Source organism: Diadema setosum, chromosome 16 (genome assembly GCF_964275005.1).
Source record: "Diadema setosum chromosome 16, eeDiaSeto1, whole genome shotgun sequence".
Classification (NCBI taxonomy): Eukaryota; Metazoa; Echinodermata; class Echinoidea; order Diadematoida; family Diadematidae; genus Diadema; species Diadema setosum.
Window position 1 is genome coordinate 30,957,805 of NC_092700.1, and position 113,190 is coordinate 31,070,994.

The 113,190-nt window shown below is 38.1% G+C and overlaps 4 protein-coding genes across 4 annotated transcripts; 2 read left to right on the forward strand and 2 right to left on the reverse strand.

Annotated features, from left to right (window-relative positions):
* The first annotated feature begins 28,528 nt into the window (after positions 1-28,528).
* Positions 28,529-31,292, forward strand: LOC140240071 (uncharacterized). The gene is made up of 3 exons (XM_072319880.1): positions 28,529-30,228; positions 30,791-30,856; positions 31,143-31,292. The coding sequence occupies exons 1-3, from the start codon at positions 28,552-28,554 to the stop codon at positions 31,290-31,292; spliced, it is 1,893 nt and encodes a 630-aa protein (XP_072175981.1). The 5' UTR covers positions 28,529-28,551.
* Positions 31,293-42,846: 11,554 nt separating this feature from the next.
* Positions 42,847-79,444, forward strand: LOC140240073 (serine incorporator 3-like). Its single transcript, XM_072319882.1, has 13 exons — positions 42,847-43,039; positions 45,122-45,286; positions 45,831-46,018; positions 46,608-46,687; positions 48,337-48,474; positions 49,550-49,632; positions 50,226-50,319; positions 52,440-52,532; positions 57,410-57,536; positions 59,554-59,602; positions 74,640-74,670; positions 75,198-75,354; positions 75,978-79,444. Exons 1-13 carry the CDS (start codon positions 43,019-43,021, stop codon positions 76,117-76,119), a joined length of 1,368 nt encoding a protein of 455 aa, XP_072175983.1. The 5' UTR covers positions 42,847-43,018; the 3' UTR covers positions 76,120-79,444.
* Positions 79,445-81,305: 1,861 nt separating this feature from the next.
* On the reverse strand, positions 81,306-86,399 carry LOC140239914 (ubiquinol-cytochrome c reductase complex assembly factor 2-like). The gene is made up of 4 exons (XM_072319730.1): positions 86,251-86,399; positions 85,144-85,215; positions 84,329-84,398; positions 81,306-83,155 (listed from the first exon to the last, which is right to left on the reverse strand). The coding sequence occupies exons 1-4, from the start codon at positions 86,386-86,388 to the stop codon at positions 83,061-83,063; spliced, it is 375 nt and encodes a 124-aa protein (XP_072175831.1). The 5' UTR covers positions 86,389-86,399; the 3' UTR covers positions 81,306-83,060.
* A 3,629-nt stretch (positions 86,400-90,028) lies between these two features.
* LOC140240300 (DNA replication licensing factor MCM3-like) lies at positions 90,029-106,524 on the reverse strand. Its single transcript, XM_072320084.1, has 19 exons — positions 106,385-106,524; positions 105,537-105,649; positions 104,584-104,792; positions 104,235-104,365; positions 102,930-103,088; positions 101,998-102,077; positions 101,201-101,440; positions 100,416-100,472; positions 99,788-99,959; positions 99,005-99,139; positions 98,374-98,463; positions 97,747-97,831; positions 96,861-96,984; positions 95,889-96,039; positions 95,289-95,429; positions 94,148-94,242; positions 93,580-93,683; positions 90,771-90,891; positions 90,029-90,351 (listed from the first exon to the last, which is right to left on the reverse strand). Exons 1-19 carry the CDS (start codon positions 106,451-106,453, stop codon positions 90,150-90,152), a joined length of 2,478 nt encoding a protein of 825 aa, XP_072176185.1. The 5' UTR covers positions 106,454-106,524; the 3' UTR covers positions 90,029-90,149.
* Positions 106,525-113,190: the final 6,666 nt, after the last annotated feature.

Sequence of the window (113,190 nt, forward strand, 5' to 3'; positions counted from 1 at the left end):
TTTTAAAATATTATTTTGATAAAACAAATCGTTTGTATGACATCTCCACGACTCTCTACAAATAATACGAAGAGCTTTTTCTGCAATAATAATATTCTTTCTAGATATGAGGAGTAAGTGTTGCCCCAGGCGAGAATGCCATAGTTCAGATAGGGTAAAATTAAAGATGAATATAACATAACTATATAACATAACATAACATAACATAACATACAACATAACATAACATAACATAATATAACATAACATATATACAGCTGAAATAAACGATTTTTTTTGTCCATTTCTGTTCACGAAATGAAATAAAAACTTCAAACTTCTCCATTTCTGCTGGCCCGATGAGCTCTATTTTGTAGAGGCAAAATGATGGACGATTTTTTTTTTAACTGCCAGAAAGATTCTGGTGCGTCTTAAATTGTACTGCCCTCATACACTCATGGGATTGATGTTCTAACACACCTCCAACATACCGTCCTGTAAATGTAATACTTGCAACTATCATTACATCATACTTTACCACACTTGAGCAAAATAAGCGCACACTTTTCAGGGATTTTGTTTCCCACATCAGGTTGAGCTGTGTGCAGTCGGTTTAGTTCTGCTGATTGGAAGTTGTGTCAAAGGAGTCCAAACATCAAGAAAAACCAAAATGTCTGCACATCAACGTTTTAAATCATCGTTAATTTGAAACTCTGCCAAATACTATCATTGAGGATAACTACAGTTTACTAAAGTGTGTGTGGGAGTGACGTAATAATATCCGCTTTCATTAAGCGAACATAAACTACAGGCTTTGCATGGGAATGTCCGTAAAGGAGATGTTGCATCCGTGTTTGTTTCATTTTTTTTTTTATGTCATTTTTTTTTTTTTTTTTGGAGGGGGAGGGGAGGGGAATGGAGGGAATGTTTTCTTTTCAATGGTTGTGAGATGGACCAGGATTATATAAGATTTCATTATTTTCCCTTCTGATCTTTGTTGATAATGGTTCGATTAACAAACAGCCAGGTTAGATTGAGAATTGCTAATGTCTGGACATGATCTTTTTAGACTGCAGTCATCGATTTTGCTTCTTCATTCTGTCCCCTATTTGCAGTTGTCCTTACAACTTTGGTCATATAAAAACTGAGTGCTAAATCACTGGATCTTCTCATTTTAAGGGCAACAACAACAACAACTTATAATCGGCGTATTTTCATTTTTTTTTCATAAAAAGTTGACATTCAAAATTCTGTTTTCGTGTTGACAATAACTTTTATCATTCTTTTTTCACAAAACCTGCTATTCGGTAACTTCTTGATAAAAAAAAGAAAGAAATATAACATAAGAGAGAGAGAGAGAGAGATGATTAGTTTGAAAATATTCATTTTCTCTTTCTTTTTTCTTTCATTTTCTCCACTCGTTCCTCCTCCAACAATGAATTTTCATGGGTTTCCCAAGGTCCTGTATTTGCATATATCAACATGACGCGCAAATTAGGTCAGACATGATATTATGAAAGGTATATGAAACTCGATTTCAATGCTCGAGTCCTTGGACGCCGGATATCGTGCAGAGTTTTCGGGAACCTCTTTCTGTTGAGTTACCGCTTAATTTGTGAAAAGGACTCGTTGTATTTTCCTATATGACGCCAATAGCGTATACGGATATTACAACATATATAATTAATGATGATATATCTATGTTACTGTTTTATTAGGAAAGAGACAGGTATTAAGATGCTTTGCCCTCCTCCTTGTCTCCTTAAATTTTCTAACTTGCCTAGTTCCTGTATTTCTGTCGCACACTCATGCTTTTACATTTATAGGCCTATTTTGCTTATGATCTTTGTTTTTCAGTGTTTTATGGAAGTGATTTTACCCGTTCCTAATATGCATACTTAATTCTCAAATGCCCATAGATTTAGTACGCAGGCCACCAGGTTCCTGTACGGAACGGGTTAGATAAACCTCAAACAAGATGAACAATCAAGTTAATTGATCAAATCCTCCACTTTAAGGGGGAAAAAAAGATAAGATTTTATCTGAATTTCTATTCGTATGGCTCTCACTCTTTTCAATAGATTACATAACAAGATGACGTGGCAATAGGGGAAGCTTCCAAAACTATCCAAGCATCAGACCGAAAGCTAATTTAACAACCTCCCATCCTGTCGGTGTCGTAGAGGTTAAAAAAAAGTAAAAAACGAAACATTTAGGCCCTACACTGATTTGTCTCCTTTTTATCTTGTCGTCACTGAGTAATTCATGCAATTAACTGGAAACGTATGTATTTGTCTGAACTGGATTTTTTTTTTTTTTTGGACGAATACTTCCTTGTGAGAGCCATGCTGTCTTTCAATCAATTCGAGGAAAAGGCTGAAAGAAATGTAACGGAAGCAAGTATGGCAAACAACTTTTGTTCGTGGTGAATTTCCCGCTTCAAGGATGATAATATACTGATCATATCTGTACGTTATTGCCATGCACCGTACGTGGTTAGATAAATCGGAAATGATTACACAAAAATCTCTTTCACTTTTTATATCCAATTTCTGCTGGAACAATAATCAGTGATAAGAGTATTCATTGGCTTATATTATTGTCATTACGATAATTATCCTCATAATTGTCATCATCATTATCATCACTATGAACACTACTGTCAATCAAATCATTATCATTATTTTTCATTGTCACCGCCGTTATCGTCATCATTGTTATGACAAGTACATGCGCGAAACTGGTAATCTGGTAATAGTGTTTGTAGCAGTGGAAATGATGTTGTCACTTCACTATACACATATCACTGAAGGAATAAATGCAGGGTTGTCAAATAGTCAGACGTGACGAACAAGTGAATAAAAACTTCTTTTCTTTTCGTAAAAGTGAGTATCTTGGTATCCTCGTAGAGCTTTTATTGACTCATCCCACGATATCGACTCATGTGGAACTTCACTGTTTATGCTGACATTGAATTTTATTTGAATTTTAGGCCATCTTCTCTGGGATACCGTTAGAGCATGATCGAACCCTTACTGTCTGAAACCACACCTCGAATGGCTCACAAGTATAACTTTAGAAAGAACAAATAGAAGAAGAAGAAGAAGAAGAAGAGAAGAACACACAAAAAAAATGGGGATGACAGGTTAATAATGAGGAAAGGTTGAGGGGAATTTCAAGAGCTAAGACCAAAGATTGAGAGAAAAGACACAAGGAAGTAGTGAAGAGGAAATTAAATGGACAACGTCAAAGATGATAATGAAGGTGACGTGATAATGACTAAGAATGCCACAGAAGTGAAGGAGAGGAAGTAGAATAAGAAGAAGGAGAAGAAAAAGAAGAAGAAAACAAAACGAAGCCAAAAGGACTGGTAGAAGAGGAAAAAACGAAGAAAAGAAACAAGGTAGACAAACAGGAGAGGAGGAGGGGAGGACGTGGGAGAAGTTCAAAGATTAAGACCAAAAATTAAAGGGAAAAAATCCAGTCCAAATATAAATTAGTCTGATAAGAAAGAGTAAAATATTACGAGTTCAACGGCAAAATTTTGATTGAAATCGGGTGAAAAATAAGGAAGTTAAGACATTTTGAAGTTTCGCTAATTTATTTTTTCAGGAAACAGTTCTTGATCGGTCAATATGAATATGCAAATGGCAAAAAGAGCATGTCATACCCTCACAACTTGCCATATAGTTTCTACATAAAATTGTGAAATTTCCAGTTTTTCATTCAAACGCAAATATGCCTAAGGCTCAAATCCTGATATATCTAACTGATCACTATTCTGAAGTTATTCTACCAGGAATAGCATCATGTTTTAGACTTAAATGACAGAAACATTGAATTTTTGTCATTTTTTGTACACGATCAAGTTTGACATGGTCAGCTCACTCATTTGCACATTCATATCCACTGTACAAGAACTGTTATGCAGAAATAAGCAAAATTTCAAAATTTCGTAACTTCCTTATTTTTCATCCGATTTCAGTCAAATTTTTACCATTGATCTTTCTTTAAACCATTTTTTTTTATCAGACTAACTTGTTTTTGGACTGGATTTTCCCCTTTAACAGAGAAGTGAAGATAGAAAAGGAAGACAAGGATGAAGAGATCAACGGCAGGAAGAGAAGCAGCAAAAAGGATTCGGGGGAAAAGACCAAAATAAAGACAAATGTGCATACAAGAGCACAAGAGGAAATAAAACACAGACGAAGGACGATGAATTGTCAAGATAAACACTGAGAGAAAGGGAAGAAAGGAGAAAAAGAAACGTGAAGAAAAGGAAAGGGAATATGGACGACAAAAATGTCGATGAAGAAATTTGATGAAGAAGAAGACAAAAATGAAGACAATGGAAATAAATATAATAGTAAAGGCGCAAGATAAAGACAGGAATGCATCGGGAAGAGGAGGCGTCTCAGAATCAAGACCCTAATTGAGAGAGAAAACACATTAAATGAAGCTGAGGAGAAAAAAAAGTTAGTGTAGAAACACTAACATGGGCTGTCTAGCTACAAAAAAAAGAAGAAATAAAAATGTAAAAGCCCCACTAAATGTTGTTTTTTTTTCTAACTGACCTGTAGAGCGCTGCTTAATGGATAAAAACACTGATAATACTAGTACATGTACATGGAACTGTTTTAAAGCTGTTGCTGTAACTGTCAAGATATCTATTGACAAATGTCAACTGAATAGTTAACTATTTCCGAATCTTTTTGTTTTTATTTTCATCAAATTATTTTCTCCCCTCCCCCCCCCCCCCTCCGACAGTAGATTCACTTCAGACTTGAGCAAAGAGCCTTTAATGTTTCCAAAATGACTTGTGTTGGGAGCGCAGTATAAATGAACTAGCAAGTTACCCGTTTTGTGATTTTACCTTGCTGATAACATGAAGCACCAGGTTAACTTTAATTCATTTGTTCTAGGTCCATGCTAAAGGTTGTAATTGTGATGTTTGACACTGTATTGTTTCTTTTTCTTTTGTTTTTGTTTATACTAGGGTTAGATTTTATTTGTTGTTGTTTTTGTTAATCTAGAGGTATTATGTTGAGAAAACGAGTGATTTTCCCCGACTTAATATACAATGATTATTCCTTCTACACTTGCTCAAGCCTATAAGCATGTTATTTGTATCATTGTGGAGGGCGTTAACGGGATGTGACCCCCCTCCATCGTGGCAGATCAAGGAGGGGGCTCACAGGGTGCCCCCTTTTATTTTTGTTAAAACAAAAGAAGTAAAAAGAATAAATGGAGCGGGGTCGCCTGCGCCACCCTTTAATTTTGTAAAGGCGCCCCTCCCCCTTTACGAAATTCCTGGATCCACCCCTGCCTTCTTACAACAACAACTAAACAAATAGAACTGGGCGAATGACGTGAGATAAACACTGGGCACAATAAAACTTGTGATGCCTGTATATGGGGAAAACCACGGCTATGTTTTATGTAGGATCGTGTCCTTGCCGACCACTATTAATAACTTTTTTGAAGCTGTTGATGTTTATCGATTTGAAACACATGCTAACAAACCTTTGTACTCTATATAACATACTGAATCTATAGACTGATGAGATTTTTTTTTTTTATTTTTTTTTTGGTGTGTGTATGTGTAGGTCCCTGTGTTTGTATTATTGTGTGCAATAATCAACCACTCAGTCGTGTATAAAACAATGATTTTTTTTTCTTCATCTTCTTCCGCTCCTTTGTACTTTGCTTGCTTCTATTCTTCTTTTACTTGGTTTTCTTTTCTTCATCGTCACTCTATCTGATCCCCAGGGAATAGATACACACTATAAAATTCTGTATGGGTCCTTTTACATAAGATTTTGATTTACGGGAGGCTTTTTTTCCTGCGATGATACTTGGATTAGGGGAGCTCACATATTGTGGGCGAAACGACACAAAAACCAGACGTAACATAAAAAAAAAAAAATTTGGAAATAAGTAGTGTACAAAGTTAGGTCCGTAAGAAATGTACTGAAGACTCGAAAGCTCCCGTTAAAGCTCCTATCTGATGTACGCCCTAATTTCTTTTGATTTTCCCCAACGCACATTGAAGAAAAATAATGTGATAAATATTACAAAGACTTTAATACATAAAAACTCTCACTCACACTCATACACACACACATACACACACACACACACACACACACACACACACACACACACACACACACACAACCATGCCCAATTTATATGAACATTATATAACTGTATATGCAACCCTCTCACCCACACCAGGGAGGTTCACCTCCCTGCCCACGCAAATATGGAGACATGTAAGTAGGCCTATCTGATTGCCCTGGTGGGCCTTTTTGGTTGGTCTGTCTCAAAAATCTTTCTTGGAGTATCAGAAATAGTGGTGGGGGCACTGTGGCATAGTGGATAAGACTTCCGACTCCTGATCGGAGAACCCGAGTTCGAATCCCACCCAGTGCTTACGTCCTTGGACAAGATGTTTTTACCCACTGTGTCCCTCTCGACCCAGGTGTATAAATGGGTACCTGGCAACGCTAGGGTAATGATAATAGCAGGGCCCTCTGGTAGAGCAGTGGCAACACTGAAGAGGCTACCCTGGGTAAATAAGACCTTATCATTATTATTATTTATCATTAAATAATGTTTGGTCATTATGTAATTTCCCGACACACAGTAAAGACCACACATCCGTAGATCAACAGACACGCCGTGTACCAAACTAATTGTATGTCACCCACACAGCACATTCTGCACAGGGGTTGCACGGGACTCAGAACATCCAGATTATTTAAAACTTTTAATCTTATTGATTTGACTCCATGTCAGTCACATGGAATTGTTAAAAAAAAAAATATTGGTTCAATCTCTGTTGGAATGTGGTTAAAGTAAGAATAAAATCTTATCGGGTAGATATTTTGCTTCCTCCACCTTTTTTTTTTCATTCTGAGAAAAAGATAATGTATTGTTATCATTAATGAAGTACCTTATTTGCACATATGAAACATGTCTTGAGCCCCGTGATAAGAGAAGGAGCCTAACTGCGTGCACCCAGTCACCCTTTTTAATTTGCTACTTAAAGCACTTTTTTTTTTCGTGGCAAGGTTTGGCAATTTTCTGCCAAATATTTTCCAGACCAGCGGCCACCAAGATTAAGAAACAAATAATTTCACATTTTACGGGTGTCCTTTGTGACAATATCTGTAATGTTGTTGGGTCATTGTCCCGAACGGTACGATTTAGGGTAATTTTGTATTTAAAACCAACATTTGTTCTTGACTAGATTGAAACTCACACACACACGTACACATAAAATGACTCATCAAGGCCCGACAATAACTTTTGTTAATAGCCTGTTCGAGCCACCAAATAGGCCACCCAAATGGTCAAATTTCAGTTGTTGGTTTTCCGAAATGATTAAGGAAAACATCACAAATGAAATGAACGAAACATTAAAACAATAATAGATTATAATAATGTAAAAATGGACATGCATAGAAAAGCGCTTCAAATTCAAGCACTCGGATAAGAAATTATGAAGAAAAATGATTTGATAAGACGTCAAAATAGTTACAAAACATGAGAATTGTTTTGAGACTAGCTGCTCTAAAAAAAGGACTTCAATATCACACATGACAACGTTCACTTAGTCTAACATAATAATTATTGATATATCTAATTATAACATGAATAAGATTTTTCCATGATACAGCACATTATTAATATTTGCCGCACACGTACTTTTATTTCCAGAAAGATAAAATTTTGATGATTTTATCTATCACTCCTTGTGACGGGGGTAGAAGATAATACATGCTGAAGAAGATAGTGAAGAGAATTGGTGGAAGACGCAACCTTGCTTTATGCCGTGGTAAATTGGGAAGGATTCTGAAAGATCATTGCTATATCCATGGACCTACAACGTATGTCCAATCATGCTATATCTGATCCGGCCTTGTTGGTTTTCATGCAGTATACTGGGAAACTTCGGGGGACAATGACGCTCCAGAATTTGCCAAAGCCTTTTCCTGCTCTTGATGTCGAAGGCTTTGGTGAGGTTAGCAAAGGTGATTTAGAATCCTTTGTTTTGTTCTTTGCATTTTTCTGGAGCTTTCTGAGAGCAAAGGTATGTTAGGAATTCCTCCGTTTGCTAGAAAGCCACAATGTGATTCTGTAATGGGAGGATAATTTCTGCGACACTAAGTCTTGGCATCAGTCTATATTGAGGAGAATATTCGACCAAGGTTTTTGCCTGCGAGAGAGAGCAGAGTGATCCAATATAGTTGATGCACTCTACTTTCTCTCCTCTGTGTGATGATGGCGTCGTGAAGATCCTAAGGTAACTTGCCTTGGTTCCAGAAAAGCGTGAAAAACATTTGTAGCTTGGTATGTATTATTTTTCCACCAGCCTTCCAGACCTCGGGGAAGATTCCACCCACACATGTTGCTTTGCCGATTTCATCCGTATCTTTAAATGTATCTTCAAAGGTGGGATCTCATCCAGCTCTTTATACTCTAAAGGGTTGTTTTGGGAACTGGAACCTAGCGGATTCTTGGACTGATCAGCGGATATGGCGCTGAAGAGAGACTGAAAATGCTCTGACCATCGCCACAGATGCTGAAATGAAGGTCTTGGCGCTAAGGAGGGCTTCACTGTCCGAGCTACGAAGATGACTTTGGACTTGACGTGAGGGATCGTACACACAGCTGTTGGTGCCTCGGCGCAAGGCTGAGTTTGTTTGGGAAGGTTCGTCCACTACTCGTTCTTGATCTCTCGAAGTTTCCTTTGAAGATGGCTGCATGCGAGACGGAACGCACTGTGGCACAGTGGGGGCGCTGTGGAATAGTGGATAAGACTCCCGACTCCCGACCGGAAGACCCGAGTTCGAATCCCGCCCAGTGCTTACATCCATGGTCAAGATGTTTTTACCCACTATATATAATATGTCCCTCTCGACCCAGGTGTATAAATGGGTACCTGGCAATGCTAGGGTAATGATAACAGCAGGGCCCTCTGGTAGAGCAGTGGCAACACTGAAGAGGCTACCCTGGGTAAATAAGACCTGATCATCATCACTCTTTTTCTCTGTGCAGGAAGGACTCATGAGATGAACCTGGTGAGCAGATCGCTTCTTTGCCAGCAAATTTTAGACTTCTTGATTGCCTTCGTCCGACCAGTCATTGTTCTTCTTGGAGAGAGAGCAGTGACAGATCCAGGGAGGACCGCACCGGGCGCACGCCCCCTCCCCCTTTATTTTTTGTGAAACCAAAGAAATAAAAAGAAAAAAGGGGGAGGGGTGCGTGCCTCCCCGCTTTAATATGTAAACGCGCCCCCTCTTTACGGAATTCCTGGATCCGCCCCTGGAGAGGATTGCATTATGTCTAGGGTTGTTTTCAGCTGATCCCAGGGGACTTCAGGAGAAGTGTCTTTGAGGCAGTTTGCATTTCCGAGCCTTGTTTGAAGATTTGTCAGGAAATTACCTCGAGTAACTTTAGCTAACTGCAGGTAACCAATGTTGAATTTCTTTCTGTTGGCTCCTCTGTTCTTCAGCGTGGGCTTGACGTTACGAACACAGGCCGATGGCCGGTATGGCCAAGGAGGTACTACATGGCATTCAACACATGACATTGTGTAGTGTGAAGCACATCACGTTGGTCTCTTCTATCTATAGGTCCTACTACCAGAATGTAGTCCAGGAAGTGTCAGTGTTTATACCAAATCTTTAGACTGTCCCTCTGTTTGAAAAGGGGGTTTGTGATGACTTGCTGTTGTTTTGTGCAGAACTCCAGAGTAGGAGGCGTCCGTTGTCATTCCACTAATCTACACCACGTTTGCCAAGCATTCCTGAAAAGGTCTCTGATTCTTGGCCGACGCGAGCGTTGAAGTCGCCTAGGATTCAATTCAATTTTCAATTCAATTTTATTTCCATTTCCATTGAATAAACAGAAAAAAATATATACAATACATTTACAGAACAAATTTATAACAATTTCAAAGAAAACGTACAAGTGGTCACGAGTAACAACAGAATTTCGTTTCTAAGGTATATATACCTAATACAAAGATTAGAATGGAAATGGAGGGTCCCACTTAACAAGCAAAGCTTGTAGGATGGTGACCTTGTCGTCTAAACTGCGCAGATCAGTGTAGATCTACATGAGTATACAGTATACCATGTATGCGTATATGTGGTTGATACATAAATCGTATGCACACTATATCATATTACTTACATTTTGTGCAAACATGTACATGCACATGTATACATAAACATTGTTCTTTAGATGGGAGAGAGATCGAGATCGAGAGAGAGAGACTGGGTGATTAATGTAGGCTTACATGAATGTATTTGTTCATTTAATAAATCGTAGTTACTTGAATTCAAGCGTACCTGCTATTAGTTCATGTACTTTAAATCGCATCCGAGGTTTTTGTATCCTGATGAATTTAGAAGCGAATCCCTGCATAATGTAAAAAACATTGCAGCTCTGGTTTCTATAGCTGTGGCAGATTGGGTATAGTCTTTATAATAGCGTAATGCAGACGCCATTTTGGTTGGGTTTTTTACACAAGGACGCGTAGATTAACTGCACAGCATTCGTTGTAAACACTCCAAAACCTATGCTATCTATACATCAGTTTTCAAAGACTGGGAATTCCCATTCTTTTGTTACAACACTCACCACACAAACAGGCACACACGCATGCAAGAACATGCACGCAGTACACCTAACCGTTTACGCCTGAGCAGACGTTTGATTTTCTATAGTGTGTTATTTTTGTGCGTACTTCCTTAACGGGTCGGGGAGTACTCAAATAGTATTATAGTCTAAATCAAGATACCTTTCTTTTTACAGTTCCAATAGAGTGATATAGGCCTAGGCCTAGGATCGCGCCGTCCAGCCAGTCTGGCGACAAGATTGTGTTTGTCATTTGACCGCGACAAATATACTAAATAGATGAATATGTTTCATTTGGCATAGAAACAGTTCACAATCCAGACTTGTTCCATAAAGCTGCCGTATTGATCTACTACAAAAACTCTTCCACTTCATTTGATATCACATTGTATGATTTCGAGGTTTATTGCCACTTGGTCTTAATTTCAGATGGTCTACTTCCCAGTTCGTGTAACACCGCTACGGCTATTTCCCATTTAATCTGCTATCACTTTCGTCTAATTGAATGTCCGTTTGGTCTAATCCTTACTTGGTCTAATGCCCTGTTTAGCTAATCATAATTTCGTCTAATGACCAGAGGATCTAATTTCAATTCATCTCTTTGGATTTTTCCTCATTTTATTTGACAGACTGTGGATATTGGACGAAAAAGGCATAGCCAATCTTGAAGTAGACCAACTGGTAATGGGGCTAAGTGGTAATTGGACTAATGGTCATAATACGGATTGGGTTGTAGACAAAATGGGAATAGACTATGTGGATTGAGACCAAATAAATGGCTTTTATGACGAATTGGGAGTATATAACCGATTTCAATGATGATCGGTCGAGACAGGGAGGTACTCCCGGGCTAAAACCCCCTGAAAACCCCAAGTTACGCTTAACAAACATGGCCATTTATCTCCCTGTAAGAACAGGACTTTACATTTGTATGATTATGCCTGGTTTGAGGATGAATTTGCATATAGAAAGCTATTGAGCATAAAAGATTTCGACGAAAGGTGGGAATCCCTGGAATCCCGGGGGCGACGCGATGCGATGATTGGCCTCAGACTGCGACCCTGCAACCCGCGCTTCACCAACGGACCCTATCATTGGCTGACGCTCTGTGAGGGGAGGTGCTCCACTAAGTGAAAAGGCTCAGATCTAGGTTCGGGGCTACCTTCTTTTTCTGCCCCCCCCCCCCCCCCCCCGCTCGTCAATAACAAAGAAACAGTTTAATGTGCGACATTCAAATCGTTTGCTCGCTGAATCTGTATGATATTCACATTCGCATTGATGTGGACTGAATGTCCACATTAAATCTGATAATTGGACAATTAAATTACTTCCATGAATGTTGAACACTAGTAGTCAATTTCTAAAGCTACTAAAAGCACAAAGCTCAATGAAAGTATAGGACTCTTCAAGCAAATATAATCATATAACATATGTATGTGTGCGTTGGTGAGTAACAGTGTCTGTGTGTTGATCACTGCTAAACTTCCTAGCAGTCGCCGCTAGCCGAACACATAACGGACTATATTGACCCTCGGTATACATGAAAACATGATGTTTTCTTGTAGATTTGATTTAAATTCCTTCACAGGAGTCGTATACAGTCATGATTTTAAATCTCTGGCGCCAACCTTGGAGCTACGTCACATCTCCATCATAATTATGCGCCAACACAGCTTTTGACGAGAAGTTTCAAAATTAAAGTGGTGGGTCAAGAAAGAGTGAGTGAGTCAACAGATCGGCGAATATTTTTAGCCGACTCTGACAATCAAACAAGTCGAAGTTGTGATTATTTAGCTGGCCTTATGTATATATAAATCAAGTGACACGTATAGGTAACGGTAAAATCACACAAGATTCAAGGGTGTAACCTATACAGAGGTTTCAATTATTCTTTATTGAATTATATTGTTATCGTGGGCCTTGTTTGCCTAGTGTCGGACTCGTGGGCCTAATTGCCCAGTGTCGAGTTCATAGGCTGTATGACTCATGGACCTCTTTCCAATGTCAAATTCGTGGGAGCTCGTGGCCGCATTACTCGTGGGTGTGGGGCTGGTGGAATGATCCCCGTACTTTCACTGTTATCACTTCTAATCATTGTTAAAGGGGATGGCTGGTAACCGATCAGTGGGAATCAGTGGGAATGCTGAGGGATGATTGTTCCAATCCTTGTGGGATTCATTTAAGAGTACATTATATATCTACTGTTGTGTGAAAATTATTTGCTTCAGAACGGTCTCGTATTCAAGTAATGTGCAGATTAATGCCCCGTCACTGACCAGGGACGCTTACCTGGAAGCATTAAACTGCACATTACTTGAATATGAGACCATTCTGAAGCAAATAATTTTCACACAAGAATAGATATACAATGTACTCTTAAATGAATCCCACAAGGATTGGAACAATCATCCCTCAGCATTCCCACTGATTCCCACTGATCAGTTACTAGCCATCCCCTTATAATGTTATTATCATTGCTAATGTTATTTTCATTGTAGGTTTCAATGCCATTTCATCATCGAACGCCATGTGATATCAAGGTCCTGGTGATTTTGTGATTACCATTATCATTTTACTTTCAGGTTCATATCTGAGAGTATACAATACTGAAAACATCCTCCTCGCAATTGAATTTCATTTATGATAACTTTATCTATCAACCCTACATACCACCATCGCTATCTGTGTGCTATAAGAGTGCCAGGGCTACCCTGTATCTTGGTTCTTGCTGTTGTTGATGTTGTTGTTGTTGTTGTTGTTGTTGTTGTTGTTGTTGTTGTTGTTGTTGTTGTTGTTGTTGTTGTTGCTGCTGTTGTTGTTGTGGTGGTGGTTATTGCTGTTATTGCTTTGATAAATAAATGGGGTTTTTCAGCTTCTGAAATAAGTGGGTTTCGCTTTGATATGGGTTGTTTACCAGCGAGGCATAATAGAGCTGTGAGCGTAGTTAATAGAGAGAGATAGGGAGAGAGAGAGAGAGAGAGAGAGAGGGAGAGAGAGGGAGAGATGGCGAGAGAGAAAAAAGAGCGCTCTATTATCCACGCACAACGAAAAAGGGCTCATCGATTTGGTTCCGTGAGCCGAAGGTCACTCTGAGCTCCATAGAGTATACTCTAACCGTTCCCGAGTTTACCGAGCCCATTCTGTCACTACCACCGCTAGTAGGTAGTAACTCGGTGTGTTACGTTTCCAGGGTTAGGGGCTCCATACTCACACCCGAGCAAGGCAGCATCCCCGGCCGAGGGATTGAGAAGCCCGAATGAATCATCACATCGACCAGGAGAGGAGTCATCACAACCCAAGTATCCAAAACATCGCCTCAGCAACCGGAACTTTATCCGAGGTGACTCATTACCTTCACTGCAATTCTATGTTCCTCATAGTCCAGTCATGCCTGCTCTTCTTCTCAATACCCATTATTCTAATGTTGTTTGTCGTTTGTATGTTCTTTTTTTAGTATAGTTTTATTCAACAATTCAACTAAACAGCTTCCCACAGTGCCATTTTCACGTCTTCTTGTAAAATACTTATGATCTTCGACTGGGTTCTGTGCCTTTTGAAGTATTGCATGTGCTTGTCTTCTACCATGCTGGTCGTGCTACATTATTCATATTCATCAAACCACCAATATAGATATGATACCAATTAAGAAATTAATTCTAGAATTTTCAAGTTTAATATTTCTGTGATTTTCCTTTCTTCGGTCCAGAATGAATAACACGTTACCTACTTTGTTTTTTTTTTTCCAATAATTACACACACTTGTCTTCAAAAGCTGCCGTCTTGCTATCCATGTGCCTCTCTTGAAGTCCAGTGGTATATAAATGTATCATGTAAACAGTGACGTTGACCATCTCTCTCACCTGCCCCCCCCCCCCCCCATCTGCCTGTCTCTCCGAATTTCTTTTGTGTGTCTGCCCATTTCTTTTGTCCTTTGCATGACGACACATTCGTGGTTCGCGCCTCTGGATTCTGTCTTCGAGGGGCATTATATTATACCTATAATTCTATTCACAGGCTGATGCATTACTACTGGCCAATAGAAGTGTATATTGCACAGCATTTTCACTTGTATCGTAACGTTTATGGTCCCGTATGTAGTATATAGAGAGTATTGTTTATGTACATACTAGTATAACACGAATGCATGTCATTCCGTGTGCGCATGTGCATTCATGTTATTCCATGTTCATTTGAGTCACTGGGTGTATGAGCTGACGGGGGAAAAAGATATTTTACACTGACTAATTTTCACACATGTCGGAATAGCAAAATAGAAAAACAAGACTTGTGATTCGCTTTGCACTTGTTTTTTGCTACTCAATTGTTCTTTATGTGCTATGAAGTGACTCAATGATATTGTCTTATTTGAGTTGGAGATCAGGAAAGAGACAATAGTATCGGCTTTGTCGGAATGAGAACAATAGAGTTATTCTCACGATGTAAATTCAGTTCAAGAGACATAATTCGTTGACGCCTGCCTAAATTTAATTTTTGCTGATATTTCATCCATTGCAACCGTCACACTTATGACACGATTGAGAAGTATCAACTCTGTAAGTTCTTGACATCAGTGAAGCCAAGTATAAAAATTGGTTGTTAAATTGCTTTGAAAAAAAAAAGAACCCCACATAAACTTTGTCAATAATGATACCAAATTCCAGGACAGAAACAAGAGAGAGCTAGAGACAGAGAGTGAGAAATAATCGTTATTAACTTGTTACAATTTAACAATGATTTGATGCAAGGATCTTCATCTTGATTTATGTCAATTCTATAAAAGGAACGAGTTTGTAAAAAGTGAAAGTTGTTTTTGTTTTAAATAGCCAAGGCATCATCATCTCTTATGCATGTGTGACAACTATTGATATCAATGTATAGTTACAAAATAATATGTACATCCTTTTTATCAGGATTTCACACATGTTGTAATTTAGTCTGGGTTGAAACTTATAGTAGTTTAAGTAGCTGTGTCATATTTACCGTGGAAGTCAACTTCAATATAGTGGGCTTTCTCTTTCGAAACAGCGTATAAGATTATTTGCTCCAGAGAGATTGTTTCTCTGTAATGAATAATGAAGAGCTCTTAATGGACTATAAATTTAACTTTAACACACCGTCCCTTCTTTGAAACTTTTCTGTCACGAGTATAGATTATATACAGATGACACCACTGGAAATTCTCTGAACATAAAAATGAAAGTCATCACTTAAACGCGTTAAAGAGTTGGTATATAGTTTTGGTTGAAATGAGGCTTCCAACTTTTTCCAACTTTTTTTCTGAGATAATGAGAAACATCTTATATAATATGAAAGAGCATAACATTCTAAGAGGAATTTAGTTTTTTTTATGAAAATCGTTGTTGAAATGGCTAATATGTAACAAAAAACCAAAGAGTTTATAATAATGAGGTTGGACCCACTTTTCATTAGGACCACTTTGTTTTCTGATATATCATCCATATCAGAACCGATCTTTATCAAATAAACTTCGAATTCATTTTAGAAGTTATTGAATGCTTTTTTCATATTTCATATAAGAAGTTTCTCATTATCTTTCAAAAAAAGTCAAAATCTGAGTCCCCCACTTCAACCAAAACTATACCATCCCTTTAAGTTATATCAAGCTATGTATTTTCTCACCCATCACTTTCAGCTCCATAAAATTACGTCATTCTAAACTAAGCAATGTTCAGTCAAAACCAAAAAGAGAAATTAAACCAAACAAAGCAGGAAGGAAGGAAAGAAACTCGGAAGCTCAGCTAGTCATGAGGTTGCTCAAATCGGAAAGTGCATGGTTTCGAAAGGACCTCGCGGGGAAAGTTTTTGTGCATGACGTAAAGGCAGTTCATACGCTTTACTCCTGCTAACACAACATAATACCCCTCTGGTCTGGTCTGGTATGATATAATATGGTATGGTATGGTATGGTATGGTATGGTATGGTATAGTATGGTATGGGATGGTATGGAATGGTATGGAATGGTATCATGTGATATGGTATGGTATGGTATGGTAGAATGGTATGGTATGGTATATATGGATCATCTGTTGATAACGATCACAGTCAAACATGTCTGTAGCGGCCACCCAAGAGAGACGATAAGAGTGGCCGTTATAGACAGATGGCCGCTATAAAAGGCAGGTTTGACTGCAGTAGGCGATTGATTACCTTGTGTCTAGTCAGTCACGCACCACTGCGAACCATCAAGACTGTAAAAGTATAATGTTACGTCGGATTTATACACGAGCAAGAACGAGAGGGGGATATATAACGAAATAATCAGCCACCTTTCGTTATTGTTTAAATGGTTTGATGATTTAGATATAAATAGATAGATAGATAGATAGATAGATAGATAGATAGATAGATATAAACTTTGAAGATGGTATATATTTCAAATAGATTTTTCACAAAACCGGACAAAAACGACAAAGCTTCGAATTTTTTTTTTCCATATTCCACATTTCAACAAATAAACATAAACATAACAATCAGATGCATGGATGCATTGTCAAATACAGCACTTAAGAAAATCAAACATGTGAAATATGAAGAATCTACGAGGAAGTAGATTCTACAGTAATCGAAAAGATGATATGCTCACGTGTATTTTTTGCACGTTATTGTTTGTTTTATTTCCATTGTAAAAGTCAAACATGTATCATATACAGTAAGATTATGTTTTAGACATAAGCTCAAGAAGGAAAAAGTTGGTCGTGACAATGATTGTTATAAGATTGTATGACGTCCTATGAGATCCTGTTCTTTTTTTTTTTCAAAAGAGTGGTAATTGAATCTCACCTGTTTTGTGATGATTATTTTTAATGTCTGAATTCACTGAACATAATACATGCCTATTCTTCCGTTTCAGTTGTTCCATTGAGTTGTTCCATTTAGTGCCATAGTGATTGACAAAATGTTTCGTTCATCTGTATATTGCGCAAGCATTTCACAATACATACTTCGTGCAATATCCTTCTCGGGATCTCCCTCAAATATAATGTTTCATATTCCATAGATTAATTCATATGTTATATTTTGTTTTATCATGAATATATTTATTTCAATAATTGGGAGCTGTTTGAATCAATTTTATGTTTCATTCATGTGATGTAAAAATGTATTGAAATAATTCGACCTTTGGTCGGGACCACGTTGTCTTCAATAGACCATTTCAATAAATCAATCAAGCAAGGAATCAATCAATCAATGATACGACACGACTGATTTCGACATGCTGAGCCCATCGAGGCAGTGTTTTGAATGCCTGGTAACTAGTCACTGGGAGCTTTTTGTTTGTTGTTACTGTTGGTCTCATGATGGGTAGGCTCAGGCTAATCTAGCCCAAGCCTGATCAAGTCTAGCCCAAACCTGACCCAGTCTAGCCAAAGCCTGACCCAGTTTAGCCCAATCCTGACCCAGTCTAGCCCAATCCTGACCCAGTCTGGCCCAAGCTTGACCCAAGTTGAGCTGGGAGGCGCGCATGATATAGGCCTATGTAATTCATCGCTAAAACCTAACTCGAGCCTAGACCGATTCCAGACCCCTAAGTATAACCCGAACCCAGGCCAGACCCAGACCCCAAAGTCCAAGCATGTATAGGCCTTGGTCAAAACCACATCGAACCTTGATCTCGAGAATGCAAGCAGTGTCTGTAGAAAATTATGCGACAGACCTGTGTGGGATCTGGAACAAAAGTAAGGGCATTGTGAAAAAAGGTTCAGTTAAACAAACAAACAGACAGACAAAATCAGGCTAATAAATCTCTAAAGTTTTCAGCAGTGATTCTTACTGGTCAGGGACCAGTGCCAATGTGCAGCGTTGGTTAAGCCTAGAGGAACCTTCACAGTATGATTGAGGGCGTTATTTTGCCAAGGTATAGAATTGTTAACTTGGATGAGGTACTATGACGTCATAAACAATCACCAAGCGAGGAAGATGCATGAAAAAATTGATCATTTGCTGATTCTGTTTCCCCCTTTTTTACAGTGAACTTAATGTCCCAAGTCCTATAAAGGTCAAGAATCGAGTGTGTATTCTCACACAATCTTTATGCACATAGGGGAAACACTAAGTGGCTTCGATTTCAGTTGAAGACGATACGCATTACATTTCATTTTATACACATTTTAAGGAAGAGAGTTAAGTGGCAAGATATAGTGAGAGTCAAACGAAGAACAGCGTGTGATAGGTCATCCCGTAATGAGTTAGAGGTTTCATAGGCTCATCCATCTAGGGATCATTACTCTTGTATGTATGCATATCTTCTTATATATGTATGTTTAAATATATATATAGATATGAATATAGATGTAAACACAAATCATATAAGTCTTTAAATGGATATAAACATAAATGTAAATATTGTAATATCTGAATTATATAGGCCTATATATGTATACATATATATATATATATATATATATATATTTATGTGTGTGTGTGTGTGTGCGTGTGTGTGTGTGTGTGTGTGTGTTTGTGTGTGTGTGTATTATACTCTTGTCTATGACTAATAATAGTTGGGGTTTTTTTTTAATGTATGTATTAAGATCACGATCAATCTTTTTGATTAATGTTACGAGTCCTAGCTTTACTTTGATGAATATTGAACCAAAGCCCTGCATAAGAACGAAGTTTAACTACTATATAGTATGCTACAGCTTGGGATACGTCTTGAGCTGGTAGTAGTTCGGTGATAGTACCATGGAACCACAATGTAGTACAATGCATATGTCATGCACGGAATTAAGCAAACACACTTTCCCTCCAATAATTTTCCGTGACTATTGTTGTGTGTGTTTGTCCAGTGGCGTTTTCTAGGGGCGCCTCAGTGAACTCGCTTCAAAACAAATCGTCGAAGTCTCACCTCCCTGGTCGAATTCACGTGTCCGTACATGAGGTGTGCTCCACACCTAAGTGATTCGCCCTTTCTTACACTTTGCTCGATCTATTGTATACTACCAGTATTATTTGCTTGATCAATATTTGTTGTTCAATATTTTTAGGTTTGGTATCTCTCTCTCTCTCTCTCTTTCTCTCCCTTATACACACACACACACACACACACACACACACACACACACACACACACACACACACACATATATATATATATATATATATATATATATATATATATATATATATATATACATTTGTGTTTAAATCACATGTCAAATCACGCGGTATTTTTACTTCTGTTTAACATTTTTAAGGTTATAAGTGTAGGCTGAAAATGATGTCTCGATGGCAAAGCTGTGTTTTTGTTCAAAATTGCTAGCCATGATATTTGAACAAAGCTTAGGCGACTGCTCTTCAGGTTTATTGTCATGTTGACCGATAAAGTTGTACTCCTCCCATATTCTGAACCTGTTATTAGGTAGTGGCTCTCTTTTTATGCCCTCATTCTCAGCAGCCTCTCCAATTGTCGGACTTGACAGGGGAATCTCGGGGTATAATGATCTCCTCCCTCTTAGCTTCATCGAAAATTCGTCAATATTTGTCGCTTTCCTCAAATTTATCGTTCTTGATGTCTGTACCCGGATCTTTGTGCCAACATGCATTTACGGGTTTACATTAAGTTAGGTTCTGTTTGTCGTAAGGTTTAGGGACATGTGCTAGGAAACCATTGTCGTTAGTTTGCCCCGACAAACTACGCTCTGACTTGAGGTTGACCAGTTCTTGATGGCGATAACTTCATGTTTGTTTATGTGTGTTTGTGTGTGTTCTGCCTAGTAGAATTTTGTGATCAGAAGAAACAACTCTCATAACCATGCTAACACTGTTCTCCCACGTCTATATATAGCCTGCCATAGGTGTGCCAAAATGAAAAAAAATTGATGTTTTTGTATGATTTGTGTACGAAGTATCAGTTATCAGTTGTCTCAAACATAAGGGACCGAGGGGAGTTTGAACAAGTCTCCTTTTGCTATTTGAAGGTTTGTCAAGTATATGTTTATACAGCATCTGCATCTTTGCTTCACTTTACTATTGGAGCGCACAGAGCATCATTAATTGAAAACAAACAATACTATGATGTACACAAACTCTTTAGATACTAAACATGCTAAACAATGAATAGTAATACGTAATATGAAAATGTTTTGATCTAGCTCTATGACTTGTCTTTCGCAAGATATCTTTTTTTTTATATAATTCACGACTTACCTTTGACTCCATCGCTGAATATGGTCTGAAGTTCGCTGAATAACTATCTTTCTTTTTTTCTGCAAATAATTCTGTTTATTACCTATACATATTTTTATATAATTATTACACGCCGTCACGACATCCTTTGTCTAAATATTGTACGGGTTTTACTACATGGGGATTCATTCTGACCTGTCCCGTTTGATCTTAACTGACGTAAACAGTGTCGTTAAGTGTTTGATAGCTAGTATTCTATCTACATTATCAGATGTTCTTGAGGGTTTTTTCTAACAACTCAAAGTCCATTTCAGATAGGGCCTATCTATAAGGACATGTGCATCGTTCATGTCGTTATCTAGGCTTATACTATATGCAATTCTAAATGCTCATTACCGAGTTGTATATCAAATATTTATCAGTTTCATAAGACCTTAAAAACCATAACGTAACCGTAACAACGCTTTCCTGCTTTCGTTTTCCGAATGTATATTTACAACCAGGACGACCGAATATATAGGGACATTTTTTTTTTCATAACATAATGTTTATCCTTCGAAGAACAAAATAAATTGTAACCCTCTCTCTCTCTCTCTGTCCCTTCCTATCTTTCAGTGTACACAATCATAATAGGCCTATACATAAAGAGAAGGAGGGAGAGTTTTATTTATGCGTTTCACAGTGATACAAGAACATAAAAGTTTTCGGCTTCAGTGTATGTAAAATTAACACACATTTTGTGTTGCATCAATAGGTATTTCATATTAATTGAGGAAGACGTACGCGTGTTGTAAGTAAAGAGAGTAAGCGATGTCATGTTGAATGTACACTAAAAAGTGAGAAAAGTTTAGAATAAAGTGGTAACAAGAATTCTACGTTATATAACTCTATTTCCATTTTGCATCAAGCATGCATTCTTTGGCATTTGTTTGTTTGCGAAAATGCAGAAATTAATTCAAATCAATATTTGTATATCTAAAAGTAAATATTGCTGTGGAAAAGCGTGATCTACTAAAGAGCGGAGCTTGTAAAACGTGGATCATTCGAAAAACACTATACCAATATCATGTGTATCGAAAAGTTGTCTATTACCAGTTGGAGCATTTTATAACTAATGTTATGCCTGATGCAGGTAAGTAGGCCTATATGATAATTGTGTTGAAGCATTTTGGAGGACACAATACAATGTTACAGCACAAAAACTTTTCACTGAGGAACCTGGGCCCGGTTTCATAAAAAGTTAATATGATAGCAACTCTTGCTGGGAGGGCAATTGTCATGGTAAGTTGGCAAGTTGCCATTCCAGCAAGAGTTGCTATCCTAGCATATTTTATGAAATGGGGCCCTGATGTTTTAGCAGGAAGCTGAGTGGTAGCCCTGGTGGGAGGAAGAAACTTGAGCTCACACCTCCCTAGGATTGCAAAGATTGCGAATGCGTGCATAGAAGTCAGCTGTGATTGACTTTAGTTGCTACATTTTGAGAGAGGACATTGGAGGATGGCAAAAACCAGTCCGCTCAAGAGCTCTTCGCAAAGCGTGCAAGCGCCGACCTCGATAATCCATCAAGCGCAATATTTTGGTTTTCCCCGCTAACTTACCCAGTGCGTTCCCAATCTGAATTGCTTATTGCACTTGTCCGCAACGAAAGTCCGGATTTTAATTGTTCATTTTTTTTTTTCTTCAGTCGCGCTGGCATATTGATATGGCCCACCAGAGGCCCAGCTTGCTATTTTTAGCGTCATGATTAATTATATACCTCTTCCCTTCCCCCCAAATATGAGATTATAATAAGATGACGTTTTAAGATACGGATATCCGTTTATTTTATAGGCCTAAAGATTTGGGTCTAGGTTTGCTATAATTTCTTCACGAATGTCCATCACAACTCATGAGGTCTGTCACATTAGGAGAACATCGATTAACATACCGCGGTCTGCAACATCAACCCCAAAACTTAACGATTTTCTCGTCGAATGTTGGATTCATAGTGGAATAAATCTGGATTACTCTTGCTGGAAAGTCCGATAATTTGATAAGTAAGATTCTCATATTTTTATGCATTTAATAATTATTCCATTATGATTTTGTTTTCTTTTAATCCATTAAACTCTCCCTTATTTTTCCTGATTTTCTCCCCCTGCTGTATTTCCATCCATCGGTTTGTTATTTTTTTTTATTGTGTGTGTGTGTGTGTGATTTTTTGGTACTGTGGAGAATCGGTTCCATGACGTTTTGCTCCTGCGACAATTATCGCTCCCATGAATTATCTGCGAGATAAGCAAAACATAAATTCTACCCACAAACAAAACGATAACCCTAACCCTAATCTTAATCCTCACAGCAAACTAAATCTAAAACCTTATCACGACCCTCACCCTATTACATTTTAACCCAAAATCCTTGGAGAAGATGAGACCGGAGCATCCGTCGCAGGAGCAAATGTAGTGTCAGTGCATATCAGCATAGCCTAACGAGTTTACGCGCGTACTAGTAAAGGCCCACACGCGGCGCGGATCGATGTCGAAAGGGCGGAGAGAGATCAAGTCTTTATCTGTCTTTGCCAAAGTATTCTGATCGCTGATTGGCAGATAGGTCATCTCGTTTGTCTTCTTTGTTTTAATGTGTCAAACATGGGTCGACATTATGTCTTTGTTGTATGTGTTTATGTTGTTATTTTGATCGCTGAGGCTCCTGGTAGGGTTCCTTGAAATTCTGCTTAAGATTACTCTTTGGGGGTAATACGTATTCTCATGCAAACAAACAGGCGCATTTTGAGTGTGGTATAGACACAGTGTAAATATCACGTACCATTAGACAGCTTGGTTCTGGCGAAAACATCGAAGTTAGGCCTATAAGTTGAAAGGAGAGGAAATATTATGGGTTTTGAGGAGTGGCGCAGACGCTTTGGAGGGAAGGACAGACATCGCTAACCAGTCATTCACAACCAGTCATGCAGTGTATTGCCCAAAGTGTAGGGGGCTAAAAAAAATGTGATCAAAACAAGTATATACGGATCAGTTTTGGTTGGTTTCTTTGGTTGATTCACGTTAGCAAAACGTACAAACAAATTCCTTTCTCAATTCTTATCGGTTTTTCTTTTCAAAAAGTCAGCAGAGAGTACACTAATTCAAACCACCAGTTTTGGGGGAGATGGAAAAAAGAACTCATCTTATCTCCCTCAGGAGGCAAGAATAATTATTAACATCTGGCTTTGAAGTGAATTTGAAATAGGTCCAGAAAATGGGTGCCTCTCTTGGTAAGTGAAAATATGATCTATCCTGTGGTTTATTTTCCTGATATCGTTTTACTGTTTAAAAGAAAATATCTCTTTATTCTCTAGAGAGAGAGGGTGGCATTTGGCATTAAACAAAACTAAAAATTCGTATCTGTTGAGCGAATCGCAAGATGTTTCGATCAACATTCACCAATAAGTGTTTAACTCTTTCTTCTTCATCTCTAAACAGAAAAAATACAAGTAACATATAATTTGGGAACATGGTAATGATATCCACTCAATTTACTTCCTTGAGTCGTCCAGGGAGGTGACCTCCTGAGTTGTCAGAGGCATCCAAGATAAAACAGTTATTTCCTCAAGAATCATTTTTTCCCTCTCACTTGGTTTCCCACAAAAATCTCCATAAACACTCCCTCTTTACCCAGGGTCCATGCTCCTACACTCTGCGTAAACACACCCTCTGAGTTAGGCAGGCATTGATTGATGGATAAACACATAGATTCTGACACTCCCCTCTGCCAAGAAAAGAAAAAAAAAGAAATATTTGAATACAATCGCCTTGTCTCACATGAACTTTGTAGCTGTGAGGACAAAGTTCATGGAGACAGCCAGGTTTTTAGTTTACTTGAACATTGCGTGACAGAAGAGGGGAAAAGATCGTATAATAAATATGCTCTGCTGCAGTTTCCTGCACACGTTCATCATTTTTGGCTAAGTTTAGCATTTTTTTCATGTTCTGTCTATTCACTTTGTTTGTTTGCTGGGATTTCTTTCTTGTTCTTTCTTCTTCCTTTCCATTGAGACTGATTTAGATCAGTGCATCTATTCGTGAAAGACAAAACCTTGGAAATAAAGTGCAATACCACTTCATGCTCTTGTTATCTGTGACAATAAGATTAAAAGCAAATAAACAAACTGGTAGAGGGTCCTCTCAAATCATACATAGGATAAGAGAACCTTGGATTTTTCCCCCTCGATTTTACAGTTTAACTACAATAATGCAACCATGTAGTGTTTTTATATCCAGGGTAGCCCCATCTGTGTCAAAACATCGCTCTCCTATCAGGAGGTCCTGCTATGATCGTTTACTGAGAATTACCAGATACTATACTATTTACACCTTAGTCGAGGAGGGATGGGTGCATTGTGGGTTGAAAAAAAAGAAGAAAGAAAACAAAAGAAAACAAAACATCTCGTGTAAGGATGCATAAAGCGCCAGGCAGGACTCGAACTGGGGAACTCCGTTTGAAAGTCACAGACCCTTACCAGAGTACCTCAGTAGCAACTACGTCCTGACTTTTTGTTGTCTGGTCAACAGATAAGGAAGCGTCAGACCATCTCCCCCTATAGTTCGTAAGTCACTGTTACTATGTTGTTAGAACACTGTAATAATTGATAAACGACCTGCCTGAAAGAAGGATATAATACCATTCTGTGTAACTGTATGTAAATGAAAAATAGAATAACGAATATAATAGGCCTACATAAATATAATGTGAAACTTGTAATGTGATGATATCATCACCCGGTCTGTTTGACATCCTAAAATTGGAACAAATTTCGCTGCTTCCTGAAAGCACGGGAAACATTAAAATCTCACATCTTCCCGTTCCAGGGACCGTTTTAATGAACCTTCCACTTCTGTTTGCACGCAAACTTCAGCTTTGGTTCGTGCAGACATAGTCTGTATAATAGGACCTAACCTTCTGTGTCTACCCAAGACAACGAACATTATTGCCAGATGAGAATGTGCAGCTAGAGTTGACGAAATCTTGGGCATCTTGTTCAGTTTTGGCAGGGTGGTGACCCCTGTGACCTCTCACCTCCTTGGTTGAGGCATGTGGGTTCTCTTTTCACCTCCAGGTGACTGATTCAAGTGTTGGGAAATGACGGTTGGGGGAAAACCAAGAGACGCAGAGATGGCGGGGAGGATAGTGGGAGGAGGAGAGGAGAGGAGAGGAGAGAGAGATTGGTGCATCTTAACCGGTTGCCACTAGCAACCAAAAGGTCGACCTCTCACCTCGCAACGAACATGAGATGAACTATAATATAATACCCATTTTGAAGTTGGCCAACGTGCAGTCTCGACATCCCCAAACTATGTTCAGGAACAACATCATAGCTATACTGGAGCAGAACGAAGGGAGTAATACGGATCGAGTCCCGTGGGGGGGAGGGGGGGGGGGGTGGGAGTGGATGGAGAGTGGAATAGCATAAGTGAGGGTTAAAAAAAAGTGAATGATTAATGCCACGGGATGTTTCTTCCTCCTCAACCAAGATGATTCCAGCATGATATCGATGCACAAAACGATTGACACACACACAGATCTCCGTCGGGACGAAAACTAGGATTTTTTTTTGCAATCTTTTATTTTTCTTCTTTTTCATGTAAACAATTAATACAATATACAAGTTAATCTATTGCAAAAAAAAAAAATACGAGGCAATCTCTCAGTTCTCTTGATTGTTTAGTGTTTTTTTAAGCTAAATATTATTATGACAATGTTTTAAAGGCGATAGGCAAGATGTTCAATGTAACTCTCATTCTTGTTATAAGATTAAGACTATTTATTGAAGGGGGTGTGTGGGTGAGTGGGTTCATAGCGGGTGCAATTTAGCACAGAAGTTAATGCGCTTTGTGTAAAGGTAGTGTGGAGTACAAAATCAGTAAACAACCTTTATACTGTCATTCTACCGCATTGCCAGAAGAATGGCGCCATTTATCAAACGTTGCACTCTGCGTCAGTGTTTGTGTGCTTTAAATCACAATCTCAGATTTAAGAGATATCTTGATAGATGTTATTCATTGTATTCTGACGACCGATATACAAAATGTATAGGAAAAGGATGGTGTCAACAATACAAGAGTGATAGCGTAATAAAATAGGGAAACTCACTGACTGTGGGTAAAAATGCATCATTCACCCTGCGGTATATAGAGCATTACCTCACGACTTAATGGGACCAGGGAGGTGAGACCCTGATGGGACCGAGGTAATATCATCCCCTCCCTATTCCCCCGTGAAATATCACAATGGCACTCATCCTTCTTGTTGTGGGCATTGAAAAGATTGCAGTGATCATCAGCATCAGTGGGGAATTTACATGAATAGCCTATTCTCGGCTGGAGATCGCGCTGCTCTGCGATAATGAAACACGTTCACGCTTGACGAGAGGGACACATTAAGAAAAACCAGCCTGTTACGGGAGATAGATTCCAACTTGCGACATGAATGGCTATGTCTTTCATCCTGTTTAGCCAGCGTGACTTACAGCTTGGCTAGCTTTTCTTTTATTGCCAATATCAAATGATCCCAATGCCCTACAACTGCAGCTCTACCATCCGTAAAAGGAAGTATACACTGCTAGGCACGAACAAAATCACAAAAAAGAGAGAAAAAAAGTGAAGGAAGGAAGAAAGGAAGGAAGGAAGGAAGAAACAATTGATGAAAGAAAGAAAACTGCTGGTGGAATAAATTTTTGGGAGGAATCGGTTCATTTCCCTCATCGTATTTCTCATTGAAACTGTCTTCTCTTTGTGTTGTTATGAAGAGCTTGCTTCCAAAAGGTGGTAAATCCATAATTTTCAATGGATTTAACGCCTTTTGAAGGCAAGCTCTTCATTGTATACCCTTAATTCTTGCCGACACTTTGATCATTCGAGCCTGGGAGGCATTCCATATCACTCCAAATAAAGTCAGTGACAATTTTCTGACACTGCTCTTCCTCTTTCATTCCAGCATCTGATCATGTTGTAAATAAAGTTCCTGTATAAACCCATGAAAAAAAGTTCCTACCTCTGCTAAAATCTCGAAAAGTCAACTACTCACTACATGATTGGGTAATATTTTACGCCAAGTTTCCCAGTGTTTTTTTTTTCTTTTCAATTTGCCATCTCTATTTCAAAGACATTACCCACTATAAAACGGCGAGGATTTCCTACCACCAGATAAATACAGTTGGAAAATTATAGGTCCGGAAGCTGTGATGCAATCATGGCCATCAACTTACTGTGTAAGACATAATTATATACTCGGGACCCATGATAAAATGTTCTACTGATATTTTTTACATTTAAGCTTATCGTCTTTCAAATTCCTTCGCTTTATCAACGACTTCATCACAATTTATTGTGCACCTTCTTGTCTACCACAAAAATCCAAGTAAGATCGAACCTTGCCTCCCGTTCTCTCTGATGAAACAACGGAAACAACCCAAAGAAGTAAAGTCAAACCGACTAGAGTAATATATTGATAACCCCCGTATAATATGCTGAGGACTCTCTGCAAATATTGAGTTTCTTTCATATAGGGCCTTAACAGGAAGGCCTTCCATGAAATAAACTCAAAAGGTCAGTCACATTACCCTGAGTAACAGAGATAGCTTACATTCAGAGAATATGGTCAAGGGAATGTTATAAAGAGGTAGATTCGAAATTTGAACAGAAATATCTAATTTGTTCTCTGTTTTGCTCATTTTCTTTCTTTTCTCACTGTCTTTCTTGCTGCAGCCTTAGAATCACAAACTTCTGTCACCAATGGCAACGTGGCAAATTCTCATTCTGATCGTCGTGATGAACGTCATCCACGATGTCCTCGGGGTGACGACGGAAAGATGCTCCGACGTGTGTGACTACTATGACTGGGGCAAGGACGCCGATTGCCAGCATCGTCATCTGCAGAGTATCCCGCAGGAGTGCCACGAAGCCAAGACTCTTCAGATGCAGAACAACAGGTTGGATCGGCTCCCCGCCGGCGCCTTCCGGAACTACACCTGTCTCAAATACCTCTACCTGGAGCGGAACAACATGAGCATCGACGTCGGGGCGTTCCTTGGGTGCAACCACCTGCGGAAACTGATCATCAGCGAGAACTTCCTGCCGAGTCTGAGCAAGGAGCTGATGCAGGGGCTACCCATGGTGTCCTACATGTTCATCGACAGGGCCGCGGTGAGGGACATCTCGACGGGAGCCTTCCAGAATCTGACCAACCTCAATTTCCTCTCGCTCAAGGAGAATCAGCTCACCTCGCCCCCTTGCGATGCTTTCACTGAAAACAACAACCTGAAGACCCTCTTCCTCTCAAGCAACAAGATCTCGGACCTTCCCGACAGGTGTTTCGCGGATTTCTTCGGCCTCAAACAGCTCATCTTGACAAATAACCCACTTGAAGATCCCAACCCACTCGCATTTGATGGACTTAACAACCTGGAGGTCTTGGATCTTCAATACACTAACCTGTCTGTTGTGCCTACTGGTATTTTCCCGTACGTCAGTAGCATTAAAAAGTTGTATCTGTCGTTCAACAAAATCATCCACCTGGAGAATAGAGACTTCGTTAGTCTGACAAGCCTTACTCATCTTTACCTGCACAATAATAATTTGATGACAGTGCATCCAAAATCTTTCGAATTCCTCCTTTCCCTTCGGGTCCTTCATCTATCGAGCAACCAAATTCATTCTGTCGGTGAGGGCGCCATGAGTTATAGCAATGAACTGGAAAAAGTGTACCTGCAGGAGAATCGACTGACTTCCACGCGAAACGTATCATCTGTTTCGCAGGAAGTTGAAATCCACCTCGCCGACAACCCCTTGACCTGCGATTGCGCAATCTCCCCTTTCAAGTACCGGCTGCAGAGGAGTCCGGAGGACGCCGAGCAGCCGAGTTCCTCCCTGGCCACTTGTTCGGCCCCGAATGAGCTTTCGGGCCGCCTCGTGAAGGACTTGTCGCACGACGATATCTGTCCGGAGACAGGGCCGGGGGTATTTCCGAATTCGGCGGAGTCGTCGAAAGACGAGTCCAATAGTGGCATGTTAGCCGACAGTATGCACCCTGAGCCAACAAAGGTTCCTGAACCTGTCGACATCGTACGTATCACTGCAATCGTAACCGCCGCTATCGTCTTCGCCGTGCTGGCGGTCGGCACGATTGTCCTCTGTCGTATGAAGAAGAAGGCGCAGAGGAGATATAAGTTACAACAGCAAGCAGGCCCATACAAAACACGTTTGCAAAGCGCCCCCAACCATCAGATCAACATCACCGAAAATCCCACACCCCCACAACTTCCACCACGTCGACAGAGTGACTTACAGAACCATCCCTTGCCTAACACGAGTTACGTTTCTTTGGACGGAGAGGGCCTCATCAGCCACCCACCAAGACCGAGCATGCCTCTTGACGCGCCTCCAAAGCCGTCTCATCCCGCTGCAGATGAGGTAAGCTCACCGGCATAGTCGATGCCTTTAGAGGCGGGAGTCCGTTTTGTGTAGAAAAGTTCTGTTGTAACGAAAGCATATTGCAAAATATATTTCCTTTCTTGACACAATTTTCTATTCTTCTTCTGTTGCTTTTCTTCTTGTCAGTTAAACTCTCTTTACTTTTTTTTGGGGGGGGGGGTGTTCTTGTGGTCTTTCTTCTGGTGTCATAAGAGAGTTAGCTATCAATTAGACAGGATATGTGATTATACTCAAAACTTTCATGTTATATTTACATATCATATTTATCATAGATATGATGCACGATGCCCTATTGCATGGAGCCAAGTAACATTAATAATGGCTTTCTTGCATGTCTTTGATTTTCCCTTTGTATGTTAAGTTGAATTTGACAAAACTGTGTCTGTAATCTTATTCTTTTGTTCCTAAAATTGGCCCATGTACTTGTCTTTTCATCTGGAAAGTTGGTAAATGTACGTATAATGTCTTGTTGCTTTTTTTCTTAAACCTGTATGACTGTTTGATGAATTGAGATGAGGTCTTTTCATTCTCTCCCTCCCAGAGTGTCATCTATTCCAGAGTTCTTCCGGATGGTCCACCTCCTGACTTTGAAGACTCGCCGGCAGAGGTTAGTTAGTCTCCTCTCCAGACTGTCATCGAAAAAATAAATGGCATTGAAATCATGCTCTCTTGTTATTCTTCATGTTGTTATTATGCTAAAAAGAAGAAATGGGACGGTATTAAAAATAATTTGTCCAAACAATACTGACATGAAATTAGACCACAATGATTCTTGAACAAATTTTCGATGGGATTGTCCGGAGACTATCATGCACATGTCTTCGTGTTGTAATTTATTCCATGTTCTGTCAGTTGAGTCTGTGGATTTGTTTTTTTGTTTTTGTCTCACACAGCCCGAACTCTCACCAGCAGATTGGGTGAAAAACATCGATTTAAGTCCCGTCAGACCTACCTACGGGGTTTCTCCCACCTCCTGCTCCTCTGACTCTCATCCCAGCGCAGGCGGCTACGTGCCCTGGAGATTGCCGCCCACGTCCACGTGAGCGGCACATCGGGAACACTCGTCCAGTTTTTGATTATATAAAATTTCCGAGTGAATTCATCTTAGAAGCAATATTTCATTTTGAAAATGATGACAAGAACCTTAGTTTGTACATGGATTACTCCCGATCTCTGATGCAAATACAAAAATAAAATGTATCTTTCAAGGAGGTTTGCAATAATCTCATAACACTGCCCTCTGGAAGTGGCCCATAGCTGCTTTAGGAAGGGCGCGGGGTGGTGGTGGGTGGTGGGTGGTGGGTTCCTTCTGTCAGAAGACTTTGCTAACGCCTCCATCTGGTATGGCTGGTCATGGTGGTAGCTGTCTTCTGTCCTTTTATTCATTCTGTTCTCTTTAGTTACAACCCTGATTTAATTCACTGAGAATCGAATGCGAATCTTCACCAACTTTCTATCAGCTTTTATGTTTAGCTTTTTGTCACACACACACACACACACACACACACATACACCTGCCTAATATAGAAACATAGTGATTGTGTACGTTCGTACGTGTGTATGCGTGTGTGTCTATCTTTTTATTTTCTTTTTCAATTTCAATTTCAGTTTCAATTTCAATTTATTTTCACAAACCATTCACATGTGACACAAACCCCTTGCGGGGTTTTCTGTCGTTATAATTGAAGATCTGAATATAAGAACGACCCAAGTCCAATTTTTGGCCAAATTTAGTTTGACATGGGAAATTGTAGCTTATGCATGGACTCATCTTGTGTATAAATGATAAATCCTAATTACCCCCGAAAGTGCCTGAAATGAATGAGTTAAATCTTATATGAATGTAAGAATGAAGGACTTGGGTCATTCTTACATTCATATATTATAGCGCCCTCTCTCGTCCTTCTCTCATCTCTAGCAGAATATCATGTATATGATTCAAAGAACGACCCAAGTCCATCATACAAAATGGCCTCTCCACAATTAATGTAAATGCTAATTGTCATAATAATATATGTTCTAATTTGTATATACAATGTTGCCTTGACAGTTAAATAGAATATTATTGGACAAATAAAAAAGATGTGAAGTTTACTCGAAATGGTCTTCCATGAACTTGGGTCGTTCTTATATTCAGATACTCAATTGTCTCTTTCCATTTGTTTTTTGATGTACGGTATTTTTACATAATATTGTATGCGTCTGTTTGCCTGTGTCTTCCATGTACACTGCAATTCTGTGGGTGGCGAAATTTGAAGTTGATCCTTTATATTTTCACTAATTTTTGTCATAGAGGAGGATTTGGAGGAGAAGGAGGAAAAGAAGAACAATGGAAAACAAGAGAAAATATGCGATCCGTCCGTTCTGTCTTTGAAAATATGCTTCCATTTTTATACACGCAATGATATGGATATAATGATAACATAATGATGCATGCATCTACTTAGCATCTTTTAACTTGCTGATTACGATACCTATATGCTTTTTGTCGGAACAGGGAGGTGGTCGGAACTTAGAATAAGGTGCGTACATATAAAGGTATCGTGTAGGTAAGTCGAAGCAAAGAAAGTTCCCAAGTATGTGGATGTAGTGAAACTAGAAGGACAGAAAATTATAAGTACACGTATAATGTATCGCAACCACGTGCTTTTTGTGTTTTGCAATGGCAGAATACGATCAAGACCATAGGTCTCGTACACATACCTTTATGCGACAGATCGTGTACTTCTCTGCCTCTTATTACCTTCATGGCAATTAAGACAAATTAATGATTACATTTGTGTATAAAAAGCGCTTTTAAACTCTGTAAGTTGTTTCTCAGCGCCTTACATTATAATTATTGTCATCTATAGCTTTCGAACGAATGGCATGACACATGACTATAGATTGTGTACTACTATACTCGATGTGTTGTAGCAGTGCAAGGACACCCAAAATTACAAAATAATAGATATGGTAGACAAATAATCAGTCATAAAAAGTATGAAAAGGGATGATTAAAATGGAGTTTCAAGGAAAAGATTTTGTTTTCATTACGGAAGTATGTCATCTTGGTTTAAAAAATAAATAGATAAGAACAGAAACGACAATTAAAAAAACAAGAAATCAAATTTTAACAAAAAGTACTTAGGGGTGTAGGAACCCGTAAGAGTTACTAAGAAGCTAATACTCACTCCTCTGACATTGATCTAGAACACTGCCATCTGTTAAAGTTCTCGTCTTTGCTTTTGCTGTACATGATTGCCCGTTACCAGCTGAAAATTGAATAGAACTTAAGAATCTAGTATTAGGGTTTAAAATGTATGCAGTATCTGCAATTTCATTTGTATGTGGAAAAAAAAAACAAACAAAAAAATCAAACAAATAAATAAACAAACAAACATATGAATGCAGGCCCTAACGAGTATACTGATTCACTGTAACTGTGTTGTCATCGCCTTAAACGTGTCGCAAATATGAGAGAACTAATACAGTAACGAAAGGCTTACATTCTTGATAAAACAAGTAGGCCTATTGACAGTTGATTGATTCGCAACAACAAAAATAAGTATACCTGCATAACAGTAGCCCAAAGTAATCAGGATTTAAATAATATATGATAGTAATAATAGTAGTAATAATAATGATAATAATAATGATACTATATGATAATAATAATAATAATAATGATAATAATAATAATAATAATAATAATAATAATAATAATAATAATAATAACAATGATAATAATTTCGTCTTTAATTTTTTCTTCCTTTCTTAAGGGTCAGTTTCTCAACAAAGTTTGAGTGAAATTAAATCATACTCATGCAGAGCCATGTACATTAACTAAGCAAGTCATTGATGGTCTGCTTTCCGCAGTAATTATCATCCTATTGAAAATAGGCTCGTATATATATATATATATATATATATATATATATATATAATACCATATACGTGTGTGTGTGAGTGTGTGTTTGTGTGCGTGCGTGTCGCACACATGTCTCACACTGTATTAAACATTGACTTAATGCTTCTTCCTTTGGTCTTTAATTGGCCATCAGAGGTATTATATTGTACTTGTTAAATCGTTGCATATCAAACACTGCCTACAGATAACTATTTTTATATTTAGTATAAGACTATGTAAATGATATTATATTGTACAGTCTATGTGTATACCAAAGGTTTCTTATCGGAACCATGTACAGTGTATTACGAAATGGTCTTCCATACTGCGGTCGATTTGTGTTGAACATTATATGATTCCACATAATCTTGTATAAAAATAACAAGAAAATGATTGAATCAATTGCTGTATATAACCGAAATCTGTTTAGCGTGATACTATTGTGGAAATGAAAATGGTTTGTAATTTAGACTTGTATTTACAGTACTACAGCTGATGACACTGCAAAGTTATCGATTGAATAATATCTGTTAATTTCGAATAAAATGTATGTTTGTATGTATATATCTATCTATGTATGTGTGTATGTATGTCTTGTGTACCAAAACAATACAATACGGTCATTGGACCTTTTTTTTTACGCAGAAATGTACCTACATTAAGATTTTGTGAGAGTGAAATATACGAAAAGCCGGCTTTTTATGTTTGCTTGCTTTCAAAAGAAAAATGTGTGTGTTTATAGGCGATTCCTGAACTGTATACAGCTGTTTGTACATTTCACTTTTGAATCCGTGAATTGCCAATTTGTATTCAGACTCGTGACGATGGAGCGAATGTCCGAGGAAAGAACTCATCGTTGTATGCAATAAACAATATGAGGAAAGAACGTTCGTTCATGTCTTCGCTTTGTTGCTGGTACTGTTTTCAGCTCCATTAAGCTAGCCACTTTCTTTCTTTTTACCTGTCACTGCCTATTGAGCTCATGACAAGCTTAAAGGTCCAGTTTACCTTTGGGAGCAGTGATTTTAAAAATGTTCAAGATATCACATTTGATGCATATGTGTAGGTCTGTTGTATCACAAAACGACCTACCATATAAAATTTGTGCAATAAAGCCTAAAATATATGGAGATATCAATATTTTTCTCAATAAACCGTAACTGTAGACGGTTTAATCTGGAAGTATTCTTATTATAACTATTGTTCATATTTTGTGTATTTAACAATACTTAACATCGATTATACGGATTCAGTTTTTACAGTGGTTGTTTCTATCCCTAACTCGCATTTTAGAACTAGTTTAAAGCACTAATGCTGGGTTTTTGTTTCATCTGCAAATGGTAAACTATGCCTTTAAAAAGCTTCCGCGAATACAAGATAAAAGTTACCAGATCCCTCCCCCGTATCATAAACTCCTCAACGTCAAACAAGTTGTCTTTTAGCGTAATGTTTTGCAATTGCATTTTGTTCTTCTTCCAGCTTCCTTAAGCTATGTTGCGCTTTTCCCCATCTTAATTCTTCTGATCTTTTGACATGTGAAAGCACGTACTCTTTTACACTTTTTGTCCTGAAAGTGCTGACCAGCACCCAAGGAAAAAAAAAAAAAAACGGTTGTCACAGCCATTGTGATACAAGCCGGTTAGATATCGTTAAAATGCTTATAAAGGTAGGACCTTCAATATTTTACACAGACAGACAGACAGACAGACACACACACACACACACGCACACATGCACATATATATATTATATATAAACATGTTGAGAAATTGGCTCCATGAAGAAATAAACTGGTAATGCGTTTTTTGCCAACAAAGAATGATCTTAGTCGACTCAGCGGCCTTCGCCTCCTTCAGGAGTCTTGACAATGACGGTATCAAAACAAAGCAAAACAAAAATTGAACACGTAGAGCTCACACTCGTGTCAGTGCGGAGGCCGCTGAAAATTTGAGTCGAAAAAAATTGTTATTCATTGTCAAAAAAAAAAATGCATTACCAGTTTATTTCTATAATACGTGAGTCATATACACACTTATACACTGCGCGGTTACCATGCACTGTGGCAACAACTACCAAACTGGACGCATTCCATCACAAGCAGGTTGGTTTTGAAATCCGTCCGACCAGGAGCAGACGTAACCCTTATTGTGTGTATGTCTGCTTCAGAAACGGATTTTCATCTAAAGAACATCACATCGCATCCTGGTCGCTGATGAAGAATGCGATAACCTGTTTGGTGTCTTGTTTCAAAAACATGCGCTTTCCTCGCTAGGGTAAAGTGTTTTTAGTGGCATTTTAGGTTTACATATAACATCATTATTTAATGTTATTTATTTATATATGTGTATATATATATATATATATATATATATATAATACTATATATATATATATATAATACTATATATATATATATATATATATATATATATATGTATTATATCATACATATTATTTATTTCTTAACCAGCTGGGCACTCTTAATGTTGTCTGTCTCTGACAATTTTAGTAAAATCCCCGGTTTTGATTGGCTGAGAAGCTCTGTATGGTCACTGACTTTATTTGTAATTGTCATTACAGAGATTGGGCAACTCGTGTCTTGTCAAGGCTGGCAACTATCATGAAATTTCTCCACAAATAACCCTTATAACTTTATTCCAGAACTCTCCAGATCTCTCCAGATCTTCAATTCAATTCAATTCAATTCAGTCTGGTTTATTGAGAATACTGCCATGGCAGCCAAGTGGCTGAATTGCGGAGTGACATACAGCTGTATACAATAGAATCTAAAGTATCATTATTGCATTAAAAATACATAATAATCATACGCACACATACATATATTAATAATTACTTGATAAAACTGCGTAAGAATAACAGGTTTACTACACGGTATAAAGAATACATACTACGATGACAACAATCAACATGACTAAAAATATCAATTACTAATTTATCATTTATCAATATCGGGTGCATGGTTGGGTATCATATAAATGGCTGTAATATAACCTAGAACCAAGTGGTAATATTAACGTCCCTCGTTAATATACTGTATACCGTGTGCTTTTAATTATTACATAAACCCATCCTCATTCATTATGTGGAATTACTTTCTAAGTGTAAATATTACATTGTAGCAGGTTTCCCTGACAAAAGAACAGCTCACCCAAGAATTAAATCGCTAGGGTTTTCCACGCTCATATAACAGGGGTTCACGTCGTTGAAGTTGACACGTTCTTCAAATAAAATGAATTGGACTGCGGGTGCGATGTATATATCAAACTTTACGCAGTATTAAGGGACCATCCTTGAAAATAAATGGGGTGCAAAGCAACTTAATTGTTACGAAGTGTTTTCCGAGGTGTAAAGACCACGACAAATTACTACCGAGAACAATGATGATAATGATGATAATAATATGATGGTAATTTCGCTGATTATAGAGATTGCTAAAGCAATGATCCTAGCAACGGAAACAATGAGCTGTTTTGGATCGGGAAGTAGTGCTAAACTTTTCACTTTAATATCGCGTTTACATCCGAAAAAAAAAACTTACCAGAGATATGACACAGTAGACGGTTTATTACTATTACTGCATGCTATGAGTATCATAGCCGTTATTTATATTTTTTATTCTTATCATTATCATCATCGCCATCATCATCATCATCTGTATATTAATCCGTTCATTAATATTTTGTTCATTCACATTCGTGATGTCACAAAATCTCATGTTGGATCACTGAAAATATACATCTTATGTATAGATGTATCGGCCTATATAAGTAAATGAATACAATGATATGTATACATCATATTTTCATATTATGTTATGTTATGTTATGTTATATAAGTCATATATATGATTATATAAACATATATGAATAAGTAAATATATGTATATATATATATAATATATATATTATGCACATATTATCATTTAACCTCTTTATACATAAACATATATAGACACATATAGACGAATACAGACATATATTCAATGATATTAATGAAGAGAAAATTTTCGTTCATAATGTACATATATTTGAAATAAGCAGCATGAATCAACAGATAGTTATGTCCAAAAAGCTTATTTTCACATCACGTAAAGAAAAGACAGAAGAAGAGAGAGAACTGATGATAGATAGGTAAAGAGAAAATAGATAGGGGGACATAAAAAAGAGAATTCTTCGATATATTCATACGCACTGCATTATTACCCTAGCTGTAACAAGTTCATCCAAGTCATAATGGTGAATGTATTACATATTCCTCAAGGACTAAAAAAACAGCAGATTTGAGGGGAAACCGCGCTCTGTCAATTCAAATTGACTTTCTGGCTTTCTAAGGTTGAATAAAGTCGAATAAACGGAGCAATGAACGTTTGAAATAGAATCTGTGGTTACTATACTATAAAGACACTGGAGGTGATAAACGGACCATGTCGCCCAATAATGACTCATACCCATATAAAGCAATTGGTATCATGGAATCAAAACCAGTACTGCGGTTGGTTTGTACCAAGGAGGTAAATATCACCTGGTCTTTACACTACCCTTTATAATTTTAACAGAAATAGGAGAAAAAGAATAATCCTGAATCATTCTATTTGTCTAGAATTTTCCGACTACGACTATGACCACTGATGGAAAGTTTAGACTAGACTTTTGTTTTTATTCTAATATGGATACATACTCATCACATACATAGCTGATCTATGTAAAATAATGCAATTTCTTCTGACAATATCATAATCATAAAATTACGGAAACATAATTATAATGTGTATTTCAGAATGTGTGCAAGCGATGTTTTATATTTCTATTAGAAAACATGTTGAACTTAAAGGGACATTCCAGACGATTTTCATAATTTCACATCATGTAGTACATAAATCGACAACTCCATGTATAGATTTGTGGAATTTATTGTGGTTCTTGAGCAGAGAAACAATACTTTGAAAAACCTTAAACAAATTACACTGAACAAGGATGATGACATAGGAGGTTCACATATTTCAGAAATGTAGCAGTGTAATTCCATTACAATACCGCTTGCTTGCGAGTTCACCTGTCTATAATCTATGCATGCCTTATTCTTTTGTTCTGCTTCCTTGAGCCCTAACTCATGCATTCTTATGGTGACTCTGCCATGTCATCATCCTTGTTCATTGCAATTTGTTCAAAATTTTGAAAATATTCTTATTCTTCATCCCAATTATTAAAAATTCTGAAACTCTGTCCTCAGTATAACTAATTTATAGCTGTTCAAATGTAAAAATCTGAAAATTATCCGGAGGTCTCCTTTAAACAGCCATAACTTTGTTGCATTTTGGTCAGATTTTAATGCCATTTTACTTTTCCGTGCGTTTAATATATATCAATTGTGTTTCAAAGTTCATCTATAACGTAGACGAAGTAACTAGAATTTGTACACTTTTATACAATTTGGCGAAACCTAATGATTCAGAAACTGTGACTTCTGTCCCGTTGAGGACGAGTCCTAACTATACTCGGTCAGGTGTCTATGGGAAATGCGTGTTGTAGCAAAATCAAACCGTCCTCAACGGGTCGAGATCGATCTTTATAAACAACACGCCATATGACAGAATTCGATGAGCAAGTACCATGAATTTTATCATATCATGAAAAATTTATGCCTCTCTAAACTCTAACAAAATTAATCACGTTTTAAACAAGTCTATGATTATTATTTTTTTTTAGCTCAGAAACAATTCGTCTTTCAGGGTTAAAAAGAAAATAATTTTGTTTAAACTATTGAGGCATTTAGAATAAATTTATCATTATCGTTATCATTACTTACATAATCATTATCATCATCATTGTTAATAGTTCTTACTACTAAACTATTGCTATCATTTTTGCTGCTTCTACTGCTATCATGTGGCTATATGGCCATGATGGCTATGTGGTTTCGATCATATACACACATCGTAATCACTGATATGGATATAACAGTTTGATATCAGCCCTATACAACGGATTTCACTTTTTTTTGAAAACAAAAACAACAACAATAATGCATTGTAGGAATCTCAGTTTACTTTTTGAAAGAAACATATTAGTGCCCAGGCCATTTTCAGTATCTATGAATACAATAGCTCAATTCGTTGACAAATTCACTCATGAGCTGTTTTTTTTTTTTTTTGGGGGGGGGGGGGGGAGGGGGGTAAGATTTATTTTTTTCTAAAGCCTTTGATACCGTTGATCATGATTTTTATTTCTCCACATGGAAAAAAAGAGGCAAATCATTACATTGCCTTGAGATTTATTTGCAAAGCAGGAGACAATAGAGTTTATTTTACCGTTGCTAATCTCGCGTACTCTAAGTCTATCACAATGTCATGACTGGCAGGGCGTCACTGCTTGGTTTGTTCTTGCTCTTTGTAAACGATTTCCAAATCGAGTAATTTACTCTGAGACTCCTTCGCTCTTTCTGTTGACTACACAGACAAATGTATTTTATCCTCACCATAATTGTATTGAACATGTGAGTACTAGCTTTGAATTCTGAATTAACAATCTAAATGTTCAGAAATAGGTAAACGCTAACGAAACGTCTCTAAAATACTTTCAAGTGAAATGATATATTTTTCAGAAAATGCAGCATCAATTTACCTTCTCCGTGTAAGTATACTGATGGGACTGTACTAATCGTGGTTGATTCTACCAAATTTCTAAGAATAATCATTGATAAAAGTTCATTCATTCATTCATTCATTCATATATGTTAATATTACAAAGTGTGATAAGTGGAATGTATAGATATACAAATAACAAAGTGAAAAAGAAAAAAGCACACACAAAATAAACATTCTGAAATTGCAAAAATGCAGGAGATGGGGGAGGAATGCTGAAGAAGCAAAGCTTGTAGGGTGCATTCCCCCCAAACATATAATAACATCTTTTAATACTCTCTTAAAAAATCGAGTGAAAATATTCACTCTTAAAGGAGTGAATACAAAAAAGAGTGAATTTAGAGTGAAATTGGAGTGAATTTTGAGTGAAAATGTTCATTTTCACTCATTTTGGAGTGACCTCAGGGATCACTCGAAGATTTTGGAGTGATCCCTGAGGTCACTCTAAAACGAGTGAAAATGAACATATAAGTTCACTCAAAATTCACTCCAATTTCACTCTTAATTCACTCTTTTTTTGTATTCACTCCTTTAAGAGTGAATATTTTCACTCGATTTTTTTTAAGAGAGTATATCATTGATCTTCTACTTAACAAATGACATTAAATTTACAAAAAGAATTACACAATCTATATAAAAACCTAACTACCCCTAGAGAAACACCCAGACAAATCCAACAAGTCGCTGTCATGCAGAAACGCAGAAAGTAGAATAGGAAAAGTAAGACAGAAAGATGAAGAACTGATAACTTGGTTGGAAAATAGGAAGAAAAAAAAAAAACAATGTCGATTGAGAAGACGAAAAGTGATGAGTGAACGGAGCCGCTAAATCATACGCATAAAGTGGAAGTCAATATATTTTTTTATGATGACGTTCAATTGAATTCTTGTAATTGTCTAATTTATTCATTCATTCATTCATTCATTCATTCTTTCATTTTTTTTTATTTCCAACAGAAACATATTAATATTTCACAGAAAGTGATTACATAAATTACATTATAATACATAATAAAATATAAGTTTATTAGATATCATAAGTACTAGTATACAGAAATGCTGGAAATGGGGAAGAATGATTAAGAGCAGTGATTGCATGGTGATTTTCTTCTAATCTGTGATACTGTATTAGGCCTATCATTTTTTCAATAAAAAAAAATAGTCTTATTGGTTCCTTACAGCATTCTATGCAACATCAGCTTGTTTTAGTTTTTATTTATTTATTATTATTTTTTAATTGATATGTTCCTATGCCGTAGTATTGACCGATTCGGGTTCGTTGAGGGCAGCAGACATTTTATGGCACTGGGCGCAGCCATGAGCTCAAATTGCGGTGTCTCAGCCGACCCCCCCTGCTCTCCCCCACCCCACGGGCAACATGTTTATCGCGCACTTGTAACAATGGTTCGCGCACTAAGCAAGCATTCGCGCACTCAGTACGAGACGCCCATTGGCTAAAACAACCATGCATCAGTTTCTCATTAAGCGCGCGTGAGAGGGGTGGGGAGAGAGAAGGGGGGGTCGGCTGAGACACCGCAGTAATGGCGCTGCCCATGCCAAAAATACACATAGCGCGTCACAGAATCGGTCAATATTGTGAATGTGAATTTTGTTATTGTTGTTGTTGTTTTTTTTTGAATAAATTAAAATTGAAATTGAAATCCATTGAAGGTAAGGAAGTTAAAAAAAAAAAAGGACTAAGGAAAGGAAGAAAATCGCATTGCCGGTGTCGCCCTCTGTTGGCAATAATTTATTGTGCGCTGGCGTACAGTTCTTTTTATAGCTTTTTCGTCAGATCAGCCTGAACCATGTACCAAAACACAGAGAGATTCAACATATTTATCATCAGAAGCATGAATAGCTTTGATTATTACACATGAAAGTGTAATCTCTTTAAAAGGAGAGAGATAATACAATCAACAAAAAACAACGCTGGGAATTTTCTTATTCTTCTTTTCCAAAGCGCTGGCTCATTGTTTCATAGAGAATATTCCATAATTTTTAAAACGACTTGAAGTGAGTCTAAGTAGGATATGACAAAACAACATCAGCCGTCAGTTGTGTTACGAAGTTACTACTGTCACTATATTTTCATCGCCTTTTGTTTACCCATTTTATGAAGAAATAAAGCCGTAAATCATTATCATCATTTTCTTGAGATATCAAAGAATCGAATAAGTGGCCTTTCAACCCAGGAGTTGAGGATTTCGCCGCGAGAAAATGTGTTGCGGACTTGGAGCGGTGAGTTGTTGGTTAACATTAAATGCATCAAGTCACAATTGTGTACAGTATTCGTACCGTAGCTAGCGTAGCACTCGTACCGTACATCGCACTACATCACACTAGCTACAATAGCGTGTCGTAAATTACAGTAGAGTTTCTAGTGGTTCTACTACACCGACAAATAAAGCAATTGGATTGCGCAGTAAACAAACAACACTGTCATGACTGTTGTGTGTAGCGAGTTAATACTGTCCTATGATTGCTGAGCTGAGTTGAGAACGGATAATACAATTTTAAGCACTGTTAAGGCAGTGCAGTAGTCAGTACAATTTCCTACGAATCAAAACAAGTGTTTAAAAATGAACATAGACCCTACCTAACTGACGTTACACATGTACTACTACCATGGCATAGGCCTAAAGGGAACATAGTTTTACAGGTGATATTAATGGCTTATCTATTGGCCTGGTGGGTACGATGATGTTAGTTTTGAAGGGATGCTGGTTTCTCACATTAGACAAGGTACAAGAAACGAGAAAACACTCTTAACGGTTAGAGTCTAAGTAGGTCCTAAGTGTAACATTAGGATTAGCTACACGCAGCCGCTGTAGAGACAGCGGCTGCACCTCTATTCCTTCGCAGACGTTGTCATTTTTCAGTGTGGTTGTGCGACTCCTTCATGAATATCTTTATTAATCGTGGAAAACTAAAATACAAGGAATTATCGAAATCTATGATAATCATTCAATCGGTATGCGATTTTTTTGTTTAATTACGTCAAAAACTCACCGAAATCTGTGGCTGAAATCAGGGGCCCGTTTCATAAAACTTGTTATCAGTGACAACTGCCACATTTCTATGACAAATTTGCTCTCAGCCAATCAGATGCAAGGATTTCAGTAGCTTGTCACATCTATGACAACTTGTCACTGATGACAAGTTTATGAAACGGGCCCCAGGTCTGTAAACGTCCTTATTGCTTCACTCCTCATCTGCGTGTTATTATGAATGGCATTCACTCTCGTATACTACAACGTACAACGTAGGTAGTCGGAGAGGCGCCCTCTAGCTTTCCGACTACCTACGTTGTACGTTGTAGTATACGAGAGTGAATGCCATTCAAATAACACGCAGATGAGGAGTGAAGCAATAAGGACGTTTACAGACCTGATTTCAGCCACAGATTTCGGTGAGTTTTTGACGTAATTAAACAAAAAATCGCATACCGATTATTGAATGATTATCATAGATTACGATAATTCCTTGTATTTTAGTTTTCCATGATTAATAAAGATATTCATGAAGGAGTCGCACAACCACACTGAAAAATGACAACGTCTGCGAAGGAATACAGGTGCAGCCGCGTCGCTTCGCGACAGCGGCTGCGTGTAGTTAGTGTTACATATAATAACACTGTCTACATTTTGGTCTAAGAGTAGGAAGACTAAGTCCAGCCGAAGTCTAACGTTAGATTCTAACGTTGTCGTTGGCGTTAGTACATAGACATCGATTGGTTGAGATAAGGAGTCAGCTTTATAATTGGTAACTCTTTGCACGATAGACCATAGAGGGTCTACAATTGTAGACCTAATGTTCGAAACCATTTTATCAAAATCAAATGTTATAGAAGGCATTCAATTTTAAAAGACTCGAGAAGAATTCAAAGTTTATTTGATGAAAATCGGTTGTGACATGGCTGAAATGGTTCACCAACAAAGTCACATAAAACGATCATAATAAAAGGTGGGTCCCATCTTTAAATCATAATTAACCTGTTGAGGACAGGCTGATTTTTGCTATAACACGCCCGAGTAGGCGTATACTTGGGACTGCTCTTTCACAATTCATAAGTTCTCATTGTCTCAAAAAATCATCATCAAAAAATGTTGGAAACCTGAAGACCTTTCTCAACCAAAACTATACCATTTGTGGCAGTTTAGGAGATGGTAAAATTTTCTTTCAGAGATGATGCTGTTCTGTCCTCTAATTCCTTTCAGAGATGATGCTGTTCTGTCCTCTAATTCCTTTCATTTTTTATTTTTGAATGTCCCTCTGTCATCCCATCCTCCTCTGCTTCTCCGGTCTCCTGCGATGATGTAGTTGGCGTGCTGCGTCACGTCGGCAGCCTGTTCCTGCTGCTGCTCGGCATGCCCGTCCTGCAAGAACTCGACCTCGACCAGGATCGTGTATGGCCTCTTCCTGCTGGTCGGAGCCATAACGTCCGCTGTGTTCCTCCTCCCAGAGGTCGACGATGCCCTGAAACAGGTAGGCACCGCAGCGTGGTATTCAATTTGCCATTTAGAGCCACTATTGCACTACTGGCTGGCTCACCTAGTGGGCACACACCTTTGTTTGTGATGCTCATGGAGACAAACGCATAAACTGGAGAAGTTTTATCATAAGTTTTCCAGGGGTCTTTTCTTTTTTTTTTTCTTTTTTTTTACTTGTGGATGCTGCAAAAATGTGGGGGAAAAAAGAAAGAAAACAAAACAAGGACGGGAAAACAAGCTGTCTGTTCCTCATCAGACAATTCATATGATATTATAGAATGGGTCCAGAGAATCATGCACAACTGTAATTGTAGTAATAAAACTTTTGTGCCAAATCCACTCTGCAGAGTGCTCAAGATGCATACATGCTATTGTAGTGTAGAATACAGTTTGCACTGATGAATGAATGGGGGATCTAGCAGTTCCCGTCAGTGAAGGGGACAACCCCAAGTTCACCACCTCTGGACCACATGTACAAGATGCACGTGGATTCATTAGAGTTATCACTTACCCCTCATTCTTCTCCTTCCCCACGGCAGTCTCCCTTATTGTGCAAAAGTGCGTATGGGGTCAACCAGCTCATCCCGGCTGACGTCTGCGCCAAGCTGACCGGCTACCGCTCTGTTTACCGCGTCAGCTTTGGTGTGGCGTCATTCTTCTTCCTCATGGGGCTGATCATGATTCAAGTCAAGAATAGCAGAGATCCGCGAGCGCCAATCCAGAACGGGTAAGGTTTGATGAACCTCCCCCCCCCCAAAAAAAAAAAAAAAATTAAAAATTAAAGAAATAAATAAAAATAAATAAATAAAGGGGTGGGGGGGGGGTGCTTAACAGGGCAAGGGAATTATACAATAATGTAACACTAAAGGTTTTTGCGAAATGGCTATACAGATAATAGATTTGAATGATTTGTGTATGTTTTTATTGGTGCTGTAGTGTGTGTTGTTCCTGAATTGAAGGGTTTGTTGGACAGACTAACTTGAGCAGCATATCTGAGAAATTTACTCTTCTTTGTGTAGCAATTTTTGCCTTGGACTCTCTCTCTCTCTCTTCAGCATTTGATTCTTTCCAGTATCACTTTAATGCAGTTATTATCAGTTTTGAACTTCCCCTATGTAGATTTTGATCCCATACAAGATTTATGTACTTCTGGTAATTAGAGAATTCAGACCATCCAAGCTATGTGTGAACATGATTGTTGCAAGTATGCGTTAGTGTAGAACTGCAATTTGTCTGCTCTTGCCTGCTGTTTAGTGATCTGTTTCTTGTGCATCTGAAATATCAGCTTGTGTCTTAAAATCGTGATTTCTACACAGATTCTGGTTTTTCAAGTTCCTTGTGATGACGGGTCTCTGCGTGGCTGGCTTCTTTATTCCAGGTGGAGCTTTTGAGCAAGGTAACTCAACTGTGTCTCTGTCATGATTTGATTTAATTTGATTTGGTTTGATTTGATTACCACATATGCAGTGCATGAGTCTTGCACTCATGACTGGGTGGACTGTTCTAGCATATTTTATTTAGATGTATGGATACTTTGCATTACTGTAAAACGCAAAATGTTCGCAGTATGAAATTTTCATAAAATGGAGCTGATGGCCTTTTTCGTGGCATGAAATTTTCGCAAATTGCCAGTGACATTCAATGCATGGTGTCGGCAAGAACTTTCACCTGCAGTTTAATTTCGCAAATCTTGGCTCTGGCAAATTCTCAATATCAAAATACACATGAGCATTTCGTGTTTTATAGTACATTAATACATTTTGATGAGCAATAAATAAAAAGCAGATATAGCATGGATTATAATTAGGCATGCACAGATGTATCTTCTTTTCCTCAAGCTATGTTTGGATGAATCATCGCAGATAGTTTGCCCAAGTCATAGGGTGCTCCTCAATCCTGACTTTGGTGTCATTTCCTCCATAAAACAAATTCATCTGGCCAATATTTTCCCTTGCTTTTTTGTTTTGTCAATTTTATTGGGGGTTAAAGGGGAGGTGGTTACGAGTGCGAAGAAAGTAGTGACCTGTCCATCATAACTTTCATTCCGATTCCAGTCCAAACACTTGAAGAATTTTGTTTTTGCACTGTCTTTTGTGAGAGAGTTGTCTTGAATGCTACTCTTCAGTTTATTGGCCAGAGTTGAGTAATTGTCCCCGCCGAACGAGTTCGAGCAGGGGACTTTGAAACGGGCTCCGTACGTGTGTGTGTCCGTGTGTGTGTCCATGTGTGTGTGTGTGTGTGTCCGTGTGTATGTGTGTGTGTGTGTGCGTCTGTTTATGATCAAAATGTTCAATTTGCTACTTCTCTGTCATTTATGAGCCAATTTTGATTCTGTTTGCTTTATATGATAGCACTACATGGGAGCTGTGAAACTTCTACACAGAATTTCAGTTGTGACCAGTGACCTTGACCTTTGACCTATATTGTACATTTTGCTACAAAATGCTACTCCTTCGCCATTTCTAACCTGATTTCGATTCCGTTTGCTTTATGTGATGGCACTAGGTGAGGGCTTCAAAACCTCCACACAGAATTTTGACCTTTGACTTCTTTGACCTTTGACCTTGATTTTTGACCTAATTTGTACATTTTGCTACAAAATGCTACTCCTTCGCCATTTCTAACCCTATTTCGATTCCATTTGCTTAATATGTGATGGCACTAGGTGAGGTCTTAAAAACTTCTACACTCATTGATGCCAGTTCAAAGATTTACACTTCCGGCGGGGACATATATTACGCACCGCGTAATTTCTACTTTTCCTTATTTTCAGTATTTCTTTGACAGTGGAATCTAGTTCTACATACACACCAGATTCTCCTTTCTTTGTAAGTTTGAAAAACTACCCATTTATACCAAGGTTTAGGATAGTGTTTTCAAAGTCTTCTCTCAAATTTTAGCAGTATCTAAAATTTGCATAGCCAAGAATCTCATTATTCCTTTGTTCTTGTGAAAAACCCATGAGCATCGTTTTGAATGAAACATTTCAAGAAGATTGACTTAAGGGGTTGAAATTGCGATTTTGCTGCTCTGTGCACCCGACAGTATTCATGTACTTCGGCATGGTGGGAGCCTTCGCCTTCATCATTATCCAGCTGGTGCTCCTGGTTGACTTTGCCCACTCCTGGAACGAGAACTGGGTCGGTCGCATGGAGGAAAGCGAGAACAAGGGCTGGTACTGTGGTAAGTGTCCCTCCTAGTCAAAACAAATATCCGAAAGTCACCGTTTCAAATCCCAGAAACAACTATTATATTTTTTTTTTAATAGTTCCCTTCACCTATTATAAGGTGAGAGGTTGACAAGTTTGCTTTCTGTATTGAATTAAAATAACAATCATTACTAATTGCTTCAATTATATTTTTATGGAAGAAAAAAACATTCCCAATTGATTATGAAGCTTGGAAATCATATCTTCAGTATATGATTTTAGTGCAGTTATTCCTATGTAAACATGATTTATTATCATGTCTCTGAATTCAAGCTATCAAGATATTTCTCTAATTCAGATTTGTCTAGGTGCTTCAGTATACATCACTCTTTGAGATAGGTGTGTAGTACTGTCTTTTCTTGTCTGTTTATAGTTGTATTGCTCACCAGTATGACATATCCTTTAGCCCACAACTTTGCCATTCCCTTTCAAATGTTTGCATCATCATAACAAATTTTTCTCCATCTTTCAGTTCTGCTTTTCCTGAATCCACTTATTTGTTTGGGAAGAACTTTCCCTTTGGTCCCATCCAATCGCAAATCCCACAAGCGATAAGATCTATTTTGGGAGTTTCTTTCCCTTTTGTTGTCCGGGAATAAGGAACAGCTTAGTCACTTGGGAAAAGAGCATTCATGAACTGAAATATTGTGCTCGACTGGCCTGCTGTGCACAATGTATTCATACCCCAGATAAAAGTCTGTGCTTTCTGAAAACTAATTTCTGTAAAACACAATATTTTCCCGGCATGAAATTTTCACGAATTGGAGCCGACTGTCTTTTTTGGGGCATGAAATTTTTGCGAGTTACCTTGCAATTCAATGCATATAGTGTAGACAAGAACTTTCATGTACATTATAATTTCGCGAATCTTAGCACTCGCGAAATTTGCGAAATTAAAATGCATGCGAACTTTCCTCGTTTTACAGTACTACATTTGTGAATACTGTCCTCCAATGCCTTTCAAATTGTAAAATTCAAACAGGACATTTATGATAATGAGGAAGTTCTCTCTCTCTTTGTTTTCTATTGTTTTGTCTTTACCATTATAGCTCTGATGTCATCCACCGTTTTTATGTACCTGGCGGCACTCACTGGCATAGTTCTCTTCTACGTCTACTACATTGGCTCAGGGGTGAGACTTCAAGCATTGGCTAGTGTGACCCAGAGATTGGAACGAGATCAGTTCACCGTCCTCTTTAGATCATTCAGTGACAGTGGGTTGTAATTACCTTGTCCCCCAGCTGTGCTTGTGAATGTGTGAACATTGGGGAATAATTAACGACATGCCCCATAGCAGAAGCAATTTTTGTTTTTACTTATCTGTCATTGTTCTGCTGTTGTGTATGTTTATGTGTTTTATGTGTATTGTGTACATGTGTATCATGTTTTGACGGGGCATATTACCTCGTCCCAAATACATGCTCTCCTATTCATCCAATTAAACCTAGGTCAAGGAAGGTGAACATTCAACACATTTGTGACAAACTTGTCATTTTAATATTTTGCCTATTTTGTGAAAATGCAATCACACATTGTCCACATGTACTATCTAGACCTATTAGGAGAATCATGCATTATGGCGGAGGCATACCAGTCGCCATAGCGACATTTCTAGTTTGTTCTGTTGGTTTTTTTTGTTATTGTTGCTTCATGCCTTCCTATGCATTAAATGAGAACAGATAAGCCACTCGGAATTATACAATCAATCTCCTCTACCCCAAACAGGGACAGTGCTCGCTCCACAAGTTCTTCATCAGCTTCGCCCTCATCCTCTGCATCGCCATGTCCATCATTTCAGTGCTGCCCAAAGTCCAGGATGGTGAGTCTTCCATCCCTATTTCCCCCCCCCCCCCACCAATGTACCAGTAGAATATGATGCCTCCCCCTTTCTCTTCTACAAGTTAGTCTTTCCAGAAGATACAGTGGAACCTCTCGTATCCGGACAAGTCGGGACCGGGGCTCATCCGGATAAGGGATTTGGCCGGATACGGGAGACTCAATGCTTTATACATGTACATATACATACACATGTACTGATGTAGCCTGTACTGATGTAGCCCATTGTAGTACCACATGTAGTAATGTGTATACTGCAACCTTTTCATTGTTACACTCAGTAACAGACCCCAAAATAGAGGTTCGTGTTTGCAAGAATGAAATCATTTTTTTTTATAAATTCTTGGGATGATTTACCTAAATAATTATTAAGAAATGTATCAAGTATATGTAATTCCTTGTGTTTGTGTAGGAGATCTCAAGGAGTTGGGAATCCCCCTTTCCTCCCGTAATTATTAAAAAAAAAATCACGGCGAGATTGCGTCCGTATAATAGAGAGATCCGGATAAAGGGAGGCCGGATAAGAGAGGTTCAACTGTACTGTTAAATCTTGTATATAAGGTGGCTGTGCATAAAGACAACCTCCCTAACTTGGAATAAAAAAGGCAACCAAAGAATCAAGGAAAAGAAGAGAGGGAAGCAGCAAAGAAAAGGAAAGGAAAGTATCTTTCTGCCACCTGACAGGCAAAATGGAATCGAAGGTCAAAGTTCACTCGGGTTTCTGAAGTTTCCCTCACTTGCTTTTTTTCAACGACATGTAGGCTGTAGGTGCAATAGATTGGTCAACTTATGTAATGTGTGTATTTTGGGGTTCATAGTTGTTATTAACCCGTTCCGTATGGGAACCTGGTGGCTTGAGTATGAAGTCTATGGGCATTTCAGAATTCAGAATGGAATGGGTTAAAAGAAAATTGTTTGCTCTGCTCTCTGAGAGCTGGATTGCTTGGTAAAGGCACTGAAAGCCACAGGACTAAAGATGATCACATTCATTTGTAACTCGGTGAAGTCTGACAAACCTGTCTTTAATAGAAAAGATTATATCGGTATTTACTAGGTAGGCTTTAAAGCATTTATCTGCCATTTACAGCTGATTTTTCTGTATGAAGTGTCTGTTCTTTTGAAGGGGGGGGGGGGATGATAGGGGTTAGGGTTTTTAATACCCCCGCCAAACGAAGTTTGAAGGGGGTATATAGGAATCAGCGGACGGTCGGGCGGTCGGTCGGGTGGTCTGTCGGGCGGTCGGTCCGTTGCAAATCTTGCGTCGCGAACTACTTCCTCAGTTTTCAACCGATTCCCATAAAACTTGGCACAGATGTGTGCCTTGGGTTGTAGATGTGCAAGACGTATTTTTTGACAGTACTCAAAAGAACGTTGCCATGGTAACGGCATATTATGGGCAAAAATGGGTACAAATCTTGCGTTGCGAACTCCTCCCACAGTTTTTGATCAATTTTTATGAAATTAGGTACAGATGTTCATCTGAATATGTTAATGTGCAAGACACATATTTCCGCAGTGGCAAAAAGTGCGTTGCCATGGTAACGGCATGTTATTGGTAAAATATAGGGCAAAATGCTTCATGGCAAAACTGCTTCATCAGTGTTCTTCCAATTCTCATGGAATTCATATTGAATGTTTGTCTTAGGATATAGGTCAGCATGACACATTTCTTGACAGTGACAAAAAGTATGTTGCCATGGTAACAGCTCACATATTATGAGCCAAAATGATGGAAAATTTTGTGTTGCAAACTACTTCCTCAGTTTTTGCCCAATTTCCATGAAACTTGGTACAGATGTGTGCCTTTGGTTGTAGATGTGCAAGACGCATTTTTCGACAGTACCCGAAAGTATGTTGCCAGGGTAACGGCATATTAATGGCAGAAGATCAAGGAAAGATCTTGCGGATTTAACTACTTCCTCAGTTTTTTGACCAAAGCTTATGAAATGTTGTTTTGACCAAAGCTTATGAAATGTTGTTTGGCGGGGGTATAACCAGTCGCTGTAGCGACATATCTAGTTTTTTACTGATAAAGAGATCTGATGAAGTATACAAAATGCTTATGAATAAATGCAAGCATTTGACCTTTGACCCATCCACCAGCCATGCCACGCTCCGGCCTGCTTCAGTCTGCAGTCATCTCCCTGTACATCGTCTATCTGACCTGGTCTGCCATGAGCAACAACCCAGATAGGAGTAAGTTTCTTCTCGCTGAATGTCTGTGTGTTATATTCCTCTGTCAATTCCCTCTTGCAATCTATCCATCCTATCTATCTATCTATATATCTACAGTGTATCTATCTGTCTATCTATCTATCTATCTATCTATCTATCTATCTATCAAGATACTGGCATCTATCTTTCTATCTATCTGTCTATCTATCTATCTATCTATCCTATCTATCTATCTATCTATCCTTCCATCCTTCCATCCGTCCATCCATTCAACCATCTGATCTATCTATTCATCCTTCCATCCATCTATCTAATCTATATATCTATCTATCTATCTATCTATCTATCTAACTAGCTGGCTAGCGAGTTTATAGATAGATAGACAGACAAATGTTAATCATAATATAGTATGATTCTTTCTTTTTTTTTCATTATTGGGCCATTCTCCGATAAAGCGTGCAATTACCGTTGTAGAAATGACAAAAAATCAACATCAGAGATTTCATTTATTTTTTATTATTTCAGAAACTTCAATCCCTTAGGAATACAAAACAATCAATGGGTGATTTTTGAGAGCCCATACTTTTCCTAGAAACATTTCCAAACGTAGAGTCCTTTTTTTTTGCATAATCACTATTATCAAAACCAAATATCAGATACGTTACCAGAGGTAGCATCACAAAACTGTTGATTGTCTGCTTATTTCTTGCTTTAAAATGGCAATGATAATGTAAAACTACCAGCTTAAACATCTACAAGCATCGTTGAAACATTTTGGAGTCAGCTTTGATCTAATCTGTAATAAGAATGATCGTAATCTATAAAATGAAGGCTAAATAAAAATCAAGAACATGTACATATTTTGGCTTGAAATACGTTTCCCTAATCTAACTTTTTACCTGCATTTGAATTACAACAATAATCTCATTGATTATGTATGCAACTTTATGAACAAGTATTATACCTCTCATAAAGAGCAAATGCCAGGAAACATCTCTGTCAGATTAAATACATTTCGGATCGAAAGCAGAACGGTGTGTGGTAACGTATCTGACGCATCAGACGTTCCGTTAGTATACAATTTTAAACCCAACACCAATCATGCCAATATATTCATTTTAACTTGTAAGAAAATCACAATATGATTATTTTCGTTAAAACACAGCACTTCTAAACGTAAAAAAAATGTTCTCGTCATCGATAGAAGATTAGATCATTCTTCAATAAAACTTTGAGATGTACGTAAAATACGAGTCAAGCAGGCACAATTCCACAATGCTTCTTTTCTGATATAATTCCGAAATTTTGTTATTATGATACACGGAAGATGGTAAGAATGAAATTGGAAAAGATATAAGCAAGTGATAAATATAAATTCAAATTCCTTTGTTCCTGTCTGTAACAAATTAGGTCTGAAGAACCAATAAGCGATAGTAACGTATCTGACAAAGTATTTATGTTTATTGACATAATAAACTACCAATTTACATCAAACCCCGATCACTCAAACATATGATTCAAAAACCTGATGCAAAACGTTAGAAATTGTTAGACATCTATTCCTATCGATATTTTCAGAACATAAACCTGCAACGAAGGGAGTGATCTTGACTTTAACCATAATACTATTCAACCCCATTTTATGTAAATAAGATGCAACATTATAATGAAAGGTAATAATGAAAGGTAGACTGTTCATGTAGTTGCGTTTGCTGTGAAGTTGAAAAAAAAAGGTGGGTACCAAAACTCAGCCTCTAAAGTCTTTCTATGTTATTGTGGAACATAACACGCACACAGGCACACACACAAACACAACAAAGCTAAAAGAAAATGAATTTGTAACATGTCTGACGGCACTTTTTGTAAATGCCACAATAAGTGATAGTACATTTCTGGTTTAGATGAGTATAGGTTTTAACCTTTTGCAAGATAATTGAAATCCACTTACACGAAATACTTTACAGCATATAATAACTATATGAAGAATTAAGTATTTACTTCATGAAAACAGCCCCGAAGTGACTGAGATGTCCAAAATAAAGTACAAGAAAGATGTCCAAATAAAAGGAGATGAGCCACCACATTTTGTTTCTTTTACTTTTTTGTTTCTTTTACTTTATATTGGACATCGGCCACTTCAAAACCGATTTTCTTCAAATAAACTCCTAATTCCTCTTAGAACTATCCTTTTAGCAAGTCATAACAAGAGAGCCCGTTGTAAACCGGTTAAATCCGCGCGCAAAAGCGCGGATAACCTTCTATTTTGTTGGTAACGTATCTGACACTTTTGATGGTAACGTATCTGATGTGCCGTTACCGTTCTCATATTATTATCTACTAAAATATTCATTTTCTCAAAAATTTTTTGTTGCGTGATTAATCATTGCCTAAAGTATTCAAAAGTATCTGAGCTTCGTTTTTATTTACAGCATACTTTTTTCAAAATGAATCAAAGTTTAAGTAACGTATCTGATGTCAGCTTATCGTAACATGAGGCTTCCGCGGCTTCGGATCAGTATATTTATTTTGTAACTAGAGATTCAATGAATAAATCATGGTTCCATGTATGCGTTAGGTTGACTTTGTTTAACACACGAAATTACACTGCCATGCGGCATTTCTTTGATCTTCTCTCAAGAGTCTGAAAAAAGGGTAACGTATCTGACTGCGATTTGGCGACATGATATAAATTATCTCTTAGAAAAATCTCAAAACATCATATTGTTATGTAATATTATTTTTCATTCAGGCACTCGAGGGGCAATGTAATGAGGTACAAAAGATTTGATCTGAATGATATGTTAACAAGTAACAACTTGTTATATGAACACTTCCTGTCCTGGCGACATGGGGTTTTTAGGGTTACATCAAACTTCGAATCATAATTCTAATATTATCCCGGACGTCCCAATAGCTTTATTGGTATTTATTTTACAGGTCTGACCCCTCAGATGAATTTAAGCAAAAAAATTGATTTCTGAGGGACAAAATATCGATTCAAACTGTATAAACATGCTGGCGACACGAAAATCGCAGTTTTGCACGCTTTATCGGAGAATGGCCCTATTATAATGCAAGCAACAAGTTTTGACATTTGCGGTCGATGCATTATGACATTTGTGGTTAATGCTGGGATCCACCTACAGCCACCCACCAAGTTTCATCCCATTTAACAGACAGACAGATGGACAGATGAACAAACATTTATCAAATTATAGTGTGATTCTCTGAGTTTTTTGTTGTGTTTTTTTTTTTAATATTATAATGCAATCAATGAGTTTTGACATTTGTGGTTGATGCATTATGACATTTGTGGGTAATTCTGGGATCAACCTTTAGCCACCCACCAAGTTTCATCCCATTTAACAGGCAGACGGACAAACATTGATCAAATTACAGTATAATTCACTATTTTTCATTATTTAAGCAATGAGTTCTGGCATTTGTGGTAGACGCATTATGACATTTGCAGTAAAACTAGAAATTTTGAGATTTGTGGTCAACATGTTATGACATTTGTGGTTAATCAGATTTTGACATTTTTGGTTGACATGTTATGACATTTTTGGTTGACATGTTATGACATTTGTGGTAGTTTGGACAGTAGTGGATGATTATGACATTTCATGGGAGGTGTTGCGAAGAGTTTCATGAGAAGTTTCTTGGGAAGTTTGCGATCACATTGACAAAACTTCGGGATCCTAAAGATAGTGACCTTTAACTTCGCAATCTTTTGCCAGTGTGACCGCAGCTTATTTGTCTGTTAGTATTTCTGTTTGTTTTTCTGTATGTCTGTCTCTTTCTGTTTGACAGTTAACAGTCTATTTAGTGTGGCTAGCTGGTATGAAATGCAGAATGTGCATGTGATGCATATAATACTGTATACACCATTTATTTAACAAGTCTAAATCTTTGTGAATCTGGACTTCTAGACGATTTCGCGAGTGCATAAATTTTGCGCTCTTGAAGTACCGTACTGAAGTGAGATATGTATATGATGCACCACGCGCTACCCCGGGGTATCGTAGTAACCCGGGGTACCACGTTGTGTAGCGCCATCTCACGTTCACTCGAGTACAACCGCAGAGTTACTGCATTACGTATGCGCACTGTACTGACCCGTGGTATGGTGCGATACTCAGTATAGCGCTTCATGCACTGACTACACGCACTATTATAATAGCCCGCTAGCTGTGCCAAAGTTACGATCTCGTAGACGTAGTTTCGATCCCGTAATTTTGTAAGCTTTGTGCACTTTGTGCCGAACAAAATATCCTTTCGCAATTAGGATCAAGCTGCAAAAATGCCAGCAGGTGATGGGGGCTATGCCGCACTGAAAGGAAAGGGCCGGAAAAGAAGGAAAATTTCCAGAGAGGAGAGGCTGGAAAACGCGAGGCTTCGCGCCACTCGGAAGTTGGGGAAGGAAGGGGCCGCCGATGTTCTGGAGGTGTTTCAGAAGGCCAGTGACGCCGGGGATAGTTACTCATAACGTTAACAAGGGATTAATTGAGAAAACTACAGGATGAAGAGGGTTTTTTTTTACAAGAACAATGGCCATAATTGAATGTTGAAGAATTCATCACACACAAAAAAAATTAATTTCCCACTTTTTGGTAACCCAGGGTACAGCCCTAAAAAATAATAAATAATTCAACAAAATGGCCGATTTTTTTCTGGTACCCCAGGGTACCATTTATGTCATCATATGCGTATGTCACATTCATGTCGGAATTGGAGTCATTATTCTCGCAAATAGCACCTGACTCGCAAAAAATAAAAACCTCGCAAAATATTTGACATATACAGTACTAGATTACTTGTGAATTTGGATGCGTTCCTAAAACCTGCTTTAATCTGTTATTTTATCTGTGCTTTTATCTGTCCTCGTTCTTGCCCAGCCTGCAACCCCAGCCTCGATCAGATCATCAACAATCAAGTCAATGCCACGGCTGTGGATTCGAACGTAGGCTCAGCGGAGAACTGGGCCAGCTTTGCCGTCTGGCTAATCTGCCTCTTGTATGCCTGGTGAGTACTGTTGCCATGGTGATAGTCAAAAGGGGCGGGGGATGGGGTGAATGGGAATGAAAAGCCCCTTCCACTTTATGGATGTTACATGGGTGGGTCTTCAGAAAATAAAACAGAACAATCTTTTCTCTTATCTTGTGCACAGTTTGGCACCAGCTGTAGTATGCATGAACCATATTATCCATGGTGCAGTACCCCCGTCTTTCCCCCTTGGTAGGTTGTGTAATATATCAACATAGAAACACCCCTGCCACGTTATTTTTGCTCAAAACTTTTCTGTTAATTTTGATTATACCCCCGCCACACGTAGTGTGAAGGGGATATATGGGAATCACCGTGATGTTGGTCGGGCTGGCGGTTGGGCGGGCGGTCGGTCGGTCTGTTGTAAAATCTTGCGTCGCGAACTCCTCCTACAGTTTTGAAGCAATTTAAATGAAACTTAGGGTAAATGATGATATGGAGGTATAGATGTGCAAGACATGTTTTTTGTGTTTGTCGGACAATGCGTTGCTATAGTAACCATTACTTTTTCCAAAACCTTGTGGATTGAATAACTTCCATAGTATTTAAGCAATCAATTTCAAAATTGGTGTCTATAATGATTTATAGGTGTAGTTATGCAAGACACTCTTTGTGATTGTACTTGACAAAGCGTTGCCATGGTAATCGTATGTTTTCTTTGAAACCTTGTGAGTGAACAACTTCCACAGTTTTGAAGCAATTGAAATCGAATTTCGTAGGCATTATGGCCTTGAGGCATAGATGTGGAACACATAATTTTTGTATTTGTCAGACAAAGCGTTGCCATGGTAACCATAATTTTACCAAAACCTTGTGGATTGAATAACTTCCACATTGTTCAAGCAATTAAGGTCAAATTTAGTATGTATGATGATCAGGAGGTGTAGTTATGCAAGATACCAATGTGTTGTATTAAAATATAAGAAAAATGTGTTGCCATGGTAACCACTCATTTGTGTATCAAATTGAACCATTTAATCCATGAAGGTGAAATTTGGTGTTTATGATGCTCTTTTAGTGTAGTTTTGCAAAATGTCCTTTGTATTTGTATTGGACAGTGCGTTGCCATGGTAACCACATTTTTTTTTTTTTTTTTTTTAATCCTGTGGAGTGAACTTCTTCCACAGTTTTCAGGCAATTGAAACCAAATTTGGTAGGCATTATGGCCCTGAGGTATAGATGTGGAACGCATAATTTTTGTGTTTGTCACACAAACCGTTGCCATGGTAATCACAATTTTACCAAAACCTTGCAGATCGAATAACTTTTCCATCATTCAAGCAATTAAAGTCAAATTTAGTATGTATCATGATCTAGAAGTGTAGTTTTGCAAGACACCAATGTGTTAGTTTAAGGAAAATGTGTTGCCATGGTAACCACTCATTTTTGTATCAAAATAAACCATTCAAGCTATGAAGGTCAAGTTTGGTGTGTATGATGGTCTTTAAGTGTAGTTATGCAAAATGTCCCTTGTGTTTGTATCAGACAATGCATTGCCATGGTAACCACACTTTTTATCCGAACCTTGTGGGACTCAGTGTCAACTCTGTAATTGTACAGTAAACTAAAATTATTCTGTTTCCAATTCGACAAGTGCACAAACTTGGTATTAACGTCATTGCCCTCATGACAACACATACTATAAAGCGACACTAGGGGCGGGGGTATTAATCACCTTCAGTGATAATTCTAGTTTTAAGAGAAAAATATATCTTTTGTTCTTTTGTCTAAGAAAAGATACACATTGTTTCAAGATAATTCAAATGTCAAATACTGATAGTGTGTAGTTGACACATGAAAACTAGAGGAGAAATAAGTGAGTTGACAGAATCAGAACTTCATCAAAATATAACGTCAAGAATGGCCGAGGAGGTGTGAAACTAGTATTTGCCCCCATGCTAGTAGTTTTGTTGCCTTTTACACTTTATTGCCATGATAAAACTGGTGATTTTTTTTTTTTTTTTAATTCTTTCACTCCTTCCCATTTCCTCTGCAGTATCCGCACTGCCAGCACCAACAACGTTGGCAAACTCACCGGCAGTGAGGTAAGAATTCAAAATTCTCTCCTAGCTTTTTCGTTCAAGCCTCCCAACTTCTGTTCACCCCATACTAATATTCCTCCCATCATGTAACAGATGGCGCTGTTCACTTTGCAATCTGTCCCACTACTGATTCGTGTGGCACCTTACTGTGACTTGTTCTTCCACCCAACCCCCACATCCCCCCCCCCCAAAAAAAAACCTTGATTTTAGCATTTCGTTTAGTGTTACTGTGTGAAGTGAAGACATGTCTTTGCAAGAAAAGCAAACAAGTTTTAGAAGTCAGTCAGAAGACATGCATACATACATACATATATATATATACATGGGACTGAGAAGATGCAGTAACGAAGTTTGTCCGCTCATGTGCGTACCACTTTGAGTTTTGGATGTCATTAAAGAATTTGGGACAGTCTTGATTGTGGCGCAACTCAGTAATCAATACAGCTAGCTATTAGAGGTAAAGAAACTTTTATGGTACATACCACATGGCATACAACTTACAGAGTAGTAGCTTGTCACTTGGGTTAACACTGTCAAATACGTAGTGTCCTTCCATTCAATTAAGCATTCGTGCATGTATTTCTAATACAGTAATAAATAGTGATTGTGTGAGTGGAAAAAATAGAGACAAAGTAACAAACGAATTGAATATGTACAGTAAAATGTACAGTAAGTATCGTATACATGTTGTATAAGTAGCAGAGTACTGGTAATACCCTTCAGTTTGCCCAGTGATACGAGTTCTAGGTAGCACGCTTATTGTGGACATGCTGTAAAAATTGAGATATTTGCATGAGTAATTTTTTGTGCTTGACTCGAATAAGGTAAATTTCACATGTTTTTATTTCTGCTGAATCAAAATATAATAGTGTTACATTAACATGTAACAAGCACAAAAGTTGTGTGTTCTGTTTTCTTACTAGTTATGTGTCGTGGGAAATGTGCAAAAAACAGGACCTTTTTGGGGAAAGCTTTGCCAGATTATGATAAGTGAATAAGTACTTCTTGCAATTGGTGAAAGTTATTCTGACCTGTACAGTAAGAGTGGAAATTGCACAAGATTGACTTGCTACTGCATTTATTTATCTATTCTTTTTTGGTGTTTGGCCAGTGTCAGTTAATTTTGCATGTTAATGACATTGTAGATGAGTATTATTTTGCTCACATATCATTCCTTCCTTCCCGTATCCCCCTGTACTAATTTTCACTTTAGGTCAGTGGATCACAGAAATTCCGCCGCACAATATAGTCCGCAGTTGGGGCAGTTTTATCAGCTTTTTTTTTTTGTTGAAAACAAATTTGTCCCAATTCCACATTGTATTACTGCACATGTGTCTATTTGCAGGAAAGTTGAAAATACTGTTTTGTTTTTTTTCACCAAAATATGCTTTTTCAACCCCCAGAATACTGCAGTCATGGTTACAGAGTTCGCATCCCTGACTCTTGGCTACCTTCAGTTACACAGGGGGGCATTTCATGAAGGAACTTGTCGGATAAAATATCTGACAAGTCAATTATATCCGACAAGTTATGAGAAATTCTTTAGTCTGATTGGCTGATTTCTCTGAACTTGTCGGATATAATTGACTTGTCGGACATTTTATCCGACAAGTTCCTTCATGAAATGCCCCCCTGTTCTGATACCCCGTGTCCTGGAATGGATACTAACAAACTTTAGTACCACCATGCGATTTTAGTATTTAGGAGTAATACACATTTTGTATAGCCCATCGCATAAGCACGTATACGTGAGCAGTGCATATGAAGAGTTTGTTTGCAAAAACCGATAAGTCCATATTTGCCAAATGGAGATATTTGCGATTAAAGGTCAAGAAAAATAAAGAGAATGATAAGAAAATTTTTGCTTGTTTTGACCATAACTTCCAAAATATACCTTTATATGTAGTGACCAATGTATCATTTAAAAGGTATTATTTTGTACGTTATGACAGAGGTCGTACTTCAAAATCTTCAAAAATGGACTTATTGGTTTTTGCAAGCAAACCCTTCATATGTTTACACAGTTGACCTACCACCTTGATGAAATCTGAGATCTTAATAGTACTGGTAGCCCTGAAGACGGATGAAGATCAATTAGTGATGATCCAACTACGACAGCAAGCCTCTTTTTATTTTATATCCTCTTAAAAACTCATTGCTTCTTCTGACATACACTTGTGTTTTATCTCCTCCTTGATAATCTGTATTGAATTTCTGTTTAATATGCCCCCTCTTTTCTTCTCCTCCTTCTTCTTCTTGTGCATAGTTTGGAGATGTAAGTTGATCACCACTCTGAGAGTGGATTCTCCTTGTTTTCCCCAAAGATGTCATTGTGGGTCTCCACATTTTCATACGACATACGATGTATACACATTTCCACTCATCCAATGTGACAGTTCCAGAATGTTTGTCAGCCAGATAGTGCAACATCCTCTCCACACATTATGAAGAATACATTGTTCACATTCCACACATGCCAGTCCTGAATTGAAGTACAAAGCTGAAGGCATTCATTTGTCTGTGCGTATGCTGTATCAGTATGTGGTTTGGTATTTATCTCAAGTTAATACATGAAACTCGTTCTCATTGTTGAGAAGAGGTATGGTTTATAAGGTAAGAAGCTATTTGAAGTGTCTTACAGCTAGACTGAGGCAAGCAGAGAGCCCCGCAACATTCCCCGTCTATTTTATTTTTAGCCGCAGATTGCCCTGCACAGATGCAAACATATGGGACTATGTGGTTGTTTTGACATTCTGTAAACTTCATTTACATACGTGAGTGTCCAGCGTGAAGGTTTCATGGCAAAATATCAGAGGACTACACACATGAAAAATTCATTATCAACAGTTGTACAACACACCCTGTTTTCCATAATACCCGCCCCTCCCCCTCATATGCTGACCATACGTGTAGTATTCCTTATATGTCTGTGGTTGGACATTTCACAAAAGAATGCAATGCAACAACATCAGATATTAACAGAAAGCTTGTTAGACTTGACCCATGCATTTAGTATGATGAAAATTGTTCAGGCTGCATTGGCAATGTTTATACTGTAGTGAATGCCCAAGGCATACAAACGCTGCACGAAATAGTAAGTACCCACTCTGACAGTACGCATGCTATATGGTTGGTTTCTGATGATTCAGATCAACTCTACTATTACTTTGTGAAATGGCATATTATTTGATTTTTCGTTAGCCTTGCTGAATTGTTCCAGTGATGTGAACCCCTCTGGAAATTATATATTGAAGCAAGAGATGTTTGTATGTGTGCCTCCTAATGTATAGCTTTGATCATGAGTTACCTACTTCAGCAACCATTTCCACCTCCCCTTCCTGTACCCCCCCCCCCCCTCCCCCACCCATTTCAGTAGGTAGTATTGCCATTTATTGTACCCTTTGGGCTTGTATATCTCCACACATTATTTGATAGGAATACATAAGATGCCCAGGCAGTCCTGTTTTTTTTTACCGAGGGCAATGCAACAAAACATTATTGGGATTTGAAATACCCTTGCTTTTTTCCCCTGTTAAATTGCTATTTTTCCTGCTTCTGGACCTGTAGTGAATATCATGAATGTTTGCCACAGTAGACATGTTTTTATGGTAGTGACTTTTCTCTCTCTCTCTCTCTTTCTTTTTTGTTATTTAAGTTTGGTTGCCGTAAGTTAGTTAGGGTGATTCTGAAAGGAAATTAAGATAAAGAATTTGTAGCTGAAGTTAGGTTAAGATGGTACATGATGTATTATGTAGGTCATGTTTTAAACCTGTGATGGAAATAGAGTGATTGAGCGGCTTCAGGTGTTTATTGTGTGTGTCTCTGTATAGATCTGTAGATCAATCATCATCTAATGTGTTCTGAGAAAGAATAGTTTTTCCCTCCTTTTTTTTTCCAAATAAAAAATTGATAGATCTTCCTTTGTTCTGTCATACAGTTCATAAATCTGCATTCGCTTCATTGTCCAATCGTACACAGCTGCAGGCAATGCAAACGTTACTCTTGACAAACAGACACAGAATGATTTCAAAGTTTAAATATTGGTTGAGGAGCAGGGGAGTCATTAGTCGGCCATGTCAATAACAAGAAACCACACACACAGTTTTTTATTAATAGGCCGTGTCAAGGTACAGTTGCCCTCATGGTTTCTGACTCATGCTTTGTGTTCACCCAAATCATGTTTCTGAAGTGGTAGTACTGTGCTTTAACCCATTGAGGACGGACTAATTTTGCTGTAACACGCATTTCCCATCTAGACACCTGCCCGAGTATTCTTGGGACTTATCTTTAAATGGGTTAATAAATACTGAATCACTGTTGCCTATCATTGGTGTGTCTAATTTCATAAGTGTGGTCGTGCGGTTCACCTGTGGCCATCGGTGCAGCCATGTCATGCAGAAATCCTGTCTAGTGTCAATTTAGAGATCACCACAACTCGTCCGGAATCACCTGCCCTTCTTTCCTTTTTTTTTTTTAATGATTGGTGTGGGATTTGGGTGTCTGATGATATCATTACAAACCCAGTTTTAATGTGGGGATACTTTGTAATGTGGCTTTGTGGATCCTGTGTTTTCTTGAACAAGCGAACAAACACTGTGTTCGTGGCACCATAATATATATCATCGCTGGGGTGACAAGCCCTTGTATCTGCAATTTTGGTGAAAATGACTTTTTTTGATTAATGGTCAGATAATCAGTGAAGTGAAGTCCTGTCCAAATCCAATATGTCTTTCCCCAAAAATGAAGCCACCACGGCATGTCAAAGGAATGTCTCTCCCATTGGATACAGTGCTTTGGCAGCCATGTTTTTTTGCTCTCCTGAACATTTGACATTTTGTAGATACGAGATACTTCTATCCCTTTACATACAGATTCAGGGAGAAATTTTCACAAGGAAATACACAAAAAATTACTTTTTCTACTAACTCCATAGCGCTCTAATCTTGACCTAGCCCTTCAAGCAGGCATGTAAAAGAGTCTTTGCCATAACATATCTTAGTAGCAGTCAAGGAAGTGTATACTTTTCATACAGAGATGAAGATATCGTTGCTGGGGTGACAAGACCTAAACTGTATCTGCAATTTTGGTGAAAATGACTTTTTTGCATTTTTGGTCAAATAATCAGTTAAGTGATGTCCTGTCCAAATCCTAGATGTGTTACCCCAAAAATGAAGCCACCACAGCATGTCGAAGGAATGTCTCTCCCATTGGATACAGTGCTTTGGCCGTCATGTTTTTTTGCTCTCCTGAACATTTGACATTTTGTAGATACGAGGTCTTGTCGCCCCAGCGACGATATACAAAAGTAGTCATTGTATTACATAGCATTCGATCATAGAAAGGTCAATATATGGTGGTGCCCTGGCACAGAGTATACATTTCATATTGACATAGTCACACATGCATGAGGTAGGAGCCAATATTTTATTGGGGGAAATCACAATCATTTTCTGTGAAACGTTGGACGTGGTGCGCATGCAAATACCAGATACTTCCTTTTCTGCAGAAAACAATACATTATTCTCTGTACAATGTCAACCTTGTCGCCATGTAGATTTTGTATTTGCAGTGTTTGGCATGTACACAACAAAATGTACCCCAAACTTTTTTAACAGCATTTGAACCAAAAGGTGTTTACATCTTGTGCATAACCACAATGACGTAGGTACTTTCTAAGTATTGTCCCTCCAGACAGCATTGTGTATCATGCTTGTCAGTCGTCCTCTAGTTGTTGTTTTTTTCTTTTCTTTTTTTTCATGGGTGGCAAGAATAAAGATGGGATGGTACTTCTGTATTCTTTTGTGAATATCCTGTTTTGTGATTTGCATCTCAAGGCTCGTGACAAAAATGTTCAAACTGTGGTTCAACTTTGAATCACATAAAATATGGTTTCGTTAGCTTAACTCATGACATTAGAATGCTTGTGCCCAACTTGCGGCCAGCATGTACACATGATACTACGTGAAGGCTATAATGCACCAGACGAGAAGTTCCATGCACTCCCACCGAGGGGGCTATACTGCATGCGTATCTCTGGATGCCCATTGAATGAATTGACCACAACTGAGTGTTGTATGATCATACGATGTTTGCATCTGGATGTGGGACATATAACGCAGTAGACAGTTCATGTAACAATGCAAAGGTGGGCTCTTTTCCCCCTCATTATACCCCCTTAACTCTTCTCGGACCATTCATTGCCTCAATATGCAATTGCCATTGTACAGAGTCATCTTACCTGTGAAACCTGGCAAGCGGTGTAAAGTCTATTTAAAATGGGAATATCAGGGTTTTGGAGAAAATAGGTGAATAACTGAGCTCTTTTCAGAGCTAATGTTTGAATGGGTTGAAGGGTGCCTGTGACTTCTTCAGACTCTGGGGTATCTGGTGAATATCAAATCAGTATTCTGTAAAGGTCAATGTCAACACTTCAATGAGTTTATTGGCAATTACGGTATTATTTCATGTGGGCAACTCCCCGTTGGCACTAATACTGCATGTCGGCTTGACAGTGTTCATTTTCCATTCATCCACAGGCATAATAATAGATTATATCTCTCCTCATGATATTAAACCGAAATTCAAACTAGTGTACCTACTGCCAAATCCTAAGCTTTAAGTCTAATTTGAGCAATCTTTGCAAAACTGCATCTAGAACTATTATAAGTTTTTTGTTTTTTATAGTTATTATTGTATTATTACCACTATGTCAGTACATATCATCATTAATATCATAAGATTTACAGTGTATTTTGATTTATGGATTGTAGGGCTACATGTACTTTTGGTATAATCAAAGTTTGATCACTGTTGACTCTTGATGTCTATTATACTCAGAAGTATAATTTCAATATAGAACAGGCAAGTCACCCAGCTATTATTGCATTGCTAAGTTCCCTTTGGGGTAGTTTAGAAGGCGAGTTGTATCATCTATCCGTCTTAGGGTGTAGTATCAACATCGTGAAGCGTATCTGTGATCAGAGAAGGAAGCGGATTGGGATTATGCTAGATCTGATTGTGATGTGTAGCTCTGAGATTGTAGGATGTATTTAGATGTGAAACTGTATATGGCAGTGAGTAGGCTCGATATACACAGCCTTGTTTAAACATGACTCAGGAATAAAGATTTGTGTCATAGCCGGGTGAGACAGATGATGATCTATCTGTAGCAAGGAAATGATGATGCAGACGTACCGAACAGGAAGCGACATTTTAGTCTTGCTCAAAGGGTGTAGTTGTATTTTTTAATTTCTTTATATTTTCCCCTCATTTCCCCCCTCATTCTATGTATACTTTGTATGTGTAGTAGTGGCAGTGAGAATGTATGGGCTATTCATATGTCCTGCAAGGAATTAGAAAGGTGTGAAAACTTAGCCATGTTGCCGATAAGGTGACATTTTGAAAATTGTCAACGCACCTTCTGTAGGACAAAAATGTGCGTAGGGGACTTCTCAAAAATTTTCCGAGGCACCTTTGGGAGTATGAGCAAGTGAAAAGGCAACATACTAAAACTGACCAAGACGTGAATGTGCCAGTCCCTTTTTATCTCTAACAAGGTGCCCAGGTGAGTTTTGAGAAGATGGAATCTCATCTTCTTGATTTGAGAAATGCGCCTGGTGACTTGTAAGAAGCTACCTTGTTGTCCTGATCAAGGTGCCTCTAGTAGAGTTTTATCAAGTTGCCATCTCACATTATCATGTAGAACAAAAAGCCAAGGAGAGTATGGGGAAGTCACCTTCTTCCTTGTTATCCTGGAAGAAGATGCCTCCACAAGTATGAACAAGGCACCTTGGCCCCTAGGTGACTTTGTAGAACTTGTCTTTTTGTCACAGAGCAAGGTGCCTCAATGCTTTCTGCATTCATGTTTTAAGCTTCTGTAGAGAAAGGAATCAGTAGCCATGTCTTTGAGGTCAGAGTTGTCATTACATTCATGCATTCTTTAAAAACTTAATTAACATGCAGTTAGATAACATTTAGTGTTGTACACATGCATATATAATTCATTAGGACACTGCTATACATGCTCATGATTTTTTTTTTTTTTTTGGTAATACATATTTTCTTGCTTCCTCAAGTGAGCTCACTGTTGTTTCTCATGAACTCATTTGTGATCTAGGAAAACCTATCCTACGGTACCACAGAGGTAAGGACAATTGTGAAGGAGAACATCCTCTCCACATGAGCACTCTGGCTCTTTCTGTGCCTGCCTCCCTTTAACAGATAATCTGTTTCCCTGGTAACGCATCATTCCCTTCCCTTTGCTGCAGCAGCGTCATCATTGCTCATCACCGGTTGCCAAGGCAACAACTGCAGGTGCCATGGGTTTATCCTCATTAACTTCATCGTCGATGTTTGTGTCATGCTTACTTTTCAAGATTTAGATGACTTGGGGGGGGGGGGGAATGATGGTGGAGAAATATCCTATGGAAATACTGTACTTCGACTTCCTAGGATTTAGCCTAGTAGTGATGTTTATTACATCTTCTACTAGGAAACAAAATATAAACAAAACAAAAAGGAACATGTGCTTCTAAACCTGTCATGGTTTCTTCCATTCTCAAATTTGAAGGCTCAGTAGACTTAGTGGGTAGCTTTCTACTCTATTTACAACCTCGTACATGGTGCCCATCTTGTAAGCTTTAAATTAACCAAGAGGAATTTTACACTGAAGGGGAAAGACAAATATTCATTTTGTTACTTTAACCAGCAGTTTCATGGAAGAATGAATTTATTTACCATTATTTTTTACTTTTTTATTGCAATACCAAAAAAATCCCCCAAAAGTCAGAACTTGACCAGTATCATAACCACAGTTAGAAATCAGGTTGCAAAGCTGGTGTTATATGTGGACTTACGTAGGCCTAGCAAAACCAGCGGATTTAAGGATGAAAAGTACCATCCAACTTGACCAAAATTGACAGGGCTGGAGATTCCAGACCATACACATCATTTCCTTTTGCCATTTTATAACCTTTTCCCTGCTTATGGAAAAGAGAATGTAATTTCTATTGAAATTTCATGTTAGGGCATTTAACTTACAAGTGCTTTTTTTTTTCTTCTTCTTTTCTGATTTGGGCAGAAAATCCAATTACAGGAAATGTTTCCTGTTGAAAAACTAAAACCTTGACCAATCACTTTCACATCAGTATGAGAACAAAGGATTGCTCACCAAACATTGTACACCTTGTACCACCTACACATTAAAAAGGCTGTTGTAGACATTTTGATACAATGTGGTTTTTTAGACAGGCTATTTCTAAGGAGGTTTTTTTTTTGGGAGATAATATGTGACCTGCCACAACAAAATTATCCTAAAGTCGCTGACGGCTGAGCCAAGAAAATTGAGTTTGAAGTCAAATCATCAAAATCGGTCAAAACAATCGTATTTCTGTTTTTTGGCATAATTTTGTAGTCTAATGTATCATCTATCATCTGCCGAAATTTTTAATCCAAATGATGAAAGGAAAGGCAAGAAATTAGCGTTTTTCTGGGCCATGATTTTGTTACTTCCAACGGAACAGAAACATGTCTGAAGATTTGGATTTAGCGCTGCAGATAGACTCCGCCCCAGCATCGAGGGAGTGATCTTAGTGGTCAATGCGTGGCACCCTTGTTACTGATTGGTCATGCGTAGACCTCTGGCGCTAAGCTTGAATGAACATCGCGGAGCGGTTGCTATGGGCAAACCTTCTATTGTCAAGACGTAAAAACTGTCTTACCTCCCTGTGATCACGATGCGTTGGAAAGAAAACTTTGAAGCTGGTTTTCTCGAAACGTTGATTTCCTAGACCACTCGACATGGTCTCATAAAATCACCAATATCTCAGCAACCGAGCATCTTTATGAGTTGTGTTATGTACAAAATCAAAGTGGAAAAATAAGGAAATAAGGTCACGTCATTTTCAGAAAATAGTTCTCCCCCGACTTTCAGAACCTTTTGTTGTAACGGGTCACATATCGTAAATATGTTATTTCCTGGAATCATTAACTCAGTCCTTCTCTCTCCATATATCATCTCTATTGAGAGCATTGATCTCTGTTGTCATCTTTAGCAGATTATGACTGATTTATTTTCATAATTTGGGGTTTTTTGTGCATTGAATTTATCTCTTTGTTCTTCTCTTTCAGTCCTGGCCACTGTTTTACATGCGGCTCAATAACTCATCATCTTGGCATTGTACAGACCATATGAACAATAGTGCTTTCAGCTTCACATATGATCAATTAATGCGGTTGTTTACAACTAACCAGACACAGGAACTAACAATACCTTATCTGTTTGTTTTCCATAAAAGTTCCATTGTGTTTATCAAGCTTCATTTATCATCTATGTTTGTTTCTCTGTTTTTATTTTATTTTTTTATTTTTAGTTACTTTTTTTCCGGTGGAGGTTATGTGTGAACGACTCTATAACAAACATGTCTCTTTCCCATCTGACCAGTGGTAAATATGTCTCTTATCAGGATATTTGTTATGCATCTTTAATCAAGTGCTTTTTCCTTGAACTCAAATGTTTTGCAACCCTAAAAAACCTCTTTTACATAAAGGGTACTTGTGTTTTTTTTTTTTAGAGTTGTGTTTAATATTAATACCCAGCTTACGAAACGTGATGAGTTCAAAGTTTTTGTTTTTCCTGTCTATCAAAAAGCATATGTGACCGGCGACAACGGTTTCAGGCAAAAGTCGCGAATTTTGAAAATTCATTTTTTCACTGAATCACATTGCCCATTTCGTAAGCTTTGCATTGATATAAAACACTTGTATTCTTCGGCACCATAAGTGGGCATAGAAAGAGAAATAAAATACACTTTTTAAGTTGTTAGCCTGACAAAATTGCGAGAAAACAGGCTTTGAAGATTCACCTCTTTCTCAAAGACAATGTCCGAGCGGCGATGCGAGGGGAGAATCACCCATCCGTACGATGGTGCCAATTGATGTTAAGCTCCGCCTCTAGCAACCACATCGCCTTCTGATTGGCTCACTGAGAGAGTCAAATTTCCCGGGCACCTTCCTCGGAGCTCAGCGTATGGAGCCGAAAAACAATGCGTTTCGCTCGGGTTTGTTTACCAGTACGTCTTTCAAGATGGCGAATACGATAATTACACGTATGGTGCACATGTACATGTGTATGGTGCAAGCATTACGGAATGGCATCCACACGCCATGTCCGAGTGCATGTAACAGGAGCGGTGGCGAATCCACACATTTACAAATCGCGTTTTCATTGTGGTTGATTTGTCTTTATCATTGGCGACCCTTTTGAAGGCAGAAAATTGCTAGTGCTGACAAGGGTCACGCTTCCTGTTTGTTTTGCTTTTACAAGACATGCATATATAATAATGTTGCTTTGCTCGGTGGTGCTTATTGAATTAAAACAAACAAACAAACACGACTCGTAAGTTTGGTGCGAACTTGACGTGTAGTATTTGAATATAATTGGTCACATGTGACCGCTCCTTTCCTCTCATCTACCTTCCATTGAGTCAGTCTGCTGTCATAATTTATACTACATGTACAAGTAGACAAATTTGAGAATATTTACACTGTAGTTTTCTTTTCACACGATTATGTTATGCTACATGATTTTTGTTTCACTTCCGTTGTCGAGCATTGCGGTAGAATAGTTTGGATAGAAAGCCAAACGAAGAGCACGCACTATACAGAGCGAGCGTATATAAACCACTATACCAAGAACAATGGAGGATGTAATCGTGCACGCGTGGACAAAGCATTCCCCAAACGCTGCATCTGGTGTCTCCGAAAGCCGAATTATGTAAATGTGTGCGACGCACCAGCCAATCGCGTGCGAGACCCTGCGCCGTAGCAACGCTGGGGATATTGGCGCGGCGTTCGAAAGAAGCTCGAAACTGACGAGTGTGATCCAACATAGGGTGCTTAAAATTCCATTTTCGATAGGAAAAACTTAGTCTTATGCAATGAAATTTAGTGTAGATGTAGAAAACATATCAAAGATTCGATTTCTGCAAAAAACCTAAATCGACAAAAATAATGGTCAAAATCTTTGTACCCCGCCTAGGAGGGAATTTGCTCTTGCGACTTTTGCCTGAAACCGTTGTCGCGGGTCACATATTTGCTTCAAAACTTGAGAGTGTCATGAACTCATTTCAGTTATGCAAAGTTCAAAGTTTTCATCCTGTTGAACACAAAGTATATTTGCTCCCAAGCATAGAATATAGATGTTATGTTTCTGTTTATATTGGGTTTTCCCCATCAAAGTTATAAATTTCATAGGATTCATTATTCATAAATATAATTTATGTTATTCATTAAAAAAAGACTTATTTTGTTCATAAGCATGTGTATGCATATTGATCTTGTGTTTCTGTTTTTCTATTTGTTAAGTTTTTTTTTCCAAATAGAGTGGTAACTAGCATCCATTATCTATTGCTAAGCAAGTTACAAAACAATGTGTGCATAGTTACAACAGCCAAGAATGCTCCATGTGTCATGTTTCCTTTTTTTTTTTTTTTTTTTTTTTTGGGGGGGGGGGATTCTGTTTGTTATTGTTTGTATTTTATGCTTTTACAACCTGATACAACGAGACAAAAGGTAACACAAGACAATATCAATTGATTAAAAATAAACCAACAAAAGACTGTGTAATTTTAACCCCCTACTTCTTATTTCTTGCTCAACACGGGATACTTGGCCTAAATCTGCCATATACTTACTTACTTATGAAATGATACAGTTCAGTCATGCTATTGAGAGTAGTTTTATTTGGTTTGGTATCTCTTGTTTCGGTACAGTAACTGTACTCGCGTGGTGTGATCAAGCTCATTTTTGTTGGCATCATGATTGTACATCTAGTAGCATATTTAAGTTTCTTTGATTGGCATAGTTTCATTCAGAGCCGTAGCGATACTCTAGTTACTTTACTCTGCCAGAAAGAACACAGTATCCCTCGGTGTGTTCGCAGTGTGATCACATACTTGTTTCTTTGAAACACACTCTGTCAAACCCTGAACCTTCAATTTCCACAGCGTGCTCATAGTATGGATTGTGTGACCACACTGTGTTGAGTCGTAGACTTTTTTCCCCTACTGTATTCTCACAAAGTCCATTTTGTGGACACACTGTACCTTCTCCTTTACACAGTGTGTTCACAGAGTCAACTCTGAGAAAACACTGGGGGACACTGTGTTCACACTATTGACTTGTTGAAGACTAGTCCGGAGTATACTCAGGCAGGTGTGGCTGTGGGAAATGCGTGCTATCACAAACTCAGCTCGTCCTCACAATGGTTAAAATGCTTCAGCTGGAATGAAAGGGCATTATGATTAACTCCATCACTACTGATGGCTACCTGCAAAATTGCAATCTCCGTAGTATATTTAGGTGGAGGTATTCGGAGGGTTAATGCAGGTTGTTACCGGCCAGTATCAAGAGCTGATGTTCAGTGCAGTATTACAGGCAGTTTACTTCAAGGGAGAATGTTGGTGTCCTATCCAGGACAGGGAAAGCATCAGTTTTGTGAGAAATTATCAAAAAAAAAAAAAGAATAAGAAAAAGAAAAAAAAGAGAAGAAAAATCAGACTATATAAGCATGATGAAAGTGGTAGCCAATTTGAGAAGTCAGTGAGTGGTCTGCTAGGGCAGTGTCCAGAGGTAATTTGGAAATGACATATTCTGTGGCCATGTGAGAATAAGTCGCCTGCTTGCTGTTTCTTGGTTGTTGTGGACATCACACCTTCACTGCATTTCTAGGAAGGATTCGTATATTTTAGAAATATGCAATAGTTAGCACAGTATTCAATCTAGTGGAAGAAATAAGATTCATTGTACATATATGTTGCACACTTATCGTTTACATCAGTCAGGGAAGATAAAAGCACTGGATTTGTGCTGACATGCAATTTACAGTGGATTCTGCAAAATTCAGACAAAGACAAAGACAAAATAAAATGAAAGAAGGAGGGACATCACATTGGTAGAGTATTTCTATATAACTTGTAGGTCGAATCTTAAATTCTCCAGCCCCAAGAGACTTGACTCATTAGATAAACTGTATTATCAAAGAGTTACCAGAAATGGGTTTCATCCTTAACTTCCACACACCTGTGGACTATATCTGCTGTTAATGTGTTCTGTGGGAGAATGAAAAGTGACTTGTAACCATACAAGAATCTCTCTCTGACAGAAAGAAAAATTAAGTGATGAATATTATCAGATAAACAGGTAAATGGATTGACATGTTGATGTGAGAATAGCCCTTGGGTATTACCTAGGTGATTTCTGTATTTTTTTCATGTTTTTTTTTTCTTTTTTTTCTTTCCACATATACTGACGTAGAAAAAAAAAAGTGCTTATCATCGTACCGAAAAGCGAGAAGCAATTATGGTGCTTGAATGTTCCTTTCTTGTTCTTCCTTTACCTTTACTTTACCCCAGCTTGAAAAGTCACTTTTCCCCTAAGTTACATCCTGCATTTTGTTTTAATTTTTTTTCCTTTTGGTTCTGATATGCATTGATTATTTCTGGTGTGCCCACAAAGCCTGACAACCATCAATTTTTAAGTTGAAAGTTTTATTGCTGTCACTGTGTTAGAGATGAACTTCCAAGTGTATTGGTACCCTTGTGCATATGGAGTTTCTTTGTGCATTTCTCTATCAAATAATCATGTACCATTACTTGAGTATAAAGGATTTCTCATGATTTCCAGAAAGTGTCAAAAAATACAAAATGCAAAGTGGTTTTTTTTTTTTTCAGCAACATTGTGGTTGAGAAAACAGTGAAAGGAATTTTCTCTTGCCTTGGTCATCTTGAAAGAGGAATGTAGAAAGTGACAGCCAAAAGCATAGCATGTGCTGTACTAAGTGATTTATCTATGATGTTCAACTCATGAAACTTTGTAGTGAATTTGCCACAGAATGAAACATAATATATAGAGAGAGTGAGATATGTTGTCTCAGCTTGGAACATATATTTTTTGCTGTTGTTCACGGCACAGTAATGTGCCTCATTTATTCAGCTGCCTGTATTCATCAGTTATTTGTTTCTCTTCCTCTTGTCTCTTACAGAAAGTCCTGCTTGGTTCCAATGGAGGCGACAGTAAGTTGTTTATCTGGTACTTTCATCATCAGATGTATCTGCATTGCTCTAACAAATAGATTTCAAGATGAAGTTGTGTGTGTAATATCCATATTTTCCCCGAGCTCATATACATGCAAAGAGTAGGAACAGTTATCCTGTGAGCAATTCTGCAGCATTTTGCAGCATGACCAGTCATTCTGGAGTGTCAGTCCGTTTCTTTTGGAAATGGTCAATTCTATGAAACGATAGCTTTGATGCCTTTCTTTTTACATTTTTGTAGTAGTTTTTCAACAGATTTGTCTATTTCTGCTTTGACCGCCATGGTTTTGTTGAACATTGTTGGTGTTTTTTAGGTAGATATGATGTTAATGTGTTTGTGCTGTGTTTGTGTATGCCTGACATTGCCTGTGAAGGGTGGCTGATATTTTTTCTCCTTGATGACAAAAGATATCTTGTTTTTATCACACATGCCAAATTTCTCCTCCAATCTCCCTCCTCCTCCTCCTCCGACCTTCCTTTCCATCCCCCATCCGTCCCCCCTGTAGGCGGCATCCAGGCTTCTGGCAAAGAAGATGCAGAGGCTGGGGGCCAGACCGTGTATGACAATGAGGAGGATGGGGTGGCCTATAGCTACAGCTTCTTCCACATCATGCTGATGCTGGCGGCGTTCTACATGATGATGACGCTCACCAGTTGGTTCCAGTGAGTACCACCGCTTCTTTTCATCCTATGCGTTCTCCTCCTCCTCTTCCTCCTCTTCTTCATCCTCTCCGTTATTCTCTTCCATGATGATATTTTGGACATGTTGTATTGATCAAGATTTATGTAAGAATTATAACATGGATGTTTCCAGATATGATTCACAAAAGTCAAATGAAATTTTATTTCCTGTCGGGCAATTTGTCAATCAGTTGCAACATGTTTGTCGTTGTGCAAATTCAAGGAAAACAAAATGTACAATGTATTGCAGCAAAAATGCATATATTATGGAACTAATTGTTCAAAATAATTGCGTTAATGGAAAAGGGGGACCCACATAAAAGACAAGCTTGTAGGAAATAATTTTGATTTCAAAGGGATGATAATTAATGAATTTGTGTTATACTGGAAATTTCTTGTGGAAGTCATTTGCAATTTAGGCTGTGCCATATTTAATCATGTCAAATAAAATACCCCCCCCCCCCAAAAAAAAAAAAAAAAAAATGTTTAGAGAATTGAACTGCATTGAACAGAAATCAAAGTGAACCAAATTGATCTGAATTAAACAAAATTGAACTCTATCAAATTGGACTGCATTATTAAAACTGAATGAAACTTCACTGCAGGCCCACTGGAGCTGACTTCAGCACGTTGTCAGCCAATAACGGCGCCATGTGGGTCAAGATATCGTCCAGCTGGGTGTGCGCCATCCTCTACATGTGGACGCTCATCGCCCCCATGATCCTCACCGATCGCGACTTCAGCTAGAGGCCGGGCGGCGGCTGCCCCCCACAGGATACTCCCTTGGCTCGTTGGATTAATTACACCGAGGCTGGCCAGGGAGAGAGGTGGTGTGTGATGTTTCCATAGCAACGACATCATCCTCTGGGGAGAATCTTTTCATCTTTCATCGCAAAAGAAACGCAACCTTCTCTAGTGGTCATCTAGTGCATAATTTCCTTCCAAGTTTTAGATACCCTATCTTGTATCTCCAACATATTTTCAATATAGTAACGATAAAATGGAAAAAAAAAGAAGAAAATGTTTACACCGGTATGTCAATTATGTATGTTAATAATAAGGCAACTTAACCATAAGAAATTAAAGAAAGAAGAATAGAGGACATGCTTTGCTGTGTAGTGCTTATGAAAATATAATTGTGAGATGTGAACGGTTCCATGTACTTTTTTGTGACAAATCTGTGGGCTGTTACTGCTGTAGACATCTGGAGACATTCTTACCAAGAATGTACATCGGGCGTCAGGAGCCATGAATGATTGTCACATTGTGCATAGAATATCACGATGCACTTGTGCAGGAATTTACCTGCAATTGTGTAGGAATTTACTCAAGCATGCTTCATGATTCCAATATATCACTTTGTAGTGCAGCATGGCCGATATGGTTGCACGCACATTTAACTGCATGCATTGGTAGCGAAGTCGAGATCGACATGTACCAATTTTGATCCATTTCTTTTAGTTTTAACGAAGCCCCTGCAAAGAGTTTTGGTGGTGATTCTGTGAGCATTATCATTATTAATTCTGATAACAACATTTTCTTGCATGAGTCTCAATACCAAGCATGAAGTATTCAGGATCATGTGACTCCTTGACAATTCTGTTTACAAAGCAAGTCTAGGGAGCACTGTTTGACTTTGCTAGTTTCCCCAACTCACACAAGCGTTACCAATGGAATGTTGACTCCTACTAGCATTTTCAAAATCCACAACTGGTGTTCTTATTTTGCAAAGATAAGACAGGCCCATGCCGTCTGTGTGGATATCTCGTTACATTATTGCAGACAGATGTATCTGACAGGAAATTGGGAGTTCATGAGACGAGCGCATTGCTTCTGTATACCCAAGATCTCCCTGTGTGTATCCTATAACTGACTAGTTCACATGCCATACATATGTTAGTCAAGAGTCGTCTATAGTAGGGCCACTGCGTTAGACGTTATTCAGAGAGTACGAGTAGTTCACTACAAGCACTATCATCACTGGTTCGGTAGCATTGTCTTGTACGACGTAATCACTATCAAAACATCATGATATTATTGATATCATATTTAATACATTCTACTATCGTATGATACCTAAGAAAGAGTGGCGTATGTTAAGAAAAGCATGATTTCTTTGATAACAATCTTATTATAATGGAGTGAAGAGACAAGCATTGTAAATATTCTAATGAAAGGAGAATTGTGTAGTTTGTTACATAATTGATTTATTTCTGTAACTGGAATTTGTATTAAACTGTGTTGTGGAATTTGTGGTATTACAGTAAATAAAAGTAGTTGTAAACTCACCAGTGAAATAATGCATGTCTAACTGGATAAATATGGATGGCATTTAATAATGTGTTCAGGTTATGATTATGTCTGACCCCAAATTATTATTCACCATTAATTTCATATAAATATTAACTAGCGATATAGAATATGGAATATGCAAGGGTTTGATGAAGATTAGAGAGCTGGACATGTCCATTAAGCCAGTCATTAACCATGCTCAATACATCTCAAATCTGCATCATACATAGCTAATGGAAAATTAAGACTTTAGCAGAAATCTTCAATATCTTATCTACTTGGCACTCTAGAACTTATTAGTGAGAGAATACAAGGAAGGAGGTACCAGACTTTGATGTACTGTAATTTCTTCTCCATACAAGAAATTTACTACCACTACTATCTCCTGTGTTTGAAGACCTGAGGGTGGTTCATCTTTACCCAGGAAGAATCTAACGTGTGATGTCAAGTCTTTCATTACGACGGAGAGAGAACATAGAGGGCGCCCTGTACAGACCAAGGCTGTTTTATGGTACATGTACAGGCAGTTTGGTGAGTCACTGACACCAAGACTCTGAAAATGCTAAGAATCTTCCAGAATTCCAGCCGCTGCTTTTTGGTCTTGTCCATGACATGCAGTATCCATAATTACATTTGGCAAACTGTTCTCTGTGAAACATCAGCATTGATGGCGTAAAAATTGTCTTCAACGTCTCTTGACGTCTTGGATCATCGCAGATTCTTGTCAAGTCCAATCATTTTATGAAGTGATCCAATATATCTACCTGGTACACAACTGTACTACCTACCTGGTACAGAGATACAACTGTACATAGGTACACATGTATGCTTGTACTTGGGTACATGTCAGTTCTTTGCCCCCTTCATATCTTGCTGTTATCTTCGGGACAAATATGTACGAGATTCATCCCGTTATTCCTCCTCTTTTAGAGCACCACCCCAATTAGGTTCTCATTGAATTGACTGTACCAATATAAATACAATGCTCTCCTTTTTGTGTGATACATGAGCCAGAGAAATTAAATAGTTGTCCATAAACCTTACTGCATGTTAATGACTCAAACAATACGCTTGTTCCATTCAGTTGTGTAGGCTAATTTCAAACATGAAAGTGAGCTGTTTGTATTGAATATTTTATGGTGGATGTTGTAGTGAGTTGGTGTATTTATTGCGCGTGGTCTGGTCATTGCATGTGTACTCTTGGAGTGTACCTTTAGCATTTCAGATGCAGTGAGAGTATTAGTTGGTAATTTACATCTTAATCTATCATTCCATGTGACTGGTATGTGTAGCACTGTTGCACTTCAGTTTTTCGTCTTCATAATATACTTCTTGAGGAACTTAGCTGACTTTTGAGTAGCAATTGAGGTACATGTATGTGGTAGATGTAAGATCATTTTAAAATTTGGGCATTGACTGAAGTTATTGGATGTGTATACACTTTCTTCTCAGACATGGTTAAACGTATGAAGAAATTTGATTAATCTTCAAACTATTTTCTCTGGTTTTTTGTCCATATAAATGAATAACAAGTTAGAGGGTTTATGTTAATTTTTCAGAACTGGCAGAAGACATGTTGTGGGATCTATAAATGCAAAATGCTGGCCACATGGCTTCCCCATTCTTCACATGTGATAAGTATGAATCAAATTCACCATTCATCCTTGCTTAAGCGTCATCAGCGTCTCTGTGTATGGATTGCCGTTCTCCTAGATGCAATATTTACTGTACCAGTAGTCTGTGGGTCTTGAACACAATAAATCTTCACAACTACATGGCACTCTTTGGCTCTTGCACTGTTTTAATCTGTATGCAGTGTCCTTTTTCCTAAAATAGGTGGGTTTTTTTTCTTCAACAGACACATTGTCAGAGACGAGTGTGTGATTTATAAGTTGCAGTCAGTCACTATTGGAGATATAACTTTGCTCTATTCAAAATGTTTGATATAATTTGTGTCATTAATCATGAATGCGGCAGACAAAGATTGTCGAAAATAAGATGGAAGATACATTCTGTACCAAACACTCAAGACCACTCTTTCACAGATACCCTGTACAGTCAACCTTGCTAAGTCGAATCTATTTGGACTTAGAGGACAAGTTCACCTTCATTAACATAAGGATTGAGAGAATGCAGCAATATTAGTAGAACACATCAATGAAAGTTTGAGGAAAATTGGACAATCATTCAAAAGTTATGAATTTTTGAAGTTTTTGTGCACTCACTGCTGGATGAGAAGACTACTGCAGTGTATGATGTCACATGCGTACAACAATATAACGAAAATAAAAAGAGAATTTCACTAAATTTAATCTTTTGAAAAAAGTACACATTCCCTTGACTCGTTACTAACATATGTTATGGGTAATATTATTCCCATTGCCTTTAGAAAGAGGCAAGTCAAGTGCTCTTTTATTATGCGAAAAAAGTGAAAATATGTTGAATTTTCTTTACATTTTCTTTATACTGATGTACTCGTATGACATCATGAGCCTTAGTAGTCTTCTCATCCAGCGGTTCCAACACAAAAATTTTAAAAATTCATAACTTTTGCATCGATTGTCCAATTTTCCTCAAACTTTCACCGATGTGTTCTACTAATATTGCTGCATTCTCTCAATCCTTATGTTTATGAAGGTGAACTTGTCCTTTAAGAGATAGCTTCGGCTCAGAGAAAATTCCACCTATGAGGGATTAAAATCGGCATAAAAAGATGAGGACTTGAAAAAACCTTTGACTTATGAGAGGTCAACTTTTAACAGCAAGGTTTGACTGTACATGAACACTCACACAACCCTCACAAACACACTCGCGCAACAAAATAATGATCATGAGAAGCACAGCTGTTTTCCTTCACTTTCACTGTTTTGATGAGGCTTTTCCTTTTTTTTTCAAAAGGAATCTGGCTTTAAAAAAGATGGACACAAAAGGGAAAAAAAAAAAATGTTCTGCATACAGCACAGTAACTGCCCCAGAACTCATTCACATGTCTACTCCTGTAATGACACAAACAGCACACACATTTTGAAGTCTGGAGGACACTACAATCCCATTTAATGTATTCCTCAGTAATGCCAACTGATCTACACAAAGTCTTCCTAATATCCAGTCATACACCATTTGTATCTTTAATCAACATCTATAAGCAACAAATCTATCATGCAGAATTGCATTTGAAGAATACATGTATACATGTATAGATAAAACACACATCGTGATGGCCTGATACAGCTGGTTCATACACATGTTCCTGAAGTGCAAGTTTCTCGTAAATTCACCATATGACATGTTTCTGAAAACTTTTTCACGTCATATCATGCATAAAAATCCTCCAGTCATAAGAACACATTCTGTCCGCATTTCATACTCCATGTGGGCAAAACTCCAACCAGATCACACATCCAAGATCAACTAAGAGCAACATTACACAGTGCACTCCAGTTATAACGAACACGGTTAGAGCAAAATTCTGGTTAGAACAAAGTAAATATTCAGGCCTCAATGTTATTCGCTCAATTTTTCTATTGTTTATTTGTTCGGTTACATCTATACATGTAAGCGAAATTTTGAAAGAAAACTGAGGACTTTGTTTAACAGGAGTCCACTGTACATACTAGAATCTGTAGATATTTCCCCCCCCCCCCCCGAACATCTAGCTGATTTATTCTACCCAGAAGGGCAAGAATGCACACACATCAAGATACCTTGGTACAATTCTTTACTTTTCACTGCAGTGTCCATGATTTTTAACTGGACATGAAACCATACAGTCTCTTAACATACCTGGTTTGTTTCTGAGGAACCCTCCCCTGTATTGCAAATTGGGGTAAAGTTCTATCACTGCAAGTCACGGCATTCGCAGCCACCAAAGCAACAACTAATGCCCTACAGCTGGTTGGTTGGTGCTTTAGCAGCTGCCATGGCAACCACAATCAGTGTGTGGTACATGTACATGTATATTTCTTGTGAAGGGCTTCCAAAAACACAGGCCATGACACGAGAATTCCAAAGAATGTTGCATGCAACTGACTCAAAGGGATGGATTCTGATCATAAGTAGACTTCAGTGGCTAATCAGTAAAGCTATCTTGTGAGGACTTTGGCATCTTTCTGGGAAAATGATACTGTTGAGGCAAATTAAACCACATTCAGTTCGCTGTAATAGGTATCTCGCTCTCTAAATACTCTCTCTCTCGACTTGAAAAATTGATATCTGCTCAGGAAGAAATAAAGAATACAATGTTTCTCTTTCTAATCCTACTATATTACATAATGATGCAAACAATAAAGACAGAATACTACATTTTTCCAGATACAGTCCGATCTCTCCTATCCGGACATGTCGGGATCGGCGCTAATCCCGATAAGGGATTTGGCCGGTTATGGGAGACTCAATGTTTAATTCACGCAGCTGCTGAAGAACGATCCTGCATTGTGCCCTGATTTAATGAAAAGTTTTCTGTTCATGTTCTTGCGGTGATGTAAGGGGTAGTGAATGTCTGAATGCATGTTGTTATATGAAAATTAGATGTGAAGGTATGTTAATTATGTTGAAAATAATATGTAATTTATGTGAGTTTGTGTAGGAATTTTGTATGAATTTGAAATCTTCCTTTTCCCTGTAATTATTACAGTGAAAAGAAAAATAACACCGAGATCGCATCCGGATAATAGAGAGATCTAGATAAAGGGAAGCCGGATAGGAGAGTTTGGACTGTATACCGACACTCGTGCAGCATACAACAATCTCTTTATGGTTTTAAAACAAAGGCAAAAGGCAGAGTCATATCACTCTGGTAACATCTAGGTATTGAAACAGACAACATCACATAATGGCTAGTTCTTTATAACTGTACTTCACATGATGAGTGATCGGGTCAAGGGCAATTACCCCCTGGGCAATTACCCTGGACCCTGACCCTAACCCTAATCCTAACCCTAATCCTGGAACACTTGGTGATTTGTTAAATACCTGAGCTTGCACGAAGTCGCATCTACTAAGTCTACAACTTCACATTTGCATTTCCCAAGGCAACTAAAATCCCTGATGATCTTCAGAGCGAACTTGTGGATGACCCTAAAAGATGGTACACAGAACCTCAAAGATATCAAAATGAAGGTTGAAGAAAATCTGTTAAAACTGTTTTTCTCATAAAACTCTCAGGGATACCACAATCTTCAAAAATATGCATACACTATATTTGCAATGTGCCAACAAAACTGTTGACCTTATTTCTGCATTTAGTGAAATACAAGTCTCAGCAGATATGAGATTTGGGCCAACTGGCTCCCTCAGAACTTCACACTTCCATTGTCACTGCTTAGAAAAGAAGCATGAATGTTGTTATAGTTCCTGGCTGAAGTGATAAGGAAAGCCCCTCAGACATCAGGCCTACATCAACTCTTCTCCATTCCTGGCGATGTGCCCTTCATGAAGTCCCTCACTCTCTGCCATGAGCTTTTATTTAGCGAGTCCAGGTGGTTTATGGTATCTGTAAGGAGAAAAAAAAAAGAAGGGATATCAATCGTTATTCACATTGACAAGAGTTGGCTGCACGTAATACTTCTGCAATACAAAGCAATTCATCACACTCGTACCTCTCAAGGAATTATCTACATTTCATTCCTATTATAACGGAACACTAATATCGAAAGTCTTGAATGAAGTACACATTCAGGTTCCAAATTATCATCTACAATATTCTTATGTACTTTATGGTTTGGCTATTAAGGAATTTTGAAATAACAAAAGCAAACTTCTGGTCCTGAGGACTTCATTACTGTATAACAGGAGTCGCGTGTAAAAGGCTGGAAAATTTACTCAAATGGTCATTGCTACAAATTGTCTCAAAGCAATTATCATGGCACATTATTACATCGGCTAAGTTTACAGACTACACTTTACCACTGAGTTTGATTAATATTGATGAATTGTTTTGAGATGAAATTTACAGTGAATCTAAGTCTTCATAACTTCTTTGCAGTGCAAATATCAGTAGTAGGCCTACATAGTTATCATATCATTGGGCAATGTGTGGATGGTGTTCTTTTTTTCTAAGAACACCCTGTAGAATCAAGAAACATCATGGATACAAAGTGCAATGGGTGTGCACTCCCTTCTCTTGACCCCGCCCCCCCCCCAAAAAAAAGGGGAAAATAACAGACAAAAAATGAAAAACAAACAAACAAAACAACAACAAACGAGCCATCAGCGGTATTTGCTCAAGGTCATTGGGCTCGGATTGCCCAGCATTTTTGGAGTAGTTATTTGAAAACTTTGGCTTTCAGCTAACAGCAAGTAAACTAAGGATGCACAGAGCTGCTAATATCGCCCAGTGACATATCATGACTTTTCAGGAGTGGGGCTCACAGAAGGGCTTAAGAAAGTCCACACATTCTGAACAGAATCTAGCTTTAGCTATTCTTTAATACACCCTTCAGGCAAACCATTCGGAAATGACCCTCTAAAACTGCCACCGGTGCAGCAAGCAGACAGTTTGCCGAGAGTTGGGTAGGAATCTTGGATCTTGAATATCAATCCCTGATGCAGCTCATTCTAGATGCCATACGTTTTAAGAGTCTACATAATTATGTTAAACGAATCTATTATCTACCAATCAAGAATCACAACTTCTGTTGTGAAGATTAAACGTAGTCATACCAACCTGTAGCCATCACCATTCTGCAAACTTCAACCGATGTTCCTGTAGCAGAAGAATCCCGTATTCTTGGGTACTGTGATGACAGAAAAAGAAGAGGACAAGAGACGCTTATTGATTCAGAAATTCAATTCAGAGGAGAATAGAGGGGATGGATTTTTTTTCTTCTATCCCTTCACACACAGATTCAGGGAGAAATTTTCACGAGGAAATACACAAAAAATTACTTCTTCTACTAACTCCATAGAGCTCTAATCTTGACCTAGCCCTTCAAGCACGCATGTAAAAGAGTCTTTGCCATAACATATCTCAGTAGCAGTCAAGGAAGTGTATACTTTTCATACAGAGATGAAGAAATGAGATTCCATACATATTTTGTTGATATCATTCAACTTATATGACATCACAAATTGTCTTTCATAACTTTTGAAGACATTGTCCAACTTTTCTTACACTTGTACTGGGTGTTCCACTAATCTGTGTTCAAGTTTGGAATTCACGCACTTATTGGAGAATACTAACTACAACAGTTGCTCATTTCAACAATGAGTGCTTACACTAAATCACTAGAAAATGATTCCTAAAACTTATCTCACAAGCAATGCACTTATCTTGATGAATCAAAGACGTTTTACTACTTTGTTTATTACTCACATTTATTATTGAAATGAAACAAAGTTTCAATATGAAGACTCATCATCAGACAATGAGTTAAAAAAAAAAAAAAACCACCACCAACAAGAATAACTAAAATCAAATCCTGCGACAGACAGGCTTGACTTGCTCAAACTCTGTCTCAACATCCCCTAGCACCCACTTACCTTTTCCCTGTAGACATCTTTATGAATCTTATTCAGAGCCTCATACATCCTGTCACACTCTTTTTCGTTAATCTGGAGAAGAAATGGACAAAGGAAGAAAAAAAAAATCAATATCACTTCCTCTAACAATTTCAGTGCAGGCCAAAGAAACTCAAATTCCTAGTACACTGAAGACAGGATACAACATTTTACATGTATGTAAAAGAATATAATCTATCAACTGGTATTGAGTACATGTATCCTACATCCCAAACTGTTTGTACTGTACAAATAAACCATTATAAAATACCAGTATGTAAAGGTCCTAGATAAATTGGGCATTACTCACAGCCCAAAGATGAGTCAAAGCATATTCAGTCATCAAGTAATGGTTGGATTCTAGTGGGTGTTGACTTCAGTGATTTCTTTGAAATGCAGTGTCTACTGTTAATGGTACACAAATATAGAGAACAAAATTACTCCAGACCTGGGGGGGGGGGGGGGGTTAATGAAAGTGGTGGCAAAGGAAACTTAAGTTAGAGATTGACACTTCCAACTATGTATGTTGAGAACTGATGAGGCGTAGAGACACTAACTTTTTCGGTCAAATTGCATTTGCCAACTTTGGTTGGGAATGAAAATAAAGTAGTTAGTACCTACCTCTAAGTTTAACAATTAACTTTCTAGAACTGAACCTAGCGCTTCTATCAGTGATCAGGTCTGTGTGTGTTGGCATGGTGTTACACACTGTTTTAGTTTAGTGGTGTTTAGAATCGTGCTCAAGCCAGCAAAGCGCCATGCCGTCAAAACCAAAGCCGAGGTCTAAACTTCAGCCCGACCCATGCCCAGGCCGCGCACCCATTTACTGTGGTTTTCTGAGCTCCAATGTTGTGAAATCTCAGGGGAACGTACAATAAATGCACAACCGCATGAACGTAAAACCAGATTTTCGATAGTGTCTAGACAGACAGCGAGAATCTAGATTTTAGTATCCCACTGGTCTTCGTTTTCCGGCAATCCGTTTTCCCTCTTTTACAATTTTGCACTGGCGTTGCAACACAGATTTCAGCGCATGGGACCACGCAAAAGTGCTCGCCACATCTACATTGAGCAGGGTTTCATATTCACCTCTGAATTTTCTCCTCTCCTGAAGCCATGAGCCACACGTTCCCTAATAGTTACAGCTAGGTCTCTCCCCTTCTTGGACGGATCTGTCGGCCATTCTTCCATCAAACGAAGAAATTTCCTGTAACGTGAAGCTGCCATTTCTGTCAGAATTCTACGCTGTATCAGCAATAGCATTAGTAATCATTCCGCACGACGGGCTCACGGCGGAGCGGATCGATACGGACGGCGCAGTCACAACAGTTGTGTAAGGGCAGGTGGTGCAGACTACATAAGAATGGATTACGCAATTGTGTGTGTGTGTGGGGGGGGGGGGGGGGGGCTTTGAACAACAATGCTTCACGGAAGTAAATGAGTCTTTTTGCCCAAGTTTGCTGCAGTTTACTATTGTGAAAATGGATTTGATGAAACTAAATACATTGCTGCTTCCTTCATGAAATGTCAAAACTTTGGCAAAAATATGTGTATACTGTATTCAATTATACATGGCTCGACACTAACTTTTTTGTTTGGTGGCCCGATGGGGCCACCAAAATCATAAATTTCAAATTTTTGGTGGCCCGAGAGAAAAATTTGGTGTCCCGAAAAAAAAAACAATAAAAATATTAAGTCCTTTTTTTTTAATGAGTCAAATATTTAAGATTTATGATAGTAAGAATTAGAAGTTGGACATATCTACTCATAAAACTTGCAACATTCACTCTCAGGCATTCATTCAGTCCTTTTCATCCATCTTTGAACAAATTTAACTGCTAATTTTCGGCGCAAAAAGTTACGAATTTATTGACATACTTTTCAAAAAATTTTGGTGGCCCGAGGCGGGCCACCAAATTTGCCCTTTTTTGAAATTTGGTGGCCCGACTTTCATTTTTGGTGGCCCCGGGCCACCGGGCCACCGTTTGTGTCGAGCCCTGAATTATAGAATGGACTGATCCCCCCTGCTCCAACCCCCCCCCCCCAAAAAAAACAAAAACAAAACAAAAACAAAAACAAAGAAAAAACAAACAATCTGGTCATAAAGAAGTGGAATAATAATCTGTATGGATGCATTTATCCAAATTCTCTGTAGCATAGTTTAGGGAAATGGATATTGAGTCTCTCACATCTTTATAGGCCTAGCTTCTTTTGGCACTGGGAAACCAAACTTGGTCATGCACTCTTACAGCAGTGAACTGCAATTTAGTAGTCTAGAAGACAGCAATTTTTGAATGTTGAAGACAAATTAATTTTCAAATATCACTGAAAATGCAATAATGACAATGCAAACTTAAATAATAGTGACTACATGTATAGCGCACAGGTCCACCTATCAGTGCTCGTGGCGCTTCAAAAAGGAAAGAAAACAATATATATATATATTACATATGCATAATGCACATTTTGCTGTATTGTCCCATTGTGTGCTTATATATATATATATATATATATATATATATATAGTCCTTCGTACTCGACTCATTCTTATCATTTTTATGAATATTTCATAGTATGTTCCCTCCATTCTTCATTTTTGTATCCCTATTAATTTTAAAAGGTGGTATAACACATTTAGATACAAACACGCACACACACACAAACACCTCTATGCACAAAACACAAAATATACACTGTCTTTATACAAAGTCAGACACAACTACAAAGGAAACTGAAATTATTTCATTTCAATTGTATATTTCCCAATATCACTCATCGTTTTGGTCATACCTAAAATGCAAAGAAAATACTTATTCATTTTTTTTCTTTTGAGGGTGTGTATACATGATATCTTGAAGAACTAATTACACGTGAAATACAATGCCTAGCAAAATAACATAAGACTCTCTCTTTCTTTCCAGTGTTTGAAAAGTTCCACCGCTGGACATGAAACACCTATTGAAGACAGCCAAATAAACAATCATAACGAGTGTTTGAGTTCTGCCATCCATACTCAATATTACTTGATAAATATTGATAAGATATGTTACACTTTAGAAAAGAAGAAAACAAGGCCACAAAGTCCTTTGCTGCCCTATACTGAAAACAGTTTTCTGGTACACAAACATCAAAAAAAAAGAAAAAAAAAATGAACAAATAAGCTCTCAGAAAATGGTAAATTCAGTCCAGGGTTCTTTGCCAAAGAAGATGCATCCAGATAGTTCCTTGCCTCTATACATACTCGCCAGTATCCACTTATTGCAATATCATTCCACAAAATATCTTCCTTTTTTTTTTTTCTTTGTCCTGGCTATTATCAAATTCATTGAGTAATATTTGTATCAATCTGAAACTGAAGGCACACTGGACAAAAAATTCTGGGAAGAATTAACATGTTGAGGATGGGCTGATTTTGCTACAACACGCATTTCCCGTAGAGACCTGCCCAAGTATACTTGGGACTAGTCTTCAACGGGTTTAAGTATCAGTGGAATAATGCCTTTTCTCCATTGGCTCACTTCTTAAAATGGTTCATTTCTAAATAATATACACATTACTATCTATTCACAAAGGGCAATTGAGACATACTTCTATTGTTTATGGATGAATTATTCCACTGCCAAAAGGAATCAGACAAAAACTCTACAGTGCCAGTTTGTTGTTGATTACTGGTATGTCACTGCTATTATTTCAGCACCACACATCAATACAACCAATCATAGCAAAATACCTGATTGATAAGGTGGCTTCCTACTGGGTTGGGTGGTTGAAATGGGGAATGCTAATGACCGCACGAGGTATTCCAATATCAAATGATACTGAAATACATTACCTCCTATGAGTTATACATCAGAATAACAATGGTTCAACTGCAGACCAGAGCCTTGATTAAGATGTACAAAACCATCAATTTAACCCTTTCTGTGGACAGTGTGTACAATGACGTACAGTTTTCTGTACCAATCAGAATTGAAAGCACACATTAGGTTAACTGACTCACTTCCATGTTACTTTGAGTCAAAGAGAACCATAGCTGTCCTGTATTACACAGTTTGAAGACGAAGAGCTGCTTTTTATATAGGCTGGGGGAAGGGAAAATGAGGAAGGACATGTTTTGCTGTGCTAAGACAAAAACCACTTACTCCTATTCATTCAAAATACAACAGACAATGAAAACACAAACAAACAACAAATTCACCTAGTCACATACTAGATAATGCATAGGATATTTACATATGGATTATGTACATATATTTTACACAACTTTGGTGAGTAGTGACTGAGACTTTGTGCCTCTGTGTTAACTGTAGCAATAGATCACTTACTGCTTAGAACTTTATATCCATCAAAGACAATAATGAACACAAGTCTATCAACAGCAAGCAGTGATAATTTCTCTAAGGTTAAACATGCCAAGTATTTCTCCATATGTCTGCATAACTGTCAATTTATGCCCTAAATCGTGCACATATGCATAAGAAATGTGTTAAATAGCACTATATTAACACAATTTTCAGTTATGTAGCAACAAAACTGTAAAATATTATCCCAAAAGGCTTGCTGGAAATACTACAGTCTCAGAACATACCTGATCGTGACCGCTACTTATATCTTATTTTATCATTGATTATAGATATTTGACAAATCAGGTCACAGCAGTACCCATCAATCTTTTGCAGTCGAGTGAATTGCTTGGTGGAAATAGGATTGCTTGCAAAACTTCTCCATTCCTATGAGAACGTGATTTACAATCACTACCACAAAACTTTGTGAAGAGAAACCCAGCACAGAACACTGTGACTGATATCAGTTTCACAGAATGTGAAAAGGGGCAACATCTTTTTTTTTTCAAGTGTTGTGCTGTGTGTCATTATCTAATGCCTTAGTGTTCTCTTAAGATTTAAGAGCCTGGGCTCAGCACTTGAAAGCCAGGAGAAAATGGGAAGGATTCCTCGCGACAAAAGTGAAAAAAACTTGAGAGAGATAGCTTAGATGAGGAAAGCAATGCCCTCGGAGACCATGATCTGATTGGCGTCCTGCATCTTGGCGAGGGCGCTGTCTATTTCGGCCTCGCTGAAGGGTGCATCCTTGTGCTCCTTGACCAGGGCATCGGTGATCTGCGACCACGGCACGGACTGGGCGTGTTTGGCTTCGAACGTCTTGTGAACGGTGGCCTTGAATGCTTTCAACCTGTCAGACAGGAAAATTATGAAAATTATAAGACTCTACATAAGACTACAGTTTACCTCACATCGAATAAACATATGAAATAAATGAGCAATCACTGGAATTTAGTACTGCACCATAATTTACATTGCATATGTACACATAACTTGTGAATGGAAGAAAATGAATGATCGAATAGAATGAGCTTCACTCTTATAATGAAAAGATAAAAGTGAGTGGTTTAAAAAGATAATAAAGATGGAAACAAACCAAACATCTGATATTATTTGTGATGTTTGCAATGTTTAGTATCTTGGCTGCTTGCAAAAATACTACAATGTTTATTGTCCAGTACTGCTGAACTGACATATTAGAATAAACTCAAAATGTGGCTTTTATTTGTATCATGATGCTACACTATAAGGCTGGAATGACTTCCTCACCTCTCTGCGCTGATGTCGACCTGAGATTCCTGAGATTCGGTGGTGTCCATCGACTGAGGTTGGGACGAGGCGTCGCTAGGTGTGGCGGGAGCACTGGTCCGTTTGCGAGGTGTGGGTCCAACTAGAAAGGAAGAAAGGAAAGAAAAACAAAGAAGGAAGGAAAAAAGGCAGGCAGACAAGAAAGAGAAAGAGAAGAAATAGGTATAATTATTCACCATTGAAGTAATTGATGATTAATGTTCTCCATATCATCAGCAAATAAGTTCTGAAATTCATTGGGATATTCAGTTACTTCACACGGATGGAATCTCATGATCTTGAAATATTGGATGCCAAGATTCATCTTATAGCCTGTAGAAATAGTTTAATTGAGAGGGATGTTTTGGGGAAAACATTTTACAAATAGACAAGTGACAAGTGAACTGTTAGCTCTACATTAAAGGTTTGGCTTACTGCATTACACAAACAGCTGAATGCTATCAGTTGTTCACTATTATTTGGTTGACTTGTTTTCAGTCAAGAAATTAAAGGAAACCAAAACCCAAGAGTAATATGGATTGAGTGAAAGCAGCAACATCAGTAGAAAACATCAGTGAAAGTTTGAGGAAAATCAGACAATGAATGTAAAAGTTATGAATTTTTAAAGTTTTGGCGTTGGAACCATTGGATAAGGCAAAAAAAAAAAAATTGTTGCATTGGCGTAACATGAGATTTTCAAATAGGGTCGGTCGGGCGGATTTTTTTTTTTTTTTTTTTTTTTTTTTTTTGCTACCTGCATTTTACGTGTAAAACTCGTGCTCAGCTCAGTAAACAGTTACAACTGCTGCACCGAATGTGCTGTGTTCATCTATTCTACAAATCATTTATGAGGCCGATATTACTGGAATTATACCCCTTTACAGAATTTAAAGATGTTGAAATCCCTATCCTGAATGTTTTCACTTCATATTTGTCCCCGCCGAACGAGTTCGAGCAGGGGACTATGAAACGGGCTCCGTACGTGTGTGTGTCCGTGCGTCCGTCTGTCCGTCCGTGCGTCCGTCCGTGTGTGCGTCCGTGTGTGATCAAAATGTTCAATTTGCTACTTCTCTGTCATTTATGACCCAATTTTGATTCTGTTTGCTTTATATGATAACACTACATGGGAGCTTTAAAACTTCTACACAGAATTTCAGTTGTGACCTTTGACCTTGACCTTTGACCTATATTGTACATTTTGCTACAAAATGCTACTCCTTCGCCATTTCTAACCCGATTTCGATTCCGTTTGCTTTATGTGATGGCACTAGGTGAGGGCTTCAAAACTTCTACACAGAATTTTGACCTTTGACTTCTTTGACCTTTGACCTTGATTTTTGACCTATATTGTACATTTTGCTACAAAATGCTACTCCTTCGCCATTTCTAACCCGATTTCGATTCCGTTTGCTTTATGTGATGGCACTAGTTGAGGGCTTCAAAACTTCTACACAGAATTTTGACCTTTGACTTCTTTGACCTTTGACCTTGATTATTGACCTATATTTTGCATTTTGCTACAAAATGCTACTCCCTTCGCCATTTCTAACCCGGTTTTGATTCCGTTTGCTTTATGTGATGGCACTAGGTGAGGGCTTCAAAACTTCTACACAGAATTTTGACCTTTGTCTTCTTTGACCTTTGACCTTGATTTTTGACCTATATTGTACATTGGCTACAAAATGCTACTCCTTCGCCATTTCTAACCCAATTTCGATTCCATTTGCTTTATGTGATGGCACTAGGTGAGGGCTTCAAAACTTCTACACAGAATTTTGACCTTTGACTTCTTTGACCTTTGACCTTGATTTTTTACCTGTATTGCACATTTTGTTACAAAATGCTACTTCCGGCGGGGACACATATTACGCACCGCGTAATTTCTACTTTTCCTTGTTTACTATTTTGACTTAGATAAGATAGATGCAAATTGACCCATATGTACGATCTTTTCATCGCACACGGCGATCTCTATTACAGTCCCACATATACAGATTCGTGTAAGTTCTCCACACAAGAAACCTATGGCAAAACTGTGCACAATACATCGCAGTCTGAATGCTACGTATACACTGAATAAATCTTGTTAGAGTACGTACGTGTCCGTGTTGGAAACAGATGACGTACTGATCAAGGAAGGCTTATGCGAGGCGCTAGATCTCTCCCTCGTACATCCGATATCCCCAGAGCCGTTTCCACTTCCGGGTTTGTGCGATCGCGATTGCAATCAACAAGATATTTGATATCGATAGCAAAAAAAATAATAAAAAAACATGGGGTCGGCGGAATTTTTAGGGTCGGGCGGGTTACGCCAATGCAACAATTTTTTTTTTTTGTCCTAAGGAGACTATTTGAGTGTATGACGTCATGTGTGGACAACAAATGTAAAGAAAATATAAAATAAAATTCAACATTCTTTCACTTTTCAAGCATAACGAAAGAGCACTCGACTAACCGCTTTCAGAAAGCAGGGTAATAATTACTACCCTTAACATATGCCAGTGTCAAGTTGATGAAATGTGTAATTTTCATGAAAAATGAATTTTTGAGGAATTCCCTTTTATAAAATTATGTTCTTTATATTGCTGTCCACACATGACGTCATGAACTCTAGTAGTCTCCTCATCCAGCGGTTCCAACACCAAAATTTTAAAAATTCATAACTTTTGCATCGATTGTCCGATTTTCCTCAAACTTTCACTGACGTGTTCTACTAATGTTGCTGCTTTCACTCAATCCACATTTCTCTTTGGGTTTTGGTTTCCTTTAATGAGAGTTCAACAAGACTCACCATCTTCCTCTCCAGACTCTTCGTAGCTGTCAAAGTCGTATGGGTCTTCCTCGCCCTCAGCTCCCTCTCGACGTTCTTTCCTTGGCGATCCTCGCTTCTTGCGACTGCAAAAAGAGAAGAAAACAAAACAAAATGCATAGATTTGAATTACTGTTGTATACAATCTGTGTAGTACAAAATCAATATTTTGTCCATTTACTAGGGTATATGAGAGCTGATAAATGCTTATCCTTATTACCATGAAGTTTGAAGGTGGTTATTTATGCAATTGGTATATAGATTTTTAATTTTTAAATTTATACTCCTGCATAGCCACTTCACTAACTCTTCAAAAAAGTTTTCAGGATATATGTGATCAACCTGTTTATTTTAGAGTTCTGAATTTTTTTGAAGACTATGATAATCTGATGTTTCAAATGAACATGCTTTAAAATCATGTTTGCAAGGTGACATTAATAATGCAGGTCTGTATTGAAATATTTCATACTAAAAATCATGTAAGTCATCCTTTGAAATGCTTTTAGAAATTCAGACATCCCGCCACTCCTGGTGGAGGGATGCCACTTACCGTTGTTTCTTCTGCTTCTCCACTCTGGCGCCCTCATCTTCTTCATCTGAGTCACTCTCGTCGCCATGGCGACGCTTCTTCTTCTTTTCCAGAACCTACAAAAGGTGACATACAGAATCATGTAAACACTGTAAATGATCCTTCTGAATATGAGCCAAATTTAATTCAGTTAGAAATCATGTTGATATGAAACAACACATAGCTTTAGATGAAGCATGATGTGCACTGCACAGCACAGACATGACGTTGTAGTTTCAAATACTCAGGTAAATTTGATTGAAAACTCTTAAGGGATGACAAATCATAAATTCCTTCCACATTTCGTCGCCGGTCACACGAACCAACGAATCCCTCAGGTTTGCGTAAGAATGACAATTCGAGAAAATCGCGTTTGAAGTTAACCCATTTTTGACTTATGGTTGCTACACTTTCATGTCTATAATTTCCAATTATTTTTGTAGTACATCAGACTTCAATTCTTGCTCTAACTTGTGAAGTTTTTATTGAATTGTATTGTTAACAAATAAGCGGGAAATCGTCAAAGAGTTGCATGCATATATTTTCGGTCTGCAAAGAACGTTGTCATTTTCCATGTGTGTCCATATGTACATGTACATTGAGCGTTGTCATTGTCAGCACATGTATTACATAGTACGCGCACTGTGCGCGCGGTCAATAAACTGTTGAATCTCAAAAACTACACGCAAGTCAATGCGCACTGATTCGTCGGTTCGGTGACCGCGCGTACTAGTACGCGCGGTCACCGAACCGTCGAATCGCCTGATTGTTTAACACACGCGTCTATGGGGAAAACAAATAATTTTCACAAATGGAATTACATACTTCTACAAAAGTGATAACTACGTAAAAATTACACCAAATTACACACTGAGAATTTCAGAATATGTAGTATGGAATGTCTACTATCGAAATGATTGAAAATCTCAAAATCGAAAATTTGACCCAAAATCGAGTGATTCGTCGGTTCGCGTGACCGGCGACGATTTGTAAGCCAACACTACTGTGTTACATGTTTCCAACTGTTTACAGATTTCATTTCTGTGTTTAAAAACTGAACAAAAAAATGAACACTAAGACAATGTCAGTATGTAAGTGTAGGTGTCACAGGAGGGTCACTGACCTTCTTAAAGATGGCAAACTGGACAAGTTCGATGGCAGCCTCTGCATCCTGCAGGTCAACGGTCTTGCTCATGCGGGCCTTGGCATGGGCAGTGGATAGACGGATCATGGTCTCCAGGGAACGGGCCGTTACCGGAGCAGTCTGTAAGAGAAGGACATGGGGCAAAGATATGCTCAATTCAGTTTCCAAACTCTGCCATGATTCCCAAGAGAATAACATACTCTTCTTAGTTGTAGTTGCTTAATATGACATATGAATATATGTTATACAATCTTATGTCATATCCACAGTTACGACTAAGACATTTAATCAATGACAGACAAATAATATCGGTAAAAAGAAAGCAAAACAAAGCAACTAAAGAAGGCACATCATTAAAGAATAAAATGTGGGTTGGTATACTGACAAAAAAGTTCTATTGGAGACAAATACAGCATATAGTTTGTAAGGTGAGGGATAGTGGATAGAAAGACAAAGTGAGATTGAAATGGTTCAAATTCAAATGCTATCCCATAATCTAAAATGATTCCCTCCATCCCTTCACAAAGGCGACCCAATTGAAGAGGGGTGCAATCTTGGAGAAGGTGCCCCTCCCCTCACCTTTGCGATGTTGTTTGCTGTGGCGTCCTGGCTGCGCAGCTTGGAGTACTCGTCTGCGATGCAGTCAGCCGCCTCTCGGGTAAGCTGGGGTTGGATGCCCTTGGCAATGTGGATGTATTTCCTCATGAAGTCCATGCTGACGTACTTTTGCCTGGAGGCGGGGAAATGGTAAAGAAACTAAAATTTCAGCATCTTTACATACCTCTGCTGATTCTAGAGTGCCATCATTTTAATTCAAGCTGACAACTCAGAGACGTTTAGCACAATGTTATAAGCACAGTATGCAAACAAACTTTTGTCAAGAGGGAACCTACTGGGTTGAAATAGATTTCAAGTCCTACATTTCTGATGATTTCGAAATGAAAGAACTTCACACAAGGTTGATCACTCAGCTGTTGGATGATGCTTTAGATTGCATTAATATCATCTTAAAATAAGCTATATATGCTGAAATAAACTTCAAGTACTCTAACGATACATTCTTGTGAATGGAAGCAGGAAGTCCCCATGTAAAACACGTTTTATCTGATTGACTACTAGTGGAAATGACATTGAACGCTTAGAAACTATTCAATATTACTAGTATCCCTCAAAACAAACAAACAAGCGATGCAAATATTCAAATCTACTTTGATCATTTTAATCACAATGCGGAGATTTGCCACAGTGACATGTGGAAGACTGACTCATTTGAATCATTCTACTGGCTTCGATACTTGAGGAAGTAGGAACATGCAAGAAGGCATCGAGAACAGAGGAATTTTACTGGCAAAGCAACCAGAAAACAGAATAAAGACTGAGTGGGAGGACTGGAGGGTAAAAAAAAGCACAAAGAGAGGGGCAGAAATGTTAAAGGGTAACATGGCAGAAGACCACACCCAGTGACAGGAGAGAGAAGGAGTCAAGCATCGTCGCTCATCTGTCAAGTTGGAAACTAGAAGAGGCAGAGATAACTGGCGGCTTAACACTCACTTCTTGCGGGAGCCGTGGAGAAGCTTGTCGTGCTTGTCGTACACCTTGGTCTCCTGTCTCTCCTCTTCCTCTTCGTCGGGGTCGTTGGTGGCCAGGAACTCCACGGAGCTTCCAAGTGGCATGGCTGCACGGTGGGGATAAAATAAGCAAAGGATGTTAACACTACCAGCATCTGTCAGGGTTGTTTCCTTCATGGAAGTATGCTGACAGAGGGACGGAACAACTGATGGAATACAATCCTGGTACCCACAGCAGTATGCATATATATGAAAGTGGTTGTGTTCTCTCGAAACAACTATTGTTATTTACAATCTTGCACTACCTTGAACCTGTAACACTTATACTTAATAATCATAATTGTACATATTCACTTTTAATTAGCCCCTAAGCAGCAAATGCAGTCAAATACAGAACTCTTGATCAGCAAATGTATTGCTTACTGTTTCTAAATCATGTTTCCTAGCCCCCTATAAAGTGATGAAATTGTGAATAACTAAATGCGATTGTAAGGTGAGATAAATGATGTTATTAAAGTCAAATCGATGACAATAAACTGATTTTATTTGTGTGTTTTTTTCTATCATACATCATCATCTCTTCTCAAACCAATGACAATAAATTATGATTTTATGAGTATTTCTTCCTTCATATATTATCATCTCTTCTCAAAACAATGACAATAAATTATGATTTTATGAGTATTTCTTCCTTCATATATTATCATCTCTTCTCAAAACAATGACAGTAAATTATCTTATATTTGTACCTTCTTTTTTTTTTTTTAACTTGGCTATCATATGTCATCATCTCTTCTCAAACCAATGATGAGAGTAAATCATGATTTTATCTGTATCTTTATATTCTATCATATGTCATTCTTTCTCACCATCTCCATCCTGTTCTCCGGCTGCCCGGTAGCGGTGCATCCGGAGGACGTGATCAGAAATCTTCCTGTCGTGCTCTGGATCCATCTGAAGAGAACAAGTGAGAAAGAGATGTGGTAAATACTGTGCATGCTTAAACTCCGGAAGTTTTAACTTGCTAAATGAAAGGAATTTATGTCGAAAGGTTGCAAATTGCAGGAGACCGTTTTAAATTCTGGCTCGAGATTAAATTCAAGCGGATATGCTCTGCAGTTGGCCTAAATGATTGTGTAATTTGAGGAGAGATATTGGAGTGCATTATCGGAATATAAATGCTTTGTCACAAATGTTTCATTGAGCCTGAATCTTGATCCTCCAAATGATTAATGTGTTTGTGAACACACAGCCATTTTATTTCATGATACAGATGCTTGTCATGTGATCAACATTATGAGTATAAATGAAATGTAATCCTACCTCACAGTTCTCTCTACATCAGAATTTGTCACTACAAATGAACTCTGGAAAAAATTTCTCATCAAGCCAAGAGGTCTGGCAAGCGATTTATTTCTATTTTGGTGTCTTCTGTCAGCTCTCCATATACAACGCTTGTTTTCAAAGATTTGTGATATTGACTGGCGACTACAAACCTGGTCAAGAACGATGAAGATAACGTCGAAACGAGAGAGCAGGGAGTCCTGGAGGCCAATGTTTTCCATGGGTGTCTTGTACTGGTCATACTGTAGAGTTACAGATGATACAGAGGATAAAGTCTCAAAAAGTAATGAAAAACAGGCTGTCTTACCACAATACACTATACAAAATCACTGACCTACAATGAAGGACCATGACAAAATTTATACATTCTTGGAGAGAAGTCAATCCATGAAACATATCAGTATGAGTTTGACACAACCTTATATCTAAAAAAAACCCAAAAAAACAAACACATTAGATAATTTTCTAAACAAAAGTGGAGAATGTGTTAAGGCTGCAATTTGAACGCAGTGTGCAATCTTCACAAGAATACCAGAAGAAAAGACAAACAAACAGCTGATAACATTCAGCATGATGTTATTACAACCCTACTCTTTCCATTTTTATGCCAATAATTTGGTCATTTTGACACAGATGATCATGACAATATCAAACATCTCACTCAATACACCATGAAGCTAGTGAGCTCATGATATTGTGCACAACCGTGTAGAGGAAATTTAAAAGGTTCATTAAAGGTTTTTCTGAATGGGTGTTCTTGGGACAAGATTATAACCTCCTTACCCTTCCGTACACAGGGTTAGCAGCTGCCAGTACGCTGCATCTGGCGTTCAGCTTGGCATGGATTCCAGCCTTGGCAATCGTCACGCGCCCCTGCTCCATCACCTCGTGGATGGCTGTTCGATCCTGGTCGCTCATCTGCGGCAACGACATGGAACAGGAAGGGACATGGAGATATCTCATGTAAGGACTTTTAATCTCACACATCAAGAAATGAAACTATATTTCTTAATCTGAAGTGACAACCCAAACATGACACAGAGAAAAGGGATATCTTGAAGGGTTGTCATGCAATTAGCAAGAATACTACAGATTTCAAATGGTCACTTTGTTTACACCTTCAATGACAACTCATTTCTGGCATTAGCTATCTTGTGAAACTTTTCCTGCAAAAAATGCAGGTATACATAACATCAAGATTTGGGGGGTAAAATTTACTGTAACAGTTTTTGCTCATGTTTGACTAAACAAAAAAGGTATAAACTTTTCTTCCTATTGATTTCAGGAGCTGTCTATTTTTGTTGTTGTTTTTTGCACACTATCACCATACTCAACTCTAAAAAAAGAATGAGAACATATTTGGGTGATCGCAACAAGGAACGGATGGTCTTCCATACTAAGAATATGCATTATCATTGGGCATCAAAGGATGTCAATTTCACATTGGTTTCACTGTTTTGCTCTCGACACTGTTTCCCACACTTTTTTTAATCTCTCATTCCAATGGAATAATGTGGGGTGGGAGAAATGGCTTTAGAAGCACACAGACTCTTTCATGCCGCTGACCTTGTCAAACTCGTCGATGCAGACGACGCCTCGGTCAGCCAGCACCATGGCGCCCGCCTCCAGGCGGCGCTCTCCGGTTTCCTGGTCCATGGTCACGGCCGCCGTCAGACCGACGCCCGACGAACCGCGCCCAGTGGTTGGAATGGCCCTGGGAGCCGTGTGGAGGACGTACCTGGATACAAAGTGTTCATTGCAGGGGACTTTGAGATCAACATGCCTCTTTACTTACATGGGATGACTAACAATCATGCTAATATATAAGCTTGAAAAGCAGACGTGGAGTCTGACAGTACCACATTTAGAATTGTTTATGCTAAAATTGAAGAGGTGGGAATCACGTTACATGGGCAAAATCACCTGTCTTTTTCTCAAGGACTATGGCAATATCAAAGACAACTAACAGTATGAAAGGTGAATCCTCTGTTTGAACGGCAAAACAAGACCTTCCTACATAAATTGCTGATCATACCTGAATGTCTTAATATGGATATAAATGGCTTTATAATAACCAATTTGCTATATTACTTTTTGCATTTTCGGTTGCTTCTTTTGACAATTCTTTTCTTTCTGTAAGTGGCCACGTGTCTTACATCTACCTCTAGACTCTATCGAAACCAGCCTTACTTACCTTAGCATCTGTGACTTGGCTGTGGAGGGATCTCCAATCAGAAGAACGTTGATGTCACTGTAAGAGATAAGTTGTTGAAAAGCATATATGTCAACAAAACTACCGATCTTCATGGAAACGATGACCACATTAATCAATCTGGTCACAAGCTACATCAAGAACTGTTGGGAATTCACACTTAGCCAAACATCTATCGTATACCATTTCACCTGTTTTCACTTTCTTTCAAATATCACACTGTCATGTTAAAGTCTAGTCAGAATTAACAATGTGACAGAAGATGATTAGCCACAAAATTTTGATCTTTGGTTTCTTGCTGTTATTATGAACTAATTTTGTGGAGTGGAAATGTTCCCACATAATCTAGAATTCAACAAATATCTCATATACTGAAATAATTCACATATCATGTAAGCAAAATTGTAAAAAAAAAAATGAAGTTCACTGCTTAGCATGTAAATTTAATGGGCAAAAGTTCAAACTTTTGCAGTAACAAAAATTTTAGCCATGCTGCGTAGATTTGTATGTCCTGAATGCTTCCACTAATGACGCTTGAAGTTGGATCACAGTATAGAATATAAGAATCATCCCCCAAATATGCATTATACAAGTTATCCAAATTATGTAATCAGTAATGTACTCTATTTTGCTATGCTGAAAATGTTGAAATCTGATGCTGCAGTTTACTGAATAAGTTCAACTCTATTTAGCATATGTGCACGCAAACACACACACACACGCAAACATTTTTGGCAACGTCTTCCAAACAGTTTTGAATCATTCACCCTCTGAGCCTGGTCCCGTTCTCCAACACTTTTTCCACCCCTCCCAGCAGCATGCACAGGACCGCCTTCTTGATGTACTCGTGCCCATGGATAGAAGGCGCCAGACTCTTGGCCAGCAGCTCGAAGACATCCTCGCGCTTGTTCTGCGAGAAGGTGCGGATCTTGGCGATGTCCTCGGCGGTGAAGTTTGGCACCGTCTCCTTGCTGAGAAGTTTGATGTTGTTTGCGATGATGATGGTCCTGTTTGGGTAACAGAAGTTGGGACTCTTATTTTGTTATGGCTGGCTAACATATTTGACACTTGCTTGTCACATACAGATTTTTGCTCTAACTGAATTAAATATAAGTCATTAGAGATTTATAAAAAGTATCTGTTCAAAATATTCAACAACATCTAATTAAATCAGGAATAATTTTAGCATACAGCTCAGCTTTTAATAAACAGCTCAGTTCACTCCACAAGAAAATATGAAACGACTTTAAATTTTGCGATATCCAAACTTGTCTATAACACTTCGGGATTAACAAGTTCATCATTAACCCACTGAAGACTAGTCTCGAATATTCTTGTGCTGGGGTGAATGGGAAATGCGTGTTACGCAACTCACCTCACTCCTAACCACCTGCCCCCCCCCCCCCCCAAAAAAAAAGACACATCACTTTCTATGTGTGACAGAATTGACTTGTGTTTATTCAACTTATACTTCCAGATACATATAGTGCCATACATTTGCAGTTAACACAAACACAAACACTTTCTTGAGAGAGAAAAAGAGAGAGAGAGGGTATAGTCTCACCTAAACGTTCCATTGGTGAAACCGCCTTGCTTGTTTGGGAGACATCTGAATGTCCCGATGATTTGAACTCTGTCTCCAGGCTACAAAATGAGGAAGAAACATCAACACCAATCAAATTGAGAATAAGACATACACAAATAAACACTCTAAGCCTATCTCCTAAGACAGTGAGGTTTAAACAATGCAGTGACCCCACAAATGGAAATCTGTAAGAAGAGAAAATAATTTTCTAGTCTTTAATTTATTTCTTCCAGCCACTTAGAGGTGAGCTCAATGTTAACCAAATTCAAAATTGCCTTTACTCAATGTGGATACTAAAACAACAAACAAGGAATCACCCACAAGAAATAGAACTATAATCAGTTCATAATGCGGGCCCTGTTTTATGAAGAGTTAAAATTGATTATATAGTAGATTTCATCTGTAAGTCTATGGCAGCCTGTGTGGTAAGGAAATTTAAAATCTATGCTTGTTCATAAAAACATAGCAGTACACTATGGACAATATGGGCAACTATGACTCAGACTTTAACGATGATCAATATTTTCCTCAAAAACTGAGAGCTCCCAAGTTGTAAAGAATTGCTGGTACAAAGCTGCATTTTCAAGCATTTCTATGCTTCTTAAATTTGGTGGGGAAAAAACTTGTAAACAAACATAGTGTATCATAGTACAAAATCCACATCAATTCAATCAAACTGCTCATCAGGACATGCCCACATAATCAATGTCTAATGGGGCCAGATTCTGAAAATATGAAATCAGCATGCTCTATGACATGTGTATGATAAAAGATACAGGCACAGAATTACTGATTAATGATTACAAGTTCTACACACTCTCTTTCTCTCTGCAAATAAAGATAACTTTAGACTTGACACAGACTATAGCACCAGCCAAGAGCTCTCTACTGAAGCAGGAGCCCACCCGTACCTTGCAAACGTCGACAAGGTCATTGTCCACGATGATGTCGACTGACCGTGGCAGCTGACCGGCTGGAGCTTTCTCCGGCATTTCCTGGATACTGATGGTCTGGTGGTCCTTGTAGAGGGACAGTCCAAACTCTGTCTCTAGGGGATTGCCCACATCATCCTGTATTGAAGCAATTTTTCCAAAAAATGGAGGAGTAAATTAATCAAATCTCATGTCCACTTTTATAAGCACGTGAAAAGGGAGATTTCTCCCTGGCATGAATGTGGATTAATGGCATGCAGAAGGCAGAGAGAAAAAGAAAAGACAGAAAGTAAAAGTCTGAGGACAATTAGATGATAAGTTCAGAGGTTGTATATTTTGGTAAAATGTGTTATGTTTGGCTAACTTTAATCATTAAGGAATCAATATATAACAAACTGAACATATGATTCCAGATAGTCACTACCACCTGCTTTTCTGTGTGAAACCCCTCCACCTTAATTGCATTAACTCAGAGTCCCAGAACCCTGATTTCTGTGATTTGATGTTGTGTGTTTCCACTATACTGTATACACCATATAATATTTGCAAAGGTTTTTATTTTTTAGAATTTCACAAATCCGGTGCTATTCACAAACTTAACAATTTATTGTGCAAAAATATCTATTCTGATCCTGACATGAATGTGACGTGCAGCATACATCTCGCTGTTCATCACGGCATTCCACAACTGCGAATTCAACCACAATAAAAAATTATTGAAGACTCGCTAAGTATATAGCTTATACAGTAATTATCCAACATAACTATTCATTTCTAGTATTTCAATAGGTAGAGTTAAAAATTCTTACTTGTGAGCCCTCTAATGTTCCTGTATGTTTTATTTCAGTGGTGAAATTATCAAAAGCCTCTCAACCACAGCACATGTATATATATCAGAGAATCAAATCAACTATCTCTGTAGCGAAAAGTAATGTTCAAATTCCCTCTTTGGGGCCGAGGTATATGACAAAACAAAATAAATCTTGGACTAAAATATGGTCTGTTTAATTTGGATTTGATGTTGCATCTTTGTGCAAACTAGTCAAAGTTGGGACTCACTTTTTCTGAAATTCTGACTATAGGCATCAATAAAAATGCTGATACACCAACTTCCCTGTAGGTCAGTGGTATCTTCACATTTAACTAGAAAAATGATATGAATATTTGGTTTCTCTGTGAGTTATGGCTTATGGACTTGATACATCTCTCTCGATCCTATATACACACACCCAGCTGATGCTGGCTCTGCAAAGTCTGCACTAGACAGCACTCTATGGACCTTACTTTAGTAGGATAGACGGAGCTTGTGGGGAAGGCCTCAAGAGAAGTGAGATCCGTGTACTTCCTCTCCATCGTCTTGCGCGTCGCCGGACAATAGTGGACGCTGCGGACAACCTTTGGCCGCACCAGGGAACCTGTAAAGCAGCGGGCATGAGGGTTAGCACGTGATCACCACACAAAACATGGTAAACCAAATCAGCTCAAAAGAGTACAACAGACAAAAGCTGTGCAGATCCTTGCGTTGTTGGACCATGCATGGCTGTAATAAATTGATCTAGCCCTTCTACTTTTGACTCATACTGTGAGATTTGGGACTCCTCTTGACAAAATTTTAAGCAAGATTTCTACTCACATTTTGTCACAATTCCTTCCACGCACACCAGGTTGCCAAGGTAACTAGCGGCAAGCGTGCGTGGGGTGGCGTGCTTCGATCCAAAGCTCCCCTCGAAGCCGACGAAGAAGTCGTCATGTTGCTTGCCGTATGCCGTGTCCGCCGAGGTCACAAACTCCTTCAGGGCTCGCTGGAATGATGCCACCTCCTCATGCGCTTCATTAAGCAACCTAACAGAAGAGGAGCATTAAAGAGAAGGTCAATATTTGGCATCGAGTCATATCCTTAAGTGGCAGGGCTGCAGAAAAATAGAGCACATTTTTTTTTCTTTCTTTTTTTGACTGTGTTGTTTCCCATATTAGAGTTTGTAAATTGAGACTATCTACTGACCAGAAAAATGTTGTTTGATCTCAAATTTTAGAAACCATAATCGCAGACCTGATCACAGCAAACAAGGATAATACCAATCCTTTATGGAATTTTTGTAGAGTGAGCGCATTTGAAGGAAAGTATAAAAAAAAAAATCAATGATGTGTGAATGTAAACTTAAAATTTCACCTTGACAGTTGAGCGGGGTTTCAGTTTTGGCCATTCATAATTAGAAACTAGTATAGTCACATAGAGCTACATTGAAAACACACAGCAGGGCTGCCAACACTGGAAACTAGTTGAGAGTGAGACTCCCAAAGGCCAATGCTATAATTTAGGAGTCAAAATGAGTGAGATCAATAGAGATCAATAGAAATGCATGCAAATGAAATAAAGTTTTAGCATGAGAAAGGACCAAAATACTGAGTCTCACGCTCAATGCGTGAGAGTTGCCAGCCCTGCACAGATCTACAGTAATACAGGACCTGTACTCCTAGCTTCACCACCAGAGATTTTGGTTACGAACTTGAAAACCTTTCCTGAGATACAAAGGGGGAAACATGATGACCACTGGAAATAATAAAATGCATTTCTGAGGCACCAACCTGGCTGCTCTTTTGGGGGCCTTGCGTCTCAGGTCGTTGATGTTGACGATGAGTCGACATGAGTTCTTGGAGATCATGCTCTGGACTTTCTCATGGTAAATGCCCTGGTCAGCCTGGTCAAAGCACAAAGGACCACATACACTGTAGACATACATTATTAGCTCTGAAAACATTTTCAGACACTGCCTGCATACCTACACATGTACACATCCAAGTGAGAGGAAAGACTCTTTATTGCCCAAGCGGCCAAGGCTTATGAATATGAAAGGCACACAAGTTTACTATTTAACGTTACAAACGAACATGCACGCATGCTAACGTTAGATCTTTAGGTATACCTTGGATTCCTCCAGTGACAAATTCCAAGAATCTTTAAAAATCTGACATTAACAAAAACCAAACAAAAAACCACCCAAACAGCACAGTTCTACCTAACTGTTATATGATGCTTGCATGCATGTTACTATGTTACAGCGCCCCGCGACGGGTTAATCTAACACTAAAGCCTAACATCAAACAGGTTAACAATCATAGGTAGGCCTATTATAGGGTCTATATTATATATAGGCCTATATTTAGACCAGTTAGACCGCGACCGTCTACCGAGCTGAGTAACGATAGGCCTATTAACGTTACAACAAAATACGAATGCCCATTAATTCTCACATCATCCTGATTATATTGGAAACATTCATACATTTTATCGTTGGCAATGAATATCATGACTGATCATTTACTGCGATGTGCTTTTGCGCTAGCGCGCTCCTGTCGACGATTGCGAGTGGAACGTCTTATAAACAGATCTTTTAATTCGCGGATCTGCCTATTTCACGACACAAAATACTCACATCATCGTCTAGAAAGTCTAGGTACTCTCTCTGATAATCTCGCAGTTGTTGGTCGATGTCTGTGTCCATTTTGCCGGTCCAACTCCTCAAAATTTACAGTCTCGATTTATATTTGACTACCTTCTCTCCCTAGCCGGGTGTAAACAATGGATTGTCAGAGATCGAAGTACCGGAGTACGGCGCGGTTTAAATGTCCACCACGTAAACCATACCACGGCCGCAGCAGAGACCCGCGAAACGTACGGAATGCATGCGAATGAATGGGACACAAGTTTCGCGCCACGACCACCATGTGATGGCGAAACCCGGGACCTTTAACTCAATCCGTACACTCTGATTGGTCAACTTACCACAATGACGTCAGAGTCCTCCACGTTCCTCCGAATTGTAATCGATACTACTCCAATGTGTATTATCGATAGTAGGCAGTGCTATTCTCCGGTCGTACCTCGTTCAGTCGAGTTTGAAACAACGGTGTGATTTACAGAACAAGCAAACAGACATACAGATAGGCAAAAAGAAAAAAACAAAGAAAACAAAGAAAGAAACAAAATAATCGGGTGTCAGTAGGACAAAGACATTTCATCAGATGTTAATGACGAAGATAATCTAAAAGACAGAAAAAACCCTCTAGAATTTATAAAGGATCTGATGGCAACTGTCTCCATACAGTATTTTGTTGTCTGTAATCTACTGCGTATGACCAACAAGGTTTGAGGGTCCTTGGAATGACACATTATGCATACTTTTTTGTTTTGCAATATTTTTTATTTGAGTTTCATTCAATATCAGGTCCATATTAACTATGGAAATAATATGAACAATTAGTGAAATCATTTTGAACAATAAAATTAATATGAACAATGTGTGTGAACACACATACACACACACACAACCACAAAAAATTTATGTATCTAACTTCAATCACACAAAGCGTTATTTTGCTCATAACTACAAACACAAAATCCATCCTTTACACCCTGTTTAAGTTGCAGTAGCCATTAAAAAAAAGAAAAAAAAAAACAGGCCTGAAGGGCAAATATGGAAACAATAATCAGGTTATTGCCACTGAAGATAGTGCTTTCTATAAACAATGAGTGGATTAATTACCAAAGTTTGTTTAAGATACTTAATATTGTTTTTAGGAATGAATGCCCGTCACTTTTGTCTAAACTTCACATTTCATTTTCATTCATCATCAGATTCAGCACAATATCATCCCATTAAATTTGAATGAAAACACCCCATACCCTTTTACAAGGTTCAACTAACATGTACATCAACAAAAACCCTCAACACAAACTTATACTGTACAAACACATAAACACACACACACACACACACACACACACATGCAAACACAAGATGAGCAAAGTTCAGTCACCTCTAAAATGTGCACCCACTTTTCTGCATTCTCTAAAGTTCACACTACACAAAATGGAACAGATTAAAGAAAAAAAAAACAATGAATAAATAAATAATACAGACATGCATACACAATGTAATCATAACACAAGACAATTATCTTATGATCTTAACACACTCTTTTTTTTATTAGACTTTTCTTACATGTTGTACAAAGAGAAAGAAAAAAAAACAAATGAGTATGTTCCTTGATTTACACTGTGTACACAATGTACAATATAAGCTAAAACTAAGCCCGCAAAGTTCATAAGCATGGCTTTGTTAATACTGCTATTTAATCTCTAACCATTTACCACTTATTTAAAAAAATGAAGTCATTATGCACATTCTATATTTTTTTTTTCACATTCACAATGCCAATGACTTATGCACCAAGATAGACAAAAAAGAGAGAACATAATCCAAGCCTTTTTACCATGGTTAAAATTGCAGAAAATGTTGTATATAAAAGATGTAAAAGGAAAAAAAAAATCAACCATCTCAAGTCAAGCCATGCAAAGTGTTTGTACACAAGAAACATGCAAATCGAAATACACACACACAAAAAAAGGAAAATGCATACACGGTTAAAGACTAAAACCCCTACACCCACTTGAAATTTGATAAAAAATACCACCAAAAAATAGGAGGAAAAACTCTTTTGTTTTCATTTTTACGCTGCAAAATTGTCAGGAAACAAGTAAATGCCTTAAACACGATTTGTGGCAGGGGTGTACAAAAATGACAATAAAAAAACAACAACAACTAAATAAAAAAATCAACAAAAACAAAAGAGCTGCTTCTTTTCCTTTATATACGTTTAAAAAAAAAGTGCTGTGACAAGATCAGCTGTGGTATTCATATCCTCTCTATTATCTTGTTCATATCTGCATAATGTACAGTGAGGTACGCACATTTGACCAATACCCAATCCTAACAGAATTGGTCAAAGAAAAAAAAAAAAGAGAGACACTACGTTGTCCTGTCAAATTACTGAAGAAAATATCCATACATTCATTTCATTGCCAACTGCATATAAAACCACAGGCCTGTATCTAAAAATGAATAACTCGAGTCTCTGCACTTAAAAATGTCATGCCACTTGCACGCTTTACATTTTTGTTTGTTTATTTGTTGGTTTGAAATATGACTCCCGCTCTTGTTACATGTAGGCTGACTGACGTACAAATGAGAATGGTTATGCACAAAGATTGCTTCGGCTTTGCTATTTTACAAATAGTTGAATACACTAGACCTTGGACCGATACACAAATATCATTCAGAAAAGTACAACATATATATAGGGCCAATTTCTATTTAACAATTTGTGTACAATACAGGGTGGAACATAAACATTTGTACAGAAATAAAATAACAAATTAGTGTTCTCTGAAATTTACACTTGCTACTGTACAAATGTACACTTATTTCTTTATAATAGGGAGAAAAAAATGCTAGGCTCTTTCTTTTGGACAAAATCTACATCAAATTACAAATCCATTCAGGATAAATACACAATACATGATCACACCAAAATACTATTTATACTAATAGTTACCACAAAAGTAAAGTGAAATGAAATTTCATTTTCTCTCGACATAAATACAGAGAAGCAATTTTTGATGAATTCACAAAATAATTGGACAATTCCTATCTATACACATCCATGAGGCACAAATCCCACTGCTAACTTGACAAATCATTCAATAGAAAATTGCTTGCAGTATAAAAAATGTTTACCAGGAAATATGTCATTCAATTTACAAGTCATCACTTTACAAAACCCAGATCGGCTGTACTTCTTTCTCGTGTGTAACGTTGAGGAGGCGGTCACAGAAGCATCTACACAGTCCTGTTTGGACACTCCCATCTTTGGAGAAGAGAATGGAGATTTTGTGATTGTGTTTGTTTAAATCTTTCTTTACATATTTTACAAGTTTCCAGAGCATTTCCAGCCAGAGAGTCAGTGTATTGGCAAAATAAAGGATTACTTTACATTATACACAAGATACACATTTTCTTTCATGTTTTTTCATCAGCACTGTCATGGACTGAAGACGGGAAAATACTTTTCTTTGCTGTTTTAAGGAAGAAATTAATTACAATACTAAGCTGCTTGTTTTCTCTGAACACACAAAGTGATAAGAATCAAATCTTTGTCAACTCTTTCCTCGAAATAACAAAATAATATGCACGCTCTTTAGTTTTCCTTCACATCTGGTTTTTCATGTTATTCCCATCTTTTTGACACTCTTAATCATTTGCGAAATAATCTATGTACAATTCGGTCAGCCGTAAGTTTGCTTACAATTTTTGCATTTTCTGTTGACTGTACACTGCATGAAGTGTTGAATGAGTTTCATTTTCTGCATTTTGTACAATATTACTTTTCAATATTTCAGGGAACTATCCACAGAAGAAAATAAAAATGTATTTGTCATTTAATTACAAAGGAAAAAAAAAGGTGATTCATACAAATGAGATATTACACTGCCTGCTTGTCGTGTCTTATATATACACACACACAAAATGTATGGTTGATCGAACAAAGCAAGATTTTATCCTACAAGAATTTTGTCCTAATCATTTTGGTCTCTTGTACATCACAAAAAAACAAACCCTTCAAAAGTGGGCAAAAATAGTATTTCCGTATCATTTCTATGCACATAGCAGTTATTGGTTCCGCATGGCTACTTATTTTTACATACACTAAATTAGAATAAGAAAAGCTTTAGACATGATTTCCTAGATCTTCTTTTTTTGTACATATGTCACAAAGAGTCCATGTTGGAGTGTAATTATTTGCAAGTTTCTCCGTTTCTTGTCAGTATGTTACAAAAGGTTATAAACTATTTACCATTTTTACACAGTTGCGTTCTAATCCTGCACGCTTGGACCAATATATTTGCCAGTGTCTTTTCGGGGGGTGGAAAAAAAAATTGGCAGATGTCATTAAAAGCACCATAAAATTATTAAAAAGTCTACAAGTCAGCACAGTCAAAAACAAATACAAAAGAAAAAAAAAAGGGAAAAGAATGTATTGGCTGAACGCTTATCCTACAAGAGAAAACACAACACAGTACATGATCTTTAAAAAGAAATACATCAATGTACACATCCATCAAAATGCAAGTGCTACATCAGTGTCCTAGGTAGATTTTCGACACCCTGAGCGAGTTCACCATTACAGATACGCAACACCAAATCTTTCTCGTCATTGACATGTGTATGGAAAAAAATTCCACCGTTGCGCAGCAATGTTTCGAATATGACGGTGGGCTACGCCCGACCTTCCTTCAACACTGCAATGCCACTTCCCACTTTTTCCCTATTCTTCGCTCACTTTCTTCTCTGTGTGTTGTTGTTGTTTTTTTTTTTTACTCTTAACATGACAGAAGAACTTTATCAAGTTTGCCTCGCAATAATACAGCCATTCTTGGAATTCCGTAACCCGCAGCTCCCATCAAATGTCTGATCGACATCCCTTCTCCACTAAGTATGACTTTCATTCACAATCAGCCATTTGGGGGGGTGGCAGAGGTGTCCTAGTAATGCATAATTTGCCTGAAGGTAAAAACTTTGAAAAAACAAAACAAAAAGAAAGGAAATTGCCTGATTGTACAAAGTGAATAATTTGTCATGGAAAAAAAAAAAATGAGAGCATTTTACAAGTTCAAAGAGTAACAAATTGAAGTGAAACTGTACATATGTTTGATTCTTATACCTTCACCTTTACAAAGTGGGTAGTTTGTGGTTTTTTTTTACAAATCAAGGAAGTGTCATATTGACCCAAAGTCAGAGCTTGATATATGTCTCTTTCGCTGTACACTGCGGTCACATATCCGACAACATTGGCACAAAAAGTTTTTTGTCTATCTATCCATACACTGTACACATTTTACAGATTACAATGGGGGGAAAAAACACCTGATTCATGGGTGCTCCGGAGTCTGTGAAATTTGTTGGAACACCTTGTTCACCTGTCTTGTCTACAAACTGCAGCGTCCGCCCCCTCCCCCCATCCGTGTCATACACTGCACATCTTCATTTTCCTCACTTGCAGTATGCAAATGTTGTATTTGGTAACTGAAATGGGATGATGCCCAAAGACCAAAGCCACCAAGGCTCAGCGGTTAAAGGAGTATTTCTCAAGTAACTGCCTTTATTGATGTCTGATGAAGTAGACTGCTACACATCAGACATCAACCAGGCTGATCAGATGAATGAGGATATAAAAGCTAAGCTGCACTGCAGTACCAGGACATTTTCTGAAAGCCGTAAAAGTCTATAGCGCCAGCTTTAATACCCATTTTCTTTCCTTTTCATTTCTTTTTTTTTTCTCCCCCCCCCCCCTTTTCTGCATACTTTATCACCCTCTAAAATCTTCAACATAAAATGGCAAGAATTTAAGTGGATCCCTGTGAACAAGGCGATTTTCGGTTTTCAGACTATTGAGAATCAGTATTCACGGAGCAAAGGAGAAGACTGCCGTGTGGTGGCAATAAACACTCGCGTCTCTGAAGTGGGGAGAGTAGTGGGCTTAGGCTCTATGTACATTTGCTTAGATTTCTGACGATCACGGAGATATGTGCACAGTCCAGTCGCAGACGCTAATCAAGCGCCACATCCGTCCACTCCCTGCGTCCCTTTGTACAAGTCGTCAATTGTGTGACCCTGAGGATGACACCCCTCTACGGGGAGAGCTCGTCGAGCCGATATTTTCACATCAGGATGGATTTCTCGATAATTAGAAAAGGAAAAAAAAAATTTACAATATGTACTCTTCTCTATATTACAATAATTACATAAACATATGGGTCTCCGTTGCCATAGTAACACAAATCTACAGTATGTAAAATATTCCCTACATTATGTGGATGTGGCCTGTTACAAGGCACGCTTTGGAAGACACAGGGTAAGACGGGGTTCTGAAAAAATGGAAAGAGAAAAAAACAAAAGACAAAAAAAGAAAAGATTTTGCAGCTATCAAATGTTTGAAACATTGCCGAATTGTCCAATTCACTTTCATGGGTCTATAAAGTGAACAGTACTCCCTCTCTTCTTGGCGAAACCTGTGAAATTTTGCGCTCGCTTTAAAAATTTCTGACGGGGGCAAAATCTAGTTGTCACTTTTACGTCAAACAAAAATATCACGTTTCCCTTCCATGTATAGATATGGTGTTGTCTGTGCTGAGGAACCCAAAACAATATGTGTGATGGTTTCTTGTGCATCTCTGTTTTTAAAAGGGTAGGGCATGTCTTGGACTCTGCTAAAAATGTTTATAAAAATAATCCTTTTATGTTCATGAAACAAAATGTCCATCCTAATAGTTGTTCTCTTTACCATGGGAAGTATGACACTCTAAAAAAAACAACAAATATCAGACATAAACTGAAATATT

Coding starts and splice junctions, on each gene's coding strand:
- LOC140240071 (XM_072319880.1), top strand. CDS start 28,552: ATGGCAACGTGGCAAATTCTCATTCTGATCGTCGTGATGAACGTCATC. Junction 30,229..30,790: donor CTCATCCCGCTGCAGATGAG/GTAAGCTCACCG, acceptor TCTCCCTCCCAG/AGTGTCATCTATTCCAGAGT. Junction 30,857..31,142: donor TTGAAGACTCGCCGGCAGAG/GTTAGTTAGTCT, acceptor TGTCTCACACAG/CCCGAACTCTCACCAGCAGA.
- LOC140240073 (XM_072319882.1), top strand. CDS start 43,019: ATGTGTTGCGGACTTGGAGCG. Junction 59,603..74,639: donor GCAAACTCACCGGCAGTGAG/GTAAGAATTCAA, acceptor TGTCTCTTACAG/AAAGTCCTGCTTGGTTCCAA. Junction 75,355..75,977: donor ACGCTCACCAGTTGGTTCCA/GTGAGTACCACC, acceptor ACTTCACTGCAG/GCCCACTGGAGCTGACTTCA.
- LOC140239914 (XM_072319730.1), bottom strand. CDS start 86,388: ATGGCAGCTTCACGTTACAGGAAATTTCTTCGTTTGATGGAAGAATGG. Junction 84,399..85,143: donor AAGATGTCTACAGGGAAAAG/GTAAGTGGGTGC, acceptor CTGTCATCACAG/TACCCAAGAATACGGGATTC. Junction 83,156..84,328: donor CAGAATGGTGATGGCTACAG/GTTGGTATGACT, acceptor TTCTCCTTACAG/ATACCATAAACCACCTGGAC.
- LOC140240300 (XM_072320084.1), bottom strand. CDS start 106,453: ATGGACACAGACATCGACCAACAACTGCGAGATTATCAGAGAGAGTAC. Junction 102,078..102,929: donor ACCTTGTCGACGTTTGCAAG/GTACGGGTGGGC, acceptor CTCATTTTGTAG/CCTGGAGACAGAGTTCAAAT. Junction 99,960..100,415: donor GCCAAGTCACAGATGCTAAG/GTAAGTAAGGCT, acceptor CTTTGTATCCAG/GTACGTCCTCCACACGGCTC.